Here is a 144,179-nt window from a genome sequence, read left to right as displayed (position 1 = left end):
GAAGCTCAAGAAGCAGCAATTACTCTAAGCACCAAGTTGCCAAAAGGCAAAATTTTGAAAAGAAAGAAACATGATACAACCAAGATATCACCGACCCCGCCAGTAAAGCGACCGATCACTAGATCATCTGCTGTGTCACCTGGTAAGAGGCAGAAAAATGTTGAAATGCCTAAGGTTACAAAAACTTATAGAAAGAAGAACAGAAAACTAATTTTGGAAAGTGACACAGAGTCTGAAGATGCAAATAAATTTCAGATTGTAAAAAGCACTAAGGAAGATGTACACCGTGTTGATAGTTTTTGTGCAAATTTAAAATAATATGGTGGATTTGGGTCATTTAGATATGTAAAGTATGACTCCATAACATAAGAAGAAAAGAGGTAAATAGAAGCGTCAGTAATGTGTGCACTTCTCAAGTTTCGAGTAGTTCCATTGGAAGTAACTAATTTTCTTCCAAAAGCATTGTACTCTCATATTGACAATAGATGGAAATATGTTATGGACTTGGAGAAGCAGATTAGAGAAAGAGTTTTGGTACATCTCTTTCCATATATGTCAGTAGATGATATAAAAGATCATTTGAAAAACTACCAGACAAATTTTCAAGTTAAGCAAGGGGCCTTGAAAATGATGAATGGCCTTTATCTTGAAGTAGAGAATGAAACTAAAGAGAAATGGCAAGAAATATTTAGAATTCAGACTGAAGAACCTCAAGGTGAGGTAGAGATAGTTGACATCACTGAGCAAGATCCTGCTTCAACTATTCAGTTAGATGAGGATGTCATGGATACTGAGGCACAGGAAGAAGCAATGATAGAAGGGAATGCCTATGCCAAACTGGTATCAAGTGAATCAGTTTTGGAACAAGTTAAGTCCTATCCTTCGATAAGCCAACAAGTTTCAACTGAAAAACCTCAGGACACAGATCAAGGTAAAGAGGATCAAAAGTCTACACAAGGTGAATCTACCTCTCAGGCCACCGACGAGCAAACTTCCCAAGCACCTTCAAACACTAAAATTGTTGCCACTGAGACACCAAGCAAAGAAACAACAAATGATACAATAGAGGCTATAGGAACCATCAAAAGTGTTTCCTCCACCGAGCAACATACCGCTGAAGAACAAGCCTCCAAAGCCATTGTACTCATTCAACCGGTGAAGGCATCATCATCAAAAGAGAAGAAAGCAAAGAAGCACAGTTTCAAGATAGATCTGTCAAAACCCATTGTGTTGCCGAATGTTGACATTGCAAAATTAAAAGGGCAAGCACTGATAGAATTCGGTGAGCTTTGTAAAGCCAAAGCAGAGCAAGAAAAACAAATAGCTATTCAGAAGAAGAACCGAGTACTTCAGAAGGTTAAAGCATTATTGACAGACATGCTACCTAAAGCTATCGTAAATAAAGATGCTGCCATCCATATGCAACTGGATGAACTACTCACTCAATTGGAAGCATTAGGAGTAGAAGCATCAAAATACCTTAGCAAATTGAAAGAAAAAGAGCTAACTACCAAGATGATTGAAGAAGTGCAGAAAGCAATTGTTATAGGTAAAACAAAGCTTATTGAATTCATTGCTGAGTTGTCCCCTCAACTCAAGCATATTATTCATTTATTCCAGAAGTTATGTACATTTTCATTATTTATCAAAGATATCAAGAATAAGACCGAAGTCATTGAAAAAGAGATTACCGATCTCTCAAATAAATTGACTACCGAGCCAAATTCTATTCAGAATTTTTCTACAAAGCTACAAACTCTTATGGCTCAACAGTTAGAACTTCGGAATGAAGAGCACAAAATAAGGATGGATATCATGACTCTTCAAACATTATTTATTCCTCATTTATCATCAGTTCAAGAGTAGATCAACCGAGCTACCCAATTGTCCACTCAAGCCAAGGGAAGCACTTTAGATGGTTTGATCTCACTCTTAGCTGATATTACAGCTCAGAATTCACTAATGGAAAGTGTCAAGGATGCACTTACCACCGCTCTCAAAGACGCTTGTACAAAGTATAAATCTATTTTTGACCAGTTGCCCCCACCAAATGGTAACTAGTTTTTATGTTTGTCAAATAAGGGGGAGTGTACCGAGTATACAGAGTATCTGAGTGTACATAGCTAATAATATATATACCGAGTGTACAGTTGAAATTGACAGGGGGAGCATAGAACATCAGGAGCATGAAATACAACGTATAGATCATCAAGTTGTTCAACATATTGATAAGGGGAGTATGTAATTGAGTATGTATTTGAACAAATGTATATACTGTCATTTCAGTTTATTTTGTAAGTATATAGATTTTGTATTATGACTTTGAAAGGAGTTTTTGTCAAACATACCAAACTAATGTCAAAAGGGGAGATTGTTGCTATTTACTAAGTTGTCATTAGTTGTATGCCCAAAGTCATCCTATATACTCTAGTTGGTTAGTACCATCGAAATGTCCAGTTGGTAATTACTAAGGTGTCGGTTACAGAGAAAGGCTAGTCACCAAGATGAGACACACCGAGCTGTCTACCGAGTAAATTTCTATGTCTACCGAGAGTAAAGAAGGTATACCAAGTCAATCTGAACCAAGTGAAAATGTGTTACCAGATTCAATGAACCTGGACACACATGTGAAACGTGTTACAAGATTCGAGAACATGGAACCGTTATTAAATAGGAAATTGCATTTAAAGATTTTGTATGATTTTGAGGTAGTTTATCCAATGAAATAATTTTTATGTTTATTCATTTGATAGAACATGTTTGTATGATCGATGCATGAATAGATCACCGTCTCAGAGATCTATATATACAGAATGATTTGAGTATCTAAATAAGAGAGGGAAAAATGATGAGTTGAATATGAAAATATTGAGAGAAGATAAGATGTGAAGATTAATAGAGATATTCAGAGGTCATCGAGAAGGTTTTTCAAAGAACAATTTAAGTGACAAAGTATACAGAAGTGGTCACCGAGTTGACTTATCAATTACCAAGGTATGCTATGAGCAAGGTAATTTCATATTGAACACATAGAGTCTGCTATAACATTTCAGATGTAAAGTTGCAGATATTTTGTAAAGATTTTGATTGAATTATTTTGAGTTGAGTTAGAAACCTTTAACAGGGTAAAAGACTCTAACAAAGTCTATAAATTGTAAAGCCTTTAACCAGGTACAACATTTTGTAAAAGTGTTTGTAAAATCCTTTAGCAAGGTAGATCTAAATATCTTTGTACTCCTAACAGGGTAAGCTATCAGAAATAGTTAAGCATGTAGCTCTAACCGAGCAATCTCGATTATTGCAGTAGTGAAGTTGTGGGTGCCATCCCCACCGCAATTTTTCTCTCTAACCAAGAGTTTCTGCGTAACCAAAATCTTTTTGTTATGGAGTGAAATTTGTATGAATGTTATTTCTATGATTATGTTTCAGCATTATGTATCATGAGATCAACAGTATTCAGTTTATTTTTAATAGTAAAATTGTTGTTCAAGAAAAGTTTGAAGTACTGATTCACCCCTCCCCTCTCAGTACATTAACTTTCCTAGTTGGAACTAACACAACCTAGAACCAAATGATGGTCAAAGAGAAATCCTTGACGACTTAGATAATATTGCTTGGGAGTTAAAAATGAGTGCTCCTCAGTATATGGGAGTTGATTTTGTCATAAATGTAGAATATAGGAAGGCCCGCAGAATTGAGAGAGAATTTTCACAATAACTCCTCTAACGAATGCTTGAGAGGCTCACACTACAACAACAACATCCTCGACAAGCTTCTCAATAAGGTCCTTAACAAATTTCCTGTCCTAATCCTCAATAGGGTGTCAGTATAATTTGCATACATTATAGCCCTCTAGCCTCAAGTCTAGCATTTACATCCTAGGTGCATTATAGTCTTACATAGGTCTTAGTGTCATCATTAGAGTCCTTAATGCCCGTAATAAGATCGCAAAAGGTAAAGGGTAAGATGGATCCCAACAATGACCCATTGATTAATCCTACTTGGAACATGGACATGTCAAATAGTCAAACCCACGAGAATACAACAGTGTCTGGAAACATAAACACTATGCCAACAAGAGAAGAAATCCAACACAACTTAACACACGAAGACTTAAGGCTGCGCAACAAGATCAACAACTCCTCATGATTTTCAATGCACTTATTAATAACGACAGGGATATATATCTTCCCCTATTATTGCAAAACGGTGCTAAGTTACCCCAAAATTTTGATGTTACAATAATTTTACCACCAAGGGTTACTTTGAGTCAAAATGTCAGTAAAACACCGAATGTGTCACAAACCCAAGCTGCAGCTTCAAGCTCCACACAAAACACTACTCAGAATGCACAAGTGTCATCAACACAAGCAACTTTAGTTTCAACTAAAATCTCAGAATATGGAATTGCATTATCAAACGTAAATGCTACTACTCAAACACAGACTAGTGTCACTTTCGAAACTACACCAACTATATCAATTACCCCTACACAGAGTCAAACACAAACATCACAAGTTTCAAACCCAACAAGTACAACTCAACCTCCAGTTTCCCATTCAATTGGATCAAAGTATAGTCATCACAATGTGAATATAGGTCCCACTATCTCATTTGGCACAACTCAACCAAATGTTAGCACACAATTTGCTTATTTTACTCTGCCTAATGGGACTCAAAACACACAAAGTTACACTTACAACACATTTTAGCAACCTCCGATATATACCAACACTAATCCATTTGTTGGCAATATGTACGAACAAAATGCACCTTTAACTCAAACGGAGATTCTTTCTCAACAAGTGCAAAATATTCAATAACAAATGACAAACATCTAACTGTTAAATGACAAGAAAAACCATACAATGCAAGATTTACGTCTCTTTCCTTTTGATCACACAATATACATGCCAACATTTCCTCCTCATTTTGAAATGCCCAAATTTGACAGATATAGGGGAAAAGGTGATCCCAAGGATCATATTAGATAATTTTCAATGCCTGCATTGAGGTTACCTATGAAGATACATACTTGATGAGGTTATTCCCCAAAAGTCTTGGAGGTTCTACTCTGGCAAGGTTCTCACACCTTCCCCCAAGGATTAAATCATGGGGTGAGTTAGCTGAACAATTTATAGTGATTTTCTCACACAACATTGACATGGATTACATGGATTGCCTAAGAGATTAGTTTTAGATAGAGACACTAAGTTTGTGGGATATTTTTGGAGAACACTTTGGAAGAAGATGAAGACAGATTTGAAGTTTAGTTCCACTTTTCACCCACAAACTGATGGACAGATAGAGATAGTGAATAGAAGTTTGGGAAATTTGTTTAGATGCTTAGTTGGAGAGAAACCCGAAAGTTGGGACTTGATTCTTGCACAAGCAGAATTTGCCTACAACAATTCAATGAACAAGAATACCGGAAGAACACCTTTTGAGATTGTTACCAAAGCACACCCTGGAGGCATATCAGAACTGAGGGACATTTGTAATGAAGACAAAAGGGGTGTAGAAGAAGAATAATTTGCAGAGCATATGAAGACAATACATACTCAGGTCAAATGACATTTGGAGGACATGAACAACAAGTGTAAGGAGAAAGCATATGAGAAGAGGAGACATAAAGAATTAGAAGTTGGCAATGAAGTGATGGTGTATCTGAGATAAGAGAGATTCCCAATTGTAACCTATAATAAGTTGCAGATGAGGAAGTTTGGACCTTGTAAGATCTTGAAGAAATTTAGTTCTAGAAATTTAGTTTGGGTATTTCACCAATATTCAACATTACATATCTACATCAGTATCATGAGGCAGAATTCAATGAATATAATGCAACAGACTTGGAGACGCAGATACCCCAGAAGGTACCAAACTAGATTGAAGAGATTTTAGATAAAAGAATTGGGCGTAGCACTCGCAGTAAGCAATATAGAGAGTATTTTGTCAAGTGCAAAGGAAGACCAGTTGAAGATTCATAATGGATTTCTCAGGCTGAGGTGGACCACCTTGGTTTTTCTTAGCAATCTTGCATCAACCAAAAATATTTTCTTTCCAGTTTGTTTCCTGTTTTAAAGTTGCAACATTTATTTTTGTGTTTCTTTGCATTTGCTCACCAAATCTTGTGGAGCTAGATTTTGTTCGTGGACATGTTCATCTACCTTATCCTAAGTCCGTGAGACATTTGGATCTTTTTTCGACAAGTTATCGCTTTCAAAATATGTGACAATTTTCTTTCATGTGTATCGGAGCTGCCTGAACCTATTTGCTATTGTTGATTCTTGTGGATTTTTCTTGTAGCTTGTAGAGCTTGATTTTGTTGTTTCCAATGTTCCTTGGTTCGTGGCCGACCTTTCTTTTGGGTCCACACTTCATTCTATGTTGTTTCCGGAGGGATTCCTTGGTGGAGGCCAACCTTGTGCTCTACACGTTTCATTTTTCATTCTTTGGTGTTTGTTCCTTCTTGGGCTGACACATATCATCTTGGAGCTTGTATTTCATATAAATCATTGTATTTGTGCTTCTAGAATCAATACAAATAGAATATATCAAAGATAGAAGAATAATCATAAGACTTAAAGATCCAGAGTTGGCTCGCATTCTTGTTTGAGTCCGGATACTGTGTAATAAGGCCCGTGAGTCGAATTTGTGAGCTCGAATGTTGTCGGTAGTTTGTAATCAAAATCTATGATATAATAAAGATTGATTATGCATTGCCTCCAATGAATTGTGTTGTTTGTGTTGTGTTTCATTTGTTGCACGGTCCAGATTGTTCTCTTTGAGGACCCTCCTAACCATGACTGCACCGGTCTTGTAAGGGCTAAGACCTTGTGTTCATTAACTTTGTTGTATTTAGTGCACTCCTAAGTTGTTTAGTGTGTCTAGGAGTGGATTTGAGGTTGATGATTCCCTCATCCTACTCTTGTATCGTGTTGCAAGAGAATGCAATCATGAGTCGGCACATGATCATTGTTTAGGTTTTATTTTTCCTCTTGAAAGTTCATCGTGGTGGATTTGTCCTACGATTGGTAAGTCTTCCACTTGTGTCACCTTGCTTGTAGTAATGGTGAGGTCATTCTCATTGCTGTGATCCTTGTGTTGTTGTGTACCACATGACACTTGTTTGCACATTGTTGTGCAAGTGTGGCATGTCATCACATCTTCGACAATGTTCTTGTTTTTAAGAAAAAAAGGTTGTTGTAAAGCTTTTCCTTGGTGTGTTGGCTAAGGTATAACATATTTTCTTGCCATAGTCTCTCATGGAAGGTTATTTTTGTTTTGTACGTGATCTTGGTGTGTGTGAGCTAACTATCAACTCCTACATTTCTATGCATTTAACCGTATCTCTCCCTATTTGCACACAATATATATTTACTATTTACACATTATTTGCATCCATATTCACATCAATTTCCATAAATTCACCCCATCCCTCAAACCTGGCAATTTTTTGTCCTAGGTCAATCTTGAATGACTCATAAGCGACCCTAAAATTAAAATTCAAAATTTTTAAAATATAAAATTCTCCCTCATTCCTAATAATTGCTAGGAACCAACTTGGTGCACATGTTAATAAATTGTTGCTATGTCTTGGTTTTAAAGATGTATTAATAGTGTAATTAATTCATAGGGATTAATAAGGAGAAAAAGCACTAGAGCACACTTTCAATTTCCAAGGGATGGATAATCTTAAGATGAATTGGAATCATATAAGCCATCTACAAGACTACAAATGTTGTCTCCAATCATTCACTCAAATCCATTAAGTTAGTTTGAATAAGGGGTCAATCTGAGAGAAGTTTACCCTAGTAATCACAAGCTCCTCTAAGGTGATTGCAAACACTTCCTCGATAGTTTCAAACGTAGGGACAATGAAGGCAATGAGATCTTTGACACAACTTTCTATCATATCATTCCCACAAGCCACAATTCCTTCCTACAGAACAAATCATTATCATGATACTCATATTTGATCCAAAGGGCTTCATATTTGACCCAAAGATATTTATGAGACTGCATAGAGACTAAGATATTCATTAAATTATAGACATTAATTTTGTACATTTTGACAATTAGATTATATGCAACATCAACATTCATTCTTCATCATTATTCCTAAAATTAAATACACTTATTTTATTATTTTTAATTATTTTAATTTGTTTATTGAACTAGAGCATATTACTCATTTTAGAAGGATTTCATAAGTGAACAAAGTTTTTTTTATTTTAAATATATTATATTAAGCTATCTAGATTTCATTTATAAACTAGTTTCTTGACTTACGGAGTTTGGGGAAAAAAGCTACCTTAGGTACCTTTATGAAAGAAGCGCTTTTCAATAATAACGTTCACATGAATCGTGCCACTTAAAAAGAAGCTTTCCTTCGGTGTGGATAATTACGAAATGTCTTTTCTATGTTGGTCCCTAGGGTCCACATACACCCAATGATATTTGAATATAACGGCTACTAAGATTCTTGCACTACTGATAAGAACTACCTGCTACTGGTTAAGAATTCAAGAAAACTTTTAAGAAAGAAATAAAGAAAGATTGTATATCTAACGTCCTTGGTACTTACACTTAAATTATGCAATTTTATTACATGTTCAACGACTATCAAAAATGTCTGGAGCACAGAATCAGAGGAAACTGGCAGGAGAAGGAGATTTAGCAAAATGCAAAATGTTTTGGAAGGGGAATGTGAAGTTTGAGGACATTTACTCGTTCAAAGTTGATGGTTCCATTGAGGAGGCAAATGTGATGAATGAGGTGAGACAGAAGGTGAAAGAGCAGGCCCGAGTGTGGCGCTCAATGGAAGCTGCCAAAGGGGCTGCCTGGTATCTGCAAACCCAATATTGGAAAGACAATGGAAACTTTGTCTCTTCGCTCTCTCTGTCAACTCTCACCAATACCATTGTTTTGAAGAGGCTCATAAGACAGGGGATTCCGCCTGTTGTGAGACCCAAGCTGTGGTTTATGGCATCTGGAGCAGCTAAGAAGCGCTCCACTGTTCCCCACAGTTACTATCAAGACCTTATTCAGGCTGTTGAGGGCATGGTTACTCCAGCTACCAGCCAGATTGATCAAGTAAGATATGCTCTGAGCCTCACCATTTTCAAACTATCTTGGCTTTTCCTTAGATTTGCATGGAAATTTACTTAACAGTTGCACATACCCTTATTTTGATTAAGGTCTAGACCTTTTCTCAGATTTCAATGCAATTATACAAGTAAATGAGAATTTACTTAACAGTTAGCACACACCCATATTTTGATAGAGTAATTTTCAAACTATCTTGCCTTTTCCTTAGATTTGCATGGAAATTTACTTAACAGTTGCACATATCCATATTTTGATTGAGTAAGGTCTAGACCTTTCCTCAGATTTCAAAGCAATTATACAAGTACATGGAAATTTACTTAACAGTTAGCACACACCCATATTTTGATAAAGTACGGTCTAGGCCTTTCTGCCTTTCTTCAGATTTCAATGCAATTATACAAGTACATACCCAGATTCTTAAGAGATAAACTCTTGGCATGTCCTTAGATTTGTATGCATTATGTTTGCACATCATATGTTTAGATAATGGTTGTTGCCTTTTCGTCCAGATTTAAGTGCAATTACACTAGTACATACTTGTAGCTTCACAAGGTAAGCTCTTGGTGTTTGTTTAAAGTTGAATGCAATCATGCTATCACATACCCATACTTTGACAGAGCAAGCTCTTGTCCTGGCCTTAAATTTGAATTCATTATGCTAACATATTCCCATATTTTAATAGGTTAAGGTTTTGGAGTTTCTCCATATTTGAATGCAGTTGTATATAAATATCCATATTCTTACAGGGATATGGGTCTATACTAGCGTATATCCATACAATACGTATCTCTTGGCCTTTCTTTAAATTTAAATTTGTACTAGCGCAACCCATATTTTTATAGAATAAACTCCTGACCCTTAGATTTTGTAATGCAATCAACTACCATGTGCCATTATAACTTGGGCCTCAGCCATACAAAGGTGCCGATCCCAATGTTTTCGCACCAATGTTATACCAATGTCATTGTTCCAAAACTATATACCTTGAACTAAACATTTTGGTTTTCAGGTGTCTTTAAATCTCGTGTTGTTGGGTTTATTCTGCATTGTGTCTTGGATCAATCCAGTAAGTCAGAGAGATTTTAGCTTCCAAATCATCCGCATACTTTGATAGGGGAGCACTTCTCCTAAAATTTAAATGAAATTATACCGGCAATATCCATATTCTGACAGAATAATCTCTTATCCTTTCATTGGATATTAGTGCAGCACATACCTTTATGCATATAGGTCTCAGATGCATAGTTAGTTATCAGTCCCAATATTTCTCCACTCACACTATCAACCCTGAAAGCTAATTCCATCAGTTTAGATTAGGCATCTTCAAATATTGTCTAGTTAGATTTTTTTGCCTATATTTTGACTTGAATGGATCATCAAAATCTTTCTAGTTTAATAATTTTATAGCTGTAGGCCCCTGGGCTTTCCTAAGTTTAAAATGATATATACAAAGTTTAACAATGCAATTGTACTAGAATAGACCCAATATCAACCTAAGTCATATATTCGTGGATAAAATTTAAATGTCAATCTCAAATGTTTTTGCACTCATTTCCTAAGCTCTAATTCCTACGTATGTTTGAACATAGAGCTTCATATTAGAAGAGCTATAACTGAGTATACAGTGTTCTTTAAATTGGTTTAAAGTGTTATTCCGAGTTTTATCTTAGACATTTGCTCAATGAATCCTTTTCTACTTAGCTACATTAGGCAATTAGTTTCTATTGTCAGTTATGAGAATAGAAGAGAACGTATTTTGGATGTCGGTTATGTTCATTCGGAGAATGTTCTTCTTAATAAATCTATGGAGACACTTACTATATTAAACTATTATTATAGAATATAGTAGTTCACATGGAGGATGGGTGCAATGGAACAATGCCCCCAAAAGTCAATGCAAGACGCCACAGACAAAACAAAAGTGATCATATTATTATGCAGCTAGATGTATCTTTTTCCTCTTCTTGATCAACATGAGTTATTTGAACATGAGATATAGCAAGGACCAGCTTGGGGAATTCTACTCTGTTGTGCCAACTGAAAAAAACCATGATCACCTTAAGAAGTAGAGGACTAGCCGTGTGGCAATAGTGCAGATAGCATTAGCTCAATGCTCTACAAGAGTTTGTAAATGGGCTACTTCTAAAGCAACTTAGTTGTACATAACACTAAGAGCATATCGACTTTAGAATACATTAAAAAGTGAGCATTCTCAATAGCTCCAAGATTTGAAGTATCAATCCAATCTTTCCATATATTTAATAGAATGTTCACATGCCAAATGAATCTAAAAGATTTTTTCTGACCAATTCCCTAGAAGAATTATATGCTAAGATAAAATGTCAAGCCAAAAGGGTTTGATGTATCCAATTCCACACAACTTGGCCCATGGGAAAAATATGAAGAGATGATTAGGAGTTTATAGAGGGAGTTGGACACCTAGATGGATAAGCCAATATCCAACGAGAATGACATAGTAAAAGAGCCACTTTGGCTTGCACAGTGGCAAACCGAATTGTTTTGAACATGCCATGCAATTTATGGAAGTGGATTGAAGATTCCACTTGACATTAAGTTTTTGAACCATAGGCAAGTGAGGAGAAATCCATGAATATCCTTTAAAAGGTTTGTAATTCCTTGAAAGACTGTCTGCATACCACTTCCAACCATTGCACAAGGCTCCAGTGCATCTAATCCCAACGTTATCAAGCATTTTTGAGGATTTGACTCTACAATGGTTTGAAAGGACCCGTAATCCTGATTGCCAAGTTTGTATTTAGCTACAAATTCTAGCCAGGACACCCAGCTCTTATTTGAAATATAAGAATTCCCTCAGTTGAGCTATGCTATAACAGGTAACCCAAACAAAATAACTATCAATTAGCTAGCCCAAACTTATGTCTAATGTGCCATAATAGGCTCCAGGCAAGCATCATAAGGGTTCTGTTTTCTTATTTGGATTAATGTTTGATTTCATGTGGCTTGTTACTAATAATGCCCATGCTAGAATATCAATAAATTTAACAGGTAACCCAAATATAGGAATCATCAATTGCCTAGCCCAAACATATGTCTAATGTGCCATAATAAGCTCTAGGCAATCAATCGTCTCGGGTGCACCCCAAATCCATATGATAAAAACTACAAGAAGTCGATTGCATCGTGAATATCTTTTAGGAGGAAAGTTTTGTAGTCTATTCTGTAGGGCCTGAATGAAGATTATCTACGTTCCATTAATACAAACATCTCAGAATGACATCCTGAAACTTTTTTGTTAGAATACCCAAAAATTGAAACTAATGCATCAACCTGTTGGTGTTGGAAATAAGCCACACCCGGACCAACGATGGACTGGTCCAAGAGGGGCCAGTAGCTCAGTGGTATGGAAGGTCCTAGGTTCGAGTCCTAGCTGGTCCATGTCTCAACATGGTATCAGAGCCAGGTCCAGGCTAGGAACCCCAAGCACACAAGAGGTGTAGCTTAAGGGGGGGTGTTGGTGTTGGAACTAAGCCACACCTGGACCGACGATAGAATGGTCCAAGAGGGGCCAGTAACTCAGTGGTAGAGCACTCCAGCAGCGTATGGAAGGTCCTAGGTTCGAGTCCTAGCTGGTCCATGTCTCAACACAACTCTGTAAACAGTATCAATGTGAGATTGTGGATTTTCCTACAGAGAAAAATGCTGACAAAGGTGTTTTAGTATAAAACAACTTGGGGTCTTGATTCCATATCTTCTAACAGCAGCAGGGGACAATCAATTGAACACTTTTTTGAAATCTTATCATTCTAGACTTGGGTAAACTAAGGAATTTTTACTCCTGCAATATTTTTATGATATGTTTGGGAGCAGTTTTTCTTCTGAGCAATTAATATAGGGATTTGTTTGGCAGTGTGCTTGTCAGAAAAATTATGTATACTGTAACTCTCATGCTTGATTGAGGTACTTATGTGCTCATTGCTAATTCAAAATTTCAAGATTCCAACGCTTACAGTCCTGTTGAACTGTTCGAATAGGAGGCTTTTTGTTATAACCCACAACTGAATAGCATTTGATAGACATTTTTCTGATTTATGTTCAGGATATTGCTCGTACTTTTCCTACTCACCCATGGTTGGATGCTGAAGAGGGGCATGCATCTCTGAGAAGAGTTCTTGTGGCATATTCCTTTCGTGATTCTCGTGTTGGGTATTGTCAGGTGGCAATAATTTATTTGTGCTTCTTTTCTTAAGCTGTCCTGCGTGCACATATGAGAACTGTGGAAAATCTTTGTTGATATTACCATAAACTTAATCTGACATAGTGGCTCAATTGAATCCTTTTTCTGCTTTGGAAACAGGGGATGAATTATGTCGCGGCATTGCTATTGTTAGTCATGAAAACAGAGGAAGATGCATTTTGGATGCTGGCTGTGCTTTTGGAGAATGTTTTGTTTAATGACTGCTATGCAGACAATTTATATGGATGCCATGTTGAACAAATGGTTTTCAAGGATTTGCTTGCAAAAATGTTTCCTAGGTAAGGATGTGATAATTCTATCAAGAAAGGAAATAGAGTCCTAGAACTGTAATCTATTACCTTTTAAAGCTTGCAGTAACTTAGAACATTGTTCTTCCTTGTTTGTGCCAGGCTTGCTAGACATTTTGAGGACTTAGACTTTGATGTGTCTCTTGTAGCAACAGAATGGTTTCTCTGTCTGTTTGCAAAGAGCTTGCCTTCAGAGGTATCCCTGTTTTGTGCTACTATTTGAAAACAATTATGCAGACTCCATGGATGAGCTATATGTATTCTTCCCTTATTTTGGATGTTTTCTATATCTTACTACACTTTTGTATGTTGACTTGAGGATTCTTCAATAGACTACAATGAGGATTTGGGATCTGCTTTTCAGTGAGGGAACCAATGTTCTATTCAGGGTTGCTTTGGCTATCTTCAAGGTTCGTGTTCATTCATTCCTTAGTATAGGGTCTATAGACTATGATGTTAACCATAGACATAAATTGGTTCATTGTTAAAAATATCAGTTTATTGAAGTTTAACTGCATAGGAAATTGTAGGGTGTTTCTATTATTACACTTGTAGGAAGCAAGTAATATAATTCCAGTCTATTATTTACAAGATTCTAATTTTCAACCGAAAAAAAATGAAAGGCTTTTTTGTGGTAAGACTCAGGAGTGCTTTCTGCAATTAACATTGTAGATAAATGAGGACCAGCTACTGGCCGTTCAACAAGTTGGAGATGTGATCAATATTTTGCATCACACTGTACATCATGCTTTTGACCCAGATGCACTGTTGAAGGTGCCAAAATGGAAAAGCTTAAACTTATTAATGAATGTTTTTATCATCGTCTCTTATTTACTAAATAAATTAGATTATGTTGTTTAAAACAAGGTTATTTGTTTCAGGTGGCGTTTGATAAGATTGGTTCCATGACCATTAACTGTATAACAAAACACCGTAAAAGGCGACAGGCAGCAGTCACAGCAGAGTTGGACAAGAGACTAAGGCGGCTTAACTCATGGGAAAGAGAAAAGTCATCATCTGAGTTTGAAAACTGAGGTTTAAAGTTCAACTACCTTCCTGGATGTATATTGTTAGCCCGTGAGAAAATGTCACATCCCTTATCCTCAAAGAGGCATTTTAAACCATTTCACAGCATTGCGTTGCCCCTGTATATTTACTATACGGTATATATAAGAAGGTAACTCGTTCAAGCACTTGTCTTCCATGCAGCGATAGGGGGCAAAGACCAGTTGAATTCACCCATGTATTTGGTATCCTCTAACAAGTTGTTTTCCAGTCATATGTATATGTATGTATAGGAAAGACAGTACAAAAAAGAATTGTGATTCTATGATTATTTGTTTGCAACTGGTTTCACAAAATTTCATTGATTATATAATTCTTTGTAGTAGTATATCATAAAGGAGGTTTATAATTTATATTAAACTCTCTTTTCTTTTTAAGGTTATCGAGAGATATCTTTTATAATCCTTTTGTTCATTTGACAATCTTGCACTTTGCCAGTCCCATAGACAACTCTCTTTTCTCTTTAAATTATATAGAGATGCCTTTTATAATCCTTTTGTTCATTTGACAATCATGCACTTTGCCAGTCCCATACACAGCTTTTGATCATAGTGGACATTGATTTCTTTCTTTCTTGCTCCCACCGTTTTTATATTTATTGTGTTTTGGAATAGTAGAAATTTAACTAAAACAAGATCTAGCAGTAAGAGTTACAACTTTTGAGAAAACAGGAGAATTCTAGGAGCTATGTACTAGAAAAGAAGAAATTCATAGTTTTGGTTATTGAGGAATGTTAAAGAACATTTTGGTTACATGTTTAACTAAGCAGGGTGGCAGGCAGGAAATCTACACTGCAATGCAAATTCCATTCTGAAGTACAGATCAAACCTGCACAAATGATGTGCTTCAATTTGCATGTCAGATATCATATTTAGAGTGTATCGGATATGTTTGTGGTGTAATGGTAATGGGTGGCACTCACAAGAGAATCACCCAGATCCAAAACTCAAGCACAATAAAGAGGCTCACAACTCAAGTAACAGTTGTGGTGTAAGTGATCCAAATTTTACCAATTAAAAGACTGTGCTTCAAGCTTTACCTCACACAGCTTTACAGGCTCTTAGTAGAAATTTTCATAGCAGGAATAATCTTACCCAAGACTACCAAACAGAGTTAATGCTTTGATATGTTCTAGAAAGCTGAAATTTTCTACCATGCAAATAGTCTTTGTGGCTAATGACATTTTATGAGCTGAAATGAAGTAATAAAGATGTCATTAGCTTTTTGTTTTCTCCCTAGATTTGGTACATATTGAGATTTTATACTGTTGTATTGTGGTGAACTTTCCGAAAACAACTCAAAAAGACGGAAAGCACAACTGATGTTTTAGGAATTACTCTATGGAGATCCTATTGACACTAGGCAATGCATCCACAGTGGCAAAGCTCACTATCTCCTGACAGTTTTCCATGTTCAAATCTGCAAACTCGGTTAGAGAACTGGTAAGTGAGTTTGAGTAATGAAGTTAAACTGTGGTTTGCGATTTTATACTCCCTAAACAGTTTTTGGATGGTGCCATAACTTTAAAGTTCATTTGAACATTGGGAAACATACCTGACATTGTTGACAAGCATTAAAGCAAGCATGGTCATAAAGGAGTATGAAATGCTCCCCAGCTTTTAAATTGCAATAGGCAGTCAGAGTTTCTTTCTATAAATGCAATAGTAAAGAAGTGAGTAATTAGTAATTACAAAGTGCCATGAGGTGGCAATTTCATAGGAAATGAACCATATAGAGAGAGATATCAGAAGGGTACAGAGGACATGAAAGACAGAAAAACCACTGAGGAGACAGCGCTCAGAAGAAATAGCGTACTGGGCCCACCAAAACTATGTAATTGTCAAAAATATCCTAAACGGTGAGCTAATTGGAAGCACAGCTCCGCCATGAAAAGCCTGCTGTAGGGTTTTCAAAGAATACTTAAATTGCTTGCACAATTTTTCTCATCACTGATCATAGGCACAAATCAAGCCAATTGTTTGCCCCATTTCCCATATTCGCAACAGACAAACCTGCTGACAGTGGGGTTCGTGGGGTTACATGTCAACCGCATTGATGCTGATGTCTTCCTAATATCACTGTCGGTCTTGCAAATCTCGCCTACAAGTTGTTAAATGTTTTTTAATGTGGCTTTGTGATCAGAAATAAGTCAGAGTATTAAATATTTTAATCTTTAATTAATTTCTGTTCTCGTATAAATATAATAACCTTTCAATACTGGATTGTCTTTTCGACTTCCGATGAGGACGTAAATGTAGTGGTTGTTCAGCTTCTTTGAAAGCTTATAAATAAGTCCAATTCGAACCCAATTGGAGGGAGTTCGAGAGTTATAGAGTTACAGAGTTACAGCCATACAACTCTTAGGACGAGTTTGCAAAGCTATGACATGCATCTCGTCTGTCGAGTTAGCCATTTTCGATCTCTGCAGGTGCATCTAGAGACAACTGATCTATTTTATGTTGAAAAGTATTCCGGTGGTGTTTCAATACTCTCAGGAGGAGAAAATTATTGCCATGAGTTGTTTCAGTATGCAACCTTTGTGATTGGACTATATGCGTCATATATTTCTTGGATGGTTGACAGTATGACCCGAAGGAGCCACTGCCCATACTACACCAAATTCTTCCTTGTCTTCGTCTTCAGCAGAAGGAAACGAGGAAGCTACCGCAGCATCTACCAAGGAACCAGTAGCTGCTACGCCTCAAGCTGACCAGGCTCCTGCTGCTACAGCAAATCAGGAAGAAGCGTAGGATAAGCTCTCCATAGACTCAATAAAAGTAAGAAAGCCAAGAAAGGAGTAGAAGCAGAACCGTGAGTCCTATCAATAATTCTACCATTTTAAAAAAAAAAAAAGACTACAATGTTCACGTGGCATCAAGATACTTCAAATGTCCCAATCTTCTCGTGCATTTACAGATTATGCTTATTCTCTTGAGAGTCTCGCTAGCACTTTCAAGTTACATGGCAGAATTTTATTTGGAAGGTGATCGAGTAATGGGGTCCATTGCCTTTCAAGAAGGGAGTAATGATCAAAAATAAGTCAGAGTATTAAATATTTTAATCTTTAATTAATTTTTTGTTCTCGTATATATGTAATAACTTTTCAATACTGGATTGTCTTTTCAACTTCCGATGAGGACATAAATGTAGTGGTTGTTCAGCTTCTTTGAAAGCTTATAAATAAGCCCAATTTGAATCCAATTAGAGGGAGTTAGAGAGTTATAGAGTTACAAAGTTACATGCATACAACTCTTAGGACGAGTTTGCAAAGCTATGATATGCATCTCGTCTATCGAGTTAGCCAATTTGTATCAGCTCTCATGAAGTCCACAGCCATACCTCCTTCACAAGATTGCCTAACTTGTACGGGCTTGGGCATACAACTCTTTTTCACAGAGTTTGCCCAAATTGGATAGATTCCGGGCATACGACTCTCTTTTACAAAGTTTGCCCAAATTGGATGGATTCCAGGCATACAACTCTCTTTCACAGAGTTTGCCCAAATTGGATACATTCAAGGGCATACAACTCTCTTTCACAGAGTTTGCCAAAAATTGTATGGTTCTTACATGTTTTCAATGAAATAATATTTTTTTTATATGATTTATTATGTGTTCACAATACCACCAATTTTGCTTTGGGTATTGTCCTTTGAATTGACAAAATAATTCAGATCAGTGGTACAAAATAATTTTCTCCTCCTGAGAGTATTGAAACACCACCGAAATACTTATCAACATAAAATAGATCACTTGTATGTAGATGCACCTGCAACGATCGAAAATGGCTCTGATACCACTTTGCAAACTTGACAGACGAGATGCATGTCATAGCTTTGCAAACTCGTCCTAAGAGTTGTATGCCTGTAACTCTATAACTCTATAACTCTCTAACTCCCTCCAATTGGATTCGAATTGGGCTTATTTATAAGCTTTCAAAGAAGTTGAACAACCTGTCCTCATTGGAAGTCAAAAAGACAATCCAGTATTGAAAGGTTATTACATTTATACGAGAACAAAAATTAATTAAAGATTAAAATATTTAATACTCTGACTTATTTCTGATCACTTTGAGTAACTTATCTGTTGATGGCATGATCTAATCTCTGATTGTTATCTAATCTATTCAGGATATTTTGAATATATTTGAGAGGGGAATGAAAAACTTAAAATTTTCGATATGTATATTTTTTGACAATGTCGAACTTTGAAATCACCGTGTACTGCAGAAATACGGTCATTTCAAAATTCGGTGTATCGGATGTGTTTTTCAATTCACCGTGTATTGCTGAAATACGGTTTTTAAATTGATCATTTACATTTGTGCTTGCATTACAGTTTTGAAGTCCAATGCAGTTGCAAGCTGTCGATAGCAGTTTATTTACATGATTCTTTAAACATAATGCTAGGTTAATCCAATAAGATGGTTACACAACATTATAAATTAACTTAAGATTTATTTATTGCTGCAGGCTAGATGATTTGGAATCCCATGTTATTTTCTAAAAGAAAATGTGAAGTAAATAAAGTATATATAGTTTTAGGTTTGATGATGAATATTTATGATGTAATTTTAAAATCTGGATATTTGGATCCTCTTTGTCTATGTTTTTGATTAAAAAAGCAGCGTTAATTAGGGCGCTGACCCTTAACATATTAAGAGACTATCAAAAAAGAAAAGCCCGCAGGCAGAAAAAACAACACATCGGAGCAAGCTCGGGAACAACAAGGTCGAACAAGGGAACTTGTCCAACCTTCAACAACTCAAACTCAACTCAAGGAGGGGTGTGGACACCCAATCCAAGGGGGGGCAGGGAGGACTTCCCTTTCCGCCTATGACAAACAACAGTTCAGGCGATAATGCTCTCGGGGCCATCAAGGGAATGACCAAGCGGAAAGGATCCTGCTTGTAAACCATCAAGCGGGGAAGACCCCACAGAGACACTGCCAAATTGTTGTTGCAGAACAACAACAAAATGATGTTGTAGCAGAACAACATCAAGAGCATAACCGCCAGGAGAAGAGCAAAGCAGAGGCGTAGGAGCAACAGATGTAGGAGCCAAGGGGGCAAAAGAGTCCATGGTAGCGGTAATATCAGCAAAGGCTTCATCAGCAGTAAGGGGCGCCTCATCTCAAGAGGATTGATCTTCAGTAGCACCCTTCCACCAAGTAGCAGCACCTCTATGGCGAGAGAGTCCGAAGCTAAGTGACCCATTGAGAAGCACCTTCGACAGTGAAAGGGGAGGCCCTTATAATCCAGTGGCTGAGTCCAAGGCCTCTCCCCAACCATAAAAACCACATCCCTGGGGAGGACCAGAGATATGTCGACATCAATTAACAGATGAGCAAAGGTAGAATGACCCATGGAGAACGTGGCATCATCAACCTTCAAGAAGTTGCCAATGGAGTGTCCAATGGCCTCAAAACAAGAAGGCTCCCAAAAATGGAGAGGGAGATTGGGGAGGCGGACCCAAACCGGATGAACAGAGAGAGATTCAGTAAGGGGGTTGAAGGAAGAAGCCAAGGGCTTAATAAAAAACACAAGCAAACATGAGTTAAATAAGAAAAATATTTTAAAGATGAGTACAATTTTTGTGGCAATGGTTACCACTAGAGGAGGACTTGAACATCAATATTTAGGGAACGTGCTTATTTCTTCTAGCTGCTGTCACTGTCAGTGAATCATCTATCTGTAATTTTATATTGCCAGCTTCAGCATCTTCACAGCTTGTTACAGTGAAATGTTCTATGGCTGAGATTATGTTCTTTGTTAAAGTTTTTAGTGCTCATGCTTGTTGTAGTTTTCTAGTAGAATGTTGCTGCTGATTTTAGTTGTTTCTCTAACTTTCAGTTGCCGGCTTAGCGTCTTCAGTTTGTTTTTGTTGCACTTCTTACAATGAAATGTTCTATAGCTGAGTTTATGCTCTTTGTTGAAGTTTTTAGTGCTATCAACCCACTAGAAAGCTATAGCAAGCAAGACAACACTAAAAACTTCAACAAAGAGCATAAACTCGGCTATAGAACATTTCATTGTAACAAGGAGAACAATAACAAACTGAAGACGCTAAGCTGGCAACTGAAAGTTAGAGAATCAACTAAAATCAGCTGCAACATCCTACTAGAAAACTACAGCAACTAAAAACTTTAACAAAGAACATAATCTCAGCCATAGAACATTTCGCTGTAACAAGCTGTGAAGATGCTGAAGCTGGCAATAGAAAATCACAGCTAGATGATTCACTGACAGTGACAACAGCTAGAAGAAATAAGCACCTTCCCTTTCCGGATCTTCAAGATCTCTATCAGTATTAGACCGGAAACCTTATGGTGGAGCTAAGTTAGAAGATCTCCTGCCTGTACCCGCCAGCATTGTCTTGACCTTTTAAAGAGCTGAGTATGATCATCATTTGAGTTAAGAGGCTACAACATATGGTCTGGAGAAAAGGAGTGATAAAGCAGTCAAGCATCTAAATTTCCAAACGTTTTTGATTAGGGTGAAATGGCAGAATTGGATATCATGGTGTGAGCATTTGAGGATGCTCTAACTAGATTTAGTAAGCAATGGAGCATACATAATTTAGAAGCCAATAAGGTATACTTAGATTTAGGTTTGATGATGTAACTAGATTTATGTTTGATGATATAACTTATTATGCAATTTTAAAATCTAGGTGTTTTTGGCATTGGGATTGCATCCACTTTGTCTATGTTTTGCTTGAGGTTTTGTGCAAATTTGTGAATTTGGGTTTGCTTATATCAGTATGGATCTACTATGTGGATATGGATTTGATTCTAAATTTTTTGTATATTTGATCTTCAACAAGGGTTGCCAGTACTGATAATTTAAAGAACCCCCCTCCTTATATATAAAATCTTGGCAACTTTTTTATTTATTGGGAAAAAAATATTAATTTTTATTGGTCAATCTTTCTTACTTTTATTGGCCTTTTTTTTTTCTTAATATATGTAAAGTACCCTGAAAGATATTTTGATTTAAACCTAACTTTTCTTCTTAATTCATTTTGTGTCGTTTGCATATTATTACTATACTAAAATTTATATAAAATTGTTAACTTGCACAATCTATCCTTATAAATTTGAATATATTTTTCTTTTATTTAAAATATAAATTTTATCCTAACATAGATTCATGCGTTCTTTTGAATTTAAAACAAAACAACTCAATCACACTCCCAAATAAAATAAATAAATTATATAGGACACTTTTTTGTGCTTCTATGAACATCCATTATTAATGGTTTGGCATAGAAAGTGAGGGACAAGAAAAAACTAAAATTTTATGAATAAGCATAAAATGGATTTGGAGAGAAGGCTTTAGAAAAATTCTAGCAAATACAATTAGCACCAATGCAAAACCCCAATCCATATGTTCATCCATCGTAGCAAGACAAGCTTGTGAAGAATGTAAAAAATTAGTAGAATATATATCACACCAAAAAATAGTTCATATCTTGATGATTTTTTTTTTGTAGAAACCATAAAAAACACAAGCAAACATGAGTTAAATAAGAAAAATATTTTAAACATGAGTACAATTTTTGTGGCAATGGTTACCACTAGAGGACTCGAACATCAATATTATGGTAGCCTTTTCTTTCTTAAACAACTACATTCCCTCTTTCTTCACCATTATGCTCAATCTCTATCTAGGGAGAAGAGGACAATGCTTATGTTGCTCACGCGATTTTATGATTAAAAAATCCTTTATTGCAGATTTAAAATAGAAATTAATGCAAGAAAGAAAGAAAGTTGTCGTGATTATAGTACTAGTTATCATTACATTCTCCTCTCTAGCATCTTATACAACCATGGGTACATTGATCTTCTTATCCTTTGCTCTTTTTAGATTAATAATTTCCATCTCCAAGAGAACAAATGTAACAATAATCCTTAATATAGACTCAAAAGCTAAATCCCTTCCTAATTAGTTTGGTCCTATGTCATTCACATCTATTTATTGTGTAAGTGCCTTTGCTTTTTCAACTATAGATAAGAAAAGTATTGAAGGAGTCTTTTAACACTTCCCACCTTTGAGGGTTTTGTTGTGTTGCAAACACACACACCCCATTGCAAATGGGGACCCCCAATTTTTGCTTCGTAGCTTCGTAGCTTAGTGCTTTTTTTGCTTTGTTTAGTTAGCTTAGCAATAATATTGAAGTTTTTAGCCTTAGAGTGAGAGGGTTTTGTTTTGATAAGTTTATAAGTAAGTCCAGGAATGAAAATGTGTATTCAGGTCTTGTGTGGAGGTAAAATTTCAAGGGTAAAAGTTATGAAATTGTGACAACTCGGGGCTTGAAGTTGCAAAGGTGAAAATTGTGAGTAATAGGTGAGGATTTGGTTAAAGTGGTAAGATGGAATTGCAAGGATCATATCTATTTCCTTCAAACAATATAAGCCTCCTTCTACTATATCTTGGAATTGAGTCAAGAGTTCACTTGAAATTGCAATGTTAAGATTAAAATTCATGCATAAGTCCTATCTCCACCTTACATTTTGTCAAGTTTATAGATGACCTTTCAAAATCCCCGATTTTGTTTGAGAAATTTGGGTAAACTATGCAAAGTAATGAAGATGAAGAGGAGAAGCTTTGTTTTGTAATGCATAAGTAAGTCTAATTTTCACTTGGAAGTGCAAGGTTGAGTCTACAATCCAATAAAAAATTCATACACAAAACTATTTTCAGTCATGAATGCATGAATACTTCATATCCTTGCCTTGCATTGAGATAGTTATATTACAAAGAAGAACAAAATTGCATAACACTCAAATTTACGTGGAAAAACTTGGTAAAATTATACCAAGAGAAAAACATGAGCAAAATATCTTTCATATTGATTCTCAAGAATTTACAGAGTTACAACAATCTCAAAACTGTACATCAAAACAATACTTCAAGCAACCTATAACAACCGAGTTGCAGAGTTTTGATTGAAGGCAACTTACTAAATATAGTAAGCATGACTCACACAACTGCATTTATAACACATGTCAAAATTATTATTCATAGTAAGAGTTATGATTGAAGGCAACTTACTAAATATAGTAAGCATGACTCGCACAGCTACATGTATAACACATCTTGAAATTATTATTTATACTAAGTCTCCTAACAAAACTTGCTATTATAGTAAGTCTCAACATTACTAGATGAGAATCCATGATGACTCAACCACATCTACAAGAGATCAATCTGGACTTCACATTCCAACAGTCTCCCACTTGAAGTCAAATTTCAAACTCATGAATAATTCCTCCACTGAAAGATCATTGTCAATGCTTCCTATGATCACATAATCTGTAGACCAAGAGAATTTTTGCACCAAATGAACTCTCTACCAATAGGTTTCATCATAATATCTGCAGGGTTTACATTATTGTGAATCTTGGCCAAAGAGATATGTCCTCCTTCCACCACTTCATGAACAAACCGATATTGAATATCAATATGCTTTATTCTGGAATGATATGTTGATTTCTGTGCTAAGTTTAAAGCACTTTGATTGTCACAATACAACACCATGGTATCTTGCTTCACTTGTAATTCACCCAAAAGTTTATGAAGCCAAATTGCCTCCTTGCTAGCCCGTGTTGCTGCCATATATTCTGCTTCAGTAGTAGACAATGCCACCATTGTCTGCAACTTTGACACCCAGCTAACAACACCTCCAACTAAAGAGAAAACATAACTTGTTGTAGACTTTCTCTTGTCTCTGTCTCCACCAAAATCTGCATCCGCATATTCATTAACTTGAAGACTAATCCCACTTAACAAATAGCAGCATCTGAAGTGCCTCTCAAATATCTGAGAATCCACTTCATAGTTGTCCAATGATCAGTACCAAGATTCGTCATGTATTTACTGACAACTCCCACTACTTGTGCAATGTCTGGTTTGGTGCACACCATGGCAAACATAAGAATTCCTACTGCTGATGAGTATGATACATGAGACATATGTGTCTTCTTTTCTTCTATGTTAGGGCATTGTTTTGAAGACAATTTAATATGAATAGGAAATGGAGTACAAACTGATTGTGCATTCTACATATTGAAGTGTTGCAGAACTTTCTCCACATAAGTTTTTGTGACAACCATAATTTCTTGTTATTCTCGTCTCTATGTATCCTCATTCTAAGAATTTGATTTACACTGCCTAAGTCCTTCATCTCAAACTCTCTAGCAAGCTGAGTTTTCAAATGGATGATTATATACATTCTAGGACCTGCTACCAACATATCATCAACATATAGTAGTAGAATAATAAAATTATCATCATCATACCTTTGAACATAGGTACAATGACCAGCTTCACATCTACTAAAACCCAAACTCATCATGAAGGAATCAAATCGCTTGTACCAACACCTTGGCACCTATTCAAACCATACAATAATTTTCTCAACCTACAAGCAAGATTCTCTTTGACTCTTTCCTCAAAACCTTCTGATTGTTGCATATAAATCTCCTTAGAGAGATCACCATGCAGGAAGTTTGTTTTAACATCTAACTATTCTAACTCCAAATCAAGACTAGCAACAAGAGCTAAAACAGCTCTACTAGTACTTAATCGTACAACAAGTAAAAAAATCTCATCAAAATCAATACCAGATTTATGTGCATACCCCTTGGCCACCAACTGAGTTTTATATCTCTCCAAATTGTTATTTATATCCCTTTTCAACTTGAAGACCCACTTATTCCCAATAGCTTTTCTTCCTTTGGGTAATGGAACAAGACCCCATGTCTTGTTCTTATGAAGAGATTTCATCTCCTCTTCCATAGCCACTCTCCATTTGCTTGCACATTCTGCTTCACAAGCCTCCTGATATGAACTAGGTTCACCACCATTAGTTAGTAATGCATAAGCAAAATTACAAGTCAGAGAGTATCTTACAAGTGTTTTGATTACTCTACTGGATCTCCTTAAAAGAAGTGATAATTCACCTTGTGGCTCAACTGGTTGATCTTCATCTAGTTGCTCTTCATCGAGCATATCTAGGTGATCATAACATTTTTCCACCTCTACTGGAATAACTTCCATACCTTGTTGTTCTTCACCTCTTTGCATTGACTTTTCATTAAAATACACCTCGTCTAATTACAATTTTGTGGGCAGCAGTGTCCCACAACTTGTACCCCTTTGTACCTTCTACATAGCCAAGAAATATACATTTTGTGGACTTCTTGTCTAGCTTATTTCTATTCTCTTTAGGAATATGTACATAAGCATCAGAACCAAAAATACGGAGAAATGAATAATCAACTAGTGTGTCTTTCCATATCTCTTCAGAAATTTTATTATCAAGAGCAGTAGTTGGGGATCTATTGATCAAAAAACAAGTTGTATTTACAGCCTCACCCCAAATTTTTGCTCCAAACCACTAGTGCTCAACACACATCTAGCTCACTCCATAATTGTACGGTTCATGCATTCAACAATACCATTTTGTTGTGGCATCCTAGCAACCCTCAATTGCCTTGCAATTCCATGCTCACTACAAAACTGGGTTTAACAAAACTCACCTCCATTATCAGTTCTCAAACATTTTATTATCTTACTTTTCTAATTCTCTACCAGAGCCCTAAACCTCTTGAAACAAGAAAATACTTCAATTTTTTTCTTGAGAAGATAAATCCACACCTGATGGGAATAATCATCTATAACTGAAACAAAATATGATGAACCTCCAATAGATGTTACAGGAGCTTCCCAAGTATCTGAATAAATTGAATCTAATACATCTTTGTTTCTTGTAGTACTTCTAGAAAAAATCAGTCTATTCTATTTTCCAAACAAACAATGTTCACAAAAACTTAAATCTTCAGATTTTGCACCTAGGAGAAGATTTTTATCTAGCAGTACCTTGAGACCTCGTTCACTCATATGGCCTAGCCTTTGATGCCAGGTTGATAATAAGTTCATCTCTACATCAAATACCAATCAGCCTCACCATCGTTAGTTTGTCCAACCAACCTATAGAGATTGCCAACTTTTTCTCCCTTTAGCACAACCAAAACTCCCTTTGTTACCTTAAGACAACTATTCTCACCACTGAATCAATAACCTTGTTCATCAAACACTCCAAGTGAAAGCAATTTTTTTTTAAACAAGGTACATGTCTAATATGTTGAATAGTTCTAACTACTCCATCAAACATCTTGATTCTTACCTCTCCTTCACCAATAGCTTCACATGGGTTGTCATTTATCATGTAAACCATACCTCCATCACAAGATCGATAAGAAGAAAACTAGTTTTTGTGAGGAGTCATACGAAAGGAGGCACCGAAATCGATAATCCAAACATGAAGTAAAAAGCCTCTTAGATTAGCAGTTAATAGCTCTCCATCTTCCAATGGTGTTTGAACTTTTTGCAGTATTTGCCTTGGATGTTGGTGTACTAGGATTCTCCTTGGTTGCTTTTAGCAACCTGCAATCCTTTTTGGCACGCCTATTTTTACCATAGTTCCAACACTTTACCTTTTTTTGCCTTTGGATTTGGGCCTGGTTTGTCCACACTCAATATTTGCTCTTTCTTGAGTTTTGCCTCTTGCAACAAGGGCTTCCTTAAAAGAAGATCCTTGAGATGTCTTCTACCTTGAATCTTCGAAGATTAAAGCAGGCACCACATCTTCAAAGACCAACTTCCCACTCAGTGCAGAATTACTGAGAGCTATAACTAACTGATTCCAACTATCTGGCAAGGAGCATATTAATATGATATCCACCCCTTGGACACTACAATTTTTTTTGTTTTTACAAGTATCAACTTAATAAACCAAGCTTCTTGTTCTAACTTAGAAGCGACATCTTCTTAATAACTTCAATTGCCACACTCATGACAAATCTATGCCACCACTTATGCTTGCATTCAAAGGTGGTAAGCTCTTGAGGTCAAGATTCCTATTAGACCTAATCTAATCCTCGAGGGTTCATTCTAGATGACCCTACCTATGTATCCCTTCATGGGAAGTCAGAGGCTTCGTAGTTTGTCCCAAAAGGTTAGAGGAAGTTCATACTCTCCTCTTGTATAATATCCTTGATCTCTCTTTAAACCCGAACTATTGTCAAAACTAGCCCAGTAGCAATAACCATTTACTAACAAGTAACTTTCAAACGTGCATAATTACATTGGGAGTCATTCCCCTTCAAAACTCCAATTCCATAGAGAGTGATTCGAGCACACCCTCATTAACACATGAGACTAGCTCATACACACCACACACATGATGACTATCTCTCGCTTACATCACATACTCATAGGGACTAGCTTCAATATACATCTCTCGTAGATAGTGACTAGCTTCAATAGGCATTTCATATCTAGTGACTAGAATTTACACAACGAATAACTAACATATCTTTAACTACTAGCTACCACTTGCCCATAGTGCATCCCAAATAAAAGAAATGTTGGTGTACTGCACATTACACTGTGGGTCACATTCTTTTTTCCAGTCTTTTGCACCAATGAGTAAGTGGGAACAAGGTTCAATGTATGCCATACTACATCGGGTGTCTATCCTCATCATAACAAGTCAAGTATACCACTTCCACATAAATATATGCCCAAACTATACAAGGGTTGGTCAATTATTACCTACCTATTCTTCATTAGAAATTGTCTTCCCTACAGTCCATCGGACAACTAAACAATAAGGACATCCATCACTGGCATGTTGTTGGCCCCAAGACCCACATGCTCCTGGCGGAATTTATCAAAAACCCTACATCCAAGCAGGGTGTCCCTCGCCTGCATGTTGTTGGAATCCAAGAACACTGACAAGGGGGGCGGCGGGGGGGGTGAATCAGTGTTCTACCAATAAATGAATTTATGAACTTATTGCTTATGAACCGGTTAACAAAACATAAAATTAAAGTGCATAAATCAAACAACACATAAAGAAGCAATACCATAACACCAATATTTATACATGGAAAACCTTGTAAAGGGAAAAACCACGATGGGGTTGATACCCACAATATCTATATACTTGATCAAGGTATACCAATATTACATAGAGGGGATTGCACATGCAATCAAGCTCACCACCTAGAGCTCACTACTCAATCTGAAGTCTCACTGACTTACACAACATTACACAATGATTACAAACATAAATGAACTTAGAGGATGCATCTGACCATGTTGGATAAGTTTCAGTTAAAGCTCTGTCAACCTCCTCTAAATCGGTTTACTGATACTTTGGTATGTTATCGGTTGGGACTGCGCACGTGAAACTGTGCACAAAAGCTTCCACTCGCTGACCAAATCGCATACCATCAATCTCTAACTAATTCACATAACCACTAATATGAAATCCATCGCAAAGATGATCTCCCTTAAATACCCTTGTAACTTGTTTATTATGTCGGCCAGAAGATGAAATAAAATAAACTTGTCGGCTTCTGAATCACAAAGTATGTTATGCATTAACTCGATGATCATATCTAATTTCGGCCCACATGCTACCTTGAATTCCTTCAAAGATATTATCGGGTCCCAAAATACCTTAACTGGGTCCTATACTTAACCGAGTCCCAAATATACCTTACCGGTACCAAGACTAACCAGTTAACAAGAATAAAGCAAAGTGTGTGTATACCGAGTGTCCCAATCTATGCAAAATGATAAGACAATGAATCTGGATGAGAAATAACAACACTTGAAGATGAGTTGCCATCAATGACAACCCTAAATGTAATTCAACTTACCGGATGAGTGTCAATTGCCAACAATCTCCCCCTTTGGCATTGATGGCAACACTCATGTGAAAAATGATATCATCTCTGAATCTGCTCCCCCTTACCTGTACATCCATGCACTTATATACATCTAGTGTACTCCCCCTGTGATATACATCAATTTTTCATTGTACTCCTCCCCCTTTGACATCAATGACAAAGCGGGTGTCCACCAAAAATGCTCTACAAATAGATGCATACCGGTTTCTATACATTCTTCAAAATGTCAGCATACAAAGTCTTCAAAAATAAAAAAAATATGAGTCCCAACCCTACTTGAGAGAATCAAGAATGGAGGTGAATCCATTCAAGAGACTGGCATAATATTAAATTGCATGGGATTCAATGAGATCCTCTTGTTGCATGTTCGATATACACTTTGTTTTGTGACATAGCAAGTTATCTAGCTGGGGACCAATGAGATTCCAGAGCTCTATAGCTCGCCTTATTGTGTTGTCCCTTTCCTTTTCTAACCTCAAAATGTGATCCATAACCGCAAAAAATGGACCTTCTAAAGAACTTGCCAAATTTGCTACCGGATTATAGGAGTTTGAAATTTGGAGCAAGTGATCTTACAATCCATAATTTGCTTGTCTATAGAGGTCGTAAGCTTAGAAAAATCTAGACAAGTCTTATATACCTTTCCTCCTTCTGCTAATGCATCATCAATAGATTGTAAGCAAGTTTGAAGTTTTTCCTTCTCTAATGCAATTATCACCAAAAATGTCTGCTTCCGGAGCTCAACAAATTGGTCTTTAGCCTCAGTTACAAAAATCTTAACCAAAGAATCATATTGCTTAGGGATGTATTCAATTAACTCTTGCAATTTACTAAATGAGCTTGCGCTCTCCTTAGCCTGGAATTCTGGTACAAGCTGGTTCAAAACCTCAAAACTGTTATGAATTAATTATTTATCCTTAGACTCTTCCCATGCCAATTCTTGAGTTGCTTGAGCCTAAAGTGTTGCAATGGCCAAAATTTTCTCCGTCAGAGACATCAAATGATAAAGCTTGTCAAAACTAATAGAAAATTGTGGCATTTTCCCTTTAGCTAAGATGATATGTCAATTTCCAAACTGGAAGGGAAGTTTGTCACTATCTATTTACCTATGTCAGTCGGTGACATATCTTCTATAGCCTTTACCTCTTGTGCACTGGTGGCTTCACCACTTGGTGCCTCACTCACTGTTGGTGCATCATCTGATACCTTATCCTTTGTACCTTTGTCCTTCTCATCCTCTGTGTCTACATCTTGTAAATGGGATTCTGGAGGATTCTAAGTATCATCAACTTCAAAATTGGACTCATCAGTCGGTTGTGTAGTAACCGGTGGATCTGTATTTACATTCTTCTCATCTGTTTTTACCGGTTTCTTGTCCCCTGGTAATTGTATATTATGTGATTGAACAAAATTGGGACTTAACTCATAGCCAAGACTCAAAAGAATTCTGACCCATATGTCAATGGTGTCCTTCCGGATCTCTTCAAATTTTTCTAACATCAAGTTATTAATCCGGTGTTTAGGATTGAATTCAGTTGAACCCGTCTTATTAATTAAATCTGCAATCCCTGCTGGAGTTATTGATGGACATAGATTGACCAATTATGTTTCCTTTATTTGCCGGTCCAAAGTTTGTGCATGTAATTTTCTGACCTCTAACTTATCATACAACTCCTTAGGCAAAATCTTCTCTAACTCAATCAAAGTCCTACTAAAAGAATCAAGATATAAAACAATTGCTTCCTCTAACTACTTCTTGTCCTTATCATCAAAATCATCATAGAATGTAGAAATGTTATCCAAATTGCCATCATGAATGATCTGATCAATAATGTCTTGAACATCTTACTTCTTCTTGTCGGTTCTTCTCTTTGCTTTTGATTGTTTTGATGACTCTGTTGTAACCGGGACCACATTAGGAGTGGCCTAAGTTGCCTTCTTCACTTTTCTCTCTTCCTTCCTCTTCTACTTCATCTCTTCCTTTCTCTGAGCTTCAAGGATTTTAACTTTTTGTTCAATTTTAGCCCTATCATGACCCTTACTAATTAATGTCTCATTTGCAACCCTTGTCATCTTCTTTCTAATGGCAGGTGCAACTTGTTCCTGGAGTGAACCCACAATAGTGGGTTACACTTTTTTGCCAACTTTGACACTGCAATATTCATTTTCAAAAAAAAACTTCAAATTCATACACCTATTACTTCTAAACCGTAACGAATTTGTAGATGATGTGAACTAGTGATTTGTGTCATTTTGTATGTAGATTCTAAAAACATTTTTTTTGATAATTTTTGGAATCAATTTGCTTCTATTTTTCTATCTCCCTCGAAATTTTTTTTTTTTTCAAAAAATGACATTTTTAAAGAATGATACTCACTCTATATAGCATAACTTTTTTTTCTATAATAGATATGAACATGATTCTTTCGAATTTGGTTTTGTAACATTCATATCTAGTGTTTGCAATTGGTTTTGTAACATTATCTTCAATATTTCATATTTTATTAATATTTGAAGTCGAGTTAACTATACTTTTGACATATGTCCATTTGATATTACATAACTTGTTGTATATGTATCAAAAATCAATTTATTTATTTTTGTTGGAAAGAGGACTTCAATACGTAGTGCGTAAATATTTTTAAGAATTTTTGGGGTGACATTTACTATTTTTCCATAAGCATTGAACAAAGAAGTTCATATTCAGTGAAAACCCTACATTCATAAGAAATAAAATAAAAAGTATATTAATGAAATTAAATATATATAAAATTATACTATTTGGAAAGCTTATAATAAGGGTTAAATACTTTAAGAAAAAAACTTCTAAATGAATTCATTTGACCCCCCAAAAGCTAATGTAAAATTGGTTTTTTTATCATTTGATAGATGCAAAGGAGACTTCATTGCAAGTATGATTTAGAAGTAGAGAGGTTATATCCAAGAAATTTTGATCTAAGAGCCTTTGATCTAACTCTCTTCAATTAATTACTTCAAATCGGACCTCTTAAAGCTTAAATCATTATATTTTCTAAAAAATGTATGATTTCAGCAAAAATCGGGATGTACAAAAAAGTGGGAACCAACATTGTGAGTTCACCCCCTAATGAACTTTAAGACCCTTCTCTTGAGTTGTGCCAAATTTTTCTTCTTTCTCATCAACTGGAGATTTCAATAAATGTTGTGCATAAGCATCCAATGTGGCCTCATCTACTTCATATATCATCAACATGATCCAGACTGTTCTAGACTGGATTGCCTCCATCATACATTCATCTTTATTAATCATAAAACAAATAGTATCTTTATATTTTTCTACAATTTCCTTTGGAGTTCTAACCCTGTTTTTTGTTTCCTCTTGGAAAGTTTTGAAAAAGGCCCACAGATTAGCCTTTTGTTGCTTATCACCTTACCGGTCTAATGCTTGTGCAATTTGGGATGCAACCGGTCTATCAAAAGCCCATTGAATCTTCCCATATCCCAATATCATATTCAGAAAATAAAATATCAAGCATATGATGAAAGAACCATACCAAAATGTATTCTTCTTATCTTGCTTTATTTTTCAGAGATTACTCATCAGCTCCTTCAGCATCACACTGCACAGGTCATAATGTGTGTCTTCCTTCACTATCTGATGTGCAATGAGGATGTTGGTTCCAGAGACAGAGTTCAGCCGGTTTGACTAATAAAATTTATAACTAATCACCATTGCTGCAAATTTTACATAAATATCTCTAATATCATCAACTCTCATCGATCTGCCATTGAAGGTGGCACTGGTGAGTTTGCAGAGTTATGTGCTATAAAGTTTTGACCTAGGCCCTGGCAAACCTCCGACCTTATGAAGGCATGCGTTATTCTTGATGACTTCCTCAGTAATTTTGTATGGTCGGTCCAACCATATGAATTCCCCATGAATGTGGCTGAGAATATACCTAACCCATTCATCTTCATCGAAAGTCGGAAAATTCATGAACTGGGTAAAACCCTTCTTTTGCAGATGTGCATATTCTAGCTTCAATTGATTGTCGGTGATCAGGTGCTCAGTAAATACACAGGACATTTTATAACTCCAGATTTCCTCAATATCGTAGTGAATATATGCCCTAATGTCTTCAGTGTGAAGAACACCATGAAAAACACTCGAAAATGCTCCCAACGAATCATCCAAAAGAGATTTGAAAGGATGTTTCTTAAATTCAGGACGGGGACGATCCTTAATTTCCACTACCAAAGAAGTATCAACATTCGAAGACGATGCCATAATAAATATCTAGGGTTTCTGCAAACGGTAAATACCTTAAGATCTTGCCTCCGGATGATGAAATGCTTCCCAAATGTAGATTCTCGCACAAATCGCCTTTGGACTCATGAATGCCTAGAAATCACTCTACAGAATGCTCGATCGATGTGTGAAGAAATGACTTAACTTTTTCCCTTTTATCGTCATTAACCCTAATTTTCCATTATCATAAATGCTACCGGAGAATCTGGCCGGATCACATAATCTGCATATAGGTTCTGGTAAACAATTGAAATCGCCTGAGTATCCATCCACAATCAGAATTCACTGACTACAGACCTAATCCAGGGTGTTTGCATGATCTTCACTGATTTGCTTACCCCTAAGCTAGAGTGCCTTAGTTACCGGATGAAGTTCCTGCTTCCGGTGCAGGACCTGATGGCTCTACTGGTTGATCTGTCGATGGAGTATCTAATTTCCTAACCCATCTTCTCTCATGCTTCTTTTTGATATCTTCAACTTTTGCCTTTCCTTTCTCATCTGCATTTCCATCAGCTACCGGTGGATTTCTTACTCCTGCAATACTTAGCAATATGTCCAATCTTGTTGCATGCATAACCGACAACATTCTTCTTCTGAATTGCTTTGTTGTACCCTTGATTTCCTTGATTTCCTTTTGATCTGTATTGGTTAGCCATATGTCCAAATCTACTACATGCACGACATCTGACATTTCCAAGACTAGTGAATGATGCATTGTTCTGATTATTCCTGTTTCTACACTGACTTGCTATATGACCATATTTATTGAAAACAAAGCACATACCATTGAATTTGTGAGCATTAGGTTGTCTTATCGGTGATTTTTGGTTATGGTAGTTGGCATGATATTGCTTCTGACTGGATGATTGATCTTGTTGTGCAGTACCAGATCTTTCTCCTACTTCATATCCAAGACCTCTCTTGTCATTAGCATCTCTCTAGCTCTTTAATACTTCATCAAGTCTTGCAGAGCTGGCTTTGAACTTGTCTTTGTACTCATTTGCAGTGGCTAAATCATCTCTCATGATTATGATATGTCTCTCAAGTTCATGTTCATTATTCTGGGACTGAATCAACTCAAGTTTCAACATGTCATTCTCATGTATCAATCTATTGCATTCTTCATATCTGTCCTTCAATGCATGAGCTAGGTTTTTTTCATTCTTCTTCCTGTCTTCAATCTCCTTGCACATTCTCATAGTTAGGGCTTGCATTAAATTCTTCAAGGTAGTATTCTCCTGAGTAAGTTTCTAACATTGATCTTTCAAGACATCTTCCTCATCACTACTCTGATTTTGCAATTGATCATAGAGTTACTTCCTCTTGGCTTGAACAACTGATAACTTTCCTTGTAATGAAATGATGTGTTCTCTGGCTTGCCTCATTTCATTCTTCAATTTATTGTTTTCCATCTACTCGTTATCAAGATCCTCAAGAACAAGTTGAAGTTGTTATTGCAAACCGGTTTCCATTGATTCCAAGTTCTGGATCTTCCTCAAGTTGTTAGACTTCTTCCGAGGAACTAGGCTCTGATACCAATTGTTGGAATCCAAGAACACTGGGAGGGGGAGGTGAATCAGTGTTCTACCGGTAAATGAATTTCTAAACTTATTACTTATGAACTGGTTAACAGAAAATAAAATTAAAGTGCATAAACCAAACAATACAAGCAATAATACCATAACACCAATATTTATACATGGAAAACCCTGTAAAGGAAAAAACCACGGTGGGGTTGATACCCACAATATCTATATACTTGATCAAGGTATACAAATATTACATAGAGGGAACATAGAGGGGATTCCACATGCAACCAGGCTCACCGCCTAGAGCTCACTGCTCAAACAGAAGTCTCACTGACTTACACAACATTACACAATGATTACAAACATAAATGAACTTATAGGATGCATCTGACCATGCTGGATAAGTTTCGGTTAAAGCTTTGTCAACCTCCTCTGAATCGGTTTTCTGATACTCTGTTCTACTTCCGGTTGGGACTGCACGTGAAACTATGCACAAAAGCTTCCACTCGCTGACCAAATCGCATACCATCAATCTTTGATTGATTCGCATCACAAATCACATAGCCACTAATATGAAATCCATCGCAAAGATTATCTCCCTTAAATACCCTTGTAACTTGTTTATTATGTCAGCCTCAAGATGAAATAAAATAAACTTGTCGGCTTTTGAATAACGAAGTATGATATGCATTAACCCGATGATCACATTTGATGTCAGCTTACACACTACCATAAATTCCTTCAAAGATATTACCAGGTCCCAAAATACCTTAACCGGGTCCTATACTTAACTGGGTCCCAAATATACGTTACCGGTACCAAGACTAAATGGTCAACAAGAATAAAGCAGTGTGTGTGTATACCGATTGGCCCAATCTATGCAAAATGATAAGACAATGAATCTGGATGAGAAATAGCAACACCTATAGATGAGTTGCCATCAAATGACAACCCTAAATGTAATCACCTTACCGGATGAGTGTCAATTGCCAACACATGCAACTGACGATAACCAACCACTAACTAGGGGGTACGACTGATAGTTACATAGTACACTCCTTGACTACTGTCAATTTGGAGCAGATAAGATTATCTTATGCGGGCCATAGGATTTCCATCGGTGATCACCTCAGATGGAGAAGGGTAGCCTATGCAATGAGGTATACAACCTCTACCTATGCCCTCATAGGGCCCTAAGTCTATCTGTAGCCATAAAAGTCAGCACCTGTACATGGCTTAGCACTATAACTGGAAGAGAGGTTCCCAATTCAGAACAAATAGATCATAATTGACTAATCTAGGAATATACACAAGTCTTATAGGTCTAGGTTTAAATTACACCACCACATAAGATCACTTGAATCCAACATAAGATTGTCTCTACACAATAGATAAACAAACTAACCATAAGGTGGTCTACCCTTACGCCTAATCGACTTAGCATCCAAAAACATGATATATATTAATTACGAGTTATAAGGCTTTCTTAACTCGTTCATAATCTTCTAATGCCTATTCAGCCTCATTTGAAGCCTACTAAAGAGGAAAGGTCATCAAGATAGGAACAACCCCAAACCTTGAAGTGCCCCCCCCTAGACCCTACCCCTGCGGACTTGAGGTTACAGTGGCATCCTTTACCCAAGGACCGCCTATGTTCCCGCTTCCAAACCAGTCAAAGTCACATGTAGTTCTCCTCCAAGATTTCTCTTAATGGATGTTTATGCTCATATTCCCCATAATCAATGTTTCAACAATATTTTATTTCCATTAATATCCCTTAGGATTAGATAGAAATTCATAAATAAGTTCATAATTTAGTAACTGGTACTATAATGCTTTCTCCTAAAGGATATCGAGGTTCGATCTAGAGTCCTCCATTATTATTCATAAACCAACTTGAGATAACCTTAGTTCACACCAACCCACAAGAAAACACTATCAATAAAAAATTCACCTAACAGGTTTAGTGTGGAGGATCTTCTACTCAAGGGGTCAATATATACATCTTATATTCTCAATATAACATTGTATCTATTATTTCCAATATTGCAAGTATTTGAAATCTCATAGGACCTACATCATAGGTGTATCTTTCCTTATCCACAACTCCTACTTAACATAACATTAATCAACTTAACTATACTACCCCTCCTTAGTTTCCCTGATAGTCATCTTATCCAGGTCATGGTACAAGTAAGAGGTCAATAAACATCATGTAATCATAATATCAAAATGATGCAAAATAATGCAAAGTTCTCATAAGGCTCCTACTTGGGTCCCACTTCTATATGGTTTGATAATATCATGTATCATAATAATATATAACATCATCCTAAACTAACACAAAATCCTTTTGAGCCTTGAAAGGCATCTATCAATGTTTATAACTTGCATTAAGCATGACCAATATTTATGTCACACTAGAGGTATTTAGAGCACTATGCTTCGTGTATTTTCATATTAGATATTCAATCCTTAATATTAGTGGTAACCATATTCTTAACTATATAGTTCATTTACCTAATTGAGTAACCCATTGTCATAGTATTTGAGACTATTGTCATCAAGATACGTATGTCATGTATATTGTAGTGTGTGTGTTATCCAACTACATAGAAGTATACGTCAAGAATGATAAAGTAAGGCATCATATTTGATAAGTCTTCGTATAAAGAAATACCCATGATAATAATAGTAATAATATTCTATACTTGTGATTTTAATTAATAATAGTGCAGATCAATAATTACCATATCCCATTGTTAGGTTCTAGTAGATAAGTTTAACAAACAATAGTTGTAGAGTTATTAAATTTAAACACCATGTTCAATTTTCTATGTATCTTAGTTTCACTGAATTAAAGGACATATTGATATCAACCTTAGAAAAGATGATTATTAGCTTTTGTAATTGATATTATTTATTAAAGGATATCATAATCCTAAATAACTTTTAAATAAGCCTAAAGCCCACTAGTGTCTCTTTACCTCATGATGATATAACTTCATGTTAGAGGTTAAGCTCCAAGACACCTCTTAGCAATAGAGTAATAACATAATTATTTTACACAAACATATTAAACCACTATTGGATATAATAGTTCAAGTTCATTATGGCCCGATATGCTTAGTATCCTCTAGTACAAAAGATGGTTATCAAAAGAATTTATTAAAGTAATGTCATACATGAGTATGGTTGTGGATGCATATTCATCAAGACCAAGAACATGAATTGAATTATTTTCTTTACAATCTATAAGTATATAAATTTTAAGGACATCATACAAGAGATAAATTGTAAAAGTCCTATTCCTTGGTTTCCTTTCATCCTAAATGGTGTGCAGTAATATTAGTTTATACTCATTAGTTCATGTGCAAATGATCGTATTTCATAATTGCTTAAGTGAGGGACAATCACAAAGTACACTTCTCTTATAAATTAATATGTTCAATTGTGTTACATTCAAGTTGGCTTGTCTTTGTCTAACAAGCAACATTAGTATATGATACTCATAAGAAGAGAATCTCACACACCTTGGCATTCTACCTTTTTTATAGCTAAGAGGAGACCATAGAAAATGAGTTTATTATTCAACATCTTGTATGTCATATGACATCTTAAATATAAATTCTAATCATTGATACTAAAATCAAATACCAAATAAATCTTAGCTATTGACAAGGCTAGGGTAACATGGCAAGGTGACTTAATAAAATTAATTTACATATCATTTGTTTTTGGTACCATAGTTCCCCTAAAAATTCCTTGCATGATAGCACGAAAAGTGGATATCCCAAACCAACTAGTAATTGAAAAATAAATAAGTATACTTAGCTTTAGGGTTCCCTTTTCTTTAAGTGCCTCTATCACTATGTTTCCTTCTCTAGTGCCACTTCGAAATTCCAAGATTTCCTCTAAGCTGAGTCTTGGTAACTTTTGTTCAAACTCTGCTCTCTTGTTGATAATCTCTCTTACCATATATTTTGATGAGTGTCCATACCTTTCTCTCCACAAAGCATCCACCTATACAAAAGCTCACATAAAGCTAGCTCCTATTCCATCACAGGTAGGAAGGATGCTGGAAATGGCTATGGAATTTGACTTTACAGGCCAATTACATTCAGTTGAAATTTTCTAAAGCCCATTCAACAAATATGATTTGAGAATATTCTGTGATTATTGCAATCCATGAGACCAAATTTCTCTCAAGTATCATGTCCCACAATTTATGTGCTTTGTTTGTGCTTCCAAATTTTCCAACATTCGACAAAATTACTCTCTTAATGCTTGACGAACTTGTGTGTTGCCCTTTGCCTAAAAGTTTATGAGCCTTTCCCTCTTTGCTCTTTTCTCCACACGATTCTCTCCACTTCCTCCTCTCTGCATTTTTCTTCTAATTCCCAAGAATTTATGCATTGTCCTCTCTTACGTTAGTCTCTTTCTTTCCTTTGTGCACTCTCACGCCCCTCCACTTGTCTCTCATCTCATCCATTTGTTGCATTTTTTTCTCACTCCCTCCCTTCTTGCTCTCTCGCAACGTATTTCCTCTCCACCACAAACTTGCTCTTCTTTTCATCTTCTCCACCCAATTTCTTCTTCCTTCCAAAACCAACTCAAAAATGAAGAATGCAATTTGGGGGGTTCGTGAGATATTTTGTGCCCCCAAATTCACCTCCAGACTGTCATTTTAGATTTCCAAAGGCATAGATGCCATGCCAACTGCGTGGCTATTCCTACCATATTGTCATTGAACGCCCTAACGGATGGTCACAATTCTTCTGCACACCTTACTTAATTTTTGGTCTACCTGTCATGTGAATGATCAAGGAAATGATAGGGGCACCATTCTTCATTAATGATGTAGTCTCCCTTCATGTTGATTATCATTCTTAAACTTGTATGGAGGCCCATACCTCCCATCAACTCATCCATCCTGTACTTTTGAATGTCTTTTAATTATTTAAAATTATTTATTTTCATTCTATTCATCCTCAATTCAAGCGGTGTATGCGGAGATGTGGATTAATATTGTTGCCTTATCTTCTTCATCAATTTTCACACCCACTGAAGCCAACTTGCTTGTCAATGTGTTGAAATCATTGAGATGATTTGTGATAGATGAATTGTCACGCATCCTCAAATTAAACAACTACTTTCGTAGCAAAATTTTGTTTTCCAATGACTTCGTCTCATACAACTTTGCAAGCTTATTCCACAAGTCATATGCAGTTTTCTCCTCTACAACATCGAACATAACTGAATATGTTGGAGATAATTGAATTGTTGCTCTAGCTGCACTATCATTTTCATTCCATTCTGCAAGGCTCACGGAGGTAGGTTTTGATGCTATCGCTTTAAGAGCTATTACACATTCATCCTTCACCAACAAGGCTTGCATCTTCAACTTCCATAGAGAAATATTGGAACCATCGAACTTTTGCACCTCAAACCTAGTAACAGTTTAGTTTTGCACCTCAAACCTGGTAACAGTAGTTCCTACCTAGTAACAGTAGTTCCTACCATTGCTCACCTCAAAATAAACAACTTCTATACACATAACCTCACTCTGATACCAATTGTAAGAAAAATAACAAGTGTAGAAAATTACAAAGAACAACAAAATCACACAACACTCGAATTTATATGGAAAAACTCGGTAAAATTATACCAAAAAAAAAACCACGGGCAAAATATCTTTCGTATTGATTCTCAAGAATTTACAAATTTTTGTAAATTACAAAAAAGAATAAAATCACATAACACTCAGATTTATGTGAAAAAACTTGATAAAATTATACCAAGACAAAAACCACTAGCAAAATATCTTTCAAGAATTTACAGATTTACAATAATCCTAAAATTGTACATCAAAACATGACTTTGAGCAACCTATAACAACCAAGTTGCAAAGTCCTAATTGAAGACAACTTACTAAATATAGTATGACTCACACAACTACATGCATAACACGTCTAAATTACTATTTATAATAAGTCTCCTAACAAAACTTGTCATGTATAATAAATCTTGAAATTACTAGATGAGAATCCATGATGACTCAACCACATCTAAATGAAAATCCATGATAACTCAACCACATCTACAAGAGATCAGTTTGGACTTCACATTCCAACAGAAAATCCTAATGTGAGTTATGTTTGGTTAAATGGAAACCTTGATCTACACTGCATGCATAAGCCTTGAAATTCACAACCTATAATGCATGTATAATTTTCATTTGCACCCAGCAAAATGCATGCACAAGTGATTTTCATGCCTTGCATTTTGTATTTTTTGTGCATGCATACATGGAATCTCCACCCAGCTATACATGATCACCTTGAAACCCCAACCTACATAACATGACAAGGTGTAATTTCCACCTTGAAATGCATAAGAACCCTCAAATCCTACCTTGTAGTACATGGATGCACCTGATTTCCAACCAACAATACACAAGTGGGTCTAACTTCTGATTTTGATATCTGGTTGCCATCGGTGGTTAAATTGATTTCGTTCTTCTTTGCTATTAAATTTTTAGCATATCAATCACTTGTTAGACTCACTTGTGTATTGTTGGGTGGGAATCAGGTGGAAGTTAGACCCACTGAATTCTGGTAGGAAGGAGTGAGTTTAGTCAGTGCAATCAGAATTCAAAAATCAAATGTTAAGTGACAAAGAATGAAGGATTAATATTGAAGAATGAAGGGAAGCGTTGGTAGTGTGATTCTGTGTAAATTAATGATGTGAATTATTGATATTGTTTTACCCAACATGAATTAGTAATGTAGGACTTTAACTTTCATTTTATCAGATACAATAATGATCTAAGGTATTTATCTTTCTCCTGTCAGGAATTATTACAAAGAATATGATGGAAAGCAATGGCGTAATTCTGTTTAGCCAGTAACAATGCCAACAAAGTCTTAGCAGATATAACAAGCCATTTCATCTACCCCAATGAACTGCGCAAAGAATGTCAGTTTGTGTAAGATCCTGAAGTACACCAACAAAGGCATCAAGAGACTTTCTGGAGATCACAGTCTTCTTGCCGCTCCATTTAAGCTTTCACAAATTTCCTTCAAAATCCCTGCAATACGATCTTCAATGCAACCAAGTTCTTTTTCAATTTTCAATATACATCAATGTAGAACAAATGCATTCACTTTGATAACCCTTGCACAAGCACAAAGCAAAATGTAGTGATCTGCATGTACAACAATATGAGATTTCCCTCTCTTAACTTTCTTCATGTAACTCATATAAGAGTCAGGACAACTTCTCAATGGAGGAACATATTTAAACCCATTTTGTTCCATATCATAAATTATAACCAGCCATTTCATCTACCCCAACGAACTGTGCAAAGAATGTCAGTTTGTGTAAGATCCTGAAGTACACCAACAAAGGCATCATGAGACTTTCTGGAGATCAGTCTTCTTGCCACTCCATTTAAGCTTTCACAAATTTTCCTTCAAAATCCCTGCAATACGTTCTTCAATGCAACCGAGTTCTTTTTCAATTTTCAATATACATCGATGTAGAACAAATGCATTCATTTTGATAACCCTTGCACAAGCACGAAGCAAAATGTAGTAATCTGCATGTACAACAACATGGGATTTCCCACTCTTAACTTTCTTCATGTAACTCATATAAGAGTCAGGAGGACAACTTCTCAATGGAGGAACATATTTAAACCCATTTTGTTCCATATCATAAATTATATTTCCCAACCTATCGCCTCCAGTATCTTTGAATTTAGGTAGTCCCTCCAAAGGAATCTCCTCAGAATTTGTAGCAACATCTCCCTCTAAAACTTGGGTTTCAGGATAATGCTGTCCTGCCGCCTTAGAAAAATGTATGCAATCTTTTTCATATAAACTAACATTGTTTTCATCCACACTCTGTGATATGTTCTTCTGTCTTGTATTGGGAACATATGAGTCAAGGAGAGGATCTCCCTCAACATTCTGAATAAGATCAATATCCTGCAAAAGAAGGAACAGACAGAGTTAGGCTGGGCATAAATTGTCATCTCCATTCAACAAGCATGTTTCCATTAAATGGCTTTCAATATTCAGAGGTTTTAGAAACTAACATCCCTATCATTCATAATCACTAATGGTAGAGGAAAACAAGAAAAATACTTCCAGCATCAACATGAAAGACGCAAACAGATTTACTAACAATAATTATAATAAAGTTCCTAGAGGGATCATAGAAAGAACGCAGTACTGTTTTCCATCTAACATAGGCTGGCCAGTTTTAAGGTTTCGACCCACAACAGGTCTAAAATATAAGGTCAATTGGCACATCCCTGATGAATCAAGGTTCTTTGTAGCCGACAAGATTACTAGAGGCTAAAAAATGTAGGACTAATATTGTAATCTGGGATTTTGTTCAAAGTACACCAAGTTCAGATACGACTAGAGAGTGATCCAAGGAAAATAAGGCCTAGACCAGCAATATGCAGTTCAGCATCGAAGAGAACATGCTGAACTAGAATACTTCCCAAACTAAATAAGTTCCAAAAAAAAGGGGCAAACCAATGGGCTAAAAGGTGTTAGAAACAGAGTTTAGAAACTGTCAAATAATGATCTCAGGAAAATAAGGGTAAACCAATGAACTAATGCATGTTCACATAAACTGATTGGGTAGCCCAAAGAGGCAAACTCAATCTGCAACGTGCAAGATGATTGCCAAACAGATGCAAGATCTCATTACAAAAGGGGCCCATCATGTCCAGATCAAAGCACACAAAGATATTGCCGATTTCAAGATATACACAAAATCATGCTAACAAATACAGAACTAAGAGAGAAAAGCTTAAATCTCTACCAAAGAGTCAGAAAAACAAGTTCTGCTTATAGTAGAGCTCCCACTGAGCATTTCATCATTTATAAATTCTCAAGAAAAAAACAGATTGCAGTTAAGGTCTGGCAATTTTGATAGACTCTAGCATAAAGGCATAGTGTTAACAAACCCAGACTCAAACTCAGCATATATACCATCAAAAAGCTTAGGAGATGATGTGCATTATGCAACTTTCCTCTTGAAATGGACTGGTGCTTTAGGCACCTCTTCTTCAATCATATTTGCTGACTGTACTAACTATATGATATATTGTGTTCATTAATGAAAATTGATATAACATTGTTTCATTTTCAGCAAATCCTGTCATCATTAATATAGATTTATTTCCATTTTCAACAAAGCCTACAATCAGGTTCATAAAAATACAGAACATGGGAAGCAATCATAAGTACTCAGAATTTATATCAGTTACAATAGAATAACAAGGCATAAAAGTATTCTATATCATGAAAACTAACTAAACAGTTAGCTCTACAGAAGTTAAAACAACACCAGAGGTGGTCAACCTAAAGTTCTTGAGCCCTAAACCATAACACATGGCACGAGAATAAAAAGTCTTGTGAGGGAAGGACCCCTCAATGAAGCATGAAAATTAAGGTGATCAAAGCTGGTGACAATGAAGTTTCTTTTTCTCTTTTAGGTGGTGACGGAAAGGCACGGGCAGACTTTAGGGTTTCAGCATAACAGGCATGGTCGAGCAGACGCAGGTGGCGATGGTAGAAGGGCTCAAAGATATCGTAACCCTGTTTGGTGACCGCCAGGTCGGGTTTGGGAGGATCAGACAAATGGAAGGCAAATGGCCTTTCAAATGAAATGTCGGAACAATATGGAGCATACCCAAAACCAGCCAAACCAATGAGGATATGCCAAGATCTCAGCAGGCAAGGTATGGAAGCCAAAGATTCAAGATAACGCCAAGACAGGTGATCACGGAAGTATTGAAACAAGCCAAAACTGCTTTATTCCCCTTCAGATTGATAACTCAGAATGGCAAGAGGCAGTGAGAAGGTATCAAGAAAGAGCAGTCTTTATTAAATGGGCATGAGATTGGCCAGCTTTTCTGTGTCACACCCCCGCCATGACAAATGGAAGGCAAATGGCCTTTCAAATGAAATGTCAGAACAATATGGAGCATACCCAAAACCAGCCAAACCAATGAGGATATGCCAAGATCTCAGCAGGCAAAGTATGGAAGCCAAGGATTCAAGATGATGCCAAGACAGGTGATCAAGGAAGTATTGAAACAAGCCAAAACTGCAATATTCCCCTTCAGTTGATAACTCAGAATGGCAAGAGGCAATGAGAAAGTATCAATAAAGAGCAGTTTTTATAAAATGGGCATGAAATTGGCCAGCTTTTCCATGTCATGCCCCCGCCATGACACTATTCACAACCTACCTTAAAGAAGAATGAATGAAAAATAACAAGAAAAATTATCTTATTCAATAAGACTTCACAATTTTTCTAATGCGCAGTCCAAGGTCGACAGAAGATATTGTTGTGATGTTTTCACACATCACCCCATTGCAAATGGTGACCCCCACTTTTTGCTTTTCTTAGTGTTTTGCTTGGTAGTTTCTTGGTTGTTAACCTTTACTTATGAGTGGAGGATGGTTTTGTCAGCCCAGGATGAGTAGTTGAGGTCATGTCACTAGGAGATGTCAAAGTTGCAAAGTTGCTAATATTGTCAAAAGGCAAGAAAGTTGTCAAGTTGCAAGGAAAGATGCTAAGTTGCCAGGGTTGATTTGTTTAAGTGTCGAAGTCAAAATTAGATGAGACTTGCATGATTAAGTTGTATTAAGTGGTCAAGTCACTAGGATCCCAATTGCATATGTGACTAAGTCACTAGGGTTTTAAGGTAGCATAGGTCAAAATTGAGGCTTGGTGGTCATGAATTGCTTTCCATGATGAAAGAGTATCTAAATGATAAAATGTGAGTATTTTGCTTAAGTCAAGCCCCTTTAAGTGTTTTCTCATCAAACAAGCTGATCTTGTACAAATGAAAGGGAATTTGCTGCCTAACTTGTGCAAACAAACCTCAGTTTACCGCCATGTTTGTGCAAATGAAGGCATAAAGGCCACCCTAGCAAGCTGACTTGTGCAATCAACCACTAAAAATGCACCCTAAAACTTGTGCAAATGAGAGCATAAATGCCAACCATGTTGTGCAAATGGAAGGCAAAATTCCGGCCAAGTTGTGGAAATGAAAGAGCAAAAGCAGCCCAAGGTAGTGCAAATGGACCATAAAATGCCGACCTAGCAAGACATGTTTGTGCAAACACATGATAAAATCCCGCCATGCTTGTGCATAAAAGAACCCAAATGCCGCCCAATTTGTGCAAACAAGCCTCAAAATGCCAACAGCCTTGTGCAATTGGGAGATTAAAAGCCGCCAGCCTTGTGTTGTGCAAATGAAAGGGAAAAAGCCGCCATCCTTGTGCAAACCAACATGAAATTTCTGTAACACATACATACACAATCATACCTGCAGATCAGACCTAAAAAAACCCTAGGAGCAGACCTAAGACCTAAAAGTCAGAATATTTGTTCCTAATTGAATGCAAACCCTCATTACCATTCAACATTAAATTCACAATCAGACCTGATTTGAGGTCAATTTCAGCTTGAAACAAAGCAAAAGCAACCTGTTTGAAGCCTAATTCTGTGCATAATTTGATCACAATCAGACCTTGAAGACTAAAATCAGACATTGAAAATGTGAAATCAAACCCAGAACTTCATTTTCTAAATAAGTTTCATTTCCAGACTGAGTGAAGCATGTGGAATTCAAGGTTGAGACAAAAACAGATCTTAATTTGAACAAAGAAGAGTAGATTGGGCGTATTTTTTATTGGACCTAAGAAGTTTTTTTGCAAACCTGGTTCATATCAGATTTAGGTCGAATTTCATCAATCTGAAAGTGGCAAATTTGTGGGGAAAAGGAAACCTGAATTTTACAAGAAAGAAGTCAATAGGATTTGATGAAAGCAATTGTGGGGCATAGAGAAGGAAGAACTTCACCACTTGAAGAAGATTAAGTAGATGCAAGTACCAGCAAAAATAGGGTAAATTGTAAGGTGAATTTGACAATCAGATCTAATAAAATGAATAAGGTGAAATCAACACAATTTGGAACAATTCCATTATAAGGCAAATCAGAATTTGACCTAAGCACATATGGCAGAGCAAGGCAAACCCATCAGTAGACTGAGTTCTATGATCAGATATGGGGCGAACTAACAGACCTGATGTTCACTGAAGTGGAAGACTCAACCAATGCAAGGGTAAGATCAGCACATATCAGTGCAGGCACGAGGTTTACATCTCATTAAGGGGGGATGTCAACACAAATGTTGATAGGCAAAAAGGAAGGAAATAATAATTTGACATCAAAACATTCAAGGAGGTAGCAAGGATAGATTTCACAACTTGGGTTGGAGATCAAGTAATCCAAGGAGGTGAATCAAATAGAAGACTCAGCCAGGAGCACTTTGAAGGTGTGAATCGGAGGTCCAGACAAGGTTGCATCAAGAAGGAACTTCACAACATGGAAAGGCTTTGCAATAACAACATCATGAAGAACAAATTCAAGAATGCAAGTACAAAGATCAGCATGTTCAAGAAGATGACAAAAGAAGATAGTGTAAATGAAGGCTACAATTACAACGACCTTGGGTTTCCTTTGAAATCCAAAGGTCAAGGTCAAGTACATCCTCGGTATAAGGGGAAGAAAGAAAGAAAGATCAAGGCAAGTTATCTAAATCAAGTGAGGGCATCACGAAAGTTGAGATCAAGCACCATGCAAAGCAGATATTTCCACGCTAGGAAGTGAACTTGTGCAAGATGAGCAACCATGTGGTATCATAGTCTACAATGCAAGTTGAGGTGGCATCCCCGTCATCGATCAACCAATTGGAGGGTTCCAAGTCAAGATGTCCAAATACAATGCATCTGACTCACCCATGGAGGCACAAATTTCGAGATACCTAACCTCTTTCTCTATTGGTTCACATTCAATATGTGACGTGTCAAGATTCAAATTAAATGTAATTTTCTCATTCATCAAAAGGAGTTGTTTTAACAAACTCTACTTAGGATTTTCATCTTGTAATCTCAGCCATTGATTGTGAATCAATCTGAGCCATTCATTGTAAAGAGCTATCTGTATAAGGCTCAATTTTCTCATTTGTATGGGTTAACAAAAGAGTAGTGGATTAAGAAGATAGAGTAGAAGTTAGATTAGGAGAAGCCAAAGATTGTTGCCAAGACTTTGTTCTAAAAAGCATATGATTTCATTGAAGCTATCGTAAATTTGATGTGTTATTTCAACAAGTTGCATGGTCTCTACTTCTCAATTCATTTTCATGTTGTTTAGATGAATGAAAGAACTTTGTGCATGATCAATGGTGAAATTCATATATCTATACTGTTAATTTTGTAACATCGGTCGTACTATTTTATGCTTCCGATATATATATATTTGATTACATATACTAATATGTTAACGTTAACTAATGATAAATAAAACCAAAGTTAACTTATCGCGTTTGACCAACGGTTACACCGTTCATGGTATCGGGTGGTAAAGCGATTCTCAAACAAGTCGCACTCCTTCCGATCGAGTAAGTAAACGGTGACTAGTTTATATATTGTGGTGAGAGGTACGTAGGGAAGAGATGTGTCTTCCCACGTGGGAAGACATATCTCTTCACTACGTAACCCCTCATCCACTTATATAGCATGCTTACATTGAGGAGGATGCACACACCGAAATTGATAAGTGTGGTGCATCTTTAAAACACGCTATAGCAGATAAAATACAACTTTCAGATCATATCTCCATCTCTTCTATTTTGATCACAGAATTTTGAAAGAACTCAACATGGTATCAAAGCGAAGTTAAGGAAGATCATATTAAAATTCTGTAACGATCTCATAAACTTTCACCAGGCTCTTGCTAAGATCACATTCCCATAATCCTAATGGCAACCGGAGTTGGGTTTGAAGATAGATTAGGTGAAGCATCAAATTTTGTATCTTGGAAATTCAGGATCATGCTTGTTTTGAAAGAAAATAAAATTGACTCCCATGTCAAAAGTGAAATTCCTGAACCCTCTAATGATACAGAGAAAATTCAGTGGAGCAAGGACAGTGAGAAGGCCCTTAAGATAATTGTCGATTCAGTAAGAGACCACATTGTACCAGTCATTTCTAACTATGAGACGGCCTTTCAAATGTTCAAAGCACTAGTTGACATTTATGAAATCAACAACACTAGCAGGGCTCTCACCCTAAAGAATCAACTACACCATATAAAGATGAATAAAGGAGAAACAGTTACATCCTATTTCTTGAGGATCACTGAGCTTAGGGATCAACTATCCACTATTGGACATCTAGTACACAACAAAGAACTTGCTATGATGGCCCTAAATGGATTTCCTACCTCATCGGAATCGTTCATTCAAGGAATCAGTGCTCGTTCTAAATTTCCTAAGTTTGATAGATTGAAAACCGATTGCATTCAAGAGGAATCTCGCCTTATCACAAGAGGAATAAAACAAAACAATGGTAATGAAGACATTCAAGTTCTAAACTCTAATTCCCACAAGAAAGGAAAGAAGAATAACTTTAAGAGAAAGAGGGACAACAGCTCAAATAGGAAGAGGTCTTCAAAGAAGAAGAGAGACATTTCTGAAGTACAATGTTTCAGATGTGACCAATATGGGCACCATGCAATGAAGTGTCCAGACAGGATCAAACAACAAGCTTCAATGGCAGAAATTAAGAAAGGGAGTAATTCCGAGAAGCTAGTCTTCTACTCAGCCCTCTCTAGTCAAGTCACCTCCAGTTTCAACACATGGGTGATTGACAATGGAGCAACTCGACACATCACTGGATTTCGTGAGCACCTAAATACACTTGTGGAAAATTCAAATGAAGAAGTGACAATTGGTGATGACTCAAATTATCCAATTATGGGAATAGGAACCTGCAATATCAACCTAAAGTCAGGCATATCCCTACAGCTGACTGGAGTTCTATTTGTACCTGGTATAAAGAGAAGACTTGTCTCGGTTTTTGCACTTGAAAATAAGGGTTACAGATTAACCTTTATGGAAGGAAAGATACTTGCTTGGCCAAAGAACTCCACCATCAAGAAAGCCCACACCATTGGAGTAAGACAAGGGAGCCTCTACAGACTTTGCACCACTCCACCTCTAGCCTTGATTCATGAGACTCGAAATTCGAATGAACTTTGGCACAGAAGATTAGGGCACCTTCATTTCCATGCCCTACCTAAGATAGAGAAGATGGTGATCGGCTTACCCAAGCTAAGTCAAAAATCTGAAGGAGCCTGCATAGGGTGTGCCTTGGGAAAGAATACTAAAGGGTCTTTTAATTCTAACAACGGTAAATCCAAAAATGTATTAGAATTAGTTCATTCTGATTTATGTGGACCCATGTCTGTACCCTCATTAGGGGGATTTTTTATATTATGTAATATTTGTAGATGATTATTCTAGGAAGACCTGGATATATTTTCAGAGGTACAAAGAGGTTAAAGAAATCCTTTCTAAATTTAAGGAATTCAAAGCTCTTGCAAAAAATATGACAAGTAAGAAAATCATAACATTAAGAACAGACAATGGGGGGGAATACAATTCTGATATGTTTAAAGATTATTGTATAAATGTTGGGATTAAGGGGGAGTTAACTGTACCTTATAACCCACAACAAAATGGGGTAGCTGAAAGAAAGAATAGGACTATAGTTGAAGCTGCTAGGGCTATGTTGTTTGACCAAAATATAGAAACCTCATTTTGGGCTAAAGCATCTAGGACAGTTGTGTACATTCAAAATAGATGTCCTCATTCTCTTCTTGACAATAAAACCCCTGAAGAAGCCTTTACTGGCAACAAACCTGACATAAGTCATTTCCGGATCTTTGGGTGTCTAGTCTATATTCATGTTCCCAAAGAAAAGAGGTCAAAGTTAGAACCTTCTGGAAAGAAAGGAGTATTTGTTGGGTACAGTGAAACCTCTAAAGCCTATAGAATATACATACCTGGTCAAAGACAAATTGAACTAAGCAGAGATGTCATCTTTGAGGAAGACATAGCATTCAGGAGGTCCAAAAGCTCTAATGAATTAGAACACCAAGATCCTCCTACAAGCTTGGATGAGGATTCCACCCCTGAGATTCAGAGGGAGACCCCTAAAGATGTTGAGCATGAAAGTTTAAGGCTTACCTTTAGAAGAAAATTATCCCGAAACTAGGAAGAGACCACTTTGGGCTAAAAAGATGCTTCAAGAAGCTGAAAATTATGCTGCTCCAAAGGGGACCTTCAAAGAAAGCAAGAGACCTAACCTATTTTCCAGTTATATTGCCTTGATGAGTGAGATCATTGATGCAAAACCTTCCTGTGTTGGAGATGCGCTCAAGCATCAAGTTTGGAAAGATGTTATGTCAGAAGAGTATCAGTCAATTCTGAAAAATGATGTCTGGGATATTGTGCCTAGGCCTAAAGGCAAATCTGTGGTATCTTCTAAATGGCTCTTCAAAATCAAACATGCAGCAAATGGCAGCATTGAGAAGCACAAAGCAAGGTTTGTTGCCAGAGGTTTCTCACAGAAAGAAGGTATTGACTATGAAGAGACATTTGCTCCTGTTGCCAGATACACTTATGTCCGAGCAGTTTTGGCTATTGCAACATCTAAAGGATGGAAAGTCCATCAAATGGATGTCAAGACTCCTTTTCTGAATGGTAAGATTGAAGAAGTTTATTTGGAGCAACCTGAAGGTTTTGTGATTCATAAGGTTGAATCACATATCCTTTTCTGAATGGTAAGATTGAAGAAGTAGTTTATTTGGAGCAACCTGAAGGTTTTGTGATTCATAAGGCTGAATCACATGTCTGCAGATTAAAGAAAGCTCATTATGGACTGAAACAGGCCCCCAGAGCATGGTATCAAAGAATTGATCACTATCTCTTGGAATTAGGGTTTTTCAAGAATGAAGCAGATCCAAATCTCTACTACAAGGTAATCAATGGTGAATTATTAATTCTTATTCATTATGTTGATGATCTACTAATCACAGGAGAGGTTAATTGTATTTCTCGATGTAAGAAAGAATTAGCCTATGAGTTTGATATGAAAGATTTAGGAATTCTTCACTACTTCCTTGGATTGGAAGTTTGGTAGCAGGCAGATGGTATAATCCTTAATCAAGGAAAATACACCATTGATATACTTAAGAGATTTAGAATGTTGGATTGTAGATCTATGACCAAATCTATGGAGACAAATCTGCACAAGCTAAATGAAACAGCTGCAGAATCTGAGTTTTCAGATCCTACACTCTACAGACAGATTATTGGATCTCTGATGTATTTGGTAAACACAAGACCTGATATATGTTATGTTGTAAATACACTCAGTCAGTACATGTGTGAACCCAGGGAAATACATCTTGTTGCTGCAAAGCATATTCTGAGATATCTTCGAGGAACTATTGGTTTTGGTTTGAAATATAAACATGTAGAACTTGACCTACATGGATTCACTGATTCTGATTGGGCTAGAAGCATAGTTGACAGGAAAAGCACATCAGGATGTTGCTTCAGTTTAGGATCGGGAATGATCTCATGGATATGTAGAAAACAGTTTTTTGTTGCTTAGAGTCCTACAAAGAGAAGCTATATGGCTCCAGAAATTGCTTGTAGAACTATTTGGTCAGCCCTTAAATCCTACTGTCATCTATTGTGACAATCAGAGTTGCATCAAACTTTCAATGAATCCAGTATTTCATGACAGGTCTAAACACATTGAGATTCCTTATCACTATGTTCGAGATATGGTGGAAAGGAATGTGATCCCACTGAATTATATTAGTACAAGTGATCAGATTGCAGACATTCTTACCAAGCCTCTGTCCAGGATCAAGATTGAACACTTTAGAGATAAACTTGGTATGGTTGAAAATGTTATTTAATTTTGAGATAGAGTCTCGTTTATTCTGATATGCTAATATATTTAAAGATGTTTAGTGTGTAAACTCTTTTATTTGTCATGTGTGTGACTCCATGACTGCATGGGCCTTCTGTGAACATTATTGAAGGGTGACGACTTTTCAATAATGAACACTTGTTTCAAATTGATATTGTAAGGTGACGATTTTACAATTATCAATTTAACTATCTTGATGGATATCATGTGACTTGATATCTGTGGACATGTCACGATAGTATATATATCTCTGAGACATTATGGTAGATATCTGTTGGTTGATATCATTAAATAAACCATAATTATGATAGAGATCTTTGTGGTGAATATTATGAACGTAATATTCGTGGACATGCCATGAAATCATTATCAGTATGGTAGGCATCATGTGACTTGATGCCAGTGCACATACCTTACTTGATAACTATGAGTTATGGTGAGTATCGTGAGACTTGATATTCATTGTTGAACCATATCTCTGAATATCACTGTGGTGTGATATCTCCTCTCTTCACAATCAATGGATGAATTGTGATGTTTTCTCTAACATGAAATGTGTCCTCCCTAGTTAAGAGGGAGTGTTAATTTTGTAACGTCAGTCATACTATTTCATGCTTCCGATATATATATATATTAATTTGATTACATATACCAATATGTTAACGTTAACTAATGATAAATAAAACCAAAGTTAACTTATTGTGTTTGACCAACGGTTACACCGTTCATGGTCTCGGGTGTAAAGCGATTCTTAAACAAGTCGCACTCCTTCCGATTGGGTAAGTAAACAATGACTAGTATATATACTGTGGTGAGGGGTTACGTAGAGAAGAGATGTGTCTTCCCATGTGGGAAGACATATCTATTCACTACGTAACCCCTCATCCACTTATATAGCATGCTTACATTGAGGAGGATGCACACACCGAAATTGATAAGTGTGGTGCATCTTTAAAACACGCTATAGCAGATAAAATACAACTTTCAGATCATATCTCCATCTCTTCTATTTTGATCACAGAATTTTGAAAGAACTTAACATATACCACAAGCAATTTGTTGATTGTAAGTTTGCCTTGTGTGGTGAACCGGAATCCTTAAATGAGCTTAACTTCAATTTCTATTCATAACTTGATATGCATCACTTTTATGGTATATGTTATCACAAAAGCTCGCACCCTTGCTAAGCTATCAACTCAGCAACCTTGTGAAACATGGAAACAACCCCGAAGTGTGGGACCTTGTGCAAGGGGGTTGAATCTACGGAGAAGACTGACTTCCTTCTCTATCTAGGTGTAGGTGTTGAACCAACTCTAACACTTCAAAACTAACTCAGCCTATCCTAACAATTTGTAGAGGTAAAGAGAAGAGAGAAATGCTTGAAATAAAGGGAGGTGATGCACCAAGAAGAGATTGTTTCTCTCCCCACCGAAATGACACAAAGAAAATCAACTGAAAACACCCAAGAGATGCACAACTTCAATTGTACGAGTGACCCCAATGCATGTATGAAGGTTAGGATTCACTGAATGCCAAGAGGGGAGAAGGATTCCCACAAGTCACAGTCAGAAAACCAGTTAACACAATATATATGGAGAGAAAAAGCCACAAGACATACACCTATGATGGAGGTAAGAAAGCATACACAACATACATAAAGTTGAAAGTAGGCAAGAATGGTGATTTCAATTAATCATAAGGCCAATGGCCAAACTTATAGTTGCATAAATACAAAATAAATACAAGAGAAGTGGGAAAGCATGGAATAGCTCAAGCCAGTAGGGAGAGAACCCTTTACAATGAGGCCTAACATCCTTATATAGAAAAAATGGGTTACAATGGTGATCATGACCCCTGCATGTCAGTCTGGAAGTGCAGGGAAGTGCATGCACTAGGCTTGTACGTGCAAGCAACCTAGCCATACCACCAAAGGCAACTCTGAGGAAGGTGGACTAACTAGCCTTCCAAAGTCAAACATGACATAAGTCACCAAGCATGGCCTCGTACGTCCTTGATAGAAATCCTGCCAAAAACACTTAATGCACCCTTGTGGCTCCACAATAGAAAGTGCACAAGTCACCAAAACTGTCAGAGCATTAAAAGCCTTGAGTGTTGATCACGCCATCTGGAAGTGTCGCCAATCGGAAGGAAGTTCGGACTCCCAAAGTGGGAAGACAGGGGAAGAACTTTGGAACATCGGGGTTCCGGAGTTCCGGGATAGGAGAAAGGAGGGCAGCAAGGAACCTCGAAACCTCGAGGTTCCAGAGTTCTGGAGAACTAGAGAGAGAAGGCAAAGGGGGAAGGAACTTTGGAAACTCGGGGTTCCGGAGTTCCGGGGAGAAGAAAGAAGAAGGCCTAGGAGGGAACTTCGAAACCTTGGGGTTCCGGAGTCCCAAAGAAAGGCAAGGGAAGGGAACTTCGGAACCTCGAGGTTCCCAAGTTCCGGGGAACCGCTCAAAGGAACTTTGGAACCTCAGGGTTCCGTAGTTCCGGGCAAAAGAGAAGCTTAAGAGAAGAGGCGAAGGAAAGGAAGGCTAGGAACCTCGGGGGTTCTGGAGTTCCGAAGAGGTCAGGAGAAAAGGGACAAGGAACTTCGGAACCTTGGGGTTCCGGAGTTCCGGGGGAAAAGAGAGAAAGGCTAAGGAGAGGAGGGGCTAAGCTAGAAAAGAACTTCGAAACCTTAGGGTTCCGAAGTTCCGGAGAACTCGAGAAAAGCTAAGGGAAGGAAGGGTCCGAAGTTCCGGAGAAGGAAAGAAAGCGGCTAAGGCAAAGAACTTTGGAACCTAAGGGTTTTGGAGTTCCGAGGGAAGAAGGAAAGGCCAAGGGAGGAGCTTCCTTCGGACAAGGCAACACTTCACACTTCATGATTCTTCTCTCCTTTGATCAATTGGGGCTGCGCTGGTCTATGGAACATATCTCTGATCGGTTCTCACTGATGGACCAAGGGTTTCGTAAAATGACAACAGTATCCTTGTTGTTAATAGTGATTAGAACATCACATGCTTACCTTAGAAGATCGCACTAGCTTTGTGGAGTTGTTTGTTGATGGCAAAGCAGAGCTTAGTTGACTTTCACCCAATCGTTCATTGTCTCTTCCATTCTTAGGAGCAACATAGTGTTCTTAAACCCTATCCTATTGCCCTTTTAAAATCAAGTTAAATTCTACATTCCAACATCCAAATGTTCAACATTCAAGTACTCAACGTAAGTCCCCCCTTGGAATACCAGCAATCACATAAACCAATTAAACTATCCACAAGTCAAGACCTGACAATAGAAACCTAGTCGTCTTGGTCGATCATATAATTCAGCATCTAGGAAGATTTTGATCAATAGATGATAAGATACCTTGGTATAACACATGTTTTGGGTCTTTTCAATGACTCAGTGCCCAATGGATGCTCAAGGCTTCTAGACTTCATGCTTAGAAAGCCAACATCCCACACAAGTCGCCAAAATGTTGTCATTTTATGACACCCTTGGTCCATCAATAAGAACCGATCAGAGATATGTTCCATGGAGCAATGCTGCCCCAGTTGATCAAGGAAAGAGCTAATGGAAGCATGAAGTGTTAAGTGTTGTTTGTTAGGAGGCAAGGTTTTAAGTCCTTTTCCCTTCCTTGAACCCCGGAATCCCAGAATTCCCAGGTTCTAAGTCCCTTTCCCTTCCTTGAACCTTGGAATCCAGAATCCCAGAATTCCCAGGTTCTAGGTCCCTCTGCCATCCTTGAACCCCGAAATCCCATAATTCCCAGGTTCTAAGTCCTTTTCCCTCCCTTGAACCCTGGAATCCCGGAATTACCAAGTTCAAAGTTCTTTTCCCTTCCTTGAACCCCAAAATCCCAAAATCCCAGAATTCCCAAATTCAAAGTTCCTTTCCCTTCCTTGAACCCCGAAATCCTGGAATGTTGGTGTTGCAAATAAGCCACACCTGGACCGACGATGGACTGGTCCAAGAGGGGCTAGTAGCTCAATGGTAGAGCACTCCAGCAGCGGATGGAAGGTCCTAGGTTCGAGTCCTAGCTGGTCCATGTCTCAACATGGTATCAGAGCCAGGTCCAGGCTAGGAGCCCCAAGCACACGAGAGTTGTGGCTTAAGGGGGGGTGTTGGTGTTGGAAATAAGCCACACCCGGACCAACGATGGACTGGTCCAAGAGGGGCCAGTAGCTCAGTGGTAGAGCACTCCAACAGCGTATGGAAGGTCCTAGGTTCGAGTCCTAGCTGGTCCATGTCTCAACACGGAATTCCCAAGTTCTAAGTCCTTTTCCCTTCCTTGAACCCGGGAATCCCGGAATTCCCAAGTTCTAGGTCCCTTTCCCTTCCTTGAACTGTAATGTCCCCTCTTGAATGATGAGACTTGAAAATGAGTCTTCCTAGCCTTTACATCCTCGGGGGTTAGGAGAAAATTAAAGAAATAAAGGGAATAATTGAAAAAAATGAGGGAGTCTGAAACAAATACATTATAATTGTTCATTGTGACTTAAGTTTGGGCCACACTTAAGTTATAACATTATGTCCTCTAGGCGCTTCACTAAGGTGGTGGAATTATTTAATAAATATTGCAAGCATTAACATTCTCCCTAAATTCGCCTAAGTCAATCGAAGTGGGAATAGATAGCTTTTTCAGCTGAAGGTCTCTTTCTTATAAAGGCATCGACTTGGGACTTGGGAAGCATTCATTCATCAATTTTGGTTAATGATTTTTGCTTTGCAAGTCGAGTTGTCCTTCTTAGGAGGAAACCCATGGAAGTGTGAGCTTGGATGCAACCCCAAGCTAAATCTCGGTCTCTTCACCCTGTTGCTACATCTAGAACGTGCCAAAATCTGGAATTTGAACGCAGTGATTCCCTTTCTCTGTGAGTGTGGGTTTCCTGATCAACCAGCATCAATTCTGGTCACACTTTGGTTGAGCGCAGTCAAGTCAAGGCAGCAAACACCTGGACAGAATTTAGTAATCAATGCATTAAACAGCAGCCAGCATATAAGAATCGCTGCAATCAGCTAAGGAAAGGTCTACACCAAGAGCTGGTCTGCAATTAAGTTCGCCTCACCAGCACAGCCAGCAATCAGGTCACAACTTTTGGTATGTTCGATATTGTTAATGATTGCATGCAAGCCCATTCTGTGTAGAGATTTCCTAATTACCAGTCAACAAAACAAAATAGCGTTCTTCCTACTTTAAAATTCTGCTGTTTGGCTGTATGAACAAATAAATATTGTTGTGGATAGAATTATTTACAAAATAACAACAAATTGTGTTTCTTAAGTCTGTTAAACGGAAAAGAATATTTTAGTGGTATCAGAGCACAGTGACCCTGCCAGCCTGTGAAGGTTTTCCTGTGCATGTCAATTTGGAGGTTATTTAAGCAGTTGCATATAAGAATTTCTAGTCGTATGTCAGTTGTAATCTATTGCATGTCAATTTGAAACGTTTCCATGCACTCGAGAGGGTCTGGATCACATAGATACTTGTTGATGGTGTTTTTACACACAATGCAACACAAAATAAAATATTAAGTATTCTATCCTCTCATGAACAAAGAATCCCAAATGCTAAGCTGCGTGATCAAGTTGGACAACTCCAAGGTTCTTGAATGTCAGGTCTTGACATGCTCTTGGATAGACTCAGTTGTATATGATGTGATATTGCTGGTTTCACAAAGTGGACTTACGTTGAATGCCTGAAATGCTCGAATGTCGCTGGAACGTGGGATTAACTCGATTAAAAAAAAAAGGATAAGGTTTGAGGAAGCTATTCTAACACTAAGACTGTAAGAGCAAAGGAAAATCTTTGATGAAATTCAAACTAAGTCTTGCTTTGACATGCAACAAACATCTCCACAAGGCTAGTGCAATCTCCTAAGGATAGTTTTATGATTTTCAAATCATCACTACGATAATAGACACCATCAAGTTGATGCATATCAATGAAGAAGCGATAATTGAAGTTAAGCTTGGCTAAATAGATCCAGCTGACTATGCGGGGCACTTTACCATCGACAAGGTGTTAGTAGTATGGATATAAGAATTTCACCATTGATCATACACACAATCTTCCATTCATCTAAATAACTTGAAACACATATTGAGTAGAGTCCATGCAAATTGTTGAATCAGCACATAGAATTCACCATACCTTCAATGAACAATCTTTGCCTTCTCTTCCTATTCTAACTAATTGCTATTTGCTATTATCTACTCTTGAACTACTACCATTAACTATTAACCTTTACAAAAGAAGAAATGAAATCTTTTATAGTGCTCTCATTACAATCAATGGCCAAGATCGAAAGATAGAAACCCTAATTAGGGTTTGTTAAACCCATTGCAAAGCATTTAATGCTTGATCAATGATACAATTACAATTGATGGGACACATGTCCTGCTTTGAAAACTCAACCAATGGATGACAGTGGTGGGTACATCAAACTTTGTGCCCATCTGGTAGTTATCTTCCTTATAGGATGAGTTAGATACATTGAATCTGGATGCCTTATGTTGAAATAATGTGATTGGTTAAATGATGACTAGGCACCACCGCATCTCTCTTCTTTGTAACTCATCACAAGTGTGTGAATGAATGAGGCATATATCTTGATACTCAACATGTCCAAGCTCTTAATGTGATGATGACTTTGCTCAAGTTGATCTTCTAACTTTGATGAACTCTTCTGAAACTATCTTGTCTTAATCACTGGCATTCTTGAGCTTTCATCTGGCTATACTGACAATGATTCTTGGATTTCCGACAACTTACTTTTCATCGCTAGTAATTCACTGTTCAAAGGTTCAAAGCAGCCACTTTGAAAGATATCATGTTGTGATGTCGCTATGAGTTTGGATGCCACCTTGAGTTGCTGTCCATGGATACGATGGTATCAATGATGTTGAGGCACACAAGAATGAATTTGCTGTCCTCAAAGGAGATCGCTGTGTAATCAGAATTGTTTTCACTCACAAACTCATCACTGAGTATCACTTTGCTACGAGAATTTAAGTCTCAAAATCGCTAGACAAAATTCGCTCTATTCAATGTCCAATATTGCATGAGTTTGCAATATAAATTGCTATCAATCAAACAAAGTTGCTGCCACTGTGAGGATCGCCTTCATCATAATCAGATCACTACAATAAGCAAATTCGCTGATGATCAAACAGAAAGTTGAATCGCACCCGTAAAGCAATATCATTTTGAATTGATCAAATGAAATGATCGATTTCAGTTTATAGTCGTTTTGGAGAGGTCGTACTTCATCACAAGGTGTTGGCGACTTTCATTAAATGGAGTGCATTTAAAATTTAAAAATGATGACACAACTAGTAGCTTTCATTCAATATTGTGCAATCATCATCTTCATCTTTTTAAATAAAGGTGCTCTATTTCAAATTGATGGTTCATTTCCAACTTCACATCATGTCATCCATTAAATGCATTAAGGCGCCCCATTGAAATGCAATTCAATTGATATCAAGAGGGCTTCGAGTTTTGTAACTTCATTACATGAAATTGTTTAGTCCTTTTGCCCTTAATTAATTGCATTGATTGAATCACCTCAGCATTGTAAATCTCAAATGCATTGTATAAGGCGCACCTCATTCATTAAATGCAGTTTGTTGATCAATCTTGGTGAGACAGCATAGAAATTTAAAATCTTTTGATTCTTTCAATTGTGATTGTGCTGGCCACCTTGGATTTAATATTGCATATCGAACTTAGTACCATAAGGCATCAATTTTAACTGCTTCCTTGGAATCGATCTCCCTTTATCAGATGCCCTTTCATTTGTCATTTGAATCCTTCATGGAACTTAGAATCTTCATTGAATAGGTTGCATGAATTGCATCGTATGAATGTCAAGTGTTGAGATAGCATTATTGAATGCTTGCAGCTTATATGCTCTTCATTCATTGCACCCAGTGAATTACTTGCATTGTGCAAGGCGTAGCTCTCCTGCCTCTCAAAATCGAACAAAGCAATAGCACAAGGCATTGAAAGCAATGAGGGGGTCATTGAGAGCAATGCACAAGTCATTGAGAGTATTGCACAAGGCGTTGAGAGCAATGCACAAGGCTCTTCCTCATGCCTCAGCCAAAAAAATTTATTTTTCAATTTCGCACTCCTTCCAAATAAAAAGCTAATAGCTAAACGACTCAACAACTAACTTAGAAAGCAGAAAAATGGGGGTCCCCATTTGCAATGGGGCAATGTGTGAAAACGTCACAACAATACTTCACCAAAAGTAGGTCCGAACAGCAGTTGGAAGAAGAAGAGAATCCCTTGTTTGATTCTGGCAACATGGCAGAGCAACAAGAAGGAGGAGGTGATGGGCAACCTATTCTTCAAGATATTTTGGCTCAAATGGCTCAGCAGCAGCAACAGATGATGCAGATTTTCATGTGGACACACCAGCAGCTTGTTAATGCCATTGGAAATTTGAAAGTTCAGCCACAGGCACAGAACCAAGATGGTGAAAGACGCTGATAGTCCTAAAAATGATTGCACAGAAATTTTTCATGCTTGAGTCAAAATTTTGGTCATTCTGGATTTATTTCGCCCTCTATCAAAGTTCTAGGTCTAGGGTTTAGGGTTTGTGAATTTCCGATTAAGTCTTGTGAAGGAAAAACCCTAGGCCTGTTATATTCCGTCATTACCTTTTTCCACTTAAGCCAAGGGTCGGTTACCATTGGCGGGGCCATTGTACTTCCTAAGCATTAAGTTATTTTCGGTCGAGCCCCTTATATTTTCCTAAGTCTAAAATTTTAAATACTTCGGCTGGTGAATAAAGGTAGAATAGATCTTACGGTTCACGCAGCCCCGCGGATGAAAGTGCAAGGAAGATAAAGATCATGGCATCACGAAATGATGCCACGTGTCCTCAGCATAGAAAGGTAAACCGGTGGTTTGATTGTTCAAAATCCTCATATTACCGGTTCTCAAGAGGTAAAGACCGGCTTACTAATGGCCCCATCAATTTGCACGTGTTTCAAATGGACGGTGATGTTTTAATCTGGGCGAAAAGGTGCTCGATTTTTTATTTGCAAAGGTTGGCAGGCACTGTGCTCGCAAGGTAAAGTGCAAACATATCTGACGGATCTCGTAACCCCAGGAAGGAAGATGCAAAAAGTTTATTGACCGCAACATCACGAGATGATGCCATGTGTCCCGAGCTGACCAAGAAGACCGACGATGGGGCTGTTGACAGTGTTAGACTAGAAGATCATATGGCACTGCTACGTCACATGTTTAATGGGTCCACAAGCTGCGATGGAAGGTCAATGCCATATTGACCGTTAGTGATCGTTTGATTCGTCAAGCTGGTCAAGATCTACAACAGAGTTTCAAACTGATTTTGTTTAAAGGGAAATCAAAGGTATTATTTGTCACCCGCACGGGAAAGATAGAATGAATAGAATATAGGCTTGTCAACTTGGAACAGATAGCAACAAGTCGGGACTTTTGAATGCCGATTCATCCCTGGGGGACCTTTTGGAAGGTTTCTATTGGGTCAAGGTTGATTTGACAAGAAGGGATGACTGTTTCAGAGGCATAAGGGGATTGGGATAACTTTTGAGTTGGAGATGAAGGATCACGGGTTCCCCGATGAAATCAGAGATTACTTGTTGACAGGGATTCTGAAGCAGAAACTGCACGCTCAAGGAGCAATAAGATCGGAACAAAATCGTTCGCGTGAAATGAGCCTAAGCAGGAGGCAACGGATTGATGGCCTAGATGTGACAATGAACTGGGTTTGATAGGCATGATTTCTGGAATCCATAGCTAGCAGGATGAGTAGAAAATATCGGGATGATTTTTCACATGAGTGAACACTGCCATTTTTTATTGAACTTCGATTATAAATTTAGTAGGGTGGTGATTAAATGGGTAGAAAAGAATACAAACTTCTTCATTTTCTGAGAGCGGTTTTTCATCAGTGAAGAAGATGGTGTTTGAACAGAATGGGCATCTCAAGGTCCGTCCAGAGACATTAGGGTGGTAACGGCATGGCTCAAGCACTTTTGTTTCTACCAATGATCAAGTGAAGATTATGATTCCACTTCATCACGGGTACTAGCGTATAGATAAGGAATATTTTGTAACAAAATTACATATGGTTTCCTTGGCTTGATTTTTTAGACGACGGGTCTCTCCTCTGGCCTGAAGCTTGTTAGCTCCCTTGTTTTCTATAAAAGGGAAATCAAGGCCATTGGAAAGGCTTCCAAAATCTCTGAATAGGGTCTCTTTATGTAGGTTCGGTCTGCGGGATTAGGTTCCACTTTTAGGAAGTCATGAGTAAATAGCAAAAATTGTAATGTCATTTTGCAGAGCAAAATACAAGATAGTTTACCAGTTTCAGATTTCAAGTGGGTTATTCTGTAAATGAAATGTACTATGTTATCTGATAGAAGATAGCTTTTGAAATTAATACATATATAATTTCAAATCCTTACTCTCATGTGTATGACTTTATTTTCTTTCGAGTTAATGGAATCAAGGGTTTCATTTACTTGTTGCATTGTTATGATGTATGTAATTTTCCATTCCATGCTTTAATCCAAGGGGTTAATTAAAATGCTTGAATGAAATTACAAAAAGATAATACTCGTACTAGGATTTGATAAGTAGTTCAGGTAAGAAATTGCAAATAGAACGATACGGTAAGGCGATATCGTTTAAGATCCAATCAGCTGTTAGATAAATTTCTATCAAGTTTCAATGATATTTCAGAGACTTTGTAGCCCAATGGAATTAGGCAGTGGTATATGCTAGCAAGTGTCATTAGGTTATCAATTTCTTGTCTATTTCATTTATGGTTTGTCATAAATCTTCTAAAACCAAGACATATTTCCAAGTTTTATGTATGTTTGAGCTGTCCCACCCATCTCATGCTCTAGTTAGGTTGAGGATCACTAAAGGATTTGCCATCCTTGAGCATTCTCCCTGTTGTTGAGCCGCCTTATGAGATAATCTTCTTTATTTTTAGTGAATCTTTGAGTGTGGTGCAGAGATCAAGAAATTCACTAAAAGGATTACCCTCTCGGGTTTTGCAAAGCTCGAAGTGTAGAAGGATCTGTAGAATCCTTGTCGCAGTTGGTCCAAGTTCTTGAGGATTTTAATAGTTGGAGTTGGCTTCTCCATGAGTATTTGAAGAATCAACTTGGTTTCTGCCTCTCGCAGTGTAAACCCGTTTTTGGGAACCAACAGAAGCAAAGTTGGGCATGAAAATCAGGATAGAACAGCTTCTAATGCTGTTAGGACAGCGAGTACAAGATCTGATCGGCCACTTCATCCTGTGTTTTTGCCAAGGCAAGTTGAAGAAGAAGTTCTTGTGGTGGAATAAACAGAGACTCATATTACTGATGATGTCATGGTAGCCTATGATGATTATAGAGCCCTTCCCCTTGATGTAAGAGGGCTGATCAACTTGAACCAATTCATGAACCAGCGAAGAGATAAAGCCAGATATCAGCTAGAGAGACACGAAAGGAGGCCTAGAGGCCTAGCCAGGCAAGGCACACAGCCTCAAGAATTCAAGGATGCTTTAAATAAGGTCACATTGCCCATATTTGATGGAAGTGGAAAGGGTAGTGCTAGGTCTTGGGTTCACAAACTTGACACATTCTTGTCACTGAAGCCTATGGAGGAGGACAAGGCCATAAAATTCGCTACAATGCTTTTGGAAGGTGTAGCATATGATTGATGGCACCACGGGCTTGTATCACAAGATCATGGCTTAATTCACTCATATTAGGAGTTTGTCAATAAACTGATTGCACAATTTGACAGGAAGGATGTTGAGGTTTATTACAGGGAATTAGCTCAACTGAAGCAAGTTGACCATGTTGAGACTTACATCAATGAGTTTCAGAAAATCTCAGTAATGGTTCCTGACATGTTCGAAAGGAGAGTTACTATGTTGTTCGTGGAAGGATTCGGTGATAGATTGAGGGGATAGGTGAAGGCTCATAAGCCTAATACACTTCATGACGCCATAGGACTTGCACTAGACTTGTAAACTACACCTTTCCAGCCTCTGAAAAAGAGTATCAGCCCTTGGAAATCAAACAAAAAAAGTTTCAATCAGCAGAAAAACATTCCATCAAATGCTGATCAAGAGTCCAGGAATGAACTCAGAAGAAAAAAATTATGTTTTAACTGTAAAGAACCATGGGAACCTAGACATCTCTGCCTTGGGAAAGGCAAGGTACACCTGATTGAAGTCATGTCTGATGACGAAGAATTAGAGGAGCAAAAAGCTTGTGTGGGAGGTGATAATGAACAAGAGGATCAACAACCTCAGATAGAGTTGGAAGACACTTCAACTAAAGAAACTCCATGTATTGCTGCTCTATCCGGAGTTCCTCACAGCCGACCTTTCCGGCTGAAGGGTGTTCTTAAGGGGCAGCGACTGGTGTGTTTGGTGGACAGTGGGGCCACACACAACTTTATAGATGAGGGACTAGTAATGAAGCGTGGACTTCAAGCTGAGGAGTTTCCCGGATTCAATGTCATAGTTGCGGATGGTTCTCCATTGACTTGCACCAGAGTAGTTCCTCGGTTGAGTATACAAATTGGAGACTACACATTGACAAGTGATTTTTATGTGCTTGGTCTCAGTAACATAGAACATAGATGTTGTTTTGGAACTAGAGTGGTTGGAGTCACTTGAACATTATGTTCAGGATTTTAAACAGATGCAACTAGCATTTATGGTGGATGGTAAGAAGATGGTGCTCAAGGCAATGTCTAATGGTGTTCCCTGGGTTGTGTCAACAAGACGGATGGAGGCTTTATTTAGACATGGTGATGTGGATTGGGTAGCCCAATGCTTTGTATCTACTAAGCCTACTTCCAGTAGTAAACCAAAATACCATGTGGATATATAGACAATGCTAGATAAGCACAACATAGTTTTTGGTGATATACATCCTAGACGTCCACCTGATCGAGGGTTCAAGGATGTGATTGAGTTGGAGGAGGGCGCAAAGCCAGTAATTACCATGCCCTATCGTCATCCACGTCACTTCAAGCAGGAGATTGAGAAAACAAATTAAGGAGCTTCTCATCATGGGACATATATGGCCTAGTTCGAGCCCATTTGGCTCATCGGTAGTTCTGGTGAAGGAGGATGGGACTATGCACATGTGCATAGAGTACAGAGCGTTGAATAAGAGGACTTTAAAGAATAGATATCCTATACCTAGGATCGATGAGTTGATCAATGAATTACACGAGGCCGTGTACTTTGCCAAAATTGATCTGCGCTCTAGATACCATCAGATACGAGTTCGAGAGTAGGATATTCATAAGACTACTTTCCGTTGCCATTATGGGCATTGAGTTACTAGTTATGCCATTTGGACTCACAAATGCGTCGGCAACATTTCAGTCCTGCATGAATCACATGTTTCGTGATCAACTAAGAATATATGTGTTGGTTTTCTTCGATGATATCTTGATCTACAGCAAGACCAGGAGTGATCATCTACATCATCTAGATGTAGTCTTGAGTATCAAGGAGACTCAGTCGCTCTATGTGAAAGCCTCCAAGTGTGAATTCGAAATGATGGAGGTACTATATCTCGGACATTTTATTGGGGCAGATGGTGTGAAAGTGCATCAAGAGAAAATTCATGCAATAATAGATTGGCCACCACCCAAAAATATAACAGAGTTACGAGGCTTCTTGGGGTTGTGCTCTTACAACAGGAGGTTTGTGAGAGGGTTTTCACAGCTAGCGTCCCCATTGACAGACTTGATTAAGAAGGGTGTGTTTTTGTGGTCTGAGGAGGCGCAGGTAACTTTTAATAAGCTCAAGGAAGCCATGAGCTCGTGTCCAATGTTAGCATTACCACACTTCACACAGCCATTTGTCTTGGAATGTGATGCGTCGGGTCAAGGAATAGTTGTAGTGTTGATGCAGAATCGACACCCAATTGCATATGAGAGCAGAAAATTGAGACTCCGAGAGACTGTATTCTACATATGATAAGGAAATGCTAGTGATTATGCACGTGCTAGCTAAGTTCAGACAGTAACTAGTGGGAACCAAATTTGTGGTTAGGATAGATCACAACAGTCTCAACTTCAAGTACTTTTTGGAGCAAAAGGATATGAACGAGTGGCAATAGAAGTGAATAAGAAAAATTCAGGTTTACGACTTCGATGTTGAGTATGTGAAGGGCTAGAAAAATGTTTTTGCCGATGCCTTATCCAAAAGACCCGCACTCTGCTCACTTACTGAGATTTCAGCCAATTGGAAATCTCAATTGTTGACAAAATATGCGAAGAATTCATTTGTTGCTGATTGATTGATGATAGAGTACAAGAAGACAAGTATTTAGTGAGTACAAGATGACAACATGTTAGAGAGTGCCTGACTTCTCAGCAAAAGTCAGAACACACTTTCCCTGCCTCTACCAATACCTGAGCATAAGTGGGAGGGACTATCTATGGATTTTATCACAGGACTTCCTCGTGTTCAAGGGAAGGATTGCATATTTGTAGTCGTTGATAGACTCACAAAATATGCACACTTCTTTGTTGTACCTACAGAATTCTCAGCGCAGCAGGTTGCAGAGTTGTTTTTCAAATAAGTCTTCAAATTGCACGGGTTACCTAAAACAATTGTGATTGACAGAGATAGCAGATTTTTTAGCATGTTTTGGCAAGAGTTGTTTAGATTGGCAAGTATAGGATTGACACCAAGCACGAGCTACCATCCACAAACGGATGGGCAGACAAAAATAGTGAACAAGTGGATCGAAGGCTACCTGAGAAACTATGTTTCAGGGCAGCAACATGCTTGGGCAAGATCGCTTTATCTAGGTGAGTATTGCTACAATACCACCTATCACATGTCCATTGGCATGTCTCCTTTCAAAGCACTCTATGGGTATGATGTGTTATCATTCATGGACATAGCATTTGATGATAGCAAGGTTACACGGGCTAAGGAGACAATGCAGTCTTACCAAGATATTCTCAAGGCACTAAAAGACAATCTTCAACATGCACAAAACCAGCAAAAGATGTGTTGTGACATTTTCACACATTGCCCCATTGCAAATGGGGACCCCCACTTTTCTTTGCTTTCTAGGATAGTGGTAGAGTCTTTGCTATTAGTCATTGCGTTGAAGAGGTGTGGTTTCTCAAAGTGACCAGGAGCTAATCAAGTCAAGTTTCTCTCTCTTGATTAAGTGAAGTTAGTCAGTTGTCAAAGCTTAGGAAATGAATGATTATATGATGATCATTCCATTTGATCATCATCATTGGCTTGTGAGATGTGAGATGAGGTGTCTTGGGCAAAATTTGACTAAGTTAGTCAGTTGTCAAAGCTTAGGAAATGAATGATTATATGATGATCATTCATCATTGGCTTGTGAGATGTGAGATGAGGTGTCTAGGGCGAAATTTGACTAAGTATAGGAAAATCTCCTTTGCTCTTCAATGGCATTGACAGTCACTTCCTTGACCTCATGGAAGCAAAATGTGAAATGTGAACTGAGGTGTCAAGTGAGGTATCAATTCAAACAAGACTAGTGAGGAGATTTGATAGATGAATCCCTTAGATGAAATTTCACCAATTATACAAAGTTTCCTTCGACATCCAAGAGGTCTGATCGCACTTCATTGAGAGGCAGGTTGCAAGGGCAAAATTTGGTTAAGTACATGGAAATTTCCTTTGCTCCCTCTTTGGAGCGAATTATACTTCCTTTGCCCCCAATAGGAGCGAACTTCCTTTGCTCTCTCATTGGAAAGAAGTCACTTTCTTTGCATACTTGAAGGTGATTTGGTGAATTTCAACTAATGGAAGAACGAATCTAAAGCCTTCACCTTGAATGCAACCTCACTTTTGATCATTGAAAGGATCAAATTGATGGAGATTTTGATAAAGAGCTGCAGGAGATGGTGATTTGAAGTCACTTCCTTTGCTCCTCAATTGGAGCAAATTTGACTTCCATTGCTCCCTCATGAGAGCGACATGGCTTCCAAGACATTCTCTAAAGATAATTTGATGCATTTCCATGCATGCAGAACAAAAACTTTAAGGCATGAATTGATGAAAAGGGACAAATTGATGAAAAAGTTGCTAAGAACTGCTAGGGAAGACAAGATTGATGCATTTCCATTGCCCCTTGACAGGAGCGAAGTCACTTCCCTTGCTCTTCAATAGGAGCAAATTTCCTTTGCTCCTCAATTGGAGCGAATTTCACCTCAAGACATGAATTGATGAAGAAGCGATGGAATGATTCTGAAAGTTTGAATTTTAAGGAACTTCCTTTGCTCATTCATTGGAGTGAACTTCCATTGCCCAAGCATAGGAGCGAACCTCCTTTGCTCATCCATAAGAGCGAATTTCCATTGCCCAAGCATAGGAGCGAACTTCTTAGTTTGCTCATTGAAAAATCCCTATTACCAAGCAGCAATAAGAATAAGTATTTTGGCGCCAAGGTTTGCATTTGAATGACAAAATGTTTAAAAAAAACAACCAAGTCGGCCCTATAGGAAATACCGTTTTTTGTGCTAAACATTAGCAAGTCAGCCTAGTAATGAAAAGTCACACCCCCCACGCTTGATGTATATAAATATCAATTCAAAAGGTTCATTTCAATCACCATTTCAAAGCGAATTTCTTCTTCAAGAAGAGCAGAGCAGCGAATCTAATCACAAGAGCAGCGAATCAGATCAAACACAAAGCAAATTCACTCATATATCTTCAGCACACAGTGGATTTCCTGAGTATTATCAGTCATTTCCTTTTATTAGAAGTATGATTAAGGATGTAGCAAGAGTGGGAAGGCTGTATTATTATTACTTATTTGATATTTGATTCATAAATGTTTTCTTTTCAGGTCTGATATATGGGGAAGCATGATAGCATCCTGAAGACTTCAATACATTCAAGGCATTCAAGGTGATTTCAACATTCAAGAGTTACACCAAGAAAGGACGAATTTGTGTCATGATGAACATGGAAGAAAAGTCAGATGAAAGACTCGGCCAAGAACACTTAAAAGAGGCAAATTGGAGATTAGGACAATGTTGCATTAAGAAGGAACAACATCAGCAATCAGGACTTGGAGGACAATAGCATAATAAAATCAGGGGTGAAGTGTATGACTGCAAGGAAGCATAAGGATGAAGGAGAAACAACAAAGACACATTCTACACACTCAAGGCAAGGAATTTTCTACATTCCAAGGCGAGTTAACACCATCACAACTTCAAGGAAGACAAATTTAAGACATTCAAAAGGGAGGATGCAAGAAGTTTCAAAGGCTAAAGAAAGGAAGTTAAGCTCAAAACAAAGATTTCGCAGCTACACCAAGGAATTCAAGTAAAAGACAAGAAATTTCAAGATCAAACATCATCAAGGAGGTCACGATAAACCAGGGATTCCACAACATGAGGTCGAAGATCATGAATAAGGGAAGATCGATCATCATCATATTGAGAAAACTGAATGATGTTGAGTATCAAGAGATATCACCCGAAGTATCAACATCCCTTCATCATGATGAATCAAGTCTACAAGTGCAAGATGAGGTGGCATCCTAGTCATCAGTTCGCCAATCAAGAGGTTCCACATCAGCATGTCTAGATGCAATGCACCTGACTCATCATTTGGAGGCACAAACTCTAATGTACCTACCCTCACTATCTATTGGTCAAAGATTCAAGAGAAGACATGTCCAAATATTGTAATTATTTCATTGGCTAAGAAGAGTTTGTTCCCACAAACCCTAATTAGGGTTTTCATCTTGTAATCTTGGCCATTGATCTGAAATCAATCTTGGCCATTCATTTGTAAAGGGAGCACTATAAAAGGCTTATCTCTTTGATTTGTAAAGGGGAATAGCTAATAGGAAGTTAATAGGAGGTTAATAGCGAATGGTTTAGAAAGAGTTGGTAGTTCAAGAATAGTTTAATAGCAGATACCAGCTATAGTAGAGTAGGAGAAGGCAGAAATTGTTGCTAAAGTTGTAAATAAACTTCCTTTTCATTGAAGTTATGGTGGAATGTGTTGTTTCTTTACAAGTGCATGGTTTCTTGTTGGATCTTCATGCTAGATGATGAATAATTAGAAGAATGGAAGAAGTTATGAATGATTAATGATGGAATTCGTATATCCATACTGTTGTGACCATTTCACACATCGCCCCATCAAGATAGGGACCTCCTCTTTTTTCAAGTCCTCGCCTCTTAGTCTAGTCTCTCCCCTTTTCACAAATGAAATGAGTAAGTTTATAGGGTCTAGATGTCATGTAAGTCAATCAAAGGCTCAACTAAAGAGTCTAAAGAAGTTGCTAATTAACGACACTCCAAGAGTTCAAGGTTGAAGGGTAAACTCCAATCACTTTAACTATCCTAGGCTGAAGTTGTTTCCAAGGGCCCTCATCTTGCAAGATTGAAGGGAGAAAATGAACCAAGGTGATATGCAAATAAGCAATTTTAGATGTCAACTCACCTCATTCTCCAAACCCCCAAAACTTTAACTTCATGTTGAGAGGTAGATGAGCCAATTTTCCCTTGAGTACATTGTTTGAATATATGTGTAAAGATGAGTTTGAACGTTTGAGCGAGATAGTCTAAGAATTGAGTTCATATGCAACGAAATGATTGACAAGCTCATTTGCAATTTGGAGCTTTTAACTTCATAAGTTGAGCTTTTGGAGCGAACTTCATGACTTAGCAGTTTGGAGCGAACTTCATGAGTTGAGCTTTTGGAGTGAACTTCATGACTTAGCAATTTGGAGTGAACTTCATAAGTTGGGGATTTGGAGCGAACTTTACCTTCAAGCCTTCATGAACGAAATAGAAGTAGAGGAACGAAGGAAATTTGAGAGCACTTACTTCATGATCAAACACTCAAGAGCGAACTTCGTAACTTGCACTTTTGGAGCGAACTTCACCTTCAAGCCTACAAGAGTGAAATTGAGAGTAGAGGAGTGAAGGATGATTGATAGCATTTAGCCTTGAATAGATTCAATTTGAAAATAAATTTCATGAACTCAACAAATGGAGCAACTTCATGTTTGAGAGAAGTGGAGTGAATTTCACACAAACAAACTTCATGAGTTGAGAAAGGCAAGCGAAAAAGCAAGGTGAGAGGAGCAAACTTCATATGCACACCCCTTCGAGCGACTTTCATATCTAAGCTTACATGAACGACTTTCAACATCACAACTTGACCTACAAAGGTGAGCTTCATGAGTTAAGAAAATGGAGCGAATTTCATACAAGGAGAACTTCATGAATTGTGAATTTGGAGCGAGCTTAATGAGTTGTGAATTTAGAGCGAAATTCATGATTAAAGGAAGAAGAGCGAATTTCAAGTGTATTGAGAAGCATGGTGAACATCATGAGTTAGAGGTTAAAAGCGAACTTCATGAGTTTGAAAATTGGAGCGAACTTCAAGAAAGAGGTAAATGAGCAAATCTTCTTGAGGCACTAATCCAGCAATAACAAAATTTGAAATTCAAACAAGAAGATGTAAGTCGGACAAGGTAATTTGTTATTTTTATTTATTAAGACCAGTCAGCCTTATAGGAAAAGACATAACTTTTCACCTTGATTGCCTATAAAAGGGAGTTTGATTCATTCATTTTACCATCAAATCAAACAACTCTTCTCCTTCTTTAGCAAATTTCACCACTAGCAATTAGCGAATTTCAAGTGCACATCAGCAAATTTAGCAGCAAGAAGGCAAATTTACTCCAAAGGAAGCAGTAATATCATCCTTACAAGGGCGAGTTTTAGCAGATTGGAGAGTGAATTTCATCCTTCAATAGCAAGAAATTAAGGAGAATTTTAAAGACAGCAAACCCTTGAGCATCAGCATTCATATCATTAATTAGATTTTGAAGTTGAAATCCAGAAATCAGAAGTAGTGCATCATTTGGACTGATATAAAGTCAGGAGCAGGTCTGATTTAGGTCTGATAGTAAATTTGTTAAGGCAAATTAGACCTCCCTAATTCATCTAATGAGTAAATCAGTCTTATTTAGCAATTGATTTCATATTTAAGATGCAAGATTCATTTTATACTTGAGTAAAAAGGCTTTAGTCCATCAATATTTCACCACTATTCTAACTTGCATATCTCTCATAGGTGAAAGATGGCGGCTCCTAAACCAAACAAGACCCTCTCCCGTCAAGCGCTTATCAAGGAGGACTTGAAGAGCGGAGCATTTGAAAGCAAGATCACGTCGCATTGGGGCAAAGTAGGAGACACCAATCTCGGGAAGTTCCACACCAAGAAGTTCCGGCACCCATCATACACAAGTGAACCTACAGCTACAGCCAAGAAGATGATTGAAAGTGGAATCATAAATGCAGCTGGCTTTCCTCCCGCGGTGCAATGCTACGAGCTGATTGTGGAATGTGCTCAACATTGTGACTCTACCTCAAGAAGAATTGTGGCGAAGGATGGGACAGTGCTCGCATATCTCTCAGAGACAGCAATCAGTGAAACATTTCATCTACCCTTTTGGTTGAAGAAGAGTAGAGGTGGTAGAAGCAGATGGACCGATAGACTGCATAGGATAGACTTCAATGATGAATTCAGGGACTTCATCACCTTACTCCATCAATTGCTTGGTGCACCTAAGGCTTCATACTTTGAGGACTAGATGTTCTACTTCATCGAGACTGTTACTCATGACAAAAAGGCAATCAACTGGGCGAGGCCCATTAGCAACAGCATTGATCAACAGTTAAGGAGGCTAATGCGCACCAGAACGTTCTATATGAGCTCCTATGTCATATATTCCATTGTAAGAAATTATGAGTATCCAGGACTCATGTAAACAGGTGTAGTTGGAAGGAGACCTGGAGAGATTAAAGTATATGATTGTTATCCACAGCTTAAGCATCCACCAAAGCAACACTATAGGAGAGTGAATGATGCATTCACTATGCATATCATGAAGACACTTAGAGGTGGATTGCAACAAAGACTCTCTCCAGAAGCACAAGCATTGGTAGAGCAATATGGTGTGTGGTTCATCCAGTTCCCGAAGTTCACATATATTAGAGTTCAAGGATGTCTTGTTCCTCCCTACATGTTGCCACGCTACCCAACGAATAGAGTGGTGCTACTCGAGGTGGTGAAAAAGTTATTGGCATACATCAAGGCATATAGGCATAAGCATGGAGCCGGTGTTTCCTTCCCTATCACGCTTGCAGATTCTATTGAAGTATGCCCCTCCACTTATGCAGCAAAGGATGCCGAGAAAGAATTAGCATTCCATTCACTCAAGCTATTCACTCCTAGAGATGGTTTTGACCCATATGATAATGTGAAAGCACTTCAGGGAAAGAAATATGGACATCGGTGGCATCTTGAAGACTATTGGATGAACGTTCATAATGATGTGGAAGTGAAGAAGAAGATGTATTCCAGGCTATCCCTCGATTTCATCAGGAAATGCAAGTTGTTTCATGTTGCCGATCAAGTTCAAGATAGTGGCAAATATCTCCAAGCAGCTTACGCCAAAGAAGATAAAGAGATCAAATTCAAATGGGCAGATATGGAGGTTGATGACTTTAAGGAGTTGATGAAACCAGTTTTAGAGTACACCCGCATATGGATAGACATACAACACCAGAAGTTAAAAGAGCTAAATACAACATCGACATTCCACTCAAAAGAGAGAGCAAATGATGAAGATGAAGCAAGTGCAAGTGGGAGCGCACCTCAACCATCTCATTCAAGAGGATCAAAGAGAAAGGAAGATCATGGTGAAATGAACCCTCAAGGAAGAAACATAAATCGCATCCAAGTCACCCTTCCTCCAAACATGAAGAACAAAGGATAGAAAAGGAGTTGAGTCAAGGAGCTAATGAATCAGCGGAATCTACAGTCCACAATGATAAAGGAAAGGAGAAGTTATCAAAAGAACAAGAAGATCTCACCCATCTCATTAAAGAGATCGAAGGAGGTGAAGAAGAAGATAATGATGAAACTACCTCACCACCTAGAGATGAGCAAATACACGAAAAAGCACAAATTCAAGAAGGAACATCTTCTATTCCAAAATGGCTAAAATAAAGACTAGCTCAAGAAGTGATAGGAGTCGAGGAAGAGCAAACATATGATATAGCGAGTCTTCTAAGCCAAGCTCAAGAAGTCATCGAGAAGAGGAAAGCTACGAAGATGTCTAAGGTGATTAGAGATGATTCAGGATCAATGAAGTTGCAAATAGCTACTCCAAGGGTTGAGAAGTATGAAGGAGAGATCACAGCGGATGAGTATGACATGGAGACTATTGATTTGGGTCCACTCACTTCCGAGCAAGCTATAAGTGATGCAACCGATTCATTGAAGGCAGTCAATGACATGTTGAGGGCTGAAATAGAAAAGAATAGAAGATTAGAAAGGGAAATAAGTGCATGGAAGAACTATGTCCAACAATTTCAGCAACCATTGACACATCAAAGCCTAGCAGCCACGCCACCACCTTTGCTTCGTCCAGAATCAATTGATCATATGGAGAAGATGAGGAACTCCGCACATTTGATGGATGCATGGATAGAGGATTCATATACTAGAGTTAGTAAATTCATGGAGGACATAATGCAGACACTCGATACAGTCATAAAAGTCCTTGGGAGAACTCTGAAGCATTTGCTCATGCTAGAGATGTCATCATTCCAGTACTTCAATTAATAAGGAAAACACCGAGGGAAGTCCTATCAAGAGAGAAGATAAGAAGAGAAGGAACTACGCCTAGCCTTCTACGATGGAGTAGCCTACTTCACACGAAGAAGGTCATTTTTGAGGAGATTGGAAACGAATGTAGTCAAGTTCAAGATGATATGCACCGAATCCATGATACGATAGTGGAAGTAGCACAGATTGTTTTGGAAAAAAAGATTGATCTCGGAACAATTATAGAGGCTAAGGAGTTGGAAGAAAGAATAAGAGCTATCTTCCATGGGGCTGATGGAATGATCACCAAGGAACGATTGAATGATGCTTGAGTTCGTGGTTTCAGCAAGCAAAATTCAAGAACTCGAACCTGAATGGGAGGATGCCATCGTCAAAGCTTTCGATGAGGTCATGCACATGGAGAAGCAGCTGAAGTCTCTACCTGAGATCCCGATGACAGAGATAGAAGATATGGTGACTAGATTCATCGAATATGCTAGAAAGGAACGTGAGAAAGGGAACCAGATTCAAGAAGACAGTTTGTTATGATCCCACTTGGCATTTCATTTTCCTATTGGAGGATGCTTCCTCGATTTCCATGTTGGCACATGCTATTTTCTCATTGGTTGTTTCCATGATGATGATTATCTAGATAGGGTTTCATTTGTATCAAACCCTAATTAGGGTTTAGGTGGCAAGATCTTGGCCCTTGATCTTCACTCGATTTGGGCCCTTCATTGTTTTTGGGAGTCCTATATAAACTCCACTCATTTCATTTGTAAAGGTTAATAGAATAGAGGAGAGAATAATAATAGTGCTAGAATAGTGAATAAAAAGATTTTGATTAGAAGTCAAGAGTGATAAGAGAAGGACTTGAAGAATTGTTGTTGTTTGGCCATTGGATTAATAAAGCATTGAAGTTATGGTGTTTATATTCAATCTTTGAAGCCTATTGCATGGTTCTTTATCTTCTCAAGTTAATCTTTGATATTAGTTTAAGTATTTAGATTGAATGATGGAATGTTGCACTTGATGTATTGTGAAACTCATTATCCACACCACTAGCCTCTTGCTGATTGTAAGTGCGCCTTGTGTGGTCAACTGGAACCTTTGAAGTTGTTTAAGTTCGATTGTTGCTCAATCATTGATATGTATTCGAGTAATGGTGTTTATGTTTAGCAATAATTTGAAAACCTCCAAATATCCTTAGAAGATAGCACTAGTTCTAGTGGAGTTGTTCTTGTATCGCAATGCTAAGACTAGTAGAGTTTCACTTGTGTCGTTCTTCATCCATTTATTCTTAGGATAGTTTAGAACCTCTTTAAACCCTTATCTTTTGCCCTTTTTTTGTCAAGCATTTAATAGTGGTAGGAAAGAACTTCATTGCATATCATTCGCAAAGTATTCTATGAAATCTCTCTTTAAGTAAAATGCCCCTTGATGAAACAGCAATCACAACGACCAACAGAGCTTATCCACACGTAGTGATCCTACATTCATGAACCTTAGAGTCTTCTCAAGTGATCCTTAAGCTAATCTTCAGCATTTGAGAGATTTTATTCAAGAGAGGATAAGATACTTTAGGTATTTTATTCTGTGTTTGTATGTGTCTGAAAAACACATCAACACATACCACTAGCAATTTGTTGATTGTAAATTCACCTTGTGTGGTCAACTGGAATTCTTAATGAGCTTAACTTCAATTGCTATTCACACTTTGACATGCATTGCTTTGATGGTGTCTTTGTTGTTGATAGTAATTTGAACATCACGTGCCTACCTTAGGGGATCACACTAGCTTTGTAGAGTTGTTCTTTGATGGCGAAGCGAAGCTTAGTTGAATTTCACCTAATCGTTCATTGTCTCTTGCATTCCTAGGATTAGAATTCCTAAACCCATCTCTTTTGCTCTTTTTTATTCTCCAAGCAAGTACTTAGAATTTAAGTTCCAGCGATTCAAGCATTCAAATATTCAATGTAAGTCCCCTTGGATTACCAACAATCACAACGACCAATTGAGCTTATCCACAAGTCGAGACCCGACAATAGGAACCTTGGAGTCTTCCAATTGATCACATACTTTAACATTTGGAAAGATTTTGCTCAAGAGAGGATAAGATACTTTTGGGTATTTTATTTTGTGTTTGATTGTGCCTAAAAAACACATCAACAAGATGTATGCCAACAGACACCATGTTGAGAGGTCTTTTGAAGTTGGAGACTTGGTTGTCTTGCGTCTCCAACCTTACAGGCAATCCACGTTGAAGATGAGTGGCGCAGAAAAGTTAAAACCACGATTCTATGGGCCTTGCAGTAGTGAAGAGAGTTGGAGAAGTTGCTTATGCATTGTAGTTGCCAGAAGGCAGCAAAATACATAATGTATCTCATGTTTCGTGTCTCAAGAGGGCATTGGGTCAACACACGGTTGCACCTCTAGAGTTACCTCCATTAGATGAGGAAGGGAAATTGATATTAATTCCTGAAGGCATCGCTGATTGGAGAGAAAGGAAACTAAGAAACAAGATAGTCCGACAGTATTTAATAAAATGGAAGGATTTACCCATTGAGGATGCCACTTGGGAAGGGGAGGTTCCTGGCCTTGAAAATGACCTAACTCTGCCTTGTGAAGTGATTGGAGATTTAAATTTTGGATGGATTAGCCAGAAAGGATAAAATCGCTCCTGTCCCTTGTTGAGGGTCCAGGGCGAAAATGTTATTTAAGGCATATTTGTCACTAACTTTTCTAATTTGTTTTGTGCAGGGTCTCCAGGAGAGATGATTGGATGTGGTTTTTGATGCTTTTGAAGATTTGAAGGCATGAAATGATGAATTTTGAAGGTTAAAGGAAAAATCGCTCCTTGTCCCTTGCTGAGGGCCCAGGGCAAAATTTTGATTTCCCTCATCTTGCAGTAAAAATAGGCCAAGTGTTGAGCATGAATGGAAAACAAGTGACTTTCTCCACCCGCCTGAAGGTGTTTTAGCTTGGGATGATGAAGGATCTTATTGGAATCATCAAATTCGCTCCTGTCCCTCACTGAGGATCCAGGGCGAAAAAACTTATTTGAGACATTCCTGACCTTGTTTGGTCAAATTAAGATATCAAAGGCGTGGTGGAGGACAAAATGAGCGTGATAAAGCATCCAGACTTGATTGAAGATAATGAAATGATGGAGTTTTGCCCAAGAAGGGTAATTTCGCTCCTGACCCTCTCTCAGGGTCCAGAGCGAAATTCCTTATATACACATTTTTAGACTTTTCTTGGACATGAACTTTTATTCATAACGTGAAGCAAGATGAAATCTTCCCTAGCAAAGACATTTCATGATGAAAGGTGAAGCATTTTGGCCTAGAAGGCAAAGTTCGCTCTTGACCCTCACTGAAGGTCCGGAGCTTGATTTTCAAATTTGCATTGTTCTTGCAGGATCAAAGTGATTTTATGATTGGAAGAGATCAAGAAAAGCATGTTCTATCCATTGAATATAATTTGAGTGGTCAACAACGGAGGAAATCAACCCAAAAAAACAAAAGGTGCTCCTGACCCTCACTGAAGGTCCAGAGCGATTTTCTTGAAGGACACATTATTTTATCACTTGTTGGGCTTAAAGATTTATTCATAGCATGAAAAAGGAAAGTTCTTCCTTATCAGGGTGATTTCAAAGGGAAAGGTGAGAGAAAATAGCTTAGATTTGCAAAAAGCGCTCCTGACCCTCACTGAAGGTCCGGAGCTAGATTCTAAAAGTGCAATTTTCTTGCAAGGACAAAACAAGTTTTGCGATTGAAATGAATGGAAGAAGGTGTGTTTTGCCCGTTGACGATAATTTGGAGGGCTAACAAACGACGGATAAACTTGAAATTGCAAAATCGCTCCTGACCCTCTCTGAGGGACCAGGGCGAAAAACCTAATATCCAGCCCTTCTCTCCAAGTTTGGACAAATCTAAGCCAAGGTGCAAGTTTGAAATGATGTTTAAAATGCCTTGAGGCGGAATTGAGATGCTAGGATTACGAATTTTGATGACAATTTGCAAATTCGCTCTTGTGCCTCACCAAGGGTCCAGGACGAAATTTCTAAGTGTGCCCACTTTCCTTGCATTTCGAGATAACTTTTTGTTTCCAACACTCAAAAGGGAGTGGAGAATGATGTCCTACGCCTTGAGGGTACTTTGAAGATTGAAATGATTAAGAATTTGTACAAAGGACTCAAAAGCGCTCCTAACCTTCACTAAAGGTCCAGGGCGAAATTTACAAAACCAATAACTTCCCTCCAAGATTATGCTGAGGCAAGGTTGTGCAAGGGTGGAAAAGGTCTTCTAAAGCATGGTGAACAAAGATTTGACTTTAAAACTTGATAATCCTAGCCTAAATTGCTAAAGTCGCTCTTGTCCCTCACTAGAGGTCCAAGGCGAAAATCTTTAGAACACCTATTTTGCCTTGCGAAAGCAAATTGAGCATGCATGGAACAAGTGAAAGAGATCATTACTTACCCCACAGCGAGAGTTGGCAATTAAAGGATGAAAGATTGAGAGCAAAAGTGATAAGTCGCTCCTGTCCCTCTCCAAGGGTCCAGGGCGAAAAGGTCCTAAGGCACTTCCCTCCTAGAGATCAAGAGAAATTAAACTCACAACTCCAATTTGAAATGCCATTTAAATGCCTAGATAAAATTTTGAGCAAGAAAAATGAGGAATGCAAGGCCTAAATTGAAAGTTCGCTCCTGACCCTCTCCAAGGGTCCAGGGCGAAGTTGGTAGCATTTTTTATTTTTACCATATTTGAGCGTTGATATCCTCCAAATTGCATTAGATGCCAAATTGCTAACTTCGAAATATTTGGAAAAATTAAATTAAATTGGCATTTAATAAAAGACACATTGGCATTTAATAAATTAATTTTGAGCCTCAAAAAATCGAATTTTTATTATAAAGGCATTTAAAATTAATTTTTGTGAAATTAAAATTAAAAATGGAGCGCTTGAGGTCTTATTTTTATTTATTTTATCAAGTCGGCCTCTCCTTTTTGCAATTTTATTTATTTTTTAGGCCTATTTTGACAAGTCGGCCTAGGGGGAGCAAGGTGGTGAGCGCTCTATATATTGGAGGTGTTTTTCATTATCCAAATCATTCACTCACTACTTCAAGTGCAAATTTGGAGAGCAAGAAGAAGGTGAAATCTGGTCTATTTGGAGCGAAATTATCTCAAGTGTTGGAGGCTAGAAGGTGGTGGAGTTGATTCTTGTGAAGGCTAAAAGAGGCACATTCTATTCAAGGGAGAGCTTTGATCTACATTTTGCCTAGCAAAATTCACCTATCTTTGCATCATTTCTTAGAGTTAGTACTCAAGTGGAGGTATGGCGTAATCACCTTAGCACCATGGTTGAGGATTCGAATTTTGAGCTTTGTTTTGAAAATTCTAAGTTTGACGTTGTTAATTAGGAAATGATAACTCAAGATTTATCATGAAGTTTCCTAATTAATATCTTTTATCTTCCTTGCTACTCTTCAAGATATTTTACTAATTATGAAATGTTATGTAGGTATCAAGATGGCGACTCCAAAGGCAGGAGCATCTACTAGTCGTCCAGCTCTCATGAAGGAAGATCAGAAGAACGAAGAATTGGAGACCAAGATCGTGTCCAAGTGGAGCAATATCGGAGATACCAACTTGGGAAACTTCAGTGTGAATAAGTTTCGAGAGGTCCCTTACATTGGCAAGCCATCACCTGTCGCAAAGAGGATAATTGAAAGTGGCATCATCAAGGCAGCCGGTTTCCCTCCAACAGTCCAGTGCCATGAGCTGATGATTGAGTGTGCCCGCCATTATGACTCACAATCAAGATCGATCGTATCCAAGGAAGGAAACACTTTGGCTTACCTTTCAGAGGAGGCTATAAGTGAAGCTCTCCATCTTCCAGAGCATAAAGATATGATTTACAAAAGCTTAGAAGGAGCCAAGTCAATGTATGAAGATGATCCCGACACTTGCTTGAATATCATCAATAAGAATTGGTTACTCAAAAGTCGTCCTCGCCTGAGCAAGATTCCCAACACACCACATAGGATCGACTTCCAAGAGGAGTACAGAGATTTGATAACTTTGCTCAATCGAGTTACAGGGGCTCCTCAGGCCTTCTACTTCGAAAAGTGGATGTTCTACTTCATCCAAGTGATAGTCCAAGGAAAAGGAACGATTCATTGGGCTAGAATTATTAGCCATTGCCTGGATGTGCAGTTGAGAAGACTAAAGCCTACCAAGTCATTTCACATGAGCTCATACGTCATATATGCCTTGATCAGGAGTTTCGAATATGCAGGGCTACCTCACAGAGGAGTGATTGGAAGAGGACCCGGAGAAGTGAGAGTTTGTGACTCTTATGTTCATTTGCATCATCCTCCTAGAGGTGACTACAAGTTAGTCAATGACACCTTCACTATGAACATCACTAGGATATTACAAGGTGGGATTCACAATCGACTATCTCTGGATGCACAAGAGCTTGTGAAGAGGTATGGTGCTTGGTTCATCCAATTTCAAAAGTTTACATATATCAGAGTTTATGGGTGTCCTTCACCTCCCTACATGTTGCCGAGGTATCCGACAGAGAGGATAGTGCTACTTGAGGTGACTAGGCAGTTGGCAGCTTATGCGAAGGCATTCAGACACAGGCATGGAAATGGAATTCTCGTGCCCATCATATTGGGGAATTCAGTTGAGGTATGTCCTAATACTCAAGCCTTGGATGATGCAGAGAGGGAATTGGCTTTATATTCATTCACGTTCTTTGCCTCGAGGGAGAATTTCGATCCTCATGGTTATATGGAAGAGACAGCTGGTAGGAAGTACAAGCACGAATTTCAGGTAGAGGACTTTTGGATGAATCTCTCAAGTGATTTAGAAGTGAAAAGAAAGATGCATTCAAGATTACCTTTAGATTTCATCAGGAAGTGCAAAGTTTACAGAGTAGCCGATCAAGCTCAGGACAGCGGCAGACATCTCCAGTCATCCTATGACAGAGAAGACAAAGCAGTAAAGATAGATTGGAACGAGCCTGAGATTTCGGACTTGAGAGCTTTGATGGCTCCAGTTTTGTCATGTACTCGCAGATGGGTGGATGTACAACATCAAAAGTTAAGAGAACAGAACATACCAATGACTTTTACTTTGGAGGAAAGACCAGAAGAAGGAGGAGCAAGCGCAAGTGAAGGCAATTCTTATCCACTTGGAGGAGCGAATGAGGAATCTTCCCGAGATTCCTATCGCTGAGATTGAAGGAATTGTGTCCAAATTCGTTGCATATGCTAAGAAAGAACATTGGAAGGGGAATAAGGTTCTAGAAGAGAGGTTGTTATAAAATGATGTGGCATCTTAATTATCATTGGTCTATGTTCCCTCGATTTTTGTGCCAATTAAATATTTGGCTATGCATTTAATAATGTTCAAATAAAAGGGGACTTTTTGTAACAAACCCTAATTAGGGTTTAGGTGTCAAGATCTCAGCCATTGATCTTCTTTTGATCTGGGCCGTTCATTGTAATTGAGAATGCTATATATACCCTCACTCATTTTCATTTTGTCATTAGAAATTAGAAGATTAGAGATTAGATATTAAGGAGATAGATAGTTAGAGCTTTTGGAGAGAAGAAAGTTATTTTGTAGCAAGATTGAGTATTGAAGAAAGAATTTCAAACAGTTGTTATCTATTTTGGCTTTGAGATCAATAAAATATTGAAGTTATGGTGTTTTATTGCAATTCTTGTGGCTATCTTCATGGTTGTTTACTTTCTTGAATCATTCTCGGTCGAAGTAGTATTTAAGTTTGAACGACTAAGTGTTGGGCTTGATCTTTGGTGAGATTCACGTTCCAAACCACTAGCTTCTTATTGATTGTAAGGACGCCTTGTGTGGTCAACTAGAGATATTTGGATTGCTTGAACCTTCAATCATTATTGAACTATTGATATGTACCTTTATGGTAGTGTCTATAATTCTTGATGATTTGAAAAACCACTAATCACCTTAGAAGATCGCATCAATTCCAGTAGAGTTGTAATTCCTTGGCAATACTGAAATTGGTAGAATCTTACCAAGTCTAGCCTACATTGAGTCATTCTTAGGATTAGATTAGAATTCATCTTTTGCAAACCCTATCTTTTGATCTTTTTTGAGAACCTGTTAGCTTTAGGAAAATCCTGTTCTTGCAGATCGAAAACGTAAGGCCCCTTGAAGAAACAGCATTTACAACAACCACTGTTGCTTATCCACACGTAGAGATCCTACAACGAAGAACCTTGAAGTCATCCTGATTGATTCTTTTTCGCGATATCTTTAGCATTCAGAGGCTTTACTCAAGAGAGGATAAGGTACCCTTGGGTATTTTATTCTGTGTTTGATAGTGTACAAAATACACATCAACAGGTCCTAACCCAAAAGGCAAGTTTTCTGTTGTTGAACGTTATGCTCAGCATGATAGGCAATTGCATGGCCTGACGGATGTTCCTTGGTGGAAGAAGGTTTGGAACAGCTTCTCTTGGCCGAAATGTAATTTTTTCTTATGGCTGGTTAATCATAGGAAATGCCTCACGTGGGAGAATCGTCGTAAGAGAGGCTTCCAGGGACCATCTATATGCTTTGTATTCATAATGAGGAAGACTACTCCCACTTGTTTTTTATATGCCCTTTCTCTAGGGAGATTTGGCCCAAGTGGTGGGAGGCTTGGCAACATGCTTGTTTTTATGCTACCTCCTTAATTGACTTTTGGGATAGCTTGGGCAAACCCCCAACAAAGACCTCTTTTCTTCAAGTGGCCTGGGCTATTGGGCCAACCCTTATTATCTGGAATCTGTGGGTGGAAAGGAATTGAAGGGTCTTTTGTGATTCACATGTAGGGAGTCCTCAATTGTGGCAGAAGCTAGTTAATAGGCTTCGGGAGACAATCTCGGCTAAAGAGCAATTTGTCTGAAAATGTTGATCCGGGTGATTATGCTATTGTAAGGAATCAGCAATTGGAAAACATTAAAATGGACTGTGCTGCTAGAAATAGATCTCGACATGCGAAGCAGCGGATAAGTAGAGATGGAAAGTGGATTCCCCCTCCTATGGGAATCTTAAAAATTAATACAGATGGCTCTTCCCGTGGGAATCCTGGACATGCAGGTATTGGAGGTATAGGTAGAGGTGATGATGGTTGTGCACTTTTTTTCTTCTCTATTTATATTGGGCAGCACTCTAACAATCTTATGGAGGCCCTAGCTATTAAGATTGTTGTTGAGCGAGGTTGTTCTTTAGGATGGAGGAGTATTATTTGTGAGTCAGATTCTCAGATTGTTGTGGAAATGTTGAACAAACAAAATTTGAATGATGTGAGTTGGCAATTAGCTTCTGTGGTCAGACAGATTTTACAACTGTGTAATACATTGGAATTTATCTCCTTTTGTCATATTCCCAGGGAGTGGAATAGAGTGGTCGATTGTTTGGCCAAGTGGGCTTCAGAGCATGTTGATGGTTGGGATTTTAGTGGAAAGGATGGTCTACCTCCTAATTATCTTGAAACTTTAGACAAGTTAATGCTAGAAGACAGGATGATGCAAGAGCACCTAGTGGTGTAGGATCAATCTCAGGATCAAACCATTATCCGATATCCCTAGTGCCACAACATGATTCTATTCCAATTTGGTGTCCTTTCAAATTTGAAAAAATGTGGTTGCTAGCGGAAGGTTTCATTGACCTTGTCGCTCAATGGTGGCAAAAAATGCTCTAGATAGAGATGGTAATAAGCCTTTCATCTTTTTCAACAAGATTCAATATATAAAAGTAAATCTTAAAGAATAGAATAGGGCCCATTTCAAGGATATTTTTGTTGAAAAAATTGTGCTCAAGTAGAAATTGAAAAAGATTCGTTCAAAAGTCATTCAAGAAGGCATGGAGGAAGTTGAATTTCAAGAAGAGAAGCAACTCAACTCTCAATATGCAGAAATCCTTGCTCGTGAGGAGGTGCTCTGGAGACATAAGTCAAGAGAGTGTTGGCTAAAGAAGGGAGATAGAAATACAAAATTCTTCCACAACTTTGTCAAGGCAAGGAGATCTTTAAACGACATCTTTATGATTAAAAGCAGCGAAGGACAGATTTTGAAGAAACCTGGAGACATTAATAAGGAGGCTATTCATTTCTATAAGAATTTGTTGGCCAGTGGTGACACTAATACTACGAAGCCTATTGGCAATTGACACTCATTCGGTGGTCTCCAATGATTTCTAGTGGTTTCCGGTGGATGATTATTGGTTTAGGGTTGTCATTGATGGCAACTCTTCGTAGAGATCCGATCCGGCAGTCGTCTTATCCGGAAGTAGTTGTTAACCGGTATTTCAGGTAGAACAGAGCATTTTTTGTTTTTGGAAGCTTTCCGGTGATTGTGGTGCATTGAATCGTGTTCTTGTTGATTGGGCCGACTTAGACACATCATTTAGCTATTGTTTTGGTGATCCGCGTTTATCTTTTTGAATCTGGTCAAGCCGACATGTGACTACATGTTACACCTTCAGGCCGACATGGTAAATGACCTATTTTGTGGTTGCCGATACATAAGTTTGGTATGGGTGATCTTTTTGGTGGAGTGGTGTGATTGTATGCGAGCGAGAGGCGATCAAGAATCCATTTTGGCGAAGTTTCACGTGCGCATTCTTGATCCAATAGCTAACTGAGACCGAGGACAGGGCAAAACAAGGCAAAATAGAGATGGTGATCCAATCAGTGTTTTTGCACTTAACCGGAACTCATCCAAGTATAGTAGATGCTATTTCAAAGTTCATACATTGTAATTCATCACTGTAACTACTTTGTAAGTCAGTGAGACTTCCCTGAGGGTCGTATCCTTCCGGGTTATTGTAATTGAGCAGTGAGCTCTAGGTAGTGTGCCTAAATGCCTGTGCATTCCCATTTTGTAATATAGTTTTGCTACTTGCCATAGTGGAATAATATTGTGGGTTCAAATCCCACCGTGATTTTTCCCATTTGGGTTTCCACGTAAAAATACCAGTGTTACGATCTTGTGGTTGTTTGTTTCATGTTTCTGCATTTCAGTTTTAAGTGTTTGCATCTAGTGGTTTAAAGTTAAGTTTGAAAATTTGCTAACCGGTAGATCACTTATTCACCCCCCCCCTCTCAGCGATCCCTGATTCCAACAAAGCCATATGAAGAGATCCTAAATGTCATACCAAGTCCAATAAAGGAAGATCAAAACTTAATGCTTCAAGCACCAGTCAAGCTGGAGGAGGTAAAGTCTGCTCTGCTTTCTTTAGGGGGGGGAGAAAGCTCCAGGTCTTGATGGTTTTCCTGCTTTGTTTTTTCAAAAGTTTTGGGACATCTTCAAACATGATATTTGGGGAGTTGTAAAAGAATCTAGGGCCAATAATTTTGTTTTCAAAGATATGAATAAGACACTAATTACTTCAATACCCAAAAAGGAGTTTGTGTTGTCCTATGATGATCTTAGGCCTATTTCTCTTTGCAATACAATTTATAAAGTCATCTCAAAAGTTATGGCAAATAGGCTGAAAAAGACTTTGAGCACTATTATTTCTAAGGAACAGAGTGCCTTCGCTCCAAATAGATCCATAGTAGAAGGAATTATTATAGCTCATGAAGCTATTCATTCCATTAGGATGGCAAGTACAAATAGGATGTTTGTACAGATTGTTATTCGTAAAGCTTACCACCAGGTGGATAGAAGTATTCTAATGAAACTTTTGGAGCGATTTGAGTTTTGCAATAAATTTGTGGCATGGATTCGAAGTTACATTGGCATTCCTTGAGTTTTTGTGCTCATCAATGGGAGTCAACAAGGTTTTTTTCAAACGACTAAAGGGATCAAGCAATGTGATCCCCTTTTCTCCCTTCCTTTTCATCATCATGGCAGAGGCATAGGGCAAACTTATATCCAAGAAATGTGTAGAGGGTTCTTGGAAAGGTGTGAAGATTGCCAGGGGTGTTAATCAAACAATGCATCTTCAATTTGTTGATGACACCCTTTTGATGGGTGAATCGACTTTTAGAGAGGCCAAATGCATCAAAACCACACTAAATTAATACAATAAGGCACCTGGGCAGTGCATTAATTGGAAGAAATCTGAAATCTTTATCTTCAACACACAAAGCAACAAGCAAAGAGAAATCTCTAAGATTTTGGGGATTAAATCGGGTGGGATTAAGTAAGGTTCTAGGCATTCCACTTTTTGAAGAGGCAAGCAAATTTGAATCATGGCAAAACCTGGTGGATTGAATTTAAAAAGAATGGATGGCTGGAAACGCAAATGGCTGACATCTGCTAGACGATTATTGATGTTAAAGACTATTATCTCGGCCATTCCCATATTTTCAATTATGTGCTAACAAATAGACAACTGGTTGGGTGGTCTGATGGAGCTCTTGGCAATGGCAATGTCGAGGGTTGGTTTGGACGTTTGAGAACGATTGGACATCGATGGAATTCACGAGCTGCGTGAATTGGTCCCATACATTCGGTGGCCCTTTGGACTGGATAGAGATGAACGTCAGGCAGAGGGAACAATTGCCTTGGACTCTCTCAAATTGTTTCTGAGAGAAAAGGTGGTGGAAGCCTGAGGCACTCTGTTAAGCAATTTTGCAAGGGGAGGTGAGGTGAAATCGAAAATTCGAGGAAAAGGAAAGAGGAAGTTTGCAGGCAAGTGCAGGGCCAAAGTGTGCGCGGTGACATGCAAGCATGTAGGTGCGGAGAAGGGTGGTGGTGGTAGCAGCAACGCTGGTGAAGGGCCGAGTGGTTGTGCCCTAGCTCTTTCTGCAAGGCAGGTTTTTGTCTGATGGTGTTTTTGGGTCAATGTGATGTTGTTTTGTGTTTCATGTATATCTTGGTACACTGGTCGTGGTCTCTTGCTCTCTATTATATACAATTTAGTGTATGTAATGATGTCTTGTACAGGTGTGGTGTTTTGGTGGGTTTCAGGGGTATGGTTCGGGTTTATTTTAGCAGTATGGGGATCTTTTTGATACACTATGCCTAAATTATGTACTCTTTGCAAATTTTCTCTGAGAATGCCAATACATTCAAAAATGTAGGAGGTTTTAATGGCGGATGGGTAGGGGTTTCTGGTGGAAGAGTCTAATTTATCAAACATTTTGGACTTTTGCAATGTAAACTTTTGTTTCAAATCTATTAATAAAATCAAATACTATTACCGATCAAAAAAAAAATGATGTGCTTACAAATTCCAAACAAGGTTATCAAGGTGATTAAGCAGAAGATGGAGAATTTTTTTTGGAATGGGAGTCAAAAACAGGATAAAATTCCTCTTCTTGCTTGGGATTAAATATGTAAACCAAAATATGCGGGTGGTGTTGGGTTGAGAAACTGGCACAATAATGAATGAGGCAATGGTAGCTAAACTCATCTGGAATATGTGCTGCAATTTAGAGCAAATGTGGGTGAAGATTTTGAAAGCTAAATACCTTGACAATCATGAAAGAGAAAGGATCTTTACCATTTACGATCCCCCTTGGGGATCAGCAACATGGAAATTTCTAATTTCCTGTTGTCATGTTATAACTAGTCATATTACATGGCAGATTGGGGATGAAAAGTCGGATAACTTCTAGAAAGATTCATGCGATCGATTTCCAGCTTGGGGGGGGGGATGAACACTTTAATAGTCTAAAACAAAAAACTAATGACAGGTGGTGAGGATCAAAGGTGGAAAATTTCTTGGTAAAAAGATGGGTTGATGATAGAGAAGAATGGCAGTGGAAATTTATCGGGGACTTAGATCTAGATGCTGATGAGGCAAGGATGTTGCTACAAATAATGTCAGAAAGGAAAATCCTTATCACCAAGGACAAAGATGAAGTTATCTGGTGCAGATCAAAAGAACATCAGCATTTGGTCAAAATAGATTACAAATTGTTAGAATTTGCTATGGTTGAGGAGGATTGGCCGTATAGACTTTGTTGGAGTAGTAAATGTTTTCCAAAAGCTAGATCCTTTTTGTGGTTCACTTTGAAAGGAAGAATTTTAACGAGGCAAAGGCTTCTAGAAAAAATGGTTTTATGGGGCCATTCAAATGTGTATTATGTAATAAAAATGCAGAAACCCTGGATCATTTATTTTTGCAATGTGAATTCGGCAATAGCTATTGGAGATTTCTCACAAGTAAACTAGATTGGAGCCTTCCCTTTCCATCCTCATTGAAGGAGCTATTTCAAAACTGGTATATAACTAGTAAGAAATCCACTTTTTCCAACATTTGGCAAATTTGTCCCTTAACTATAATATGGAAACTATGTAAGGAACGTAATTGTAATGATCCCCCTTAATTTTTTTTTATTTTTTCCAAATTACAATCAACAAAACACTCGTTAGGGTTAGAAAATGAAAACCAAATGCTGTTGAAAGTAACCCTTCCACTTTTTTGATCATTGAGAGCCCAATCTGGGAGGGTGAGAGCATACAGTGTTGAGGGGATCATTAGATGCCAATAACTGAAATTGATTACAATACTTAGACGACAAGCCAACCCCTTCCACTTATACAGCAGGATATTGAAAACAATGCAATCACTTGGCAGTAAACCAGCCAAGGACAAGCCAAAGAACTAAAGAATGCAATCACTCAACCGCTTATCCAACGGGAGGAATAGAAATGGAATCCACTCAACTCAACCGCTTATGCAGCGAGAGGATAGTATTACAAATTCAAGATAGGCGGCTAAGCCAACCTCTTCCACTTATGCAATGGGAACAAATGAGAAATCTGAGAGGATAGTTGTTAGTACTACTAACCAGCTTTACAATTCATTACAGAGATTCAGAGATTTCAGAATTTAAGAAATATTACTAATCTAAGGTAGGCGGCTAAGCCAGCCTCTTCCACTTATGCAGTGGGACAACAAAAAGCCAAAATGTCGTTGTTAGTACTACTAACCAGCATTACAATGAATATAGAATTTGACATTCAAGTGCTGATTAAGAATTGACAATCGCAACAAGAACTCCAAACATCCTCTAACTACCCAAACAATTCACACTCTCAAAAACTCACCCAAAATCCAACTTTCAAAAATCTGATATATAAGACAGAAGGCTGGAAATGCATAAACAGCAACACCAATCCACACCAAAATGCTCCTAACTTACTCAAAACTCACTCAAATCACCCCACAACACACCCAAACTAACAATATGCATTGAGCAACCAAGTACAAACGGGAAGACAACATCAACATGACCTTAGACAATCAGCATGTTTCCCAATGCACCCCCTTAAAAAGTACGTCTAGGCTGAAAAATATGATTTGCATTTTAAAATTGAAGACTCAAAACTAGGGACTGAAAACTTACAAATCTCATCGCCAAATGCATAGAAATATTTAGAGCCAATACCCAGAAACAGCAGGAGCCCGCACAGAGACTTAGGAGTGAAAATATGCTTCAACCATGACGCCATCCAGCAACCAGGAAACTCACAAACTCACACAAAAACAGAAAACCAACTGATGCAATCCACTCTCAATATGCTCTAAATATTCCTTTGAGTGAGAAATAGTCTCTCCACAGCTAGGTGCTATATCTCAAGCACGAAATTGACATAGGCTAGGAAGCTCGCAACTTTGAAGCATAAGTCTGGCACAATTGCAGCAACACTTCGTTATACAAATTTCATGGATGCCAAAATGAGAGCCCAAGTCACTTATTTATAACGTTTGCCCAACCAAATTCAAATGCAAATGCTCACCAAATACACCCAAATCACATGTCATTTCATCCCACTCACATTAGGCGATATTTCATTTCATCTTTTTTCAAGTATATGGTGCCCAATATGGAAGTCCCCTTCCTAGGCTCCAAGTTCAAACTTTTTCCCTTGGTCCACAATTTGCCACATAAAAAACAATATAAGCGCTTCGGGTTAAGCACGCTCCGGGCAAAGTAGTGCCGAGAAGGGTGACCTCTTGAGAAGTACCAGTGGGGTCCCCGTGGGTCAATTATAGAAAGGAGTGGACTCTAAGAGTCTGCTCTTTCTATAATTGACTTTTGTAAAGAAAATATTTTGTTTCTAGAAACTTCCTTTTTGGTTTCTGGAAACTTCCTTTTTTCGTTTCTAGAAACTTCCATTTTTTCCTTCCAGTTTTTCCAGATCTTTCCTTTCTTTTTGACTCATCTTTGGCATGTTTCCTTCTGCCACATGAGTTCTTTCTGTATATATTCTTTCCTACCCACTTCTTCATACATTGTTAATCCAACTGATGAGGGGTATTGCCCCGAAACATGTTTTGGATATTTTTTTTGTATGAATGAAATATAGTTTTTTCAATCGTTGTGGGTAATTTTCTATCTCTTTTAAGTTTTCTCATCTATTGGAGCTGCAAGTAATAGTTTAAAAAATTTTAACTCCTAAAATTTTTTAAAATTTTTTAGCTCCTAAATTTTTTTCCTACATTTTTTAACCCTAAACTATATTGGCTCTTCCAAGAAGTCCTCGCACTACAACACATTCCTCCTCCGAGAGTTTGTTGGCACAATCCTAGGAAACTAGGAACTTTCCTTCTAAGGAGCAGATTCTTATCCAAAAGATAATATTTGTATTTAATTTTCTTCACATATTCCTAGCTTGCTTAGTTGGCTTCGTTATGTGTGCAAACCTCCGAGTTAAGCGCACTCCAGGCAGAGTAGTGCTGGGAAGGGTGACCTCCCGGGAAGTATCGGTGGGGTCCCTGTGGGTCAATTATAGAAAGGAGCGGACTCTAAGAGTCTAATCTTTCTATAATTGACTTTTGTGAATAAAATATTTCGTTTCTGGAAACTTCCTTTTTTCGTTTCTGGAAACTTCCATTTTTTCCTTCCAGTTTTTCCAGATCTTTCCTTTCTTTCTAACTCATCGTTTGGCATGTTTCCTTCTGCCACATGAGTTCTTTCTATATATATTCTTTCCTACCCACTTCTTCATACAGTGTTAATCCAACCGATGAGGGGTATCTCTTTTAAGTTTTCTCATCTATTGGCGCTACAAGTGATAGTTTAAATTTTTTTAACTCCTAAACTTTTATTTTCTCACGATGACCTCCAATGATGATGAGATTGTTCGATGCTCGTTATCTAATCGCTATGTTCATTCTTCTCCTGTTACGGGTCTACTTCTACTGCTCGCGGTGCAGATTCTGCTACTATTCGCAACTCTGCTAATGACGCAGATCCTCTTGTTGAAGAATTCCGGTTCGGTGATTCTAGATTCTCTCGTAAGCGTCATCGAATTGAGCCTCAAGGTAATGAGCTTTCCACTCAAGTTTCTCCCACTCCTTTTCCTCGTGCTTCTCCTGCTCCTTTTGATTCTCCTGAAGGTACTTCTTAGAATAACCTTGATCATCTTGCTTCTTCACTACGGAAGGAATTTAGTGAGACTTTTGCTCGTCATTACCGGTCGCTGAAGGAACTTGGTGATTCGTTTGGTCGTCAACAACGTTCTCTTGATGATTTCATTAAAAAAAATGATGTCTTTCAGTTCTTTTTCTGCTGCTGTTTCTAATTTTCAACAGTTCATGGAGGACTCTTCCAAGCGCTCTTCCTCTCTTGAAGCCAAGCTGGAGGCCTTCCTGTTGTTAGAGTATTCGGGTATTTACTTGATTAATTAAACATTATTTGTTTAATTATTTAAGTTCCCTTTATCTCTTTTACACTTAAGCTAACTTTAGGTGCATATAATTAATTGTTTTAATTAATTATTATGTGCAAACCTAGGTTTTCCCTTTTTAGGGTTTCTTGACCTATTAAAGGTTGAGTTCTTTCTTTTCATTGTAAGAATCACATTACATATTTTTGTGAATATTGAGCTCTCTCTTTTTTAGCATATTCTCTGTGTTTTGTATGTTCTTCAGATTTTGCTTCATTGCTTCTCCTTGTAACAGGTTATTCGGCTTGCAGAAGATCTTCAGGCTCCTGTGGTGTTGTATTTTCTCAACTCCTATATGGTATCACAGCATCAGATCTGCAGCTACCTGTTCTTGTTTTGAGATTTTTGGCTTTAGAAGCAAATCTGGGGTTTTAGGAATTTTTTATGTACCTAGGGTTTGAGCTTTTTTTCTGAGCACTTTGGGCCTAAACGGACCTCACCATCGTGGTCAGAAGGCCCGAAAACCCCTATGGTCATATAAAATTCGACCTATTTTGGTTCCTGAGCCTCTGGGAGCAATTTTTTTCTCCGATCCAGGTCGTACGACCCTGGCACGCAGATCGAGAAAAAAATTCAAAAAAATAAAAATTTGCCTTTTTACGGCATGCAGGCCGAAATTTGCTTTTAAAAAAAATATCTTTCAAAAAAAGCAAAAAAAAAAAAAGAGATTTGTTTCTTTTTAAGAAAAAAAAAATTTTTTGGGCAAAAAGTTTTTTTCGGGGGGGGGGGGTTCCCATGGTACGCAAGGTACCATGGGCCCCTGCCGCTGTCAGTACGGCCATGCACGTTGACCTGCAGGCTCGGGCCCCGCGCCATTGTTTCTCCCGCCGGCTACAGATTCCGGCCCCCGCCGGTCGTTCTTTCCGGCTTCCCCACCGGCCGCTTCTCCCCGCTATCCACTCTCGCCGGCTGCCGCTGCTCCTCGCCGGCCGCTGCCCGCTACTCCTCTCCCCGGTCATCGCCTCTCCCTGTGCCCGCCGCCGCCGGCGGCCCCAGCTCGCCGCTCAGTTCCCGGCTGCCGCTCCGGCTCCCTAGCTTTTTTTCCGGCCGGCCACCGCTCTGCCACCGGGCCACCACCTAGCCGCCGCCCAGCCATCGAAGCTCCGCCCGACCGCCACCGGTGCGCCACCCACTAGCCACCGGACCACCAACAAGCAACCAGACCCCCTTTTTTGGCTTTTTCAGGGGGGATTTGGTTGTTTGGCCCTATCTTGGGCATACGGAGTCGTTTTTTCGAGAACAAATAGGCATCGGAAAGCTGGTTCCGAGGCCGACCTCATGGTGTTGGTAATTTTTTCCAATTTTTCTGTTTGACTGTGTTTTTTCACAGTCAAAGTGAGGTCTCTTTTTTGCACTCCGGGAGACGTAGAATGGGCATCCGACCTCCGTTTTTCAAAAACTTTATATTTTCGAAAAGCGTGTTCTGTGTACTTTCCAGAAATATGAGTTTTTTTTTTCCAGATTCTGCTCCATGCATATTTTATTCAGTTTTTTGCTTTTCAGCACTCTGGTGGATATCGTGGTTGTTTCAGATCCTGGGATCTCTTTTCTGAGTAGGGTGTCTCTGTTTTAATTCTCGTTTCTATTTCCAGTCTTCTTATCATTGTAGCTTGTAATTATGCAAAAGCACTGAGATAAAGTGCCATCATGCATTGTTTACTTGGAATCTTGCATATCTTGTGTCTTGTTGTACATGCACTATTGATCAAGTGCCATGAGGGGGTTGATGTTTGCCTTTGTTTGCCATCTTCCTTTGTCAAGTGAGTGTTCCTTCCACGACATTCGCCTCATGATGATGTGTCTCAGCACCTTTGATGTTCTTGGTTCTTCGTCATGCAGTTGTTTTTTGGCTGTCCTTTTATGTGTTCCTGTCCCTCTCCCACTTCCGCATTATGGGGAGGTTTATCCTGTTGGTTCTAATGCTTCCGTGGTTCGATTGATCAGCTCTTTAGGCTTTGGTTTCTCATGCCATCTGTATCTTTGATTTCAGTTGTTTTGCCTTGTTTGCCTCCTGATTTGAGTAGTGTCATTTGAGGGCACTCACGCAGATTACAGTCTTCTCTACCTGGTCATGTTCTAGTTCAGTGGATGTTCTTCAGATCAGCAGTTATTCTTCGACAGAGTTTGCATGTTCTTCATGCTTCAGTAGTGTACTTTTATCTCTTTTTGGAGAGGAGTTTTTTCCCACTGGGTTTTCTCCTTTGTCTCCGTTTCATAGAGATTTCATTGTATTTGGGTACCTGATCAGGCCTTGTTGCCGGGACCCATCTTTATTGCTTTCAGTAGCTGTTCTACGTTTTAGCTTCTCCCTAAGTCTAGCTTAAGGGGGGGTGTTAAAGTATTCGGGTATTTACTTGATTAATTAAACATTATTTGTTTAATTATTTAAGTTCCCTTTATCTCTTTTACACTTAAGCTAACTTTAGGTGCATATAATTAATTGTTTTAATTAATTATTATGTGCAAACCTAGGTTTTCCCTTTTTAGGGTTTCTTGACCTATTAAAGGTTGAGTTCTTTCTTTTCATTGTAAGAATCACATTACATATTTTTGTGAATATTGAGCTCTCTCTTTTTGAGCATATTCTCTGTGTTTTGTATGTTCTTCAGATTTTGCTTCATTGCTTCTCCTTGTAATAGGTTATTCAGCTTGCAGAAGATCTTCAGGCTCCTGTGGTGTTGTATTTTCTCAACTCCTATACCTGTCCCGTTCAGATGCGGCTGCTTCTTCAGCTCCTTCTGCTCCTTAGGATAATCTTGCCTCTGTACTTGCTAATTCTAATGTTCCTTCATCTTCTGATGTCCCTTCTGAAGATCCTTCTCCTAAATTTCCAGATCAAATTCAGGCTCTTGTTAATAAAGCTTTTTCTGGCTACAAACATCTTTGTATTGATGCTGAGCGTTCTAATGATCATCTTGATCGTCTTAAGAATTTTTCTACCTCTAGAACTCTTCCAAAAAGTTTACAAGTAAAACCCCTTGCATTTCTGTTAATAATCCAGAAGCCAATTCCTTTCTCGAGACTAAATTAGATGCTCTCCAACTTGATGCCAACAAAGCCTTTCTTGCAGCCTACATTGAAGCTATTTCTAAAGCCTCTCAACTATGATGCTAAAATTAAGCATTGTGTTGATGAATTTGGTTCTGTTTTGAAAGGCGCTTGTACTACTCTTCCACATTTACCTTTTATGGGAGTTTTCTCTGTTTCTGTTGAAAAATGGTACAAAGAAGGTTTAAATGATTTCCAACCTAAATGTAATCAATTTTTTATTGATCGTTCTCTAAAAAAGGCATGCCTCCAGGGAATCTTCGAGAGATGCTTCAATGCCTGAAGCAAACCAACTTCCTCCGGCTCCTACCATTGCCCAGCTGGTCAATGACAAAATCAATCAGAAATTGAGTACCTTAACTAATAAAATTGATTCTCTTCTTAACAATGGTTTTGCTCCATGAAAATCTCAGAAGAAGAAATCAAAGAAATCTTCTCCCTCTGCTTAGAAGGATTTTGCTCAAAAGAATTCTGCTTGGAAGCAATCTCTGGCCTCAGCCAATGGTGCTTTTTCAAAAAACGGGGTTCCGGTAGTCGGGAAGAACTCCACCTTGACCTCTGGTCCGTCGCCCTCAAACGCAAAATCAAACCCCAGCAGAAGAAGGAAGAAGAGTGTGCAATTTACAGAACATCCAGAATCATTGAAAGGCAAAAGCAGTGCAGATCTTCCTCAAAACACCTCTATTATGGGTCATCCTCCTCTTGGTCAGAACAACCTTCGCGGATCCAGTCGTGTTCCTGGCATTTTTCGAGGTCGAGGTCGGGGCCAAGGCCAAGGTCACGACACCGCTTAAACTTTTGGGGACCCGCTGTTGACCAGACCTACACGGCTCTCTTCTTCTTCTATAGGGACATTGCTACTGATGTGGATAATCGCATTTCTAATGCTACCATCCATAATTTTTGTTCTCGGCGACTTTCCTATGATGATCGAAAGCTCTTGGGTCTTGGTATCAAGTTCATCCCTTGGCCTCCCCCCATGTCTCCTTCACTCATTTTTCAGGAATGCAGATCCTTCGCTCGACTATTTCGTCTATGCGCTTTCTTTTGACCTGATTCTGCTATTCCTACTCATGTCTCTCCTTTTGACAAAGCTTCTTTTCCTCCTCAGTTCAAACAGCGGAATCCTCCTTAAAGTTGCTATCTATTAGAGGACATTCTCCAACAAGGCGAAGTCATCCTTCATAAACAGCTTGCTTCTATTTCTTTTTTTGCTCGTCCTATGTTGGCTTCCAGACTCCTTAAGAGTCTCAAATCTCTGAAAACATGACAAGTCTATTATCATCAAGCCTGCTAATAAGAATCTTGGGCTTGTCATTTTGGATTCCTCTTGGTACCGCTCAGAAGGTTTTATGCAGCTTTCTGATTGTTTGGTTTGTGAGCATGTTGATTATGTTCCTTGGCAGTTAATTTGGAGACGGCTCTCTATCATCATTAAAGAATTCAAGTTCTTTCTTCATCCTGTCTCTGCTTTTCTCACCGAGTTTCCACCTTCCTCTACTCGTCCCTGTGCTTTTTATCTTCTCCCGAAAATTCACAAACCTACTCTGGTTGGTCGACCTATTTGCAGTTACACGGGTTATATTCTTGAGCCTGCCTCTCAGCTTCTGCATCATTTTTTGTTTCCCATCCTGCTTGAACATAAGTCCCACCTCTCTGACTCTCGTGCTCTCCCTCCGAGACCTTAGTTCTCTCCATCTCCCTACCAACTGCATTCTTTTCACCTTCGATGTGGAATCCCTTTACCCCAGCATTCCTACTCTTGCAGGTATTACAGCTCTCAATGAGATTGTTTCAAAGTACTTCAGAGTCAAGCTTCTAGATTCTCGTCTTATTGATCTGATTATCAGATTGGCTACACTGGTTCTCACCTTTCATTTTCTGGAATTTGGTGGTATTACTTTCAAGCAAGTCAGAGGAACTGCTATGGGAAGCAATTTCGCAATAGTTTATCTGCCTTTTCATTTGCCATCTAGAGAATCGTCTTTTTGCCATTTTCGACTGCTCAGATCTTCTGTTCTTCAAACATTATATTGATGATGCGGTTGGTGTTTGGACCGGTTCAGTAGAGACTTTGTCTCTCTTCTTCCAGCATTACCAGAGCTTCTATCCAGAAATTAGGATCACTACCTGTGTTTCTTCCTCTTCGGTGGACATTCTAGATATCACTTTTTTCAAAGGAGAGTGTTTCTCTGTTTCCGATATTTTAGATACTCGCTGCTTCCAGAAGCCTCTCAATGCCTATCAGTATATTCCTTTCGAATCCTGACACCCTCTGTACCAAAAAAAGTCCTTCATTATCAGTGAGCTTCGCAGATTTCTGCTTCGAGAATCTAATCCCTTCGGCTTTATTCAACTCAAGAAGCTTTTCTATCTTAGACTTCATGCTCGGGATTACCCAACGAAATTTTTGTTCAGTTGCTTCAACAAGGTTTCTCGGACTGATCAGACAGTGCTCCTCAACAAGCTTCAACTTCACCCTTTCAAGAGGAAAGGGGCCCCCTTGATTTTTAAGTTGGATTATTGTTCTGCCACTAAAGCTTTAAATCTTCGGGCCACCCTGAACCCTACATTATATCGGCTCTGCCAAGAAGTCCCCGCACTGAAACACATTCCTCCTCAGAGAGATTATTAGCGCAATCCTAGGAAACTAGGAACTTTTCTTCTAAGGAGCAGATTCTTATCCAAAAGATAATATTTGTATTTAATTCACATTTTCCTAGCTTGGTTGGCCTCGTTACGTGTGCAAACCTCCGGGTTAAGCGCGCTTCGAGCAGAGTAGTGCCAGGAAGGGTGACCTCCCGAGAAGTACTAGTGGGGTCCCCGTGGGTCAATTATAGAAAGGAGCAGAGTCTGCTCTTTCTATAATTGACTTCTGTGAAGAAAAGATTTCGTTTCTAAAAACTTCCTTTTTCATTTCTGGAATCTTTCTTTTTTCATTACGAGAAACTTCCATTTTTTCCTTCCAGTTTTTCCAGATCTTTCCTTTTTTTCTGACTCATCGTTTGGCAAGTTTCCTTCTGCCACATGAGTTCTTTATGTATATATTATTTCCCTACCCACTTCTTCATACATTGTAAATCCAACTGATGAGGGGTATTGTCCCGAAACATGTTTTGGATATTTTTTTTGTATGAATGAAATATAGTTTTCTCAATTGTTGTGGGTATTTTTCTATCTATTTTAAGTTTTCTCATCTATTGGAGCTGCAAGTAATAGTTTAAAATTTTTAACTCCAAAAAATTTTAACTCCTAAAATTTTTTTGAACTCCTAAAAATTTTTGAACTCCTAAAAAATTTTGAACTCCTAAATTTTGTAACTCCAAAAATTTTTGAACTCCCAAAATAAAAATTTTGAACTCCTAAATTTTGAAACTCCTAAATTTTTTTTACCTCCTATTACCTCCAAAAAATTTTAACTCCCAAAAAAATTTTAACTCCTAAAATTTTTTAACTCCGAAAAATTTTCAACTCCTAAATTTTTTAACTCCTAAAAAAAATTTTTAACTCCAAAAATTAATTTTAGGAGTTACAAAATTTTTGGAGTTAAAAAATTTTGGAGTTAAAAAAATTGAGTTAAAAAATATAGGAGTTAAAAAGAAAATTTAGGAGTTAAAAAAATTATAGGAGTTCAAAAAATTATAGTTGTTCAAAAATTTTAGGAGTTAAAAAAAATTTAGGAGTTATAAAATTTTGGAGTTAAAAAATTTTAGGAGTTGAAAAATTTTTAGGAGTTAAAAAATTTAATAGTTAAAAAATTTCAGGAATTAAGGAGTTCAAAAAATTTTAGGAGAAAAATAATTTTAGGAGTTCAAAAATTTTGAGAGTTAAAAAATTTTGGAGTTAACAAATTTTAAACAATCACTTGCAGCTCTAATAGATGAGAAAACTTAAAAGAGAGAAAAATACCCACAACGATTGAAAAAACTATATTTCATTCATACAGAAAAAATATCCCAAACATGTTTTGGGGCAATACCCCTCATCAGTTGGATTTACAATGTATGAAGAAGTGGGTAGGGAAAAAATATATACAGAAAGAACTCATGTGGCAGAAGGAAACTTGCCAAACGATGAGTCAAAAAGAAAGGAAAGATCTGGAAAAACTGGAAGGAAAAAATGGAAGTTTCCAAAAACGAAAAAAAGGAAGTTTCTAGAAACGAAATATTTTCTTCACAGAAGCCAATTATAGAAAGAGCGGACTCTTAGAGTCTACTCCTTTCTATAATTGAACCACGGGCACCCCATCGGTACTTTCCGGGAGGTCACCCTTCCCAGCACTACTCTGCCTGGAGCGCACTTAACCCGAAGGTTTGCACACGTAACGAGGCCTACTAAGCAAGCTAGGAATATGTGAATTACATTCAAATATTATCTTTTGGATAAGAATCTACTCCTTAGAAGAAAAGTTCCTATTTCCTAGGATTGCGCCAACAAACTCTTAAGAGGAGGAATGTGTTGCAGTACGGGGACTTCTTGGTAGAGCCGATACAATGTAGGGTTTAGGGTGGCCCCGAGATTTAAAGCTTTAGTGGCAGAACAATAATCCAGCTTAAAAATAAGAGGGGGGGGGGGGGCTTTCCTCTTCAAAGGCTGAAGCTGAAGCTTGTTGAGCACTGTCTGATCAGTCCGAGAAACCTTGTTGAAGCAACTGAGCAGAAATTTCTTTGGGTAACCCCAAACATGAAGTCTAAGATAGAAAAGCTTCTTGAGCTGAATAAAGCCGAAGGGAATAGATTCCCGAAGTAGATATCTACAAAGCTCACTGATAATGAAGGACTTTTTTTGGTGCAGAGGGTGCCAAGATCCAAAAGGAATATACTGATAGGCATTGAGAGGCTTCTAGAAGTAGCGAGTGTCTAAAATACCGGAAACAGAGAAACGCTCTCCTTTCAAAAAAATGACATCCAGAATGTCCACCGAAGAGGAAGAAACACAGGTAGTGATCTTAATTTCAGGATAGAAGCTTTGGTAATGCTGGAAGAAGAGAGACAAAGTCTCTACTGAACCGTTCCAAACACCAACCGCATCATCAATATAACATTTGAAGAACAAAAGATCTGAGCAGTCAAAACTGGCAAAAAGACGATTCTCTAGATGGCAAAGGAAAAGGCAGACATAAACTACTGCGAAATTGCTTCCCATAGCAGTTTCTCTGACTTGCTTGAAAGTAATACCATCAAATTCCAAAAAATGAAAGGTGAGAACCAGTGTAGCCAATCTGATAATCAGATCAATAAGCCAAGAATTTAGAAGCTTGACTCTGAAGTACTCTAAAACTATCTCATTGAAAGCTGCAATACCTGCAGGAGTAGGAATGTTGGGGTAAAGGAATTCCGCATCGAAGGTGAAAAGAATGCAGTTGGCAGGGAGATGGAGAGAACCAAGGTCTCGAAGGAGAGCATGAGAGTCAAAGATGTGGGACTTCTGTTCAAGCAAGATGGGAAACAAGAAATGATGCGAAAGCTAAGAGGCAGGCTCAAGAATATAACTTGTGTAACTGCAAATAAGTCGACCAACCAAAGCAAGTTTGTGAATCTTCGAAAGAAGATAAAAAGCACAGGGATGAGCAGAGGAAGGTGAAAACTTGGTGAGAAAAACAGAGACAGGATCAAGAAAGAACTTGAAATCTTTAATGATGACAGAGAGTCGTCTCCAAATTAACTGCCAAGGAACAGAATCAACACGCTCATAAACCAAAGAATCAGAAAGCTGCCTAAAACCTTCTGAGCAGTACCAAGAGGAATCCAAAATGACAAGCCCTAGATTCTTATCAGCAGGCTTGACGATAATAGACTTGTCACGTTTCAGATATTTAAGACTCTTAAGGAGTCTGGAAGCCAACATAGGACGAGCAGAAAAAGAAACAGAAGCAAGTTGTTTATGAAGGATGACTTTGCCTTGTTGGAGAATGTCCTCTAACAGATACCAACGTTCAAGAGGATTCCAAAAAGGATTCCGCTGTTTAAACTGAGGATGAAAAGAAGCTCTGTCAAAAGGAGAGACAAGAGTAGGAATAGCAAAATCAAGTCCAAAGAAAGCACACAGACGAAACAGTCGAGCGAAGGATATGAATTCCTGAAAAATGAGTGAAGGAGACATGGGGGGAGGTCGAGGGATGAACTTGATACCAAGACCCAAGAGCTTTCGATCATCATAGGAAAGTTGCCGAGAAGAAAGATTATGGATGGCAGCATTAGAAATGCGATTATCCACATTGGCAGCAGTTTTCCTATAGAAGAAGAAGAGAGCCATGTAAGTCTGGTCAATAGCAGGTCCCCAAAAGTTTAAGCGGTGCCACGACCTTGGCCTTGGCCCCGACCTCGACCCCAAAAATTGCCAGGAACACGACTGGATCCGCGAAGGTTGTTCTGACCAAGAGGAGGAGGACCCAGAATAGAGGTGTTCTAAGGAAGATCTGCACTGCTTTTGCCTTCCAATGATTTTGGATGTTCTGCAAATTGCACTCTTCTTCCTTCTTCTGCGAGGGTTCGATTTTGCATTTGAGGGCAACGGACCAGAGGCAGTCGAGGTGGAGTTCTTCCCGACTACCGGAACCCCATTTTTTGAAAAAGCACCATTGACAGAGGCAGGAGACTGCTTCTAAGCAGAATTCTTTTGAGCAAAATCCTTCTGAGCAGAGGGGGAAGATTTCTTTGATTTCTTCTTCTGAGATTTTCCTGGAGCAAAACCATTGTTAAGAAGAGAATCAATTTTATTAGTCAAGGTACTCAATTTCTGATTGATTTTGTTAGTGACCAGCTGGGCAATGGTAGGATCCGAAGGAAGTTGGTCTGCTTCAGCCATTGAAGCATCGCTCGAAGATTCCCTAGAGGCATTGGCCTAAGCCTTTGCAGCCTTTTTAGAGAATGATCAATCAAAAACTGAATACATTTAGCTTGGAAATCATTTAAACCTTCTATGTACCATTCTTCAGCAAAAACAGAGAAAACTCCCATAAAAGGTAAATGTTGAAGAGCAGTACAAGTGCCTTTCAAAACAGAATCAAATTCATCAACACAATGCTTAATTTTAGCATCATAGTTGGAAGAGGCTTTAGAAATAGCTTCAATGTAGGCTGCAAGAAAGGCTTTGTTAGCATCAAGTTGGAGAGCATCTAATTTAGTCTCGAGAAAGGAATTGGCTTCTGGATCATTAACAGAAATGCGAGGGGGTTTTACTTGTAAACTTTTTGGAAGAGTTCCAAAGGCAGAAAAATTCTTAAGACGATCAAGATGATCATTAGAACGCTCAGCATCAATACAAAGATGTTTGTAGCCAGAAAAAGCTTTATTAACAAGAGCCTGAATTTGATCTGGAAATTTAGGAGAAGAATCTTCAGAAGGGACATCAGAAGATGAAGGAACATTAGAATTAGCAAGTACAGAGGCAAGATTATCCTAAGGAGCAGAAGGAGTTGAAGAAGCAGCTGCATCTGAACGGGACAGGAAGGCCTCCAGCTTGGCTTCAAGAGAGGCAGAGCGCTTGGAAGAGTCCTCCACGAACTGTCGAAGAATTCCGGTTCGGTGATTCTAGATACTCTCGTAAGCATCATCGAATTGAGTCTCAGGGTAATGAGCTTTCCACTCAAGTTTCTCCCACTCCTCCTTTTGCTCGTGTTTCTCCTGCTCCTTCAACAATTTGTTTTCTGCTACTGAAACTTCCATTTTTTCCTTCTAGTTTTTCCAGATCTTTGATTTCTTTCTGACTCATCGTTTGGCAAGTTTCCTTCTGCCACATGAGTTCTTTCTGTATATATCCTTTCCTACCCACTTCTTCATACATTGTAAATCCAACTGATGAGGGATATTGCCCTGAAACATGTTTTGGATATTTTTTCTGTATGAATGAAATATAGGTTTTTCAATCGTTGTGGGTATTTTTCTATCTCTTTTAAGTTTTCTCATCTATTGGAGCTGCAAGTGATAGTTTAAATTTTTTAACTCCTAAAATTTTTAACTCCTAAAATTTTTTAACTACTAAAAATTTTTAACTCCTAAAACTCCCAAATTTTTTAACTCCTAAAATTGTTTATCTCCTAAATTTTTCGAACTCCTAAAAAATTTTAACTCCTAAATTTTTCAAACTCCTAAAATTTTTTAACTCCTAAACTTTTTAACTCCTAAAAATTTTTCACTCCTAAATTTTTGAACTCCTAAAATTTTTTTAACCCTAAACCTCTAAAAAATGTATGGACAAATTCAATGAGAATTCAATTTTTTCATTCCAAGTGTCTTTCTTGCTAACTAAGAAATTATTCATTTGCTGCCACTTGAATCTCTATGTTTTTATCCCTAAACCCTAAACCCTAAACCCTAAATCCAAAACCCAAAACCCAAACCCCAAACCCTAAACCCTAAACTCTAAAACCCTAAACCCTAACCCAAAAAATTTTAACCCTAAACCCAGCCACTTTCTCTCTCGTCCGTTTCTCGAGGAAGCGCCCGTAAGAGATTAAAAATCGAATTTCCAACCTGGCAATTCACAATCTCTCCTCGCGGGCACTTAGCTACAATGAGAGACGCTTACTTGGGCTTGGTTTCAAATTTATACCACGTCCCCGGTCGATGACTGCTATCCAAAAATCTGAAGAGTTTAAAGCTTTTGCTCGACTCTTTAGACTCATGTTTTTTCAGGTTTGATGTTGTTGATCCCGATGTTGTTAATCCCGTCTTTTCTCCAGATGTGCAGATTGTTCGACATTTTGTGGGTGGCTTTTCTCATAAGTTTCGCCTGCCCAATCCCAGTTGGAACCCGCCCACCCTCAATTTAGACCTGGAGCGAATTTTAATGCTTGGTGAGCAGTTGTTAAATCGATGTCTCTCCTCTTCCTCATTCGCAGATCATCCTATGCTTCCTCTACGGCTTCTGTCACCTCTGAGAAACCTACGCAAGGACAAGTCTTGGTATTTGTAGGAAGGTCTTCGTCAACTTTCTGACTCGGCAATTTATCAAGTGGTCCCTGTCGTGCCTTGGGATGAGATTCTTAGCAATCTCACCTCCATTATTCGCAGATTTGGTTCAGTGTTGAAAGGTGTTTCACCTTTCCTTCTGAGCATCGCACCTTCCAAGGCACGTGCCTGTGCCTTCTACCTACTGCCGAAAATTCACAAACCCATTCTCACTGGCAGACCAATCTGCTCCTACTCTAGGTACATTTTGGAGACCGCGTCTCGGGTTCTTCATCATCTTCTGCTCTCGGTCTTGTTAGAGCAGCCAAATCATTTGACTGACTCCCTCAGTCTCCTGCGAGATCTCAGACATCGTAGTCTTCCACGCAATTGTCTTTTGTTCACATTTGATGTCGAATCACTCTACCCGAGTACTCCCACATCCGCAGGCCTTTCCGCTCTAAAGACTTTGGTTACCAGATTTTCTGCCCAGCGCCTCATCAACCTACAACTTGTCAACATGATCCTCTGCCTGGCAAATTTGGTTCTTCAATTCCATATTTTGGAATTCAATGGCGTCTTCTACAAACAGATTCGAGGAACCGCTATGGGGAGTAATTTTGCAGTTGTCTACGCTTGCCTTTTCTTGTGCCCCCTAGAAGATTCCTTATTTTCCACATTGGACACCTCACCTCTTATTTATTTTAAGAGGTTTATTGATGACGCTTTTGGTATCTGGACGAGATCCAAGCACTCTCTTCAGCAATTTTTGGATGCCTATCAAAGTGTTCACCGCGAGATCAACATTAATCCATACATCTCCTCTTCTTCTGCAGTTCTTCTCGACGTCAATTTTTTCAAAGGGCCGAATTTCTCCTCCTCGGGTATTCTTTCTTCTCAATGCCATCAAAATAAATTAAATGCCTACCAATACATTTTGTATACATCTTGGCATCAGAAGAAAGCCTTTATTATTAGTGAGCTTTGTCGTTATTTATTACGGGAATCTAAGCCTTTCGGCTTTGTTAGATTAAAAAGGCTTCTTTTTCAACGACTCCGCGCCCGAGGATACCCTAGAAGGTTCTTATTGCACTGCTTCAACAAGGTCTCCCCGAAGGACAAGTCAGCGCTTCTTCAGCGAATTTCTTCTCCAAAGATAAGAAAGAGGGCCCCCCTGTCTTCAAACTTGACTTTAGTCCTTCGACTAAAGCGATGAACTTGGGGATTTCCCTAAACCCTGAACTTTTTTGGCTTTGCCAAAAAGTCCCCGCGCTTCGCCATATTCCTCATCCGAGAATCTGTTGGCGTAATCCTAGACGACTTCGCTCCTTCCTGACGAGAAGTAGATTCTTCTCACATAGACCTATGCCTCATAATTAACTATTACTTATTACTATTAATAATTAATAATGATTTATTATTAATTATTAACATTAATATAATAGTTACTTATTAATTATTGATTATTGATTACTTTTTAATAGTTACTTTTTAACAATTAATTTTTAATAAAATAATTAATAATTAATATTTTTTGATCTTTGTCTTTATTAGACATTTTGTCTTTTCAAGACATTTTTCAAAAAATAAATCTTTGGGCATATCTTCTAGAAGCATTGTAATTTTGTAAATTTGTAACTTAGTAGACTTTTTAGCTTTTCGAGGATGATTTTGGAAACAGTGGTTTTGTCTCCACTTTCTATTTAATCTCCTCCCTCCTCATGTATTTTTCATTCTGAGTTCAACTGATGAGGGGTGAATTCCCCGAAACTAGTTTTGAATAGATTTATGAAATTTCTATGTCTTCTTGCTAATTTGTCTACTCTTTCTGTTTTTGTTTCTGGATTTCTTCCTTCGCAGCCAGTGATTCCTTAAAAAAAATTAACCCTAAATTTTTTAACCCTAAACCCTAAAAAAATTTAACTCCTAAACACTTTTCATCCATATTGCTTGACTTAGGAGAATAAATCATTTTTTGAATAAAAAAGTAGTTTCCCTTTCCTAAGTTGTCCAACAATAATAATTAAATATTAAACTTTAGAAAATCACTTGCCACTGATCAGCACCAAATTGAATTATGAATTGAAGTGTTGAAAACTGTCAAACTGAACTGTGTTGGACAAAAGCAGTGAACTGCTAAAAATAGAACTGCCTGAAATGATACTTACTAAAAATAGTAAGTCATGAAAACAACTCCAAAAAGACTGTTCTTCAAACCCTATAGCTCAGCACGAAAAACCCAATAATCATGATAACTGACATAAACTTACTAAAAACAGTAAAATCTGCAAACTCCCCTAAATGGATTGCATGTCATACCACTGCGAAGCTTACAGAAAACCCGGTAGGAAACCTCGATACAATTGCCAAACTCCAACCAGAACATCCTTGAAAACTACGAGGAGTCCTCCTAGAAAATACGAAACCCTAATTTATGCTTCCAGTTAGCCTACGGGTCTCCGGGATAGGCTAATGGCTCACTGAACTACTACTCACTGAGAAGGGGACATTACAGTAATAGAAGGATTTTTCAAGAGAAAGTGGAGCCTTTAAATCAAGTTTATGGGAGGATTGAGCAAGCCATCTCAGAATTGGTGAGTGTTGCTGCATCTTATAGATTGATCCGAAAAAAATCAATTTTAGTAAGGAAGACAATTTAATTCAACTGAATTGGGCCTTGCATTAGATTTTGGCTTGTTAATGGGCTTGTTCGAGCTAATCAAGTTCCAATGGGAATTTCAGAGTTGGTGTGGAGCAAGCCTAAGGACGGATGGATAAAAGTCAATTTCGATGGAGCATCGAAAGGGAATTTGAGCCCTTTCGAGGCTAGTTTTGTGGAACGAGATTGGACTGGAAATATAACAACATTGGGGACAAAGAAGTTATCAAAAGGAACAAATAACGAAGCGGAGGCATAGGCAGCTCTTTTAGCAATAAAAATGGCCAAAAAATTAGATATAACCAGACTACACCTGGAAGGAGATTCAATGATAGTAATTGATGCACTAATTAAAGGTGAAGCCCTATCTTGGAGGCTAAATAAACATGTCAAAATGATAAAAATTATTTAAACTCCATTAATGATTTTAAAGTATCTCATGTAATGAGGGGTGGCAATACTATTGCCGATACATTATCCAAGCTAGCCGTGTCAATTATGACGAGCATTTGAACGAGATTTGGGAGGATTTTCGAAGTGTTAGTGTAGTTCTTTGAGGAGGACCGCAAGCCGCCAAAGGCAAGCCCCAATATGGAATGTAATGGACAATTAATGAGACAGGCTTGTGACTTTTTAAAGGGAATGAGGAGGTGGCTTCATTCTGCATAATGTGACACGGTTGTGACAGGTGAGCAAGCAAAAAGACGAGTGGTGAGGGTCTGAGCAAGATGGAAGTAAATTTTACCCTCATCACTCCAAAACAACAATTGTCTTTCCTGAGGATGGTGACAGAGAAGAGGATGCGGAGTCGGTTCAAATTTGACGATCTCATCTTCATGCAAATTATGTTTATACTGCTTGATAAAGAATTTGTTAATGTAGAGCATCGATATCGGAACAATATCGATATTGTTTCAATGGTGTTGGCAATGGTGTTGGCATGGACCTTGGAAAGAAGGACGAGGTTGAGTGGGTAATGTAGAAATGTGTCAGAGAAGAATGGTTGTATGGTGTGAGGTCTTTGTTGGCAATGGCGCAACCTAGGGTCAGGTTTATGGCAAATGGTGGCTATTGGATACACGTCAGGGAACTCTCTCTACCCATGCAACCTTTCATTCGTTGGAGTGCTTCTTCGAACATAGAGGAGCATAAAATGGAGGTGCACATTGGCTGGGAAACTCTAAAGGACTTTCTCCGGGAAAAAGAAAAGGAACAGACCGAGGATGTTGAGGTGATGCAGAAGGGCAAGAAACGGTTGAAGTTTGATCCGAGTGACCACCGGGTGAATGGCCCCAACAGGCAAACTGAATGAGATCGTGAATTCTTTCAATTTTGTTTGTCTTTAGTATATATGCATTTAGAGAATGCAAGGTGTGGTGGCTATGCTAAAAATATAGTGTAGAATGGGTATTACGGTTTACAATGTTAATGTATTTCAATTTATGTTTAGTTTCAAACTGTTAAATTCTAGGTCAAGTGGACGGGTAGTTGATAGTATGGACATTTTAAGGCTAGCATTTCTAAGTATGGGTGACCCTGTTTTGGTATACCAGATGTATGGCGCAATAAAATGATACTGGTACAATGGTAGCTAGGGTTTGATTTTGCAGTAAACTGTAGATGATGATGCAAACTTTACTATATTTTGATAAAAAATTATTACTATTACCAATCAAATGAAAAAGCTGGGGACCATGAAAGAGACCTGCATTGTCACATGACTATGGAACAGATTGAGCCAGAAGTACCCACACCATCATCATCTTTCAGACTTTCACCAACAAGGGGTCACAGGACCATGAAAGAAACCTGCATTGCCACATGGCTCTGGGAGAAAGCTTGAGCCAGAAGTACCCACACCATCATCATCTTTCACCAAAAAGGGGCCACAAGAGGATCTGCAAGTGCTCAATAGTCTAACGTCCAGAGCTAAGGGAGCCAAGGTAGGCAATCCTAGGAGAATTCTTGGCCTATTCAACAATCTTTGTATACAATTGTATTAAGGAAGCCTCTGGTTTGGATATCAAAGTAGCATCCACTGCACTGAATGGAAAGCTGCTCAACATTCTCCTAAAATGTCAAAACTTAAGATTCGCAAACCTATAATGTTTACAGTAATACTTTGTACATAAATAATGATAATTGATTTGCCATGTTTTGCCATTTATCCAATCCAAAGAGTATTGAAAGACATTAAATTAATAAGTTATGTGACTATTGTTATTGCTTCTATTAGTCACCAACAGCATGTATTAACCAAAAGCTAAAAAAATCTCAGAGCCAAAAATGTTAGTAATGAAAAGGAATTGTACTGCTGAATATCTTCAGCATCTTACAATGCATGGTGCTAATGCTGCCACTCTCAATGACTCATCATCCTTCATGCAGTCACCTTTTTTATTTGGAACGATCACACACTTGATAGCTGACAAAGGTCATTTTGAAAGTTTTGCACATAATCTTGATCATTTAAAAAACATACAAACTACCTTCTTGGCTGCTCACAGTTTAGTATGGATCCTTCATATCCACATACTTTTCTACAAAAATTAGGCTCAATCAGCATTAGATTTGAACATTTAAAGAACATACAAACTACCTTCTTGGCTGCTCATAGGTTAGTGTGGATCCTTCATATCCACATACTTTTCTACAAAAATTAGGGCCAACCATTGTTGTTGCATTGCTTGCCAGAGTGCTGAAGGATAACACTAGAAAAATCTTGATTTTGCACAATCAAATTGGCAATGCTCATCACAAAAACTACTACAGAAAAAAATTCAAATTTGAAAAGAATCACATGTCCAATCCACAACACAGGCACAGCTCCCATCTGACAATAAGCACAGGATGTCATATTAAACAAGGAAAAGAGCCATCCTAAGATGTGCTTGGAGCAGCGGAACCTCAAATTGCTACTGGGAAGGATACATGTCTGTAGATCTTTAGCTGAAAGAAAGAATTTGAAGCAAGAGAATTCTAAGGCCAAGTCATCACAATATCGGAAGGAACATAAATGAAACAACGCAAATCCTAGAGAATTATGACCCAAAAGGACATACTACACCACACCACAATTACCGAGGCAGATTAGAAAGATAAGAGGAAGTAGACAATCCAGATTAACTATACAAAACCAGGAACAGTTTGCCTGGCAGAAAAAACAGGTATAAATGGACAACAAACGTATTTTAGATATACACACTCCTGAAATTCTTAGCACATGCTACAATCTAAGTGACAAAGTACACATAAATGATAAACTGAGGAATACAAAAACACATTGCAATCCTGAAAAAAATATTGATGACTGGAATGAAGCTTCATTCATATAGAAAACAACACAAAAATGAATCAATTCAAAAATAGGTATAACTGTCTTGGTTCTTGAACCTTCCCATACACCTGAATGAAGTAAAATGTAATTTAAAATAGTTTAATTGTGCCTCAGACCAACTTGCCCTTTAACAGAAAGAAAAGATGGATTACTAAATTATTTAGGCTAAAAAATAGGAGATGTTGAATAGAACTGTTGAAGAAATTTTTCTCACCTCTTCTTCCAGTTTCTCATATAGTTGCCAGAAATGTCTAACAAGGAGCTCCTCATCATATGACATCTTTGCACCAGCAAAAATCACATCTTTGCAGTATTTCAAATATGTTGGCAAATCCTTTCCATAATCTGACATCAAAAATAAATTTTTAGTAATGTGTGTAATTCAAAAAAGTTTATGCTCTAGATTACAGACATCAAGACTAGTTCTTAATAATATGTTCACTCAAGAAGAATAAAATGGTACTCTACAATTAAGTGTCTGCAAAAAAGACGATTGGATACAGAAAGTGCCATTTAATGGCAAAATAAAAAACCTAATACCATTAAAACTACTGACACTGTTAGAGCATTATAAAGAAGCTATGTTAAGTGTTACAGTTGAAAAGAATAGCTTAAGAGTCACAAAATTTTCAAAAACTGTGACTAAGAAACTGATCTAAGAACCAGAAAAATATGGGATAGGCTAAATCAAATACCTTGAAGTCCATAATAAAAAGGCAAGGCAAAATTAAAAATAAGGATGATTAGCATGAAATAGCTTATAGGAATTTCTTAGCTTTGAGTGTTAACATTCCACACATCTGAAGCAATGAGGAAAGTAAAGACCACAAAGAATGTAATAAATAAAATGAAAGACAACCATAAGTATATAAAGAAGCCATGCATACAATATTAATATGGCAACAAACATGCACTACTAACTCCAATGAGCTATGCCCCAAAAATGCATGAAAAACTACAATCAAAATCTAATAACAAATAAAGTAAATAAAATGTGTAATACACAGGAACAAGCAATCATAGGACCCAGTTTGTTGCTTCTCAACCAGAAATTACTGCGTCCAAAGAACCTCTGATCCCTGCCTTGAACTTCTGGATCTCGATGCAGCATGGATACATCCTACAAAAGGCTTAATTAAGACCTAAGAGATGAGGAAAAGCTGATTCAGGCATATAATGTAGACCAGAATAAGGCAAACCAGCAATGGTCGAGAAATGATGAAGAACAGCAGGTAACAACAGTGGACAATACAGGGTAACGACTAGGTAAACGCAAAGGCCTTGGCAGTTGGATAATTTCAGGGTAGCAAAACCCTAGGAGCTTGCAGCTGACTAAGAAAATGCACCAAAATTATAAGTTCAGCCTCACTCCTATTCTACAAATTTGGGGATCAAAAGCAAACTGAAAGACCTAAGAATTGTTGTTAGGTAGATATATTTTCCCAGGTCTACCACCAGCATCAACAATTTTAATGTATGTGGTATAGGGGTGAGGAACCAGTAGTTGTACAAGGTTCAATTATTGTACACCCACTTGTGCTTCTAATATCCAGCCTTGCCACATATTTATACTTTATATTGTAAATAAATAGTCCACATGTAAATCAAAAAATAACCAAATGTTGGTCAAAATGGACCCATACTTGAACACATGAGAAGCAAAGAATGTTATATGAAAAAACATAAATATATTAATTCAAATTAACAAGTGAAACAAATATTTTTTTTGTTTCAAACAAAATATCATAACTATCCACTATAAGTGTCATTTATAAAATAAGATGCTCATTTAAACAAGTAAACATTAATACATTAATTAACAAGTGAGACAAATGAAGTTTTGTTTCAAATAAAATATCATAACTATTCACTTAAGTGTCATTTATAAAATAAGATACTCATTTAAACAAGTATTTTTATTTACTTTAATCATTTAAACAAGTATTGTTGTCATAGTGAAAAATATTATTCCTATGTGTACAACTATTGGGGTAGCAATGTATATGCATTGGAGTATTTCTTATTGATAATTTGTCCTATCACAAATATAAAAGGTGGGCACAATAAATACCCCGTGTTTTTCCATGAAATGTGAAAGACTGTCAAAAGGTTTAAGTGTTCAACTATTGGTCCATTTGTGTTTGATATAAATTGTATTTTATATAATAATGTGTTGCTTTGACAACAACAAATAGTTTCTTATGTTCAACTATTGATCCATTTGTGTTGGCTATAGAAGTTAAAGATAACGAAGATTTATGGTTACAAATAGATATTTGGTCTATTTAGGTTGCATATAAGTTATATTTTACATAAAAAACATGATATTCTACTAATAACAAATGATATTTTTTTGGTTCAACTATTAGGTATTTTTAGATTAAGTTTTGGTTGAATCTTTAAAAATTCATTTTTGGGATACTTCACACTAGACATGCTATTTTGACAAGTTGCATGATGAGTCATACCTACAAAACTTAGTTGTAGATAGATAAGTGTCCATTTCACATTTCAAAATAAAATCAGACATTTTACAATATTTATTATTCTATGTAACAACTACATGTTGAGGAAGTTATCCTGAACAACTACTGGTCCCTCTCTCCTAGGACCTTCAAAAAATAAAGTGCTTTTCAATAATAACATTCACATGAATTGTGCCACTTCAAAAGAAGCTTTCCTTTGGTGAGGATAATCACGAAATGCCCTTTCTATGTTGATCCCTAGGGTCCACATATACCCAATGATATTTGAATATAATGCCTTCTAAAAATCTTGCCTTACTGATAAGAACTACCTGTTGATGGTTAAGAATTCAAGAAAACAGTTTTGAATGAACGAAAGAAAGAAAGAAAGATTGTATATCCAACGTCCATGGTACTCACATTTAAATTATACAATTTTATCACATACTCAACAACTATAAAAAATGTCTGGAGCAAATGTAGTAGAAGATATAGCAAAATGCAAAATGTTTTGGAACGGGAATGTGAAGTTTGAGGACAATTATTCGTTCAAAGTTGATGGCTCCATCGAGGAGGTAAATGTGCTGAATGAAGTGAAACAGAAGGTGAAAGAGCAGGTCCGTGTGTGGCGCTCAATGGAAGCTGCCAAAGAGGTTGCCTGGTATCTGCAAGCCCGCTATTGGAAGGACAATGGAAACTTTGTCTCTTCTCTCTCTCTGTCAACTCTCACCAATACCATTGTTTTGAAGAGGCTCATAAGACAGGGAGGTCCCCCTGTTGTGAGACAAGCTGTGGTTAATGGCATCTGGAGCTACTAGAAGCTCTCCACTGTTTCCCACAGTTACTGTCAAGATCTTATTCAGGCTGTTGAGGGCATGGTTACTCCTGCTACCAGCCAGATTGATCAAGTGAGATGTGCTCTTAATCCTCACCATTTACAAACCACATTGACAAAATACGATCTTGCCTTTTCCTTAGATTTGAATGGAAATTCACTTAACAGTTAGCACATGCAGATATTTTGATAGAGTAAGATCTAAGCCTTTCCTCAGATTTCAATGCAAATATACAAGTACATACCTAGATTCTTAAGGGATAAACTCTTGGCATGTCCTTAGATTTGGATGCGTTATGTTTGCACATACATATGTTTTCATAATGTTGGTTGCCTTCCCTCCAGATTTAAATGCAATTACACTAGTACATACCGGTAGTTTCACAAGGTAAGCTCTTAGTCTTTGTTTAAAACTGAATGCAATTTAAGCACATACCAATTTTTTGACAGAGCAAGCTCTTGTCCTGTCCTTAAATTTCAGTTCACTATGTGAACATATTCTCATGTTTTTATAGGTTAAAGTTTTGGCGTTTTCTTCATATTTGAATGCAGTTGTATATACATATCCATATTCTTAAATAGATATGGATCTATACGAGCGTGCATCCATACTATTACATATGTCTTGGCCATTTTTTAAATTTAAATGTGCACTAGTGCAACCCATATTTATATAGATTAAACTCCTGACTCTTAGATTGTGTAATGCAATTAACTACCATGTGCCATTATAACTTGGGCCCTAGAGTGCCAATCTCAATGTTTTTGCACCAATGCCATTGGTCTGAAACTATCTAGCTTAAACTCAAAATATTTAGATTTTCATGTGTATTTAAATCTCTTGTTATTGGGTTTGTTCTGCATTGTATCTTAGATTAATCCAGTAAGTCGGAGAGTTTTTAGCTTCCAAATCCTCCACATACTTTCATAAAGGAGCACCTCTTCTTTCCTCAGATTTAAATGAATTATACTGGCAATATCCATATTTTGAAACAATAAGATCTTATCCTTTCCTTGGATTTGAGTGCCGCACACACCTTTATGCATACAAATCGCAAACGCATAGTTAGTTATCAATCCAATTGGTGTAAATTATGTCTCATTATTACACTTTACTTAAGTTGACTTAGGATAATGCATCTCATAGTAGTTTGCATATGAGACACTTAGGGAAGTGCGCATATAGGGATGATGCATGTAGGAGAAATTCCACCTTTTGTGGTCTTATCTTGTTATTACATTCCAACTTCGGTGGGTGATTCACCTCTTGTGGAATATTTTATTATTTCTCCTACCTACCCTCACCTACCCTTGTTTCTCATTGAACCACATGTCATGATTGTGTGCTCACATATCGATATGGCCTTGCCTTTATAAGCAAGCTCATCTTACATTGTATTAAATGATCCAGTTGATCTTATTTTGCATCTTGATTAGAATACAGTTTATTCTTATCAATATTTTGTCTCTCTCTATTCATTGTGCTCTGGATCTTGGCTATATTTGACAAGTTCTTAAAAGTCCCAATGTTTCTACACTCATAGAATCAACATTGAATGCAAATTCCATCAATTTAGATATTTAAGCTTTTCAAATATTTTCTAGCTAGATTTTTTTTCCTGTATTTTGGCTTGAATTGATCATCAAAAGCTTTTTTAGTTTAATAATTTTATAGGAGTAGATTCCTAGCCTTTCCTAAGTTTAAATTGCAATTATACTAGAATAGACCCAATATCAACCTAAGACATATATTCGTAGATAAATGCCAATCTCAAAAGTTTATGCACTCATTTCCTAAGCTCTAATTCCTACAAATGTTTGGAAATAGAGCTTCATATTAGAGGACCTATAACTGAGTATAAGGTGTTATTTTGAGTTTCATCTTAGACATTGGCACAATGAGTCCTTTTCTACTTAGCTACATTAGGCAATTAGTTTCTGATGCACGCTGAAAAGGATGCAAGAAACATAAGATTCAAACGTTAGTGTTGTTAGTGACACACACGAAACTATAATCCTAAGGATGCATATCAAGAGAGATATAAAACATATTATGGAAAGCACACAAAAATGAAGGAAAGACACAAAACCCTTCAAGATGCCCTCCAACATGCTCATAGTTGCTCCTCCCTTGTTCCTCTCCTCTCCAAGTTCCACATGAGTGTAGCCCTCAACTTTTTGCACTATTATGGATGTCTTATGGAGATTCAAGATTATGAGAATGTCTAATTATGCAAATGCCAACAAGCTAAATATGAGAAAATACCTAACTAATCTATGTTCATTTTAGCCAAAATAATAAAGAAAAGTGCTTCTAAATTCTCTCTCAAATTTACTATAAGTTTGATGCATACAAGATTTCTAGATTTTGGATCCTTTTGGAGAAGGAAATGAGCTCTATTTATAGGAAATATGGAGCAATAGATGGTTGAGATTGAGTAATCTCAACAGGGGTTAGGATTGATGATCCATGTGAGGGATTTCAACCCAATCCCAGGATGACAAATGTCAATATGAGATGATTTGAGAGCAGAGGGAAGAAGCATTAAATGCTTGAGATGACTTGAAGGTTACCTTAGGAGGTAAGGTTAGGCTTGAGTTGATGAATAAAGTCTTTATCTAATGAATAATGTCTTTATCCAATGGACAAACTCTTGTGCAAGAGTTAGTGGGGATAACCATGGTCAAAGCAATGAATGCTTGAAGAGACCCATGAGTTAAATGAGGGTTAAGTTAGAGGGAAAGTCTCTAACCACGGTGGTGAGTTGAGTTTAACCATTAATGGTTATGTAAGAGCCATAATTTGTTATGTAAGAACCATTAATCGTTTGGAAGACTTTAGGGGTTAGCTTGTTGGAGAATAAAAGCTTTTAATGCTTTTCAAAGGCTTTGAGGCTTTGAGAAGTGACTTCAAGTTGCTTAGGAATGTGACAATAATTAGAAAGGGTGATTAGGCTAATTAGGAATGGTTTAGAAGAATCTAGAATGGGTTTAGGATGCAAGTGGGTTTGGTGGGTGAGAGAAAATAGGATTTTAATTAAAATAAAATTACTTTATTTCAACAACCAAATAGGTGCAACTTGCATTTGTAGGAGAATGCAAGTGGGGGGGGGTAGTTTAGGGATTTAAATAAATATTTTATTATTTATTTAAATGAGAAAAGGGGGCTAAATTAAATAAATGTGTTTTATTCATTTAATCGATTTAAAATGTGACTTAACGAATTATTTTAAATAAATTGAATAATTTATTTAATTAATAGGAGAAGAGGATAAGGATAGAATTAATTAAATATTAATTTTATTAACTGTTGACTGATGGTTAATTAATCAAATAAATATTAAATATTCATTTAATTAAGTGGACAGATTTATGTGACTACAATTTCTATTGTTAGTTATGAAAATGGGAGAGAAGATATTTTGGATGTTGTCTATATTCATTGGAGAATGGTTTTTTAATAAATCTATGGAGACAATTTTTAGGAAATGGCTATCCAGACCCTAGAATGCACCCAACATCTATTATAATGTGTAAAGGATAATGATGCCTTGGTACATTCTAGGAGTTGTATAGCTGTTTCCCAATTTTTATGGATACTATGTTTTATGATGAAAGGTACACTTTCTAAACTAAACTGTTATTATAGAATATAATAGTTCACAAGAAAGATGGGTGGAATAGAATAATGCCCCCAAAAATCAATGCAAGAGACCACACACAAAACAAAAGTGATCATATCATTATGCAACTAAAGCAATTCTGGTAAAGGAGAAGGAAGGTCTTGCATAGGGAGGTTACACTAGCCATCCAGGATGTTTTTATCATTAGGAATAGGCTCCCAGCCTATGATGGGGTCCTCTACATCTTTTTCCTCTTCTTGATCAACGTGAGTTATTTGAACATGAGATGTAGCAAGACCAGCTTGGGGCACTTTACACTATTGTGCCAACTGAAAAAACCATGATCACATTAAGAGGTAGACAACTAGCGATGTGGCAAAGGAGACCAACCACATCTTCTATGATAAGGAAATCCATGAGATTCGTGAGAGCCATGCTTGGAATGAACAGTGTGGCTATGGCCATGATGGTATCCATATGGAGGAGAAGCATCCCTACTGGTAGGAGATGGTATCACATGAGCAATAGTACACATAGAATTGGCTCAATGCTCTACAAGAGTTTGTAAATCAGGTACTTCCAAAGCAACTTTGTTGGCTTAGACCTAAATTTGTAACATAACATTTAATGTGTATCAAGGCTTTAGTATACATGGAAAAGTGAGTATCCTCGATAGCTCCAAAAATTAAAGTAGCATTCTAATCTTTCCATATGCTTAATAGAATTTTTCACAGGCCAAATGAATCTCAAATAACATTTTGGCCAATTTCCTAGAAAAATAATATGCTAGGATAGAAGCTCAAGCCAAAAGGGTTTGATGCATCCAAGTCTACATAGCCTGGTCTATGGGAAAGATAAGAAAAGATGCTTAGGAGTTGTAAATCAGGTACTTCCAAAGCAACTTTGTTGGCTTAGACCTGAATTTGTAACATAACATTTAATGTGTATCATGGCTTTAGTATACATGGAAAAGTGAGTATCCTTGATAGCTCCAAAACTTAAAGTAGCATTCTAATCTTTCCATATGCTTAATAGAATTTTTCAGAGGCCAAATGAATCTCAAATAACATTTTGGCCAATTTCCTAGAAAAATAATATGCTAGGATAGAAGCTCAAGCCAAAAGGGTTTAATGCATCCAGGTCTACATAGCCTGGTCTATGGGAAAGATAAGAAAAGATGCTTAGGAGTTTTCATATATCCATAATAAAGATAGAGGGAGTTGGAAACACGTAGATGGATAAGCCAAGATCCAATGAGAAGACCCTAGTAAATGAGCCACTTTGGCTTGCAAAATGGCAAACCAAATTATTTGAAACATGTAGTACAATTTAGTGGAAGAGGAATGAAGATTACATTGTCATTAAGTTTTTGAACCATGGGCAAGTGAGGAGAAATCCATGAATATCCTTTAAAGATTTGTAATCCCGTAAAAGAGTGTCTGCATGCCACTTCCAATCCTTCCACAGGGCTCCAACGCATCTAATCCCAACCTTATGAAGCATTTTTTGAGGATATGACTCAACAACGGTTTGAAAGGAGCCATAATCCTGATTGCCAAATCTGTATTTAGCTACAAATTCTAGCCAAGACATCCAGCTCTTATTTGAAATATAAGAAATCCCTCAATTGATCTATGCTATAATAGGTAACCCAAACAGAGGAACTATCAATTAGCTAGCCCAAACTTATGTTTAATGTGCCATAGTAACTTCCAGGCAAGTATCATAAAGGTTCTGTTTGCTTATTTGGATTACTATTTGATTTCTTGCCATGTGGCTTGTTACTTATAAAACCCATGCTAGCATATAAATAAATATAACAGGTAACCCAAAAATAGGAATCATCAAATGCCTGGCCCAAACTTATGTCTAATGTGCCATAATAAGCTCTAGGCAATCAGTCCTCTCAAGCGCACCACAAATCCATATTCTAAAAACTACAAGAAGTCGATTGCATTCATGCATATCTTTTAGAAGGAAATTTCTGTAGCCTCTTAGTTTTAATGCAGTCTATTCTGTAGGGCCTGGATGAAGATCATATATATTCTATTAAATTCAACCATCTCAGAACGACATACTGGAGTTTTTTTGTCAGAATACCAAAAAAATGAAACTGAAGCATTACCCCTCTAAACAGTATCAATGTGAGATTGAGGATTTTCTTATAGAGAAAAATGCTAACAGAGGTGTCTTAATATAAAACAACTTGGGGTCTTGATGATATCTTCTAACAGCATCAGGGGACAATTACTTGGATCTTTTCTCAAAAATATTATCATTCGAGACTTGGGTGAACTAGGAAATTTTTACTCATGCAATATTTTTATGATTTGTTTGGTTGCAGTTTTTCTGCTGAGCACTTAATATAGGGATTTGTTTGGCAGTGTGCTTATCAGAAAAATATGTATAAAGTAACTCTCATGCTTGATTGAGGTACTTATATGTTCATTGCTATTTCAAAATGTCAAGATTCCAATGCTTACAGTCTTGTTGAACTGTTTGAAAGAGGACGCCTTTTGTTATAACCCACAATTGAATAGCATTTGATAGACAATTTTCTGATATGTTCGGGATATTGTTCATACTTTTCCTAACCACCCATGGCTGGATAATGAAGATGGGCATGCATCTCTGGGAAGAGTTCTTGTGGCATATTCCTTCTGTGATTCTCATGTTGGGTATTGTCAGGTGACACTAATTTATTTGTGCTTCTTTTTTAAAGCTATCATGGCCACATATTTGAGAACTGAGCAAAAGCTTGCTTAATATTACCATAAACTTAATCTGACATTGTGGCTCAATTAAATCCTTTTCCTGCTTTGGAAACAGGGGATGCATTTAGGATACTGGCTGTGCTTTTAGAGAATGTTTATTTAATGACTGCTATGCAGACAATTTATATGGATGCCATGTTGAACAAATGGTTTTCAAGGATTTGCTTGCAAAAATGTTCCCTAGACAAGGATGTGATAATTCTTTCTAGAAAGAAGATAGAGTCCTAGAACTGTAATCTATAATGTTGCGTTTAAAAGCTTGCAGTAAGATACAACATTGTTCTTCCACATTTGTGCCAGGCTTGCTAGAAATTTTGAGAGCTTAGACTTTGATGTGTCACTCGTAGCAACAGAATGGTTTCTCTGTCTGTTTGCAAAGAGCTTGCCTTCAGAGGTATCCCCGTTTTGTGCTGCTATTTGAAAAAAATTATGCAGACTACATAGAAGAGCTATATTTATTCTTCCTTATTCTGGATGCTTTCTATTTCTTACAACACTTTTGTATGTTGTCTTGAGGATTCTTCAATAGACTACAATGAGGATTTGGGATCTGCTTTTCAGTGAGGGAACCAATGTTCTATTCAGGGTTGCCTTGGCTATCTGCAAGGTTCGTGTTCATTCATTTCTTAGTATAGACATTAATGTTAACCTTAGACATAAATTGGTTAACTGTTGAAAAAATCAGTTATTGAGTTTTAAATGCATGGGAATTGGAAGGGTGTTTCTATTATAGCACTTGTAGGAAGCAAGTAATATAGTTCCAGTCTTTTATTACAAGATTCTGATTTTCAACAAAAAACAAATGAAAGGCTTTTATGTGGTAAGACTCAGGAATGCTTTCTACAATTAACATTGTATATAAATGAGGATTAGCTACTGGCTGTTCAACAACTTGGAGACGTGATCAATATTTTGCATCACAATGCACATCATGTTCCTGACCCAGATGCACTGTTGAAATGGCCAAAATGGAAATGGCTTAAACTTCTTAATGAATGTTTCTATCATCATCTCTTATTTACTAAATAAATTAGATTATGTTGTTTAAAACAAAGTTATTTGTTACAGGTGGTGTTTGAAAAGATTGGTTCCATTATTGTTTGTAACTAGGAAATAGGGTTCGGATTGCCTGAAGGCAACATCCAAACCCCTATTGGGCTGGGCTTCCCCTTTAAGGTTAACGTGTAGACTGGACCTAAAGAGGGTAGCATGCCCCTAAACAGGTCCAGCCCTATATTGATCACGCCACACTAAACCAATTTTGGGGCCAAACATATACATTCAATTAAGGCCAACTTAAGGTTAGATGCACATATAAATAAAGATCATTTGCCAAGTTCATACAATCAATTCATTCCATACAATCAGCGAAATTCTTCTGCTACTAAGTGTGCAAAATTAAGAAGTGAACTAGGCGAATTTATTCAAGGAAGTCAAAGTCATTTGGTGTTCCTAATTTCTATTAGAGAGTGCATTAAAGAGCAGACTTGGTGAAATTAGAAGTGCAGATCTGAGATGACAAAAGGAGCAGATCTGATAAGAGGATAAAGAGACCAGCTAAGTATTGTATTGGTACAATTCAAGATTGAATACATAATCTGACCTGTGGGTCTTTCGTGCTGGGTTTTTCCTCCTTGGAGGTTTTCCCAGGGTATTTGTGTTGGTCTCTTATGCACTTGCTTTCACTCTTTCATTATGTAAACTATAAAAGAGATTCTCATGTTTGCAGGTTGAAGAAAGCCTTATATGGGCTCAAACAGGCTCCTCGTGCTTGGTATGAAAGAATTGATAAGTACTTACTAAGCTTAGGATTTCTTAAGAATGATGCTGATGCTAACATTTACTTGAAGATATATAATGATGATATGCTTATTCTAGTTTTTGTATGTGGATGATTTATTTCTCACTGGTGAAAATAAATTAATCATGAGATGTAAGAAAGAATTAGCCTCAGAATTTGAAATGAACTATGGAATTTTTGCCATACTTCTAACCCTAGGAAGTAATGCATTAGACCTAAATCCTTCATTTCAAATTCTGAGGCTAATTCTTTCTTACATCTCATGATTAATTTAATTTCATCAGTGAGAAATAAATCATCCACATACAAAACCAAAATAAGCATATCATCATTATATATCTTCAAGTAAATGTTAGCATCAGCATCATTCTTAAGAAATCCTAAGCTTAGTAAGTACTTATCAATTCTTTCATACCAAGCACGAGGAGCATGTTTGAACCCATATAAGGCTTTCTTCAACCTACAAACATAAGAATCTCTTTTATGGATTACATAACCTTCTAGTTGCTCAATATAGACTTCTTCCTCAATAACAGCATTGAGAAAGGTTGTCTTAACATCCATTTGATACAACTCCCAACCTTTGGCTGCAGCAATAGTTATTATAGATCTAATAGAAGTATATCTAGCAACAGGAGCGAATGTTTCCTCATAATCTATTCCTTCCTTTTGAGAAAAACCACGAGCTACAAATCTAGCTTTATATTTTTCAATACTACCATTAGCATTATGCTTAATTTTAAATAACCATTTAGAAGAGATAACAGACTTACCTTTGGGTCTGGGTACAATGTCCCAAACATCATTCTTGATGATAGACCCATATTCTTCATCCATGGCTAATTTCCAAGCATGATGAGTCATAGCTTCTTCGACATCGAGAGGTTCAGACTCAATGATGTTACACATTACAGAAATGTAGTTGTCGTGATTTTGAGGTCTCTTGCTATCTCTTAAGGTTCCTCTGGGAGTAGCAAATCCTTCAGCATCTTGAATAGTGTTTCTAACCCAAAGTGGCCTCTTCTTGCTGACCACAATATCCTTAGGTATATCTGTAGAGTCCATGGGTTTTGTTGGATCATCCTGAACTGCCTAATCCGAGAGGTCAATGGACTCCTTTTGTATCTCAGGGTTAGTATCAACATTTGAATCTTGATTTTCAATCACGATATCATCATTATCAGATAATGAACCTTTAGATCTTTTGAATGCAATATCTTCTTCAAAAGTTACATCTCTACTTACCTCAACATACCTTGGACCTGAAATGTAGATCCTGAAGGCTTTGGAAGATTCACTGTATCCCACTAAGATGCCTTTCTTTCCAGAAGGATCCAACTTGGTTCGTTTTTCTTTAGGCACATGAACATACACAGGGCTCCCGAAGATCCTTAAGTGGCTGATGTCAGGTTTGATTCCTGTAAAGGCTTCTTCAGGGGTTACATTCTTTAGAGCACGATGAGGACATCTATTCTGAATGTAAACTGTTGTTTTGGATGCCTCCGCCCATAGGAAAGGTTGCAGGTCTTGATCATGAATCATGGCTCTTGCAGCTTCAACAATGGTCCTGTTCTTTCTTTCAGCAACTCCATTTTGCTGAGGATTGTAGGGAACACAGGAACTCCCTCTTAATTCCTGTCTCAATACAGAAATCATAAAAACTACCTGAGGTGTACTCACCTCCATTGTCAGACTTTAGACATTTAATTCAATTTCCAGTAGTATTTTCAACCAAGGCTTTGAATTCTTTAAATCTATTTAAGACTTCTTCAGACTCTTTAGATTTAAGAAAGTAAATCCATGTTTTCCTAAAGAAATCATCTATGAAGATTACATAATAAAGGAAGCCGCTAGGAGATGCTACAGACATGGGACCACATAAATCTGAATGAATAAGTTCTAAATTTTCTTTAGCCCTACTATCACTTTTATGAAAAGGGGTCTTCACATTCTTACCCATTGCACAACCTTTACAAGCATCATCATGAAATAAACTAAGTTTAGGCATACCTTTAACCATTTTACCAAGAGTGGGAAAAGCTTGAAAGTGTAGATGTCCAAGTCTTCTATGCCATAGCTCGCATGATTCAGGGGCCTCATGAATGAGAGCTTGAATTGGGTTAGCTGCAAGCTTATACAAACTATCACATCTACTTCCAATAACACGAGCAGTTTTGAAATTAGATTTCTTAGACCAAGCAAGTACTTTCCCTTCAGAAAATGCTATTTGCAAACCCTTATCTTCTAAAGCAGAAATGGAAATAAGATTTCTTTTAATTCCAGGTACAAAAAGAATATCACAGAGTTGTAAGGAAATATCAGAATCTAGTTTTAAAAAGGTAGTACCAGAACCTTTTACCGAGTATCATCACCGATTACCACATGAAGGTTGGTATCCTTTTCTATCAGATCTGAAAGATGCTCACGAAAACCTGAGATGTGTCTGGAGGCACCACTGTCAATTATCCAAGTATCACTGTCCGTAGGAACGTTGCTTGATAGAGCAGAGATAAGAAGATAGTCCTCATTTTGTTCAGCAACTTCATTTAAATTGGCTTCCCTTTCCTTCGGATCATTCAAACAATCTCTAGCATAGTGACCATACTTATCACATCTGAAACAACGAATGTGGGAGGAATCTCTTGACTTCTTCCTTGGATCATAGGAGGAGGATCTAAAATCTTTGCTTCTCCTTTCTTTCTTCCAATGCCCACCTTTCCTAGACTTAGTTGTGAGAACATGATTATCATCTTTGTGAGAGTTCTTGAGTTTTCCTCTTACCTCAATTTGAGATTCCTCTTCAATGCAATCAGATTGAAGACGCTCAAAGTTGGGTCGTTCACCTCTTCCACCAATGCTACGAATGAATGGTTCTCATTCATCAGGTAGACCATTTAATGCAATCATGACAAGATCTTTATCTGAAATTTGGCAATCAAGAGTACTTAGCTTGTCCTTTAGTTCATTGATCTTCATGAAGTAGGCCATGATTGAGTCTTCTTCTTTCATTTTGATGTGAAGTAGCTGCTACCTTAGAGCAAGAGCCCTGCTGAGGTTGTTGACTTCATACATCCCTTCCAAGTGTTTGATCATTTCCGTAGCAGAAGCAAATTTTGATATGACAGTGACAAGATGATTCTTAACAGATTCAATTATGATCTTCCTGGCCTTGAGAGAGTCTTTCTTGAACTGCTTCAATTCTTCAGCATCTTCAGGAGGGGACAGCCTTTCTTCTTCTACGAATTTAAGCAGTTCATTCTCTTCAAGAATCAATAGAATACGGACTTTCCAAGCAGCAAAGTCAAGGGCTCCATCAAATCTATCTTCAGCCCTCAAACCTGACATTTTAATTTGAAAACAAATAGCAACTAGATACAACAAATGATTTACTGAAATCTGAAGTTAGTAACACCTTAGGTCTGATACCATGTTATTTTTGTGACTCAAATCAGTAATCAGACTTTCATTATTTAATTATTTGCTAACATTATGTAAACTATAAAAGAGATTCTCATGTTTGCAGGTTGAAGAAAGTCTTATATGGGCTCAAACAGGCTCCTCGTGCTTGGTATGAAAAAATTGATGAGTACTTACTAAGCTTAGGATTTCTTAAGAATGATGTTGATGCTAACAATTACTTGAAGATATATAATGATGATACGCTTATTCTGGTTTTGTATGTGGATGATTTATTTCTCACTGGTGAAAATAAATTAATCATGAGATGTAAGAAAGAATTAGCCTCAGAATTTGAAATGAAGGATTTAGGTCTAATGCATTACTTCCTAGGGTTAGAAGTATGGCAAAAATCCAATGGAATTTTTTTAAGTCAAGGAAAGTACACTATTGATATTCTGAAAAGATTTAGAATGATGGACTGTAAACCTATGTCTACTCCTATGGAATCTAACCTAAAGAAGTTAAGTATTTATGCAGCTAACTCTGATTTTGCAGATCTATCTGAGTACAAGCAGTTGATTGGATCCTTGATGTATCTGGTCAATACTAGACCAGATTGTTAGTTAGATGAGAGGGGGGGGTGAATCAGATAAACTCACAATCCAATGATCTATCCAGATTCAACCTCGGTTGAACTTACTTGATATGCAACTATGACTGTAAATCATTCAAACTCATAAACTGATAAACTTGAAACAACAAAACACATATAACACCAGATTTAACGTGGAAACCCAAATAGGGAAAAATCACTGTGGGATTTCGGACCCACTAAAAAAAATACTCTTCTAGAGTATGCTCGGTTAAAAGCCAATCCTGTTAAAGATTACATAAACACATTGCTAGATGTGACCCGGTCAAGGGATTTCCCTCAGATTAATCAAAATCTTGCACTTTGTTAGAAGTGACTTTGTCAAAGGATTTCAAACACTCATTCAGAATGTTACCTTGCTAGAGGATTTACAAATAAGACTGTTAGGTCCACTCAGTTAAGAGATTTCCTGTCACTTACAAAAATAAATAACAGTAATAAAATATATCTGCAACTTCACATCTAAAATGTTAAAGCAGACTCTATGTGCTCAAAATAATCTTATCATAAGACTTATCTTCCTCCTTGCTGAGCTTCTCAATCCGTTCTTCAATCTTCTATACTCAGTAATCACCTCTGCAGTATCAATAGTATCACTACTCTCCTATTTGCCTACATACTTTGTTCATCAACATTTCCTTATTTATAAGCAATTCCTAAGAGCTTAATCTCCTTAATCACATTTCCCATGATTAATCTTAGCCATCAGATCTTCAAACTTGACTAGGTTCATTAAATCCTTCGAACTGAAAAACGTTTTATCTTGCCTTGAAACTTGTATTCCTTCCTTGGTACTTGTGCTCGGTTATGACCATCCAATCTGTGCTATAGATCCAACTCTTGAATTTTCATTGTCGTTGATCCTTAACAAACTTCTTGCACGACATTCCAATCTTCTATAAATCTCTAGCTCATTGGCGTCCTTCATTTAATAATGTATTTATTCATCCAATGCATTATGTTACTGCTCGGTTGATACTCGGTAAATACTGAACTTGACTCGGTAGACATTCTGTCTTCATTAACCGACACTGATAACCTTGGTGTTTACCGACTAGCTCCTTTACTCATTCTATTGCATAAAATATTTTCTCCTTCTTATTCAATCTTCGAATGCACATATATAGGATATCAAACCAATCAAAATATCATAATCTCATCACTGTCTAACTCGGTAATAGTTGCCCATTGAATAACTTATTACTCCCCTTCATTTTCACATTCTTTTTGTGTCACTTACCGACATCTTTATACTCGTCAAAACATACTCTTTAAGATATGGCAACATCATACTGAATCAGAAAATCAATTGCTTGACATCAATGACAAAATAATATTATTAAGAGAGTAATCATCCTTTATCAATTATATCATCAATCTCCAACAACCTTCTCAATATCATCATACCAACAGACTTATTGTAATGCCAACACAGATATCTGTTATGCTGTGAATACCCTCGGTCAGTTCATGAGCTTGCCTAAACTTGTTCACCTGGTTGCAGCCAAGCACATTCTGAGATACCTGCGAGGCTCTATTGGGTATGGGCTGAAGTATTCACTTAATACCTCAATCTTCTTGGAAGGCTATTCAGATTCAGATTGGGCAAGAAGTGTCAAGGACAAGAAAAGTACTTCGGGTATCTGCTTCAACTTGGGCTCTGCAGTAATCTCTTGGGCATGTAGAAAGCAATCTTAGGTAGCATTGAGTACTGCAGAAGCTAAGTACATTGCAGCATTTGTTGCATCTAGAGAAGCAGTATGGCTTCGCAAACTTCTTGTTGGATTATTTGGTCAATCCAGTGGTCCTACCACTATTCATTGTGATAATCAAAGGTATAAAGATGTCGGTAAATCCTGTGTTCCATGACTGGTCCAAACATGTGGAAACTCATCATCACTTCATTCGGGATATGGTGCAATGAGGCACCATTCAACAAAAGTATATTAGCACAGATGAACAGGTTGCAGATATTCTTACCAAACCTTTATCCAAAGTGAAGTTTGAATACTTCAGAGACAGACTTGGTATTGTGGAAAATGAAACCCTAGTTGAGAGGGAGTTTCAATCTCAGTGATTCTCTATGCAGAGTTTTGTTCATTCTTCGCTAGTGTGCAAGAATGAAAGGACTTGTGTATTACACTTTCTATGCTTGTGTGCTAGAACCATCCTATGCTCGTGTGCTAGGTGGAAGATGTAATTCTATGCTTGTGTGCTAGATCCATACTATGCTTGTGTGCTAGATGGAACTCTAAAGGTTCAGATTATGTATTCTCTTCTTCCCTAGTTAAAAGGGAGTATTGTTCGTAACTAGGAAATAGGGTTCAGATTGCCTAAAGGCAACATCTGAACCCCTATTGGGCTAGGCTTCCCCTTTAAGGTTAACGTGTAGACTAGACCTAAAGAGGGTAGCGTGCCCCTAAACAGGTCCAGCCCTATATTGATCACGCCACACTAAACCAATTTTGGCGCCAAACATATACATTCAATTAAGGCCGACTTAAGGTTAGATGCACATATAAATAAAGATCATTTGCCAAGTTCATACAATCAATTCATTCCATGCAATCAGTGAAATTCTTCTGCTACTAAGTGTGTGAAATTAAGAAGTGAACTAGGCGAATTTATTCAAGGAAGTCAAAGTCATTTGGTGTTCCTGATTTCTGTTAGAGAGTGCATTAAAGAGCAAACTTGGTGAAATTAGAAGTGCAGATCTGAGATGACAAAAGGAGCAGATCTGATAAGAGGATAAAGAGACCAGCTAAGTATTGTATTGGTACAATTCAAGATTGAATACATAATCTGACCTGTGGATCTTTAGTGTTGGGTTTTTCCTCCTTGGAGGTTTTCCCAGGGTATTTGTGTTGGTCTCTTATGCACTTGCTTTCACTCTTTCATTTATTTGTTTATAGTTTACATAATGTTAGCAAATAATTAAATAATGAAAGTCTAATTACTGATCTGAGTCACAAAAATAACATCCATGACCATTACCTGTATAACAAAGCACCATAAATGGCAACAGGCAGCAGTCACAGCAGAGTTGGACATGAGACTAAGGCAGCTTAGCTAATGGGAAAGAGACAAGCCATCATCTGAGTTTGAAAACTAAGGATTTAAGTACAAGTACCTTTCTGGGTGTATATCATTAGCCCATGAGAAAAGATTGTTGATTTTAACACTTTCAGATTAATGTAAACACAGAAAATCAGAATTCAATTATTGCTAACTAAATCTTTAATCTAATCAATTTAGTTAGCAATAATTAAATTCTGATTTTCTGAGTTTACATTAATCTGAAAGTGTTAAAATCAACAAAGGTTACATCCCTTATCCTCAAAGAGAGGCATTCTAAACCATTTCACAGTATTGCATTGCCACTGTATATTTACCATATAGTATATATCAAGAGGGTAACTCCCTCAAGCACTTGTCTTCCCTGCAGCGATAGGGGGCAAACAACAATTGAATTCACCCATGTATTTAATATCCTCTAACAAGTTGTTCTCCAGTCGTATGTAAATGTATGTATAGGAAAGACGCAGTACAAAAGAGAGTTGTGATTCTATGATTATGTGTATGCAATTGCTTTGACAAATTTTCATTGATTCTATTATTATTTGTAGTTGTATACCATAAAGGAGGTTTATAATGCTAATATATGCTTATAATTTATGTGATTGTATACTATATTTTTGGAGGAATAGCTTTACTAAAAGGTAGAAACTACACATAAAAATTTAGATTAATAACCACACTCCTTTTGGTTGTAGTTCAAAAGAGCACACGGATAAGAGCAAAAACTAGAATGAATAAAGCAATGCTCAGATAAAAATTGAGTTGTGTCAAATAGGCACGGCAAAAGTGATCAAGAAACAAAACTATAAATCACTTACCAAACCGATCAGTATTATCTTGATGCCAAGTTTCAAGATTCAATAACATAATTGTGGCATCTAGTTCTTGATCCTGAAGATGTGCCGTACTCCCAATTAAACTAGTAGGCGGATCTCCCAGTTGGTTCACACTCAGATCTACAGGAAGACAATTTTTTTTATTATTGACATCATTCAGGCCAGAGCCACCTGATCTGTATGATGTTCTGTACTGATCCGTTGAGAATTCTTGATTACAGGTTTTGTTAGATGAGTCAGAAGCAGATGCAGCACTGTCCATTACACTGTTTTCAAAGTAACCCTGACCATGAATATTATATAGTATCCTTATGACAACAACCAACATACCCATTACATAAACGCGAGTTGGGATGTCAGCAACGTCTGCCGATAGCCATAAACCAGGAGGCAATGACCAATCATACATGTTTGATAAAGCAGGGAAAATCTTATCCACTGGTAAACCTAATTGTCTGAGAAAGTGACGCGAAATTGAATGAAAATTTACAGGAGGAAGCTGCAGACCAATCCGTTTTGCAAGGCATCCTGATGTCAACTCTAATTGTCGTGCCGAAAGCGCTCGACTTGGCCTCAGCAGAAATTTTGCACTCAATGGCCATTCACTTGACACTGAGCTCAAAATCTTTTCAATGTCCACAAAAGCAGCCAAATAAGGAAGCTTCCCCTCCAATACCCATTTAATCATGTCTGTGGGCAGAACTGCTTCCCTAGCAATATGACAGGCCAAGAATGAAATAGCTAAAGAAATGGTCAGCGGAATCCGATCCTTCAAAGACCTTTGCCACACAATCTGTGCCTTTTTCCTGTACAAAATAGATCGAGGCTCTGCCCTGACTTTCTTGTCCATTTGGTATCGAGTTTTAAAATCAAAATCTGCAAAAGCAATTGTAAAATTTCAGTATGGTTTAAACAATATCTTTTAGTTTTTTACATCTCTTAATACCTTTAGAAAAAACCATTAAAGAAACCAAAGCGACTTAAAAAAAAAAGAGTTTTGTTCCATTAAGTACATGATACTTTTAGTGGGATTGAAAAACAAAGAACGCACTTGGTAAACATGGGTGGAATTCTGAGGAAAAGCAAGGAAACTGGAATCTCGTTCTTTGCAATGATATATGAGAACAGGGTAAAATGATCATTTTTGCAGATTCCTACGTTTTCCTGATTTGCAGATAAGTATTCTAGTAAAGACAATTAAGAATTTTGTAGAAAATCTGCCAAAAGAGTTTGTAAACGGGAAAAAATCATGGTTTGCTATGCAACAAAGAGACAAATTCCAAAGGATAGTTATGTGTTTTGCAAGTTATTGTTTAAGCATGCTATTATCTAGTTCATCTGATACTCCACAGCTAGTCACGTTACAGGTATGCAATCAAAAACAAAGTTCTGTTTGATATTCAAATCTAAACATGTTAGCTCTCATTTAAATGTTCATTCAAAATAATCTTGCAGACTACAGACTAATTAACAACAATATTTCATCTTACTACCTTTTCTCCCATTGTGATCTTCATATAGGGCATCTGCAGCTTCGAGTGATTCTTCGGCCCATCCTCGTTCTAGAACATGAGTCGATGCGACAAAATGCAACCAAATAGGACCAGCAACCCCACAAATCAAAGGGCTCACTCCAAATTCCTTTACTAAGGTCTCGCATTGCATTTGAATCATTATTTGCATACCATCCAAATATTTTTCTCTTATCTGACAAGCTAAAGCTTCAGGATCCACGGTAGCAAAACTATTTTGGGATCCAAAATCCCGCAGCATGGCATCATCATCTGAGTCACTTGCACCAGCCAGCTGTGTATAACTCTGAACACCAGTCCTATTAACTTTCTGCATTTGTGTAAACACATCAATTTGTGCTTGCATATCAATATCAGCCTGGGACTCAACTGGAGCATGTAACTTTCTTTGAAAAGCAGTATTGTAAATGCCTTGAGCGATCATCTCATCATCCCCTAATACCTGCTCCACGAAATCTTGAGATTGTGTTCCACATGCTTGACAGTAATAGAACCCATCTCCCCCAGTAAACATTCCAATGCATCCACAAATATTGCAAACGGTGTTCTCCATTAGAAATATGACTTTCGACTATTGCGAGTCTAAGCAATGCACCCGCCCATCAATCAATCCTCAATGTTGGAGCTGCAAACTGAAAATGTGGCTGATAATTTGTTGTGAGGAGAAACACAAGGCGTAGGATGAAGGAGCGGGAACATTAAATACCTGGAACTTTTGGGTAATGCTTTCTCTGGGAAAATACCCGCCTCTCTCTTCTTGAGCCGGCGTTTGAGTTTCATTGATCTTTCTTTCAATGAGTCGAAGGCTACCGTTCCTACAGATTTAGGAAGGCTGCCTTTGTTGGGTTTTCTAAGTCTGTATAGAAATAAGTTAGAGGGATGCATTACTCGGGCTCTGGAAAATTGCTCCAATCTGGCATCCGTGGGCATAGATAGCAGCAGGCTTATGCTGCGGTCCCATAGAGTAGGGTTTCTTCTCAAAAGAAAACCAACGATAATTTTGCTTAGATTTTAGGAAAAGCATATTAAAGCATGCAGGTGGTTCCATATTAATTTTGTAGAGTAGTTTATAAAGTTTTTAAGTTTGGTAGTCTAATTTTATTATTTTGAATATTTAAAGTTATAAATTTAGAATGATTAAAAAAATAATTGATAGAATTTACAAGTCATAAAGAAAATAAAATAAATTGTTGTGGAAATTTTTTAAGGTGGGATTTTATAAAAATAAAAAATTGTGTTACATATTTTAGTAAAAATTGCAAACTAAAAAGTATGGGCTTCTATATATTAGTAAAATATTCTAATTAATTCTAGATATAAAATTTGTTTTGTCACGTGGACTCCTTGTTCCTTAAAATTAGTTCTTGAAGCCCCTTCATGGGATGGCAACCTTAGTAGCCAACATCCTACCTTGATGGAGACTCTTCCCAAATTAGAGAGGTTGTCAATACAAGGAAACAATATGCTACCTTGATGGGGGCTCTTCCCAAATTGAAGAGATTGTCGATACAAGGAAACAATATGTTTGATGAAATTCCATCTTTCATCTTCAACAACTCTGTTTCAACCACTCGTTTGGCTTCCCATCAATGGCGACACTACCACATGAAAGTTTCAAGTAGTGGACATAGAGAGCAACAATCTTAGGGTTGAATACATGCATTTTTGTCATTTTTCTATAATCACCAAGCAAGCTCCAATTGCCCTTCTTACACATGGGCTTCAATCAAACTTTTGATTTGAAGTTAAATATTTTTTATTTAATAAGAATGGGAAAAATTCCATTTTTAGTTTTTATAGAGAAAGAAATATTGTTGCAAGGAGACGTGACTCCCACTCCCTATAACGTGTCTTTGAGTTTGTGACATGTTTCTCATATAGAAGACAAATACAAAGACATCTTTGAAAAAAGAAAAAAGAAAAAAAACTAAAATGATTTTTTTTTTAATTAAAAAAACTTAATAAAATTTCAAATGCCACATTTGATTGCTTTAAATAACACCCATCTTCATCACCAAGGTTTCTTGAATACACAAAATTCAATGTTCAAAATAGCCAACAAAGTTCCAAAAAAAACATATAGGTTTATTTTTAGCTACACAAGTTGTAGAATCCTAACAAATCAATAGCACAAAGTCAGGCAACTTTGATTATAAAGTTAGCTTTTTTATCAACCAAACTTTGATTATAAAGTTAGCTTTTTTATCAACCATTAAGTCTACTTAGTTCTACCCCAACATCTATAAAAAGTTTTTTCCTATATCATATATTTTTATTTGTTTGGTTTTTCTTTTTTCCTTTTAAAAAGATAGAATTATATCTTTAAATTTTAGGGTTAAATAATAAAAACTTAAATTTAAATTTAAATTAAAATAATTATTTAGTATTTAGTTATGTTAATGGACAACACAATTAAGGAGGATGGTATGTGGGCAATTATGTGGATGACTAGGTTTTAGAGTTTGTTATGTGGGAATTAAGGTCTTGGCATAGGAGAGTTAGATTATCCACTTCACACGAATGATGGGATTAAGGTTGATGAAAAGGCATGAACTAGAAATAACTTAAAGAATGTTTATTTGAGAGAGAACTTGGTTGTATTCTCTAGTTATTGTTATGGCCTCAATTTTTGCCTTACAAAAATGCAAGAGGAGAGGTTTAGAGGAGTAAGTGAAGATTGTATTGGGTAGTGGGAGGAGGAAGGAAATGATAGAGGGGAGTGTTGAACCCAAAACAGGACTGAGGGAGGGGGTAAATCAATCTAAACCAAAATTAATGCAATAACTCAAAACACTTTAACTACAACACATAATCAACACATCAACACCAAAAAATTTGTACATGGAAAACCCAAAACGAGGAAAAACCACGGTGAGCGCCTACTCACAAAATATATCAGATTACAATGAAAGAGCTCACTACTCCGGACTTGTTGACCAAGGCTAACCGCTCTTGGGGCAAGATACAAAAATGACTTGCAAACCTGATGCTAACTACAACGGGGTAAAATACAACAAATTGATTTGAAAAGAAGGATCTCATGATCATGAAGTTGTCCTTGTTGGCAATTAACACTCATTCAGTGACCTTTGATGCTTGATTTATGGTCTAGGGTTCTCATTGATGGCAACTCTTCTTGGAGACTCAATCCGGCAGTCGTGATTCGTCTGATCCGGAAGCTAGAGTTAACCGGTGAAACAAGGTATCTCGGTGATGTTTTGATCCAAAATAATTTCGGATGATTGCAGTAATTTTGGTGGTTGATTTTGTGTTCTTGATGAATGGTAAGATCCTTAGGAAGCGTGTGAATACACTATTTTGGTTTGGTGCTATGTTTTGTTTGAGATTGAAGCCGACTTGGAGCTACACGTTACACTTCTTGAAGTCGACTTGAAGGAAATTATTTTTGTGTTAAGACCAGATATATAAGATCGAATTGGTGATTGTTTTGGAGGTAATATAGTTGTGGTGATCCATTTTGGTGCGATTGAGCGCAGTTTCATGTGCACACTTTGCTTTTAGACAATATGGTAGCTAACTAAGACAGAAACAGAGTATTCAGCAGAGCGAAGACAGTCAAAGATTCAGTGCTTAATCAGAACTCATTCTTGCATTGTCAGATGCTTCTTGAGAGTTCATTTCATTGTACTTCCTCATTGTAATCAAATTGTAAGTCGGTGAGACTTCCCTGAAGGTTGTATCCTTCCGAGCAATTGTAATTGAGCAGTGACCCTGAATGCAAGTGCATTCCCCATCTATGTAATATTTATGTACTCCTGGCCATAGTATATGAATATTATGGGTTTCAACCCCACCGTGGTTTTTCCCTTTCCAAGTTTCCACGTAAAAATTCTGGTGTTGTGGATTTGTGGATTTTTTGTTGCATGTTTATGTTCTTTTCTGTTATGCATTGCTAACCGGTGGATAAATAATAAGTTTGTGGATTTGACTTCCGATAGATCACTAATTCACACCCCCCCCCTTTCAATGATCCCTGATTCTAACAATTGGTATCAGAGCCAAGTTCCTCTGAGGAAGCTTAACCACTTGAGGAAGATCTGGGAGATTGATTCAATGGATTCTGGTTTTCAGAGACAACTCAATGTGGCACTTGAGGATCTTGATGCAGCTAGAAATGAGGTTTGTACCTTGAAGAAGAACTTGAATGTTGTTGATGAATTCATTGGTGAGCTAAAGGATCAAGCAAGTGTCTATTGAGAGAAGAGGAAGGAATTAATGGACAAGTTAAAGGAGAAAGAAGATCAGATCATGGAATTCCAGGACAAAGTTGATGAAGTTAACAAGCTTGAGAGAGAGAATGTTGCTTTGAAGAATGAGATGCAATCCATTGTGATGAGGCTAATTAGGGAGATTGAGGATCGGAATAAGAATTAAGAGAATCTGGCACAATCATTGAAGGAAAGAGATGATGAATGCTTCAGGTTTACCGATGAAAATGATCAGTTGAAGCTTGAGCTAGCACAATCAAGGAATAATGGTCAAGAACTTGAAAGACAGATTGCTACCTTGAGGGATTAACTTACTACTGCTAATGAATACAAAGACAAATTCAAAGCCAGTTCAAAAAGGCTTGATGTGATACTGGAAAGTTGGAGACATGGAAAGGATATGCGAGGCCTAGGATTTGAGAAAGGTGGATCCTTTGGATCTGGACAAGGCAATGCAAAACCTAATTGGAAGAAGAGCAAGAATCCTCCGGTAAGACAACCTAATGCTCATAAATTCAATGGTGGATGTTTTACTTGCAACAAGTTTGTTCATGTGGCGAGTCAATGCAAAAGTAGGATTAATAATGGAATGATGAACAATAACAATGTGATGAACAACATGAATAATGTGTTGGTCATTTGGATGAATTGATTATGTGTTGTATTAATGTCAACACTAGTTGTTTGGATGCTTTACCGGCACCCTTCTGGTCCCAGTAGGTTGAGTAGTTTCTGGTTGGTTTGGATTTGGCATGATCCGGTAGGCTTTGATATGATTTGGTTATGGAATTGGCTTATTCATGATACTCGTGTTCATATTCAGTCAATTGGTTTTGGTCTGGTGATCAGATGCTATCATGTTTGCTTGGAAGCTTAGCTTGTGGTTTTGGCGAGGGTTTCACCGTCAGAGCTTTTGATGAAGATCTTTGATGATATGCATAAGTGGTGTTGGTGCAACTTTTGGTGGAGATTCAGGATATTGTTGGTGATCATGTTCGAGACTTGGTGGATGGAGAGCATTGCTTTAGCGTATGGACCTATATTGGGTCCCGGTTGATCTAGGTTATGGACCGGTTTAATGTAACATGTGGATTGGACCTCTCGATGTGTTTCCGGGATGTCTTATGTGTTGGATATTATTTGTTGGGTCTAAGACCGATATTTTTTATAATTATGTAATTGATTTATTGCCTAGTGGCCAACCTAATTGTCTATGGTCGAGGGTTTGTATATATATGATGTAAGATCTCATTGTAGATCAGCATGGTTATGGCCAAGGGATGTAATGTGCGAATAATGTAATATCATTCAGGCAGAGGATTTGGTCGATCATTGGAGATCGAATTGGGTTTATGTAAGAGGATTTAGTCCTCCGATATTGAGCTTAACTAGAACTGTACTCAAGCATAGGAGATGTTGTCTTTGCAATTCAAACACTTCTTCTGGATTGTAGTCTGGATTTATATGTAGTCAGTGAGGCTCCTTTTGTGATGAGCAGTGCGCTCTAGGCTGTTGGCCTTCCTGCAAGTGCAGGCCCCTTAATTGTAATTCACATACTTACTACATAAGTATTATATGACTGTGGGTAGGCTTCCCATTGTGGTTTTTTCCTTTACCGGGTTTTCCATGTATAAATATTGGTGTCTTGTGGATGGTATTTATTCTGTGATTGTTGTTTATGCTTAATTGATTTAACTGCTATTCCAGTATTTGGTTTAAGCATTCTGGTATTAACCTTTTGGGTTCCGGTATTAAAGTTTCAATTTCTTAAGGTTCCAATAATCTGTGACAATTGATTCACCTCCCTCCCCCCTCTCAGTTGTCTTCCGGTTATTTGAACTATCTAACATAATGTTCCTACCTTTACCGATCAGTGTTTCATATGCAATAACTTTGGACACAAGTCAAATATGTGTAGAGAAGTAATAAATAACCTTCAGAACAAGAGATGTTATGCTTGTGAAATGTTTGGACATATCTCTAATTAGTCCAGGACAAGACCAAATCAGATGAACTTCAGACCTATGAAGAATAATGTTGTTTGCAGAGCATGCAACGAAACCGATCATATTACAAAATTCTGCAGAAGCAAAAATAATGCTCTAGATGATAAGAACAAATTAGATGAAAAAGGGAAAGGAAAAAGTAGATGATATCAGAGATCAACATAAGAAGATGTGGGTCAAGAAGGATGAATCTAAGGCTGATATTGGATCTATACCTGAATTTGGTGCATAATCTTCATCCAGTAACTAGGGATTTTGGCCTTAGGGGGAGGCAAACTAATGCAAATCTTGCAGTACCCCTTGATGAGATCTATAGTTGATGGATTATAGATGGTAGGAATTGAGTTTTAGTTGATATTCGGGATTCAGATGGCTGGTTTTGGTATCCGGTAGTCAAACATGGCATTTGGTTGGATATCTGAGGTGCATTTATTTCAAAGTGAAATCAAGGTTTGCAAAGTTAAAAAGGGCAAATACGAGAATCATTCTTCACTTTGTGAATAGTGTTTTCAAGCTGAAGAACAAGGTGATCAAGGTTTTCAGACGATTAGAGAGCAAAAGCGATCTGGCGATCGATCTAGGGCATCCATCAGTCGATTGAGGTATTTTTCGCAGAGCATTTTTTAGTTCGAATTTTATGAGAATTTGAAATGGCATCCTCATCTTCCATTGCTACCCCTCTGGTTGTTGAAGTCAAGGATAGGACACGTCTTGTATTCAAGAAACACCCCGACAAATCCATGGAAGTCGACCCGGTTGGAGATTTCTCTTTCATTTCGCATGGAGTTTTGCACGTTGATGATGTTTGAACTTACATCCACTGTGAGATTGAGGAAACCGGTTCTGAGGATATTATAGATCTTTATACTGGCACTATCATGGATGAGATTGACAACCCTAAGCCAGAATTTGTGCAATTGCAGAGAAAGGGTTTCACTCAATTTGTAAACTTTCTGATATTCAATGAGAAGGAATGGGTGAGGTATGTGCTAAGCAGGATCCATGTTGAATTTATATGGCTTGAACAACCATACAAGATCACCGCTGATGCGATTAGTGTAGTAACCCGTTTGAATCAAACCAGTGAAAAGTCAAGGTTACGCAAGGTCACAAACCCTACAATCAACAAATTAATCGGTAAAAAATTTGATGCGCGATCAATGAAAATCAACACAATTAAGGAGGATGATGTCAAATTTGTTGCAATGGTCATTGGCTATAAAGTATACCACTCTAACAGGCTGAATTCTGTATCTGGCACTGCTATTCATGCAACCTACAAAATGGTCAAAGAAGATAGTCATTATGACCCGTGCAGTGTTCTATTGGAGGAGTTGATGATAAATCTGAAGAAAATTAAACAATATAAAAAGCATGTCTTTAAATTTAGTTCTTTGGTTATCTGTCTAGCGCTCTATTTCATGAATCAGATCCCCAGAACCGGTAGAGTACAATGGGCTTTTGACAGACAGGTGGCTCAATAGATAAAGTAGGGGTTTGACAAACTTGGCAACAAGGATAATTAGAATGCTGCTTTGTGGGATTTCTTCAAGACCTTTCAAGACAAGATGAAACAGAGAGTCAGAATCCCCAAAGAAATTGTAAAGAAATGTGAGGGGACAATTTGTTTTATGGTGAACAAAGATGAGTGTCTTATGGAAGCAGTTCAACCCCGGACGATATGGATAATGTCTATGGGGTATGAGGTTGATGAAGATACTTTGGATGCCTATGCACAACATTTGTTAAAATCTTTGGTAGACACCAAAGAAGGAAGGTTTGGAACTTGCGAGGAGAAATCAATGGAGTTACACACTAAGTTCACCGAACTGACAAGAAAGAGAAAAGTTGCAAAGATTGTGGAAGACATTCTTGTTGAAGAAGGACATCCCTGGGAGATAGTTAGAGTTGCTAGAGTTGTGAGGGATGCAGTTGAGAAAGCAAAGAAACAAAAGACTGCACCTGCTCCTGTTAAGGTAAAGGTGATAGGACCTTCTCCCGCTCCGGTGAAGACACCTCTTGCTATAGTTGATCCCTCTGGTTCATTTGCTAAGGGTAAAGGTGTTCTGAGGAAGAATCAGAAACCCCAAAGGGAATATGTAGCAGTTTCTCTGATGCAATATGAGACTGAATCAGATACTGACATTCCCAAGGCACCAAAGAAAGGAGAGTTTTCTAGAGTGATTCGGAAACCCCAATCCAGTAGTGAGAAGAAATGGCAGAAGGTGATGAAGGCAAGGTTTGATCCTGTACCAGCAGGCAAGCCCAAGAGAGGAAAGGAGACAAAATCAATCTTGGATAAGGCTATAGAATCCAGTAAGATGAAGACTTCTAAAATAGAGTATCATATTGTTCTTGTTTTGTCTATTCAAGAGTTGATTGATGAAATTATTAAAGATGGAAATTTGAAGAACATCTCTGTATATTATGAGAATATGGATGTTAACGATCAAAGGTGGATTAAAGAAGCTGTAATTTTGTACATGGATGTATTTAGTAAAGTATTGATTGAATTAAAAAATATATATTCTAAAAGATTTGTACAGTTTAATTGATGCTAGGAGAAAATCTGCTAGCCAAATGAATAGAGAAATAAAGGAGAGTGAACTGGTCAATCAGTGCACCAATATCACTATTGAGGAAATTGACAGATTGATTTTATTGGCTAATAAAAAGGAATTCAAGAGCAAGCACAATCAACAGTCCGATGGTGGGCCGAGTTGGTGAAATAAGGAGAGAAACCAGTGAAATCTGGAAGAAGTTTCTTACTGAGAATTGACTTGTAGAAACTGTCTCACAAGATGAAGCCACTTAGTCAGAAAATCCTCCAGTGAATGATGTAAATAAGGAAGAGGATACTCAGGATGTTGGGGGACAAAAAATTTTGGATTTTGTTGAGGTTGAGCCTACTAAAGAAAATGATAAAACAATAGAGGTAGAGGATGGTGCACCAAGTGGTGACACCGGTGCACAGGAGGCACCTAAAGAAGGCAAATCCGGATAGGTCAAAGCTGGGAAAAAGGTAGAGGAGAAACAGGAAGAATCGGATAAAGGAAAGGGTAAGGCAATGGAGACTTTGATCCTTATGGCAATTGACACAACTAAAATTCAAAGCCAAGGGATTTTTCTGTAGTTCAATATCAGTTTTGATAAACCATTCAATCATATGTCTCTGACTGAGAGGATTGTTGCTGCTGCTTCTGTTGCTCTCCAAGCACAAGTTAGTCAGGAGTTAGTACAGATAGAATCTGAAGAAAAGAGACTCATTGAAAAATCAATTAAAGTTTTGGAACAGGTGGTACCAGAACTGCAACTTGATGCAAACACCAGTTCATCTGGTAAGCTTCAGAACTTAATAGATCATATATCCACCCAGTTTGATTCTTTGACCAAGGTATCAACCCAACAAGCTATGGAGAAAATTAAATATGTCAAAGTTCAAATATTTTTACAATGATTAGTAATGATAAAGCCCAACTAGATAAGGAGTTAAAACTAATTGATGAGGCCTTAGCGGAAGGCAATAAAATTTATAAGTCTTGTCTAATTTTGACCAATTTTACTACTAAGATAGACAAGCAAATAGATAATTGTAGAGGATAGTTAGCTCAAATTTCTCAGGCTTATGATCCTATAGCTAACTTAACCGATAGTATTGAAGGACAAATTATGAATATCATGGAGCAGATTAGGAATTTTGAGAAGGAGAAGGAGAGGATGATCAGGCAGACAGGTGAACTCTGAAACCTAATTGGTCCTCGATTGGACTCCTTAGTGTATCATAAGATAGATTGCATTCAAAACATGTCTCAGGAGACTCCTACTGAGATTGCAGCTATAGAATTTCATGCTTGTGTTTTGAATGGTCTTGTTTCAAGTTTGGAGAAGTTGCGGGTAGGATGGAACACATATCTTGGGTTCCTTAAGATGGCATATGCAGATATACTGAAACATGTATAGATTTCATCATCTGGTGAATGTGTATATATGTATAGACAATTTTGATGCACACCTTATCTTTGGCATTGTTGTCAAAGGGGGAGAGATGAGGTGAAAAATATACAGGCTGATTGTATGTATGGAGTGTACAGTCTGGTGTAATGCCGATTTTTGGATTGTTGATCTAAGGGGGAGCCTTAGAATTCTTTCATTCTTTCATCTGGTGTACAGGTTTCACACGCTTTAACACTTAGCAATTTTTCACAGGTGTTGCCATCAATGCCAAAGGGGGAGATTGTTGGTAATTAACACTCATCCGCTGATCTTCGATGCTTGATTTATGGTCTAGGGTTGTCATTGATGGTAACTCTTCTTGGAGACTCGATCTGGCGGTCATGATTCATCTGATCTAGAAACTAGAGTTAACCGGTGAAACAAGGTATCTCGGTGATGTTTTGATCCAGAATAATTTCTGATGATTGTGGTAATTTTGGTGGTTGATTTCGTGTTCTTGATGAATGGTAAGATCCTTAGGAAGCATGTGAATAAACTCTTTTGGTTTGGTTCTATTTTTTGTTCAAGATTGAAGCTGACTTAGAGCTACACGTTACACTTCTTGAAGCCAACTTGAAGGAAATTATTTTTGTGTCAAGACTCGATATATAAGATCAAACTGGCGACTGGTTTCAGAGGTAATACAGTTGTGGTGATCCATTTTGGTGCAATTGAGCATAGTTTCACATGCGCACTTTGCTTTTAGACAATCTGGTAGCTGACTGAGACATAAATAAAGTATTCAGCAGAGCGAAGACAGATAGAGATTCAGTGCTTAATCGAAACTCATTCTTGCATTGTCAGATGCTTATTGAGAGTTCATTTCATTATATTTCCTCGTTGTAATAAAATTGTAAGTTAGTGAGACTTCCCTGAAGGTTGTAACCTTTCGGGCAATTGTAATTGAGCAGTGAGCTCTAGGTAGTGAGCCTGAATGCAAGTGCATTCCCCATCTATGTAATATTTATGTACTTCTAGCCATAGTATATGAATATTGTGGGTTTCAACCCACCATAGTTTTTCCCTTTCTGGTTTGTCACATTAAAATTACTGTGTTCTGGATTTGTGGATTTTTTGTTGCATGTTTATGTTCTTTTCTGTTATGCATTGCTAACCAGTGGATAAATAATAGGTTTGTGGATTTGACTTCCAGTAGATCACTGATCTCAGTGATCCATGATTCTAACAGTCCTTGAACTCTACATCAAGCAACCAACATCAACACACAACTCAAACCTTATCTGTCAACATATTGTCTCATTTTTCTGTTAAAGTCTCAAACAACTTGCATATCATTCAAACACAACTCTTCTTCTCTAATCTTCACTGAATTTCGTTGACTATTTCTACATCACTCTCTCTCTCTCTCTCTCTCTCTCTCTCTCTCTCTCTCTCTCTCTCTCTCTCTCTCTCTCTCTCTCTCTCTCATACTTACAACTCAATAACATACATTCTTTATATACCAGATAGATCATCAAAACCTAAACGAAGTCAGCCTAAAACAAAATACACCTTCCA

General features: G+C 37.7%; 2 protein-coding genes across 3 annotated transcripts; one reads left to right on the top strand and one right to left on the bottom strand.

The window, feature by feature from the left end:
• The first annotated feature begins 8,520 nt into the window (after nt 1–8,520).
• On the top strand, nt 8,521–14,971 carry LOC131068664 (uncharacterized). Of its 2 annotated transcripts, XM_058003902.2 has the most exons (7): nt 8,522–9,096; nt 13,190–13,306; nt 13,448–13,626; nt 13,738–13,831; nt 13,968–14,045; nt 14,308–14,409; nt 14,517–14,971. In XM_058003902.2, the coding sequence occupies exons 1-7, from the start codon at nt 8,632–8,634 to the stop codon at nt 14,667–14,669; spliced, it is 1,188 nt and encodes a 395-aa protein (XP_057859885.1). In that variant the 5' UTR covers nt 8,522–8,631; the 3' UTR covers nt 14,670–14,971. The 2 variants fall into 2 exon arrangements, with proteins under 2 accessions (XP_057859886.1, XP_057859885.1); XM_058003903.2 differs by lacking the exon at nt 14,517–14,971 and having other exon boundaries at nt 8,521–9,096; nt 14,275–14,383.
• Nucleotides 14,972–42,059: 27,088 nt separating this feature from the next.
• Nucleotides 42,060–133,460, bottom strand: LOC131068665 (TATA box-binding protein-associated factor RNA polymerase I subunit B). The gene is made up of 4 exons (XM_058003904.2): nt 132,395–133,460; nt 130,884–131,777; nt 111,653–111,783; nt 42,060–43,273 (listed from the first exon to the last, which is right to left on the bottom strand). The coding sequence occupies exons 1-4, from the start codon at nt 132,984–132,986 to the stop codon at nt 42,743–42,745; spliced, it is 2,148 nt and encodes a 715-aa protein (XP_057859887.2). The 5' UTR covers nt 132,987–133,460; the 3' UTR covers nt 42,060–42,742.
• Between the last annotated feature and the right edge of the window lie 10,719 nt (nt 133,461–144,179).

The sequence above is a fragment of the Cryptomeria japonica genome, chromosome 6 (genome assembly GCF_030272615.1).
Source record: "Cryptomeria japonica chromosome 6, Sugi_1.0, whole genome shotgun sequence".
Lineage (NCBI taxonomy): Eukaryota > Viridiplantae > Streptophyta > Pinopsida > Cupressales > Cupressaceae > Cryptomeria > Cryptomeria japonica.
The sequence above is the reverse complement of the archived record's forward strand: the minus strand, read 5'-3'. Positions and strand labels throughout refer to the sequence as shown.

Bases quoted from the DNA above. Each gene is read 5' to 3' on its own strand.
- LOC131068664 (XM_058003902.2), top strand. From the start codon at position 8,632: ATGTCTGGAGCACAGAATCAGAGGAAACTGGCAGGAGAAGGAGATTTA. The intron at 13,307-13,447 runs GTGGCAATAATT...CTTTGGAAACAG, and splicing joins CTCGTGTTGGGTATTGTCAG to GGGATGAATTATGTCGCGGC. The intron at 13,832-13,967 runs GTATCCCTGTTT...ATTCTTCAATAG, and splicing joins CAAAGAGCTTGCCTTCAGAG to ACTACAATGAGGATTTGGGA.
- LOC131068665 (XM_058003904.2), bottom strand. From the start codon at position 132,986: ATGGAGAACACCGTTTGCAATATTTGTGGATGCATTGGAATGTTTACT. The intron at 131,778-132,394 runs GTAGTAAGATGA...TTGCTTTTGCAG, and splicing joins AGATCACAATGGGAGAAAAG to ATTTTGATTTTAAAACTCGA. The intron at 111,784-130,883 runs GTAAGTGATTTA...TTTTGATGTCAG, and splicing joins AGATAATACTGATCGGTTTG to ATTATGGAAAGGATTTGCCA.